Source organism: Parasteatoda tepidariorum, chromosome 1 (genome assembly GCF_982258835.1).
Source record: "Parasteatoda tepidariorum strain Cologne lab strain chromosome 1, Ptep-v5.0, whole genome shotgun sequence".
Lineage (NCBI taxonomy): Eukaryota > Metazoa > Arthropoda > Arachnida > Araneae > Theridiidae > Parasteatoda > Parasteatoda tepidariorum.
Window position 1 is genome coordinate 61,871,016 of NC_141755.1, and position 144,179 is coordinate 62,015,194.

Sequence of the window (144,179 nt, forward strand, 5' to 3'; positions counted from 1 at the left end):
CAACAATGCACATTACGTTATTTATTTTGAATTAATCCCCTAAATTTAAATTTTAAGTTTTCTCTCAAATCGAATGATAATTTTTTATAATTTACTCTCTAACAATCCAGAGCAACCAATCTTAAGATCAACTAATTGTCCGTATCTATAAGTGTTGCTTAGAAATCATAACACAAAGTATAGTTTCATATTAATCTGTAATTTTAATGACAATCGAACATAATAGAGATAAAAGGATTTAAGTGCTGCATTGAATTAGATGGTTTCATTCAGTTTAGAAGACAATATAATCTTCGTTATAATAGGTGAACTTTAAGGGGTATAAATATTTATGCGTCATTATAATAAGAGGATACTGGTACAGAAGTTTTATTTTATACTTGATTGATAAACTTCTTGTAAAATTCCTTTTCAGCAACTAATTGTTTGTTTTAAATTTCTTTTCATATTTGTAAACGTTTAGTGTACTTTTTTAAATGTTGTTTCGGGCTAAGATAAAATAAGTCTAATAAAAGAAGATAGTGCATACATTTTTAAATTTTAGAAAACTAATAGCATAGAAATAACGAGATTATTATAGCATGGAAATTATTAAATCAAAAGCTTTGCGACGTGTTCCATTTTTTATTTCGCGCACTTTGCATTAAATAATACATGAGTAGAATTAAAAATATAATAGTAATACTTTATAAAAAACTTATAGTTTTAAGTTTTAATTATAATGTGAGATAAAAATAAAATAATACTATAATAATGGACACAAAGAAAATAATAAAATATTTTATTTACAAATACATAAGAATAATTTTAAAAGTTTATTACAATTGCTTTGTTTCTTGTTGAATCTCTTTTCCCAGTTATGAGCTTCGTAATCATTTCCGTAAAGAATTCTAAGACTTCGAGGATAGTAACAATAGACAGTCCTAGAAATAATCCCATATTTCCACCTATATTAGCGATGAGTGATTCCCACTGAAAGAAATTCCTTTTAATGGCTACAGAATGCTGAATAAACACTTTATTGAAAACAAATAAATAACAATTTACATATTTTTGGTCACAAAACAATTAATAAAGTAATTAAAAATGGAAAAAGAGAGAACTTTTAATGTGGAGCTTCAAGCCATTCAAAATCCTAAAAAATAATATACATTTGCCACAATTGTTGTTTTACAGTTAACGTGATAATCTTTCGATTCAATCTTACAGATAAATAGAGTAGTTTTGATGATTTATATCTTGCCTAAAGTTAAACTATCTAATAATGATGATATAAATCACCTAATATATTCTAAATATAAGCTTTTGATTGAATTATGTAAATTTGTTAAGGCAGTAAAATAACTATTTTAGTCCCATAAGAATTAGATAAGAAGATTATATATATATATATATATATGTTTCCTATTATGTTTATAAAAGTCTTCAGATTTTATGCTGCTAATCTGTTTTATTGTTTTAATTGAAAACTTCTGGATAAAAATGTAATTATGCTTATTCTTTATTACACAATCATTTAAATATATTGTTTGTAAGTAGCTTGACCTGTTAACTCCTTTACATTTTAAACAATTCTTAAAATTATTAAGTATTAAGTCAAGATCTTTTCCTTCTTAACTTCATTTCATAGAGATTTGTAACGGAAGTCCCTCGCATAAGAACTTGTTATTTTTATGATACAGTCATTTTGCCAATTGTTGTTTGGGTGCGTCTTAATAGCAAGAGTTTACGATTCATAAAAGCGTTATAATGACGAGGCACCTTTCTTTGTGTATTTTATGATTCATTTTATGAACTTACATAAAATGCGATTTATTCGTCTAAGCTTTCAGTGCGCCTATTAAAAATTATATTGATTCGAGAACCTTGATTATTTATATATCATTTTATAAACAGAAACAACGTTATTTTATTTGTTAAGTACAAATGAAAAAAAAAAACTATTTATGATGCAATAAAAAAAGTATATCTTAATATATACTGTAAAAAATTCCGAACCAATTACGTTAAAAAAGTACCGGCACTCAGGATGCTGGCACTTTTTACCGTAAAATCCATTTTTACTGCAACATGTAACGGAACCAAAAATTGGATATACCGTAAATTTTACAGTAGCATTTATTTAGGTAGAGTGATTCATTGATTTTGCAGTAATTATTACTGTACGGTATAATATTTTGCGATAAAAATGAATTTTACGGATAATGCACCAAAAGTGCCGATACTGTGTCCCGTAGTTTGATTAATAATTTTTCACAGTTTGTTAGGTGTCCTAAACTAAGCTGACGATTTTCAAAAATTCTTAACATAAAAGCAGTTCGAAATAAAATGCAATTTATTGCAGTAAATTTATTTATTTTTTCTTAACGGCAGGCACTGAACTTTCGTTCTTCGCCTAGGAAGATGCCGGAGGTGTTACTCATTTAACGTTACCCAGTGGGCACCTGTGAACCTAAGTCACGGAGGCAAGCAGCATTACCCACGCCACACTGCCACACACCCGTTTATAGGGTGGGCCACATTCACACATCACACAATAGAGAACACACACAGAAACATCCATGCCCTGAGCGGGATTCGAACCCGCAACCATTGGCTTCACAGTCAGGCACGCTGATCGCTCGGCCACCAAGCAAATTTAAGTGGTAAGAAATTAATGTTTTACTAAAGTTTCCAATTTTAGCTCAAAAATTTTCCGAAGACAATTATTTCAGAAATAAAAGAGACGTCTGTTTTTCGAATCGCAGGAATAGAAAAGAATGTTCGCTATCTATTAGGCATCGGACACTTAAAGCCTTGCGTTGAGTTACAGCCGACTGTTTCGGTTAGCGCAGTGGTCGGCAAACTTATTAGCCAAGGAGCCAAATATGAACATTACAACAATTTTTAAAAAAATTGGGAGCCAAATCTGCTTGTTTAGTAAACTTTTATTACACTAAATAAGTAGTACACTAAATAAAACTAAATTTCATACTTAATAAATATTTATTAATGCGAACAATGTGCTTGCATCTCCTTGGAAAGTTTGAGTAAGTCAGGTTTGTATGTTGTTGTTTTTAATTTTAAGCCAATTTGTACCCCCACTACTTTAGAAAAAGTATGCGCGCATGCTTGTGGTACTTTTGTATCACACCGGAGTACCTCGAAAACATACGAACAATTTCAGCCGGTAGCTTGTAGATGGTTTGTGTTTACGTTTAAGAAAAAAATTGAAATTAAATTCGATGTTCGTTACGTATTTTTACAACAATATACCTATCTATCTTTTAACTTAAACAAAAAATTATACATGTTCTCGATTTATAGAAGAAGTTTAATTTATCAAAATAAGATGTAATTTTTTTCTTACTAAGTTTTTTTTTTTAATGGAAATATTATTGCGCCTTCCGCGGATATTTGCGCCAGAGCCGCACTTAAGGAGCCGAAGAGCCACATGCGGCTCTGGAGCAGCACTTCGCCGACCACTGGGTTAGCGCATCCGTGAACCTCTTAAGCGGATGGTGAGAGGTTAAATAATTAAAACAAATTTCCAAATTGAATCCCTTTTTGACGATAATTTACAGCCATACTATCTTAAAAAGAGATAAACTAATTTAGTTATCTAATTAATGATAAACTAATTTAGATTTATCTTGATTTATTAATATACAGAACAATTCAAAATTGTTTTAAATTTGGACGCGTGAGATACTTAATTCAAATAAGATACATTAATTTTGTTACACTATGAAAAATCTGTTAACTTTACAGAAAAAAATGTCAGCTAGTGTGCCAGTATAACACCGTTTATTTCATAGAAAAATACTGTTATTTTAAAACGGACGTCTTTATCTAGCAGATAAGTATTGTTATTTTAATAAACTCCTTCATTTTTTTAAAAAAATGAACATGCTTTTAAATTAAACTTGATAAACTAAACATGCCAGCATGGTGGTTGGTGCGAGACAATAGTAGAGTTCTCTTAATCATGCAACCTCGGGATTCGAACCCGGGTCACATAATTAAGAGGCAAGTGTTCCCTCCTCTGAGACACGATAGCTCTAGTGTTTGGTAATGAAATAGTCTTTTTAACTGTCTTTATCTTAAGAGTCTTACCTATTGAAACTATACTTCGTAAAAACGTTTAAAACTATAGTGGCCCTTCCTTATAAAAAAGGTTAGCAATTACACTTTCCGAGAAAAATTATTCAGATAATAATCACTTTAATTATTCAGTAGAAAATTTAATTAATTAATTCAGTTGAAAATTTAATTATTCAAAAAAATTATTCAGTAGAAAACCAATTTAGCAGTAAAGACAAATCGTAATTTTTTCTATATGATGTTCAAAACTATAATACAATTTCTGAAAAGTTAAAACAGGTAAAAAACTTATCGTAAAATGATTTAAAAAAAACAGCACATAAGTTGTAAAACTGCAAGTTATCTTACAGTAAGTGAAACTGCAGGGCAAAAACTAGAATTTGAATTGACAGTTTTAATCTGTTTATGATTAAAGTGAAAAACAGAGAAAAACTGCTCTGTTAAAAACAACTTCAGATCGTTAAACGTTAAATATGCGTTATATATTAAATATATGTTTTTAGAAACATTAGAATTCCTAGTAATTAGTTTATTTATATTGAATTTGAAATCCTTTCTTTTATCGTATAAATCAACAAAGATATTTTTTCTTCTTTTATAATATTCAAATCCAAAAAATTAAAAACAATTTTATCTTCATGATTACGAAGCAAGATTGATTCCTCAGGGTAAATATTATTTAATAAGAATGTATGATCTTGAAAATTAAAGATAATTAAATCATCATTAAAATCTGAAAACAATTTTAATATTAAGAGTATAATTTTTATAAAAATATTAATAATAAAATAAAACATATAATAATAAAATAAATCTTACAGATTTTCTTAATTTTCTGCGTTTTTCTCTTTTTCTTTTTGTCCTTTTTGTACATTCTATACATATATTTTTTCTGTGTTCTATTTTTTACAGTGTAGAACCAAACAAAATTTTACATGGGGTAAATTTGTTATTTTTATGTAATTAATTTTTTTTCTTATCTTATGCTATTCAAAGTGTTTTAGAAATTTAAAGATAATAACTCATTTTAAGTTTAAATTATGTTAAATTTATTCTATTCATTAGCATTCATATGCAATTATTTAGCATGATAGTGAAAAGTGATTTCTTGAGAAAGTTATTCACGCTACAAATTTGCTATAACACAAGATGGCTGGTAATTAATATTTTGTTTGAGTATGTCGATAATAAAATATATTATTTTAATATTATCTGACGGACAAGGGTTTAGCCATGTTTCTAAATGTTGGTAGTTAATGAACACTTGTTTAGACGCAAAGTTTAAAATTGATTGTATATTGTTGGAAGTATGTCGCGAAATTAAAATTTGCGAAAACTTGTTTAATATTTCATTAAAGTTTTATCCAATAAATTAACTTCATAAGCCGTTTACATCAAAAATAATGCTATAAACTTGAATTTTGTTTTAAAATTGAAATTGCTTTAAAACTAAAGAAACAAATAACAACAATAGTAATTAAAATAAAAATAAAAATTAATGTTTAAAAATAATGTAGTAAACTAACATATTGTGAAAAATTGGATTTGCTTTTATATAAGAAATAAGCTCACATAATAAGAAGTAACTCTTATTTTATTCCTTATCTGGATCGTTAGATTAATGCTAACTCCTTAAATTAATAGGCAATTATAATTTTTTATTTTCACTGAAAGTTGTTTGTGAATATAGTTATTTGGCATTCATATAGTAATATATGTAATTCCATACTGCTTGATAGGAAATACTTATATTCATGTAAAAACGAATAGAAATTTAAAAAGATGGAAATACCGAAAAAATGCAACTTTTTTATCAAATGTTATATATATATATATATATATATATATATATATATATATATATATATATATATATGGGTCATTCTCACAAAAACAGTTATTTTCATGTCCCCAGTATATTTTATGTTTGTTTTACAACTTACGAAAAAAATTTTTTCAGGGAAAGTGTCCTTCGGAATGCAAGCTAACAAAAGAATAAAAATAAAATTATCAATTTTTATTTTTTATTAATTTTAGGTAATAAAAATATACCAATATGTCATTCCCTCACTTGTCCCCACTGCTGATTTAAAAAAAGAAAAAAATTGTTTCTGAAATAAAAATTTTTTTTTTTACAAATTTGTGTTTTTTATTTGAGAATATTGAAATATAGAATTCAGAAAATAAATTTTAAATTTAATTTCTGATAAAAATATTAACACAGCAATATTTTAAACTTTGTCCCCAGTATTTCGCGTCATTCCCTCACAACAATGTTCTTATCACCTGCAATCATCGTAGAATAAAAATATTTTAATAAAAACTTCAGAAGTTAACAACTGGCATCATAGAACAAAATTGCAGTATGTTTCCATCTTCAACTTAAAGAAGCTTTGCTGTGGAATGAATTTGAATGAATCAAATCAGGTAAAATTGTTTACATTTGTCATTCCCTCATGTCGTTTTTTAGAGTAAAATAAAATACAACTTCATCGAGAAAGTGGATAATTATATGTTGCTTTATCTGGTTTGATTCATTCAAATTTATTCCACAGCAAAGCTTCTTTAAGTTGAAGATGGAAACATACTGCAATTTTGTTCTATGATGCCAGTTGTTAACTTCTGAAGTTTTTATTAAAATATTTTTATTCTAAGATGATTGCAGGTGATAAGAACATTGTTGTGAGGGAATGACGCGAAACACTGGGGACAAAGTTTAAAATAGTGCAGTGTTAATATTTTTATCAGAAATTAAATTTAAAATTTTTTTTCTGAATTCTATATTTCAATATTCTCAAATAAAAAACACAAATTTGTAAAAAAAATTTTTTTATTTCAGAAACAATTTTTTTCTTTTTTTAAATCAGCAGTGGGGACAAGTGAGGGAATGACATATTGGTATATTTTTATTACCTAAAATTAATAAAAAATAAAAATTGATAATTTTATTTTTATTCTTTTGTTAGCTTGCATTCTGAAGGACACTTTCCCTGAAAAATCTTTTTTCGTAAGTTGTAAAACAAACATAAAATATACTGGGGACATGAAAATGACTGTTTTTGTGAGAATGACCCATATATATAATATGTATATATATATATATGTATATATATATATATATATATATATATATATATATATATATATATATATATATATATATATATATATATATATATATATATATATATATATATATATATATATATATATATATATATATATATATATATATATATATATATATATATACAACAAAATAAATAAATAGAAGAAAACACGAAGAAAATTAAGAAAAACAATGTTTCATAACATTTTTTTTAAAAATCCGGAAAATAAAAGATATAATCTTTTCATCAGCCCACACAATTATATTCGCAAAAAAGAGTGCTTTCTGATATTGGTTTATGTATATTGATTTATTGATTATTGATTTATATATATTGATGTATATTATATACATATATATATATATATATATATATATATATATATATATATATATATATATATATATATATATATATATATATATATATATATATATATATATATATATATATATATATCTATATATATATATATATATATATATTGATTTATATTATATATATATATATATATATATATATATATATATATATATAAAACTTTAAAATTTTCTAAATTGATGTTTCTTATCAAACAATTTGATAGATGTAATTTTAGTTTTAATTTGTGTTATATTTTTTTATAATGCAAATCTGTAGTATTTTTTAATTAGCATACAAGGGTAGCTATTTATATTTTTGGCCTAATAATGAAAAAACAAATATGTAGGATCGAAATGGGTTTTATTGCTTTTCAAAATATTCTCCATGATGATCAATACACTTTTGCATGAGTTTGAACCAATTTTCAAAGCTTTTTTTCCAGTCCGATTGAGGTAACTCCAAAACATGCGTTTTGAATGCATCAACCGCTTTTTCGGGGGTCGAAAATCGTTGTCCACGTAATTTATTTTTGATGTGTGGGAATAAGAAGAAGTCATAGGGTGTCAAATCAAGGGCTGTACGGCGGATGACCCATCAGTTCGATCTTTCGCTCCGTCAGAAATGTCTTTGTTTGAGTCGATGTGTTAGAGCTCGCATTGTCATGATGATGAATGAATCGCATGTTCTGCTTTTTTCAAATTTCTCCGATGACTTCTAGCAAACAAATGGTCATGTACCATTCAGAATTGACCGTCCTGCGTTGCTCTAACACCACTGTTGCCACATGACCGTTAATGCCGAAGAAACAGGCAATAATTTGTTTCGACGTGCTTCTTCTTCGAACAACTTTTGTTGGTTTTGCCTCGTCTTGGAAGACCCATACAGTTGATTGCTGTTTTGCTTCCGGCTCATATGCATAGATCCATGATTCGTCACCTGTGTAGATGTTATACACAGCCTTTGATGTACCTTGAACGTCTTTTTCCAACATTTCCTTGCACCAATCGACACGAGCCTTTTTTTGAGCGTTTGTCAGATTATGCGGGATCCAAAGCGAACAATTTTTTTTAACGCTCAAATGTTCATGCAATATTTTATTGATGCTAGTCATACTAATGTCCAAAGATGCCTCTATCTCACGGTATGTCACATGACGATCTTGCTTTATCAGTTCACGCACAGCATCGATCTTTTCTGGCACAACAACGGATTTTGGACGACCTGCACGGGATTCGTCCTGGATCGAACATCGACCCCGATTAAATTCGTTATACCAATTTTTTACAGTGCTGTAGGATGGCGCTTTATCGCTGAATAAAGAATTAAGTTCATCGAATCACTCTTGTCTTGACAATCCACGTCGAAAGTTATGAAAAATAATGGCACGAAAATGTTCACGATTCAATTCCATTTTTTGAAAGAGAAGAACTTTTCAATTTACTGTCAACAACACAAATGAAGCTATAATGGTAAATCGTCTGCTGAATTTATGTTTAAAAATATCAAACTTTCGATTAAAATCGTTTGCGGTCGCCGAGCAACACTTACTGTTGCCAAGGCCAGAAATATAAATAGCAACTCTCGTATGATGCTAATGATAATTGAACAATTGAAAATATTTTTACAACGTTTACGAAATAATTTAGAAGAAAAGCTTAAATTGTGGTTGTCGAAAAACGAAAATTTTTGCTTTTTAGGCAGTACAAGAAGCATTTCTTTTACTTTAAAAAAAAACATTTTGATTTAAGACTGAAACAATAATATTTTGTATAGGATGAATGATTGTCTACGAATGTTAAAAAAGAGATATGAAAGACGTTTTTGCAGACTATTGTTTTGTGTATCATCAATTTTAAGATAAAAAGTTAATCATTGATCAATTCTACTACTAATTTCTATCTAGAAGCGTTAGTACGCAAGAACTTATTGAAGAAATGTTACTTTTAAAAATAATTCTAAAATGCAATTAATAAATTTGAATGTAAGTTTTTTTATTTTACAAAAATGTTTATCACAGAAGATATAAGAAATTTCTTAAAAAACTAAAGCTAGATTTTCAATGACGTATAAGGAAGGTAACTAAAACGTCACTCACAAATCAGATTGAATTTTTTTTATACACTTTGGTTTTTAGGTAAAAAATAAGGTTTATAAAATTTTTTGACCATTTTGTTTTAGTTGAGAAGTTATTAATTCTCGGAAATATATCTTTGGACAAAATAAATAAGTAAATAAAATCGTAAAATATGGCAGAAAATTCTTCTAGTGATAAATAACTAATAACAGTTGGAAGAATCCCTTTTTACTTAATCAATAAAATAATGTACAGTGCGCAGCGAAAGAACACCCTGAATAACTTTTGATTTAGTAATCGGATCTTCTCGTACTAGGACTCAATTTTAATGGTTTAAAGGTATGAGCTCAAAAATGCTAATTAATGACGACGATAATCTAAATTATGAAATCAGACACAAAAACGTACTTTCTACAAATACGCATACGCACTTTTTTCAAAATTTTTGCATAATTTTAAAGAATATATTTCTATATGGTGAAATGCAAGATTCGAACGAATCGGAGTTCCTAAGAAATTAAATTTTAAATAAGTCGTATATTAGATCGTGGAACCATTTGACCAATTTTTTTAAAAATTTTGTAGTTTGCTTTGTAAAATGCATTACTTAAAATGATTTAAAAATTTGTATTACATAATTTTAACTTAATTTATTTAATTTGAATGTGCATGACTTAATTTTAATTTTTCGACTCGTACATTTAGAGGGTCAGGAATCCATTACCGTTGATAAAACGATATGTTAATTCAAAGGTAGTACATTTCTGTGTCTGATTTCGTAAATTAAAATATCGTCTATACTTATTAATAAGCATTTTTTAGGCTACACACTTATATCATTAATATTGAGTGATACTATGCTTAAATCCAATCCTTAGATAAAAAGTTATAAAAAATCATACGCTTTTTAGCTCACATTACACAGTAATATAAATTTTAAATAACTTCCAACCACAATTCTAATACTGCTATTGAAGAATTAAATCAAAACCTATAGAATTTAATTATTAAACGATATTATTTTTATTCTGGTCACTAAATTCGTTCTTTAAATTTAAGTTTCTTAAAACACAAAGATTGAAATATTTAAATTCTGATGAAGGTGAAAAAGTCTTAAATTAAAGCAACCCTTTAAAGCTAATCAATCACTTCGTTTGTGCAACGAATGGAATTCGGCGACCTATTTAAGGTAAAAATAAAAGTTTTTAGTAACATAAAACTTAATAAATGCTTCAAATTCGGCAAAATAAATTTTATAAAGAAATTTGTAAAAAAATTTTCAGCATGATTGGTGAAGGTAAGATACTTGTAAGTATGTAAAAAAAATTGCTTTGATTATAGTGGATTACGGTTGAGTAATAACTACAAAATTTAATATTTTGAAATTAAATTAATATTCCATTTACGCCAGTTTTTTTAACTGCAATTGTATTTCCCTGAGAAAGAAAAGTATCGTCGAAACAAAGAGAATATAATGTTTTCTGGTACGATGGGAACACATTGGTAATGAGTTTGGTACAATTAACAATAAATATGGTTTATAATGTGTGATAATATGTGATTTCAGTATTGTATTTTTTATTAAATGTGTGGAATAAGAACTATAAGCTTTGAAAACCAGAATTTTAGGAAAACAGTTGCCATACGAACGAAAAAATTACCAATAGAATGGTGCAAATAACACAGATTTCGGTTTTTATTACCAAAATTATGGTAATCTTTACCAGAAATGTCATTACCATACAGTACGGTAATTTTTCCTGAGTTTTTTTCTCTCTGTGTACAAAATGCGTTATTTTTCAATAATGCTATTATTTTAAAATTTATGCTACTCAAATATTTTAATAATTTGAAATGATAAATAATTTATTGTTGCCATTGCTTAGAATACGCTAGAAGACTTGGTTTCAATTGGGCTTAAGAATGAAAATTTGATGTCCAGTCCGAAAAAAATAAACAAACTACTCCGAATAACTTTTAATCTAATGATTAGATCAGACTCACTCTCAATGGTTTTAGGGGTGTTCTCAAATAAGTTAATTAATTAGAGCAGACGATCTTTTAAGCTACGGAATACGACACAAGTACCTGCTTTGTCTGAATAAACATACCTTATTTTCGACGAAATTGGATTTCTAAGCCTCTAAATATGGAGGATCGCCACTAAGAACATTTTAAGCAAATTGAAAATCTTTTGAGCTCAATTATAAAATTTGTTTATACAATGGTAATTTTATTAAAAATTTTTTTTAGTAAATATTTCTTATTATTTTACTTAATAATTCGAAAAAGTTTCAATTGTAAGTTATACAAATGTTTACAGCATTTTAAAGAATGTACTTTCTTATGACAAAATGTAAAATATGAAGGAAATCGGATGAATAGTTCAAAAGCGTAAAGTATAAAAGTTGTTCTTTTAGGAATTAAGTCGATTTCACGCAATTTTTGTATTTCGCTATATAAAATTACATTCTTCAAAGTGATGTAAACTATGATGTATGATGCATGCTAACTTCATTCAATCATGAGGTACCTTTTGATAGATGAAGGTTGCCATTGTCGATAACTCCATCTCCCTCAAATTTTATACCTTGCAATTCAAAACTTTTTTGACTATTATTAAATAAAATAATAAAAAAAAAGAAAAGAAACTCAAAAGGTTATTCAAGGTTGTCTATTTTTTTGCGTATTGTACTACAGGTACAAGCCATAGGACGCAATTAAGAAAAAAATTTAAAAAAAAATTTAATCAAAAGTGTTTTTAAAAGACATTAATTGTTATTAATTGTTACGGAAAAAAGATATTAATTGTTACGGAAAAATCAAAACCTACATATGACATAAAATAGATCAATTTTTCATTATTATATTTTAAGTTGACTGGAGAATCTTTTTTTTCTAAGTGTTTTGAATTCACAAAACAAAAGGAATTCGATTTTTATTGATTCTTGAGAATATTTGGAAGGATTGATTCTTGTAAACAACTAAAAAATATTGATAGGGTAAAATGAAATATCGAATATTATATAAAGATATTTCTATTGCCAGAACGAAGAACAAATTCAGAAATTTGCATGACTTCAAATATCGACATATCTTTCAGAAGCATTTTATTCCAATTCCGTGCACAGAATAACTCAATATTGTTTCAAAACGAAACGTACAATACAAACTCAAATACTTTTTGTGCTATACAGCATGAAAAATCGGAATCTTAGATTAGTTTTGGAAAGCACGCTTACCTTACCCGAGAAAAAATTAAAAAAAACTTTTTTAGTTATAGTACAATTAATATAATTTTGTGTTCAAATAAACAAAAATAATTTCAATCAATCTGTAATTTCATTATAAATAAATTTTTGGATTGAAAAAAACTCTGAATGATAGATGAATTTTAATTTCGTGGTATAAAATTATCGTATTTTATAATTACCATAGATAATGCTAGCAATATAATCCTACTCAATGTTAATCGCTTGACATTCACAATATATCGTGACCATACAACACTGTTAGAAATTTCTCGAAAAAATGGTTAAATAACAATATCTTGAATGGCTAATTTACCATATTTAATCAAAACTGCCAAATAACCATAAATAAAATGGTAATCAAACTGTTAAGTTTGAGAAAGACTGCTTATTAACTTCTTTAACTTAATACGGTTAAACAACCAGAATTTTATCGCACCAACTAGAATCACCTAATGAAGCTACTTAGTTTTTTGAAATTGCTTACATATCATAGCCGAGTGGGCTTATCTGTCAATCTCATGACCGGCAGAACTGGAGTTCGAGTCCTAGTGTTGACACCACAATATTTCCCCCATTCCCTTCAACACATGAAGAATTTCCAGTGTCCGGCAACATCCAATGCCCATTACCTTACGAAAAGCAGAGCTCATATATCTAGTTAAATAATTCATTTCTCTTTACGTTTTTGAATAATGCTAGTTGTAAATGGGTAAAAAACCGTCTAGTTTTGTATTCATGGTTCTATAACCATACTTTTCGAAAATGGTTTCAAAACCATAAAGGAAAAAAATGTTCTTTATAGTAAACTTTACGGTTAATCGGATGAACAGACAGCTGCCAGTTATTTTACCATAATTTTTGAAAGAAAATTTTAACAGTGAATGAAGTGTACTGATGTTATCAATAAAATATTAATACTCTGCTTTATATTGCGTAAAAATGATTGCATTAATCAACGACAAATCAGAGTAAAGTCATGCATCATAAATCATTGCATGAGTTCAATGGTTCTGGGAACTTTTTATATTTATATTAATGTATTTTTATATGAGGCCATTTTTTAGATTTTTCTTTGTGTTTGTTAAATTAGTTTTATTAACTAACGGTTTAATTTTAAAAACATGGAAAAAAGCAAAATATTTCCGTTCAATACTGCAAAAATATATTTTCTTTCAAAGCTGAGATTCTTATTTGATTTTTATTTTTGTTTGTAATCTACATGCAATTGTTACTGAGCGATGGTATAACTATTGATCCAAATATTTTAACCTTTAAAGTGTGTTTCAGTTTGCATAATTTTATTTATTTATGTATCAGTCTTATTAGTGTTCTATCTTAGACCAAAAGACAAAGAGAAGCCGTTCACTGGTTTTGAAAAAGGGAATGAATCGACATTTCTTATAGACTTAGGTACTAAAAATTACGAGTAATACAAAATAATATCAATAATTGTATGTAAGCAAGTTTTGTTGAATCAATAAAGATTGCAATCAAGTAACATTGTTTTATTGTTATCCAAAACTAGTGATTATTTCAAAAGAATACTTCCAATAATTCCAATAAATGTGCAAACTTAAAATAAAAAAGAATAATGTTTGTTTCAATAATAAATTCAATGGTTTACTTTTTGAAGTTCCCCTTTATGATGGTACATAGAAATAAATTATATTATACTAAAGCTAATGAAACTTGTTTTAATCACTCTATACACTAAAAATCCATTTAGGTGTTCAACTTAACGTTACTTTTTGTTTTGCTGCATGTTGGCTGTAACAATTAGACGCATGAAACAATAAAGAGGTTAATGTGTATAGAGTATGAAGGAATAAATTTCGACAATTGGTTAGAAAATTAGAAGTTGTATAGTTAAGAAAAAGCGTAAGCTGCTCTACAGACTAAAAATTGAAATTTGACTGGTTGAAAGGTGTATTTTTGCTGATAAATTTAACATTGACTTTTTATAATTATCAATATGATTATAATTTTGATATTCTGACTTCAAAAGCTATTGCTTCTTTAATTGACATTACCACGAGGTTTTACTCACTTTCTTCTTTAAAAACTTTCTACTATGTTTTCCAAAAATACACATATATGTCAAGAAGTTGAAGAAATTTCATTAGTTCAGAGAATATGTAGCGCGAGCATACAGGTGGGTATTATGATTTTTTAAAAAAAAAAAATCATCTTTAGTCTAAATACACGAAGTCCTATACTTACACTAGAGTCTTAAATTTTATGTAATGCAGAGATGTTTCTAGATAAAAATTTGAGAGTCAAATTTTTACAAAATACTTCTAAATGTTTTTAAACATTTATAAAAGTTTTTTTTAAAAATCGGTTCTTGTCCAAATGTATTGCGCTGACATAACGGCGGACAATTTGGAAATGCTTAAAGTTTTTTGCACCTTGATTTGCACCTGAATCTAGATTCAACTTAAACTATGGGTGTCATATTTAATGAAAATGCCCATTCCTGTCCTTACAAATTTATCGAAGATTTTTCGCAATGTTATTTAGTTCAAAGTAATCGATTTCCAGAGCATATTTTGTGTTGACATAAAGGTAGCCATTTTGCAAAGTTTTAAAATTTTTTTTAGTTTGAGTGTTCGTTTGAAGCTTGAACTCAATCCAAAATACACAAGTACTTATAATATTACTCGTTAAAAATTACTGTCACTATGATACTTCTAATCTATCTATATATAAAAATGAATGTCTGCCTGTCCTTTAATCGAAGAACGGAGGTCGATGTCGAAATTAGACTATTTTACTGCTACCGGTTTGAGCAGGATAAACAAAAATCAAAATGGAATTTTCTGATTGATTAAGCGTTAGTCATAGTTTTAAATTAAACTGTAGACAATTTAATTTTGTCAAATATTTTAAGGATAATATCAGTGATATTTGCCAGCTCAAAGCTCTATTTGATGAAGAAAAGAGTTTACTGCACGTACTTTAATATTTAGTTAATTTTTGTTTGCTATGCCAGATAAATTCAATGTAGAACGTTAACGTGGTAGCATAGAAGGGCTATGTTACCAAATTAGTATTTTTAAAGATATCTGAAACCACAATTTTATTTTGTTCACAGGAATTCTTTTTAAACATGCTTCTATAGAAGTAAATAATTTAAAATCAACGGTAATTTCAATGAGAAAAAAAATTATTTTGCACTGAAAGGCAAAATTAATGGTAAAGTGGTACTAATTCGATTAGGAAGAGCGCAAAAATTCGTCATACTGCTATTGATGCCAATGATAGTAATTTGATTTCGATAATAGATGCGTACTGAGATAAAAGAAATAAACTATGTACTAAAAGGTAAAATATATAGAGTATCTTAATCGTTTAGAGGAACCGTAAGAAATTGCCATATTATTGATGTCAATGATGCTTAATTGACGTTGGTAATGTGTGTTAACTGAAATAAAAAAAAATAAGTACTAAAAATTTGCTAAAATATATACTAAAATATGTAATAAAATATGCACTAAAAAGCAAAGCTTAAGAAAAGGTAATTATTTGTGTAGGCGAACCGTAGAAAACGCCATATATAGATGACGCTTAATTAATTTTGGCAATTGGTTCAGTCGTAATAAGAATTGTACAGTGAACTTTGGCGTTGTTTTAAAAAATATTTTTTTGAGTGGCAGCAAAAATAGTATTTTAATATTTTAATGAATTAGAATTGAAAGAATTTTCCACAAGTACTTATAAATATTTTGAAGAGTATATTAAAGTTGAAATAATGAAAGTTCATATAAAAATCCTATAATAATTCGATTTGTTTTTAAAAATTCGGCTTTAGCTTGTTACCACTGACAAAAATATTTCGCATAAAATTTAAATAATGTGGATTTCTATATCAAATATAATAAATAGGTATAAAGTATTATATTGATATATTTGGTGATTATTAAAACTGCATTAATGCTTTGAAGTTTTAATACCGATACTGGAGAAATAAGTGTCTAAAGGTTCCTTGAAAGGGTTATATGCACCGAGGTTAGTTACTTGATATTGTTAAATTTTGACTATTAGGACGGAGTTGGCCGCGAGCAGTTTACATCATGCCAAGTGATGCTGAATACAGTTAATCTATATTCGGATGGGATAAACTGCAAAAACCATCGTTTGCTTAATTTAATAACGTAAAGTCACCAGAAAAGTAACAAATAATAAATAAAAAAAATTAAATTATTGTGTTGGTATATGCTTTTTAGTTTTCTGCATGATTTCATAGTGTTGTTCTGTACTAATGTATTGGTTATTTTTTGTCTTTTTCCCACTTTTCACGAAACATGGATATTCAGCTAGGTTTTTTTACTACATATTTTTATAATTGTTAAATTTTCTTAAAGAGTGCTCTTGGAAAACTATTTAGTTTCATTGTCAACAGCTATTTTCTTAGCTGCTAAATTTCGCTTTGTAATAAAATTTCTGCTTAAAAACCTAGATGGCTGAGAATTATGAACTATGAGAGCTGAGGTATGAAGAGAATTGTTGGCAGAGTCACCTAGTTGCGAAGAAATTAGTTAATTTGCTTTTCTAATAAAACCATTGATAAAAATGGGTTTTAAAAAAAGCATTATACTTACGCTGTAAATGGCTGTTTCATTGACATGGGTTACAAAAAAGGAATTGTAAAATATCTGCACGCCAATCAGACTGAATCTACAAAATATAAAAACAAATATGGAAACTGATAAGGAATAAAATAAATATGTCTTTATTTACTATTTTAAGCGGTTATAAGGTAGCATTAAAACATTAATAATTTAACAGTTTTAAATTATTTCACAAGTAAATATACTAAAATATAATTTAGCCTCGTTTTATTATTTCTTATGAGGTATCTTTACTGGATATACTAAATTTATGATTTGAAAGTAACATATATAAAACCGTAACTTGAAAGTGGAGCTTCCTGTCATCATTCGAAAGTGGTTCTACTAATATTTGTACATTAATTGAATGTTTGAAGTTTTGATTGGGGATATATTCTTAAAATTACTACATTGTAAAATATTTAAATTAGGGTATTAAGTACCGGTGCTTTTCACATTTAAACGTTTTTGAAACCTTGCCTGAATTTTTTAATCGGTGTCTTATGATTCAATTTTTTGTCTTTTAAGTCGAGTTCATACACGTAAGAAATAGGTACACGTGAAAAATAGGATATAGGTAAAAAAAGCTGATATGTACGTTAAAAAAATCTTGTTATCTGTTGTTATCTATTTTGTGGGTTATAGATAGGATTGTATTTTTTACCGTAATTTGATCCGGAATTTTTTACTTCTATTTCCGACTACAAAACCTTGGAAATCTCTATGTCTTACATTCAAATAGGAAGTTCCATTTTGAAAATAGGTACTTTATCATCTGGAAAGAGTATTTTGCCAAAACTAAAATCTTTAGTTAAATTTTGAGGAGAAGTACCCATCAGAATTTTCTTTTGCTGTTGTTATCCATTTTGTGAGTTACAGATTGGATTGTATTTTTTCCCCTAATTTGATTCAGAATTTTTTACGTCTGTTTCCGGCAACAAAACCTCGGAAATCTCTATGTTTTACATTCAAATAGAAAGCTCCATTTTGAAAATAGCAACTTTATCATCTGGAAAGATTATTTTACCAAAACTAAAATCTTTAGTTAAATTTTGAGGAGACCCACCCATCAGAATTTTCTTTTGCTGTTGTTATCCATTTTGTGGGTTACAGATTGTATTGTATTTTTTACCCTAATTTGTTTCAGAATTTTTACATCTATTTCCAGCAACAAAACCTTGGCAATCTCCATGTTTTACTTTCAAATTGAAAGCTCCATTTTGAAAATAGCTACTGTATCATCTGGAAAGAGTATTTTGCCAAAACTAAAATCTTTAGTTAGATTTTGAGAAGAAGCACCCATCAGAATTTTCTTTTGCTCTTGCTATCCATTTTGTGGGTTACAGATTGGATTGTATTTTTTCACCTAATTTGATTCAAAATTTTTTCCCCTAATTTGATTCAGAATTTTTTACGTCTATTTCCGGCAACAAAACCTTAGAAATCTCTATGTTTTACATTCAAATAGAAAGCTCCATTTTGAAAATAGCAACTTTATCATCTGGAAAGAGTATTTTACCAAAACTAAAATCTTTAGTTAAATTTTGAGGAGAAGCACCCATCAGAATTTTCTTTTGCTGTTGTTATCGACTTTGTGGGTTACAGATTGGATTGTATTTTTTACCCTAATTTGATTCAGAATTTTTACTTCCATTTCCGGAAACAAAACCTTGGCAATTTCTATGTTTTACTTTCAAATAGAAAGCTCCATTTTGAAAATAGCAACTTTATCATCTGGAAAGAGTATTTTACCAAAACTAAAATCTTTAGTTAAATTTTGAGGAGAAGCATCCCTCAGAATTTTCTTTTGCTCTTGTTATCCATTTTGTGGGTTACAGATTGGATTGTATTTTTTCCCCTAACTTGATTCAGAATTTTTTACGTCTGTTTCCGGCAACGAAACCTTGGAAATCTCTATGTCTTACATTCAAATAGAAAGCTCCATTTTGAAAATAGCAACTTTATCATCTGGAAAGAGTATTTTTCCAAAACTATAATCTTTAGTTAAATTTTGAGGAGAAGTACTAATCAGAATTTTCTTTTGCTGTTGTTATTAATTTCGTGGGTTACAGATTGGATTGTATTTCTTCCCTTAATTTGATTCAGAATTTTTTACGTCTGTTTCCGGCAACAAAACCTTGGAAATCTCTATGTCTTACATTCAAATAGAAAGCTCCATTTTGAAAATAGCAATTTTATCATCTGGAAAGAGTATTTTGCCAAAACTAAAATCTTTAGTTAAATTTTGAGGAGAAGCACCCATCAGAATTTTCTTTTGTTGTTGTTATCCATTTTGTGGGTTACAGATTGGATTGTATTTTTTCCCCTAATTTGATTCAGAATTTTTTACGTCTGTTTCCGGCAACAAAACCTTGGAAATCTCTATGTCTTACATTCAAATAGAAAGCTCCATTTTGAAAATAGCAACTTTATCATCTGGAAAGAGTATTTTGCCAAAACTAAAATCTTTAGTTAAATTTTGAGGAGAAGCACTAATCAGAATTTTCTTTTGCTGTTGTTATCGATTTTGTGGGTTACAGATTGGATTGTATTTTTTACCCTAATTTGATTCAGAATTCTTTACGTCTGTTTCCGGCAACAAAACCTTGGAAATCTCTACGTTTTACATTCAAATAGATTCAAATTCAAGATACATTAAAATAGATTCAAATTATTTTCAAAACTTCCATTTTGAAAATAATTAGAATGATCTTTTGTTCATACAGAAGACAAATAAAAGCTAACAAATTCTAATATTATATTGTAACAATTATTCCTAAGTATTTAAATGTTTCTTAAAGGAATATTATCGTACTCAGCATCCGAGTTGATAACTGAAGGTTTACCACCTTTGGTTGACAAAGTCTTGGCTTTCTTTAACAGGCGAAAGAAATCTGGATTTAATCGACTTGCTGAATTTATAAGATCATACTGATATTCCCTATAAATACATTAAACAACAAAATATTTTAAGTAGAATATAAGTATACAAAACAAAATCTTTATAAAATTAAAAATAAATTGTGTGATAAGAATTTAGAAAATCTTAAATTTTTAGAGAAAAAATAATTAAATTTTTGAGAAATAATATTTAATTTTTATTCATTATTCTATTATGTTATAATTAACTATAAAATAATCGGTAGTAATTTCTATTTTTGAAAACGAGGAATAATTAACGTTACTACAGAGTTCTCCTTAGGAACACAAAAAGCCGGGCGCTTCCTGACGTAAAAAGGCACTTGAAGGCACTCACATGGAGGGAAAGTTTTGAAAGGGAGCTAGCTCACTTACCTCCGTTAAAATTCATCAAAATGAATAAATTCATAATAACTGAATTTGATCCTCAAAATTTTTAAATTAAATTCTTATACTATTTTAAGTATATATTTCAAAAATTAATATTCTCCATTATAAAGAAATAATAGAAAATGTGAACTATTCAAAAATAATTAAAATCAAGTTAAAAAATATCTCTAAGAATAAATTTTCTTCGAAAAAAAGTAAATTATGAAACAGAATTAACTAATAAACAACTTGGTAGTTTTTTTTTTAAATTTTAAACTGAAAATTATGATTAAATATATCTGTAAAGATGCATTTTAATATAAAAGATATTTATTAAAAATAATAGTAAAATTTAAAATCGCTGAAAAATTCTTAAATTTTATAATAATTCTCCTCTCCCCCCAAAAAAGGAAATTAATAAAAATTTAACCAGTTGAAAATAATCCCTACTAAGTAACTATTTGCCATAGTAATCAGAATTAATTAATTTATTTATTCCGAATTTTTAATCGAATCAATTTTTCTAGAGTATAATTATTGCGAGATATGTGTATAAGATATATTTACATTTTAGTTTTTCTAATTTCTTTTTCTTATTTGTTTATCCATTATGGGGCCTCGGGGCACTGTCAGTTTTTGGTATTACCACTGACAACAGAAAGGCTCCTGTGTGTAGGCAGGCAGTGTGTTCCCTGAGGAAGTGTTGCTTGCTAACACAAATATCTTATAAATTTTTTTCGTTTTCTGCTAGAATAGTATTTCTGACTTAAAATGAAAGAAATTAATTATTTTAATTTGTTTCTAAATTAAAATGAAACAAATCTGGTTTTAAATGCTTTAAGGGCTTTTTCATTTTGATTTATTATTTTAAATGTTATTTACTTATTTTGTTTTTTTCTGCATTTGTAAATCAGTTTCATTATTTGATTAGATTAAATATTCATATTTATTCATGAAAATAAGGCATAATCCATTTAAAAATAAAACATTTTAATAAGTCAAATAGTTTTTAATATTTTGTATAAAAGCAAAATAAGAGAATAATGTATTTTTAAAATAGTAAATATGGAGGAAAACTTTCAATTCTTTTGGACTATATTAAATTTTATGTGTTTAAATTTAAACTAATGTTTATTGCTAAACAATTGTACTGATCAGTTTTAGATTTTAATTTTTTCTTTTCAGTGTGCTGGAAAAAATATACTTTTTCCTAAGGAAATCCGAACTCTGGTTAATAATCTGATATAACAGCACAATAACCTTCGAAAAATTTATTCCAAATTTTTGAAAGGAAAAAAAAATTGATATGAATATTTCTAGGGCCGAATATCATGCAAATTGTACCTATATAACTAGACAACATAAGAAAAATATTTTAATTAAATAAAGGAATGAAATTACGAATTACAGTTATTATCATTAATAATTTTCATTAAAACAGATAATTAAGAAAACAACCTTTTCTGGAAATATTAAAATAAAAAGGTAGTGTTTTTAAAGGATGGCGGCTTATTTTTACAAAAAGGGAAAAGAGGGCGCTTTCATAGGGATCAAAGTACAGGAAGACAAAGTACAGGATACTCTTCTAAAATCGCTTAGAGAGTACTGTAACTAATATTGAGTAAACTAACCATTGTTTGTAAGGTTTTTAAATATTTTGCTCGGTATACTTTCGGCTTGACATGATAGGCTTTTCGCCTATCGTAACTTGAGATCAAATGTTTTTAACTTTTCTGCCTTTGTAATTTTGGATTTTGCTTTGGATTTTTCATTAGTTTAGCTACTTTTAAATGTTGCATGGAAAATATTCGTATAACTTCTAGAGTTGTTCTACTGATACTGAAACTATTTCAAGCAATGACGGATGCTAGAAGTAAAAAAAAAATATATGTATTTATAAAATAAATGCCATTAATTAAATTGGATTATAAATTTCACAAAAGTTAGTTGATAGCCAATAGCTGCCTGAATCGTAACTGGTACATCAACTTTCTTTATGATATAATGTGCCACGATATTATGACATAATGTGCTACAAAATGATGGATGATACTTTTTCCTTCCTAAAGACAAGGAAAATTTTAAGTAAATAATAATGAGTAAACTAAGTCTTTTTTCACGATTTCAAATATTTTGCTCGCCATACTTCAAAATAAGTTTTGATTGTAAGAAATTAGTAATGAATAAAATAAGTATTATATAGTGTCAAAAAAAAAAAAAAAAACGTCGTATCTGGGTAAAATTATGCACATCCATCTGAAATATTTTCTTACACGTGGAATGGATTTTTATTCTTCTGCACCAGTGTTTCCCAAACTTATGACTTTTGTGTACCCTTTCCAAATTTTTCGTAACGCTGTGTACCACTAGTAAAAAAATGAATGTATTTTTTACTACAAAAAAATTTCACAAAAATTAAAAACCACAACTGGCTGTTGACATCACTAATTATTGACTGTTAACTCTGCGAAAAATAACCAATAGAAAAATGCGTAATCGTACATTTTTATGGCTAGCCTTGTTTTTAAAGAAAAGTTTTGGGAAATTTTCGCTTGTTGCAAGTTATTTCGCATAAGAACGCGTACCCCCTCGAAACTGTTCCCGTACCCCTGGGGGTACGCGTACCACACTTTGGGAAACACTGTTCTGCACTGTAAGAAATTCTTGATCAAAATACGGTGAAAATTACGGTCTCTCAGGGTGGCGGTACTCTCTACCATAAGGCAGAACAAAAATTTGACTTCCGTAATTTTTTCAGTATTTATTTAATTACAGTAACACATTACAGTGCTGATGTTCTTATTATGTTTTTAGAGTAATTCGGTGTTATTGTAAAAATTACGGTATAATATTTTACGGTAAAAATGGATTTTACGGAAAAATCGGATGATACATCCAAACTGCTGGTTACTTTACACCATAATCTGATCCGGAAAATTTTATAGTGTAGATAATACATGCATTTCACTGTCTTGTGTTTCATATTTAGTTTGCTTGAGTAATTTTATTGCAGGACATAGAATATATTTAATTCATTTGTTTCACTAAATTAAAGAAGTTCCCTAAGATTGTACACCTCTATGATTTTTCCTACCAGCATTTTTTAAAAAGTCATCGATGATATTAAGGCTACTCGGCACTTAATAGCATTTATTTTTGCACATTTTGGTTAAAATAATTTTTGATAAAGTCATTCAAACGAAATCAAAAAACTTTCGTAAATTAAATTTGAGAAAGTAATATTTTAATAATTTAAAATTATATTTTTCAATATTTTTAAAACGAGCGTTAAATGATAGATATTTTTGAAATTTAGCATAAAGATCCATATTTTGAAATGTATTCCAATACAGTATATTTTTGACTTCATTCCAAATTTTGTCAACAAAAGAGAATAATAATGTTTAATTTATGACATGGTGTTAATTTATTATTGAAACCTGTCATTCTATTTTTTTGGCAAAGTGCACAATTCAGTGTTTAACACAAAATTTCTTTTAGTTTATAAAATTATAATGTAATCGGATAAAATATTTGAAACGAAAATGTGTAAAATATTGATTTCTTAGAATGTGACACATTATCAAAATTGTGACACATTATCAAAAATAATGGTGCACATCAAACCATATAGTGTCACTTTAGTAAACTGTGTAACATATAATAATAATAGTTCAGCTTAAACTGAAACACTTTTGATGTAAACTTTCTAGATATGGTTCTAAGTAACAATATTATCGTGAAGCAATCAATTAGCAGTTATAAAAGTGTAAAAAAATAGTTAAGTTAGTTATTAGTTAAATTAGTTAAATTAATTAGTTAAATTAGTTAGTAAAATTAGTTAAAAGTCGAAGATAAGTATTAATTATTTTTTAAATTGCATATTAAATATCTACGAGGACAGTTTTGGTTATCCATAAGCCTTAAGAAATGAATTGAAAACTATTTACAACTCCACCTCTCTCTTTTGATCATTGGACTCTCTTTACTTTATAAGATAAACAGACTTTCTTTTACTTACCCTGCCATTACTACCATAACTTTATTGCTTTCAACAAATAAAGAATATGCTGAAAAACAGAAGGTTCGAAATTTCTTGCCAAGGGCTAAGGATCTTTTAAGAGGATATATAGAATTTACAAAAAATTCATTTTTACTAATGTGGAAAGAAATAAAAAAAATATTATTCATAATACTTTATTTATACACTGTTTCCCTTATTTCATATGTCAAAATTATAACAGAAAAGACAAATAATAAAAAGTGTAGTCAGTCACTCTTTTTTTCAAAAATTCACTTCCTTTACGCTTTTGAGGGTATTTAAAAACAGTTCAAATTAAAGTAGATTAAAATTTGAAATAACAATAAATGCAACTAAACGTTAGAAACACACTTTTAAAATGTAAACAAGTAAAAATAATTAATTACATTTTATGCTAACTTAAGTGAGTTTCCAATTTAATGCAAAGAAAATTTTTTATAGTAACAAAGCAAACTTACTTGCAAGCCGGGGGGCAATCACACGTTATTTCTCCTCTGTCATTTGCAGTGACGACAGAGATGAAGCATCTGTCTAAAAACTGTACTTTTAATAAACAAATTTTATGCAAGTAAAAATGACCAAATGCACTATTTAAATCATAAGCATGAAGTTATCAAAGTGGTAACACTAGAGGGTAGAAACTTAACAGTTGACCAATTTCAATGATTTCTTCGCTATAATTGTTCTTTCTTGTCATAAAACAGTTTTTCAACGAGAAGTGAAATTACCATTTTTCTTTAAAGAAATTTGATTTCTCAAGAACTATTTAAGCGATCTCGCTCAAATTTCTTATTTCACCATGTAACATTAAATTCTTAAAAATAGGGTGAAAAATTGTATACCTTACAATTCAAATTTTTTCCGACTATTATTAAATGAAATAATAAGAAATAAAAACAAAGTCATTTATTGCATTGAATTATCTTTGGATAAACGAAATTAATGACCGTGAGCACAAATTCTTCAATCATTTAAAACATTTCCGAAATATGGTGAAATAACGAAAAAGTGAAATTAACATTAAGAGGTCCAAACTTTGGATCGCTCTCCTGACCAAACTATTGGAACCATATTTTCCGAATTGCGGCAACCCCATATGTTTTAAGGGTCAGAAATCCGAGTTAATCTAAAAAATGAAATGTTTATTCAGAGAAGGTACGTTGTTGAGTCCGATTTCATTACTTAAAACATCGTCTGCACTAATTAATTAGCATATTTTATTAATTAGCATTAGCCTCGATTTCATTAGCTCAAAAGTTATCAGTGCGTTCCGTTTTTTTTTCCAGACTCTACAGGCATCACATTGTGCATGAAACTAATCGAATCTCTTAATCATTTAACGAATCTTTTTAACTGCAATTTATAATATATATAATAAATCTATGATATAAAATTAGCCCTCAAAATAATTTTTGAGAGACGAATAACAAATTTAAACTCTGATTTAAATAAGTATATCTTAATATGTGACGTATTATACTAATATCATAGAATTATATTATAAAAAGGAAATAACTCTTTTAGTTTTAAACTCTTAATTTCGAAAACAATCAAAATAAAAATAGTAATAATAGAAGAGTAGAATAAAAAAAAATAAATATTACAGGTTCTTATAATATTTCATAGGAAAATGATACCTTTATGACTATATTAATTTTCTCCTGTTGTTGATTAAAAGTATATGGAAATAAATATGGGAAAACCAGATCCTACTATATGATTATCCGGCTAAAAAAAGTGCTGAGACAACAATAGAAAACAGTATCAGACCATTCTGTTTTACGCTATATAGAAATACATGCGTTACGATGGTTTTGATGATTACCATTATCAGATATAAAATAATGAATCATTTCTTGTAAAGAAAATAATGATATCCTGTATCAAGAGCAAATAATTCGAGCTTCACACACTGTTTTTTTTCTGTTTTATATAAATATAACAGTATAGTGATAATAGTTAAAGGAAACTTTGAGATCTCTATACATTAAAAATGACTGCTTATACAGTTTCATAAAGTAGCGAAACATAAAAATATTATAAAATATCTAATTGAACTTTTTTAGAGTTTGAAAATCTTTTTCTTAAATCTTCTACAAGAAAGAAATGAGGAAATTTAGATTACACTGTCTAATATGTTCTTTGAACCACTCAAGAGATTTAATTATTCTAAGTTGTTTTTTTAGTTTCAATTAATTTTTTTAAGATTAACGAAAATGCGTTAATGCAACTTTGTTATAAATAATCCATCAATGCTAGTTCATTTAATAACTACTATCCAATTATAAGATTTTTCTACACATTATCATATTAATTTTTTCAGAAAATTTTCCAATAATTCATTTTCATTATCACCATTCATCCAGAGTTATAAGGAGCTTACATTTCTAACTTTAATGCTATTGTTAACTTATAGTTTAAAGAGATTTCACTAAAATTGCAATGTAACAAGATGACGAATACATAAAATAAATACACCTCATTGATTAGAATTAAAAATAAATTGAATAAATTGATTAGAAAGAAAAAATATTGTGGATCGAGAAAAAAATATTTCCGTCTGTGCGTGATAGTATTTCTCAACTAAGAAACTGATATTTACTGCTGTTGTAGTTGTTGACGTCAGCCATTAAGTCAAAGGGGGTGCGATTGCTCTTGTTTTCCAGTGGCACCATCTATGGTCAAGAATTTGACTTCCGCCACACCCACACGTCACTCCCGTTTATAGGGCGGACCCATTCATACATCCAGTCATTCTTCCTCAGATCACAATTTTGACGTGAACCAGCGAATGATCAATCTTCAATTCAGTACCCCTAGAGATATTGATTTGTTATGGGAACAAGGAGGACTTTCTGACCCGACATATTTAACGCGTACATGTCACAGTTTACTACACATGGAGTCTTTTGCTGGCTGGTTTCGAACTCCTATTCTCAGAAACGTGAGTCCATCGCCCTGCCAACCAGGCTATCCCGGCTAATATTTTTTTTATACAATTACTATGGTATTTAGGATTAATCTTGTAGCGGTGTTCACTTTTTTAAAAATAAATGTAGTAACGAATTCTATGATGAATTTAAAATCAAGTCAAGTAATTAATATTAAGTAGTAGGATAGAGGAAAGAATTATAGCCATTTCAAAAATATTAAAACCAAAAATGCTTTTAAATTTTTTTAAAGCATATCTAGTATTTTTTTAAATTAAAATTTGAATGATCTTTATTTCGAATGAAATCTAAGCTAATTACTAAATATACTTTTTATATTTCAAAAAGAGATTTTTTGTCCGCATTAGCCCATTGAATAGAGTTAATGGGATTAGTGTTGCCAGGTGATAAAATTAACTATTTATTTAAATATGACTTACAAAAGAGTTAGTAAAATAAAAAAAAAAAATATATAAAAAAAAATTATAAGTTTTAATCTGTCGTTAGTTAATAATCTGAAGGAATTTTATGCTCTTCTATGCTAATTTCTAGTAAATACATAAAAAAGACAACTATTTCCGTTTTCTTGAAAATTTAAAATGCTAGTACGTTTTTCTATTTGATTATTTATTTAATTAATGTAATTTGCAATGATTTTATCCACCGTGACATGTAAACAATTTAAGCAAATATGCAAGACCTGATAGTTATGTGGGAAATTTTTAAGCTCTTCACAAATAAGTAAGCGATGTTCACCTCAATTGTTATTACTTTATCTTTTTAAATACTGTCAGAATATATAATTTCTGAGTTTTTAACTACGTTATTTATTTATTAATATTATTTGAACTGCACTAAAATTATAAATAAATTATTTCCTTGACAAGTGACTTAATCAGAGTTGTACTTTTTATACTTTAGTAAAAAATTATTATTTAATTATTTAATCAAACTTGGTTTTTATAATACAAAGTAGTTTATCAAACAAATTAATTTCAGAGGTTTTATTAGAATTTCTGACGTACACATTCAACTTCTGATTATAAATAATTTGAATTTTTTTTCAGCAGTCTACAGAAAACTGCAGAGAAAATAATAAAATTTTGAGTACATAAAAAATAATAAAATTTCTTTGGTAATCAAATATTTGATGTCAAATATTTGAGAAAAAAAGTCTTAAAACTATATAAAGTATTCGTTTTTCATAAATTTTCCACTATGCAAGATTTATTTGATTTTAATGAACAGATTTTGGAAAAAAAATACTATCGAATTAAAATTTTTAAAAAATAATCTAATTCAGCAAATGAAAACCAGAAACCACAGAAAGCTTAAAAAAGGTATTGTATTAGAAAAATATAATAGTAACGTCATGTGGGGCTACTTTGTGCAGGATTTCGCAGTTTTTGAACTTTGACATGTAAAAAAACTATGTTAATTCAAACTTTAGTAAAATTTATCGATATTATATTCATAACTGGACTCAGACGAGTGTATTTGATCAATATTGGTATTATTTGTATGTAATATTTACAAATAATAAGTCAAAACATACCTTGCACAAATACCTACATTAATTTTATAACCGTCATTAAACAGCTGACCCAATTATTCAGTTTACGACTACCAATGTTCAACTCCGTAGCTTTGTAATTTTGAACGTGACCCGGAAGACAAGAGAACTTCTGGATCAAATATTGGGAGAAATTAAGATTTCATGGAGGAATTTTTTAATGGAATTAACCCGCATTTGCACTACAAGGAGAAGAAAACCACGGAAATCTTTCACGGTTAGCCTGATGGCAAGGGGATTCTAACACATGATTCATCTACCACTGAGGAATTTTTATGTCAGCATTGCGGTCGGTGCGAGTTGTTTCTACCAACCATCGCCAATTCGCATAAATCAACCATCGCTGGACTTTGAACCCGGGGCCCCTGAATGGATCTACATTAATTTGTAAATAAAATATATTTGTAAGAGAATAAAACCTATCAGACTTCTAAACGTCAAAGTACTATCTTAGAAATTCCTGCTCGCATTAAGGTGAATTTACCAACACTATCGCAGAACCGTGTTCTGCCATGCAATTGAAAAGTTAATGTAATTATATAACCATTTGAAAAATTAATGTAATTAAATAACCAATTGAAAAATTAACATAATTAGCGTAATTAACGAAAAATTAGCCAGATAAAAATTCAAAATTAAGATTTTTATATAGTTAGCCTCTATGCATGATAAACTACGTGTGTATATGCACCAAAGAGCCATTACATTATGACCACCCTGCTAATAGCATGTAGGACCACCTTTAGCCCTCAAAACTGCTAGCACCAGCTGTGGCATTGATTCCACAAGGTGCTGATAGGTAGTTTGAGGTATTTGGTACCAAGCGCTCACCACCGTCCTGCAATTCCCTCACATTGCGAGGGGGTAGCTTGGCAGCAAGAATTTGGTTTTCCAGGTAGGGCCACAAATGCTCTATTGGATTAAGGTCAGGGGAATTTGGGGGCCAAGACACGGCTTGAAAGTCACTGGAATATTCCTTGAACCAATCCATGACGATTCGACCCTTATGCGTGGTGCATTATCTTGTTGATAAACACCATCCCCCGCCGGAAAAACTGTTGCCATGAATGGGTGAACCTGGTCTGCAACTGTGTTCAAGTAGCTTACAGACGTCAGGGATAGTTCTATGAGAATTATTGGTCCTAATGTGCCCCATGAAAACATTGTTCCAGGGCGCGAAACGATGAAAACCTGGGCGAGCCCATTGTTATAGATGGAGGGTGGTCATAATGTAATGGCTCTTTGGTGTATATATATTGAAAAAAATAGTTTTTCAAAAATAAATTTTGTTCAATCAGTTTTCTGAAATTATTTTTTAGCGTTCATAACAATAACAATAAAAAGAAAATAGTTGCCAAGCTACTTTTCTCTAAATCTATCATGAAGCACTTAAGTTATTTTTTCAATTGCACGGCGGTGTTAACCCTTATAACATTGACACGCCCATAGAAGCACCACTGCAATATATCCATATCCGCTCTATCCCTGTGGAGCCATCTCTTTGTTTACCTTATTATTCAATCAAAGTAAGGTAACTCAGAAGTGACTGTTAAAAAACGTAATTAAACACATTCATTTATAGCATTATCATCATTAAAAAAGTAAAAAAGTCTAAAGTCACATTTAAAAATTGAATTACGAAGTTACTTTTACATCTTAAAAGCCTTGCGTTTGAATTTGCTTTTTAAAAATCTAGTGTTTTGTCTTACAACTGCTGATGGAAGTAAAATAAAGCGTTTGCAAATCAGCCAATATTTATAATGAATTTTTGATTGATAAATTACCGAAACATTTCCCTATACTATACTTATCCCCTCTCTCTTACTAATGAACCTATTAGCATACCGAAATTTCTATTACTTTTAAAAAATTTTTAAATTTCAAAATATGTCTTATTAAACATCGCTTTCTGCATTCCTCTCGCATGTTTTAAATAACATGTGCTCTTCACCCACATGTTTCGAGAGTAATGTATCACTTCATACATAAACAAATTAAAAGTTATTTTTAAAATCCAGAAATAATTTTGGATAATCTTGATCTCAAGCATTTATTCTGGATCTACCGATGAACAGAGCAAACTCGAATTAAAAATCGAATTGTGAAAAAGTTCGTATTATTAAAATTCAATTTCTCGGGAACTATTTCACCGATTTCGCTTAAATTTTATATATTGCTATGTAAAATAACATTCTCCAAAATGTTTTTAAAATTTGTATACCTTATACTTCAAAAGCTTTTCGATTATTATTAAATAAAATAATAAAAAATATAAATATTTACTAAAAGTTATTTATAGCATGAGATTATTTTTTTGGATAAACGAATTTTACAATTGTTGGCAAACATTTTTTAATTCGCTTAAAAATTTCTCGAGATATAGCGAAATACGCAAAAAGTAAAAGTAACATTAGGGGGTCCAAATTTTTTCTTGACCAAACTATTGCGGCCATATTTCCAGAAATCTGAATCCGTCAAAGAAATGGTATGTTAATCTAGAAAAATCACATTTCAGTGAGAGATTTAGTAATTTAAAATATCGTATACACTAATTCATTAGCACATATAAGATCATTTCCTCGAATCATTAAGATTCAGTTCTAGAGCGTGAAGATCATTCGATCAAAAGTTATTCAGGTTGGTCCATTTATGTGCGCACTGTACATTGCTAGCATTCCGATTGTAATTCTCAAAAGTAAAAGAAGTACAGCTCCTTTACCTGAATTACACTACTTTAGAAATTTTATGAAATTGTTTAAGTATTTCAAATAAAACTTGAATACATTTCTTACCATCTTCAGTAGTACTGGTATTGCATATGGGCCCTCTATCAGGCGTTAATGTGGCTGGTATGAGATATGGGTGATAACATTTGCAGCGCTTGTAAATTTCCATGTTGATACAACGGCGCTCACACTCCTGCGAAGTAAGCAAAACGAGCAATGTAAACGTAACACTTTTATATTAAACACACGCCTATTATATCTATATTAAGAATAAATCAACTTGAAGAGTCATTATTAGGCATGTTGTTTAAAATATTTGTTTAAAATATTAATATTAAATTTAAAAAACTAGTTTATATGTTATGTTATGCGTAAAAACTAGCAAAAAAAATATTATCAATTAGTTTTTTTCAAATGTACATTTTTAGGTAAAAATAAGGCCTTTCTTGTATATACGCTTAGCACTGTAAAAAATTATATCGCTCTTAACAGAAAATTACTTGAGGATTTTATTTAGAAAGCAATCAAATACGTTTTGAATTAATATCTTAAAAGCAAGTACTTCTGAGTTAGGGATCGATGTAGTTATAAAAGTACATTTTTAAAAATTTCCAAAAGTGTCTTTGCGAAAAAACACACGTAAAAAAGGAAATTCTACTTTTTTTTTCTCTTAGTCAGTAGTTTAAAACATGTGCACTATAATCATAAACACTCAGGAAAAATTGTAGACAATTACCTTAAAAACAACGTCAGATATCGTGTTTAAGGTGGTGTAAAATGCGAAAAAAAACCTGATTTTGAGATAAATGCATTTAAAAACTTAAAATCACTAGTCTATTCACTGTTATCACTTTGCATAAGAACTGCTGTAACTTTATAAATGATTAGAGTACAAACAAAAGTAAAGTGTTTTTAAAAAGCTACAACTACAGGGATTCTAAATTTAGAATAAACTCAATTTCAAAACTTTTGTCCAAAATAATGTTTTTGCACTAGCCATATACCTTGAATATAAAAAAAAAACCCATTCAACATCTTCAAGTATAAGGATATACATATTACACTGATTCTATCAGCGTACATTACATACACACTACTCGACATTGAGAAAAAAGAAACATATTCGAAACTAACTAAATACAATAAAATCTATCGTATTTCTGGCTTCTAGGAAACTTATAAAAAACTCGGCAATTTTCCAAAGCGCTATGGTAATGATTTTGGAAAAGTTAATTATAAAATATGGTTTCATAATATGTGATAAAATTTAGTAAATGTGTTTAAAATTAACAATTTTATCATGCCTTACAGCATGGCATCAAAACTGTTTACTTGGTTGCATTTATTTTTCAGTTTTGTATTTTTCACTAAATGTGTGATAACGAGAACTATAATTTTTAGAAAAACAATTTATAGGTGCTATAAAAGCGGAAAAAATACCAAATGAATCGTTTAAATACCGTATATTTTGGTTTTATTTACTATTTAATTAGCCCATCTTTGGTAGGCTCTTAAAGTCAAAAAGTTGTATTTTAGTACTTCAAAATTCAATATTTAGGTCTATAGTTATGTTATTTTAGACTTTTGGTACATAGCATATCGAGTTTTCTAGAATTGACTGAATAAATGCAAGACATGTGAAAGGAGCTAGAATGAGTTCTGTTTAGAAAACCAGGATATTTTACTCTTATTTAAAAGTTCGTAAACTACGTGTGGTGCAGCTGGATAAAAACTATAAAGCAATGTCTTTTATTGCAAGTGTTCTTCACAAATAATATGCTTTCTATTTTAGGCAAGCACTGGCATGCACATACATGCAATAGCTATCGTGTCGTCATTGTTGCCGAAGTTGCACCACTGACTGGAGTTTAGGTATATGAATTGAAATGATACAATCGTAGTTTATGCGTACGGTAGTTTTTACATTTATTATTCAACCATTATCTGTTATTATATTGAATTTCATAATTTCTTTATCTTTTGAGGGATTTTCCTTTGAAAAAACTTTATCGTTTGCATAATTCAATACTTTTTGAACGCTTTAAACATCATATTCTCGAGAAGTAATAATTTATTTTATTTTAAATTTTTTTGTTTGGAAAAGTGCGAAAAAATAATTTGTATAGTTCAAATTAAAAGCAAGTTTAACGAAAATAAAACTAAAAATATTAAGAAGTCAGATAGTTATAAATTTGAAATGTTGGAATATCATCAGCTAGTGGCATTTTTTTTGTAACACGTTCTTGCATTGACTATATATTTTGGTTGTTCTGTTTCAAATATAAAAGCTTATTTTTATTAACTTTATTTTAAGGGATATCTTTCCTGTTTTTGGAAACCGTATGAGAACAACTGAATCTATCAATTTCAAATTATACACCTTTCAATCTTGTTACTTTGGTTATCAATTGAATTTGAAATATGCTTGCCTTATACTGTATTTTTTCACCATGCATGTGATTTTTTTATTCAAAATTTTGATTAAGTTAATAATGAAAATCATTATTATTCGTAACTTAAAATTCATATTTATAAAAGCAAAAATAAATACGCATCGAAGCAAATGGATAAGCGGTTAACAATTAGTACTGATTGTAGTGATTGTTCATTCGTTTAGAGACGTAAGCCGATGTGTGAAAGAGTTCGGCTTAGAGCAGCTAAAATCTCATGCTTTCTGCCTCGGTCAACTAACTGAAACAGGCATGTGTAAAGATTATTGTATATCAGACAGGACTTAAGGAGATCAAATATCCTGGTTTAAGCAAAACTCAGAATATCATATATTTTCCATTTTTTTCGCCTCTCTTGAATTGTTGTTGTTGTTCATTTACGTCGCACTAGAGCTGCGGTATGGGCTGTTGGCGACGGTCGGGGAAACATCCCTGAGGATGATCCGAAGACATGCCATCACAATTTTGATCCTCTGCAGAGGGGATGGCACCCCCGCTTCGGTAGCCCGATGACCTGCATGCGAAGTTGAGCACTTTACGGTAGAACAGTTTAACGAGGACCAATACCGCAAACCCTCGGTCCCTACACAGACTGATCCAAGTGGTCACCCACCCGCACACTGACAGCAGCCAGTGATTCTTGACTTCGGTGATCTGCTGGGAACCGTGTCTTAACGATCAGTCCATTGCGGGACTCTCTTGAATTGATTTTTATATCAATGGTCACTTTTGCTTTAAAATCCAATACCAATATAGTTGGCACTAACATTGAAAAAGGGGAAACACGTGAAAAAAAGGACAAAAAAAAAGGATTCTTTTTCTCACGGATTGAGAGTAATACACTCCTGTATTATTTTTATAAAGTGCATTTTCTGTACTGATGCATTTTCCCCATGTAACTCAACTAGAAGAATTCCCCTTCAGTTAGAAGTGACATCTGTTGACGAATTATGTAAAAACAATATGAGATTTAATGATGTTAAATATTCTGGTTTAAGCAAAACGTAGAAAATCACGCATTTTTATTTATTTATTTTTTTGCGTGGCTGGGTGACGCAGTTGGTTTGTTGTCGGCCTTCTAAGCCCAAGTCTGCTGGTTCGATCCCCGGCACAGACACCGGATTTTCGGAGTGTAGAAAATCCTCAGCGGCCATGTCGTATGGTCATGCGGCATGTAAAAGATCCCTGGAGTGCCTTATTGGCTCTTGGCATTTCCGGAAAAATTAAATTCCTAGTGCACTTTACCATCCAAATAGAGTCTCGGTGCTGCCATCTAGTGTGGCAGAAACTTAGACGTCCAAATTAACATGACCAACGGTATCTCACCCATTGTGGTGGTCCTGAAAGAGTAGATACCACTTCTGGAGAACGCACTAGATCTGCTCATTGGGAAAACTGATTGTGAAGCTCATTGGAAATAAAAATAATAAATTTTTTTCCTTCTCTTGCGTCTCTTTTGTTTTGGTTCCCATTACCAATTTAATTGAAATCTAATATTCAGAAAGTGGAGACACATGAAAATGAAAAGCAAAATAAAATTAAAAAGAAAACGACTTTTTATCTTACAGCTTGAGAGTAATGCAATCCAGTATTATTGTTATCAAGTGCATTTTCTGTGCTGACGCATTCTCCCCATGGATTTCCGAGTCTGTGTATTTCTCTGTAACTGATATCTATCGACGTCAAATCTCCTGGTCGCACATCTATACTTTCTTCAGTTAAAGTGGGGATGGAGCGTGGATTGTGAATGTAGATTCTTAAGCCCAGATTTCTTGTAAGTAAAGGAAGTGAATCCTGCTTGCGAGCTTGCATATACAGAATAAGACCTAAATTTAGACAATTAATTTCTGATTACAATTTTCATCTTTTTTTGTATAAGGAGGTTACATAGGGGATTTAAGTTACAGTTAGCTTAATTATTAAATTTTTTTAACCCCTTTTTTAAAATTATGATTCATTTTAGGAAAAAAAAGTGGTTGTACAATTGTTTCAAGATTTGATATCATTTTGAGAATCCGAAGTATTTCTGCCGTTCTCTTTAGTGTGTTAATAATATAAATATTTTATTTGGATCTGATGTCAAAACACAACACTAAACAGGAATAATATAGGTTAAAGACAGAAAACGGGTAATAGAAAACAGGCTATTGAAAGAAATGGCCGTAAGCATGAACAAATTTTTACTTTTACTTCTTTTATATAAGTTTTTCTCATTTATAGAACACTTTCATTGTATTAAAAGGCCAGATCAAGCATTAAAGTAATAATGTACTTAATTACAAATACTAATATACTTTTTTACTTAATTTATTAAATTAATCGTTTAAAAAATCGAGTAACAAAAGCAAATTTTTTTTTAATTAGACTTATTCTCTCTAACCATGATCAAAGTTACTTTGCCACTGAAACTGATGATATTAAACAAATTTGATTATTTGCAGTCTTTTTAAATCAAATAATTTCATTAGATAGTTCTCAAAATATAGTACTGATCATTCCTAAAAAGTATAATGATATGAGAAATATATTTTACCACTGTACGTTGCCAGTTATATTGCATAATCAAATATATCACGTTATTTTCATCCGTGTGAAAAAGTAAAGAACATGTATTAGCATTTAACAAGTTCTTGAAACGTTAAAAATTCTAATGCCGACTAGAAGTGTATTAATAATATAGTCCCGGATTGCCTGATTGGTTGGGAGTTGGGCCCATGGTCAAGTGGTCGTGAGTTCGATCCCCACCAGTCGAAAAACTCCCCGTGTGGTAAATGGTGACTGGTGCATGTTAAATCTGTCCGGTCACAATGTCCTTCAAGTCCCCATAACAAATCAATACCTCTGGGGGTATAGAATTGGAGATTTGTCGTTCTCTGGTTCTGATAAAAATTATGATCTGTAGATGAATAAATGGATGTATGAATTTGTCCACCATCTAAACCGGGCTGTGACGCGTGTCTCGCTGAAGTCGTATTCTTGGCCATAGGTGGCGCCACTGAAAAGCAATAAACTCACCCTCTGCTCAACAAATTCACTAGGTTTCACCAAGCAAGCTTGCTGGTATTTGGCAAGTAGCATTGGAAACAACAACTACGACAAGTAAAATAAATATTGTGTAATTATTTAAAGCTTAATGCTATTTAATAAATGACGTTAAATTTATAGTTATTTAATCGTAGCATATAAGGTTATGGTTACAATAATTTTTCGATTCCTTATTCCAATTGAGTACTTGCAGCTCCAGAAGAAGTAAAGTAATTCTGCTAACCATATGTGTTTTAAATCAGATTTAATTGGTTACCTGTAAGTGATGTCACGCGCTTGATTGACCTTTGAATCAACAAATTCTCCGATTTACCTTCGATGACGTTACTTAAGGTAATGTTAAGGTTGCTTAAACATTTTAATAAATACTGATAAGTGGAATATAATGTAATAAGAAATTATAAATGCAAAAGTTATCTGAAATAATATTATTTTATAATATCTTAAATAAATTAATATTTTCTGGAAAAAATAATTTTTTTTGTACCATGATCTCTACCAGCTTGCGTAGCCATTTTGACTGTCCGGTTTTTATCACTTCCATCGCCTATGTAATTAAACATGTAACATTTTCCATAAGTCGAGCTGTATAAAGTTGCAAAGTCAAGACTGAAACGATACAGATTAAAATTCATACATACAGTTGCATTATATGATTAATATAGAGAAATAAATTTACACAAATAAAAAGAAAAATTAGAAAAAGACCAAAGGCATACAAACAATTATAGAAAGGAATTAGCATAGGAATATAAAAGGAAATGGAATGCAGCACTTTAGGAATATTAATTAATATGAAAATAATTTAATTTAAAAATATTAGTAAATGTTGGATTAAATTGTCAAATTAAATTAACTGCAATTAAATTAACTTTCGGTTTGAAATCCTGATGTTCTATACTCAGTTGCGATCTGAAAACTACCCAGCTTCAGATGGATGGATACATACTTATCTAAAAAAGGAAAAGAAAATGGTTGGTCCGTAATATCGACTACATTGCCGCTATCATGACGTAGGTTATGAAACTGTGAAGTCTTAACTTTCATGATCTCCCTGACTCACAAATGGCTGTCGCCGAAACGATTTACCTTTATCAGAACAAATTGAGTATGAAAGTATACGTGAATGTAGAAATTAATTATGTATAGGACAAATCCCAGCAAATGAAAAAAAGAAAATCATGATACTTAAAATATTTTATTCTGTTTAATATTAAAAAAAAACATGCTATTTGTTGAATTATACTGTTGCTTTTATTGATAGTGAAATTGAAAGTTTATAAACAAGATTAGCTCTTTCAGCATATTTTATTTAAACTCTGCAGTTACATTCCAGTGGTCTGTTGCGAGCTCCTCGTGGTATTTTTCTCCAACAACATTAACAATTCATACCATTCTAATGTTTTTTCTCTTAAAATTTAATCTGTGTTTATTTTTGTCATTCCCTTCAAGATCTCTTACAGTTCACTTTTTGGAAGAATCTAATCGAGGACCTCACATTGTCAAATTTCAGAAACTTCCACTAAATAATTCACCAATGCACAGAAAGATTTTAAATATCACCACACCAGCACTCTATCCCGATATAAGATATCGGCGTTGAGTAAACTAAGGCTGGGCAGAATCGGATATCACCCATCGATGCACAAAAATGCTCTTATCTGTTTTTTTTTTTGAAATACAATTTGTAAATGTCGCTTAATACATATTATTCAAATCCATAAATTGTAAAAGTGAGTAATTTAAAATGCAGAATAATTGGATAAATTTGAGTTTATTTGGGATTTAGATATAATGGGAGACTTTGAAATCTGCCTTTTACTCTCAGAATTGGCCTTTCCTCAAACTTTTCCTGCCTTTTACTTAAACTTTTTCTTATCAAAGCTTTAGTTTGATTGGAACCAGTTTTAATAAATTCAACTTCAAAAACGTATTTATAAAATAAATTAAAAAAATAGTCAATTTTGAACTTAAGTCACATAATACGAACAGAAGTTCACTATACATTCATATGTACCGTGCATTATTGCTACTTGAAAGGATTTTTTAAATAAATTTTTGCTTGGTAAAAAAGCTATGCTTTGCTCTATAACAGTTCAATAACGAGGAAAGTTATGAATTTTTTTTAAAACGTTTTAATTAATGCGCGTGTGATGCCACAATAGGCATTACATATTTCCTAGTTTTTAAAATTTCTTAAACTTATTCTTTTTAAATCATTCTTAATCAAATTTTCATTAATTTAAACCAATTATTTAAATTTTATTACATTTGTTATAAAACGAAAATGAAATATTTTATTCTTTCTTAACAATCAATGTAACGGTTAACTTTTTATTTCGATACTAATGTAAGACTCATTAATTCACTGTCACGACTAAATCGAAGACAATATCTATTTATAACTCTTTATTCTTTATTTATTACCACAAAAATTCTTCAGTTACATCATGGTTATAATAATTCTCACAGTCTTTTTGGCGATTCGTTTTCACTAAATAATTTTGAAATTTAATATTGATTAGGGGAGGTTGGCTTTACTTTTGGCTATGTTATCTTTCGTTAAATCCCCAACCGTGGATCTCCTCCCATGCTCTTAATTTGACTGTTTGTTCAGAACAACTCATTTACTTTTAATTTCGAATCATTAGCGTTTGGACCGAAGGGGAGGGGGGCTTGAGCCTCTCAGTCCCAACCGTACCGTTGAATTGATATCTGAAATAATATTCTTGATGTGAGGGGATGATTTTCTTGATCCCTTTGAGCGTTTTTTTATCTTTATTTTTATAATTTTGGAATGTAGCCATGTTCAGTTTAAGATTTATATAATAAATCAATTTTTCCTAAGCTATTTTATTCATTTTCTGGGATAAATATCCCTACATCAAGTCCAAATTAAAATGTATCTGAAACGGCTATACAACTTAAACTCTACACAGAAACTATATCCCACTAACCACTATGGACTAAGAATTTGGGCGAAATTTTTACAAAATCGTGGTACTTACAATTGTTCAAATTTTTATTCCATATCAGTGATATATAATAAGAAAAGTTATACATTCTTTACTAAGTTTTCACTAATGCATGGCTTAAAATTAGTAGCTCATTCATACCAATTAGTAGCTTTTTTCATACCAATGCAATAATGAGAAATTTTAACATTTTTCACTAATTTGCTTACATATCTGTAGTTCTTGAAAACAAAATTTTCAACTTTTCCTAATAAATTTAGCACGCAATTTATGAAATTTCCAAATAAATTTTGCACTCGATACAGGTTTCTGATAGTTTGTTTAATATTTTTCTGACCGCTACAAATAAAATATACCATCATTTCAATGTCGAAAAAATTTATCTTTAATTTAAATTTTTTCCCTTCGTTACTAACTACAGTGCTGACTATTTCGTATTTAAACTGTATATAAAGCCAGAAAAATTAGACTGTATTAGAACGTAGCATGCACTGCAAGTAAAGTATAACTTTACTGATATATTTTCTATCAAGTTTTATGAAACTGCATATTTCAAAAGTAGTTTTGATTTTACTGACTATACAATATGCTAAATAAAGCAAAGTAGCAAAAATTTAGTACTTTACTTGAAAGAAAAAAAAATTCTTAATGCCTCAAATTATCGCATAATATACAAAAACTTTTAAAAAAAGTGTAAATAAAAATTTTGAATGAAGGTTGAAACTTTAAAATAGCATATAACTCTTATGAGACTTTTGAGTGGCTTTGATATTCCTGATGTAACATAACGAGTCGCTCGAAAATCAACAGAGTAACCTTAGTTTGACTTTTCCAATGAAAACAATTTTTTAAAAAAAGTAATTGGATGCAAATTTACTGGTTTTATTTCCCATGTGACTTTGAAAAAATGTTATATTCCTAGAAAAAAATGCAATCAGACTTTTCAAAAGCAGAAACATCTAAATAGAAATTTGATAACTCTCTTTAAAACTGTAGAAATTTTTAATCAAAATGTATTTATATTATTTTTTAACCTAAAAAATTCCTAACTGTGAAACAATCCAGTGTATTTAAAAATTTTAAAGGCCAAAATATTGAATTTATTTAAATGTAAAGTAAATTCTGGTTAAATTACAGTTTAATAAATTCACATAACAAACTATACCATGGAGCATAATAAATTCACATATATGAGGTCCAATTGTCTAGAATTGTTCAAAACTTGAGTCGTGATTGCTATAATTTAAATTTGATGCTAGTTTGTTGCTATGTTTTGTTCTTTTGTGCATGTTTTTCTTCCAACTTTTTTTCATAATTTATTTTCTGTATGATATGGTGTATACGGTATCACGGTTTGCGATAGATGGGTACTAATGATTCAGAAATTAGTTTCATTTTCTTTTGTTTGGATTTTGTTTGCAATGAAGTGCTTTTAACAAATAGTGCAAAAGTGCTTTTAACTAAAGTTTGTAAAGGAGAGTAAAAAGATTATATTTGTAGTTTTGCATAAATAATTTTTCAAACTTTTTACACTAACTGAAACATCACTATGAAAGTTAAGGGCAGATATCTCTAAATACAAGATGAAATCAGCAAAATATTTTCACTTATCATTATTATTTTAAGCAGGAATATTAGGACATACAATATCAACACACATACAAGTGACATTTCAATATATTAAAAAAACTTCTTCTGTAACATTAAAGGTACAACTTTATGGTAGACTAAAGTAATATAAAAGTGTTTACTCACAAATTTATTGGCCGTAATGGCCAGATGATATGTTATCAAATGGCATTCCATATTTGTTCAGAAAATAATCAAAATAATTACATTCAGAGTTCACCATAAATAATATTTTAAAATTGCAGTAATAACTAAACCGCAGCTATGAAAGTATCTCTATATCTAAGAGGAAATCGACAAATCATTTTCATTTATCATTCTTTTAAGACACAATATTAAGACACAAAAAACAACTGATATACAAGTGATATGTGGCCTGCATTCATTGTCGAAAATTAAATCTATTTTTAAAAACATGACCGCCATAACATTAAACAAACATGTTTATGGTGATTTAAAATAGTATAAATTTACTAGTAATCGTATGCATCGTAATGGCCGGTTAGTATGTTATGAACTGATATTTCTTATTTGTTGAGAAAATAATAAAAAATAATTTCATTTGCAGTTTTTCATGAATAAATTTCAATATTTACATTTGTAGTTTTGCATAATTTTTTTTTTAAAAATTGCAGTAATAACTAAACCACAACTAAGAAACTTAAAGACAAGTGTCTCTAAATGTAAGACTCTATATCTAAACCTATAATAATGTATGACTATATCTAAGTGTCTCTATAGCTAAGATGAAATCGATCGATCATTTTCCCTGAACATTCTTTTAAGATACAATATTACGAGAATAAAAAAATCAACTGACATACAAGTGATATGTGGTATGCATTCATAGTCGAAAATTAAATCTATTTTTAAAAACACGACCTTCATAACATAAAGCAAACATGTTTATTGTGAGTATACAAGTATATAAGTTTACTCGTAATCGTATGCGTCGTAATGGCCAATTAGTTTGTTATGAACTCACATTCCATATTTGTTGAGAAAACAATAAAAATAATTACATTTGTAGTTTTGCGTAAATAAATTTTCAATATTGCGGTAACAACTAAATCACAACTAAGAAATTTAGAGGTAAGTCATGGTTTTAAAAAGTACTTAAGGGTACTTATTTTCGATTTTCGTTTTTTAAAAGCCCTTAATGGTGTTTTTTTATTGGGAGTTTTTAAAAAGTTCTTAATTTCCCCTTTTTGAAAATGAGAATTTTTTTCCTTTCAATGTCTATTTTCGCCTCGTATTATGCAAAAACGTGCTTTTCACATTGTTCTAATCAACGTTTTAACAATTCATTCGACCACAATCCAGTTTCGCTTACATTCGGTCCGTAGCGTTTAAAAGCGCCAATCATTTTGCATGTTTGATAAAATACTTTGGATTCCACAATTGCGTCTACTGAGGTTGGTTCGGTGAGATAATTGCTCTCGTATGTGCAACTCTGCTGCATTCTTCAAGATATTCTCAATTTCAGGCTTCATTTTCCATCCTCTGAGATCGAACTCAAAAATCTCTTGACCATTTTATAACTGTTAATATAATCAAGAAAAGAGTTTTTTGTCAGAAACTAGTTATTTTATCAAGATCATGTAAGGTCTTTTAAAATTATTTTATCATTTTTTTAAATGTATATAGTGCTTAAAAATATTTTTGAGTGCTTGAAAAGTACTTAAAAGGTGCTTATTTTTTGTTGAAAGATTTGGCTACGCCACCTGGGAGTAACTCTAAATGTAAGACAAAATCGACGTAACATTTTCACTCATCATTATTTTAAGCTACAATATTAAGGCACAAAAATTCAACTGACATGCAAATGATACATAGCATGCATTCATTACCAACAATTAAATCCTTCTTTAACAGCACAACTTCTATAATATGAAGCAAACATGTTTATAGAGATTTAAAAAAAATATAAAAGTGATTACTCGCAATCGTATGGACCGTAATGGCATGATAGTATCATGTTGTCGAATGGCATTCCATAGTTATTAAGGACGGAAGTAGAAGGAACGTAAAATCGCTCTACATCTTTGGCATCATCACTCATTGAAAATTTCAATTTCTTTAGAAGAAATTCTATTTCCGGTGTTGTGTTCAATTGATCCAGGGTTTCGTTAAAATCTTCTGTTCCGAACTCCATTTCTAAATCAATTAAATTTATTATGATAATTAAATTCAGGAAACCTAATTTTAATAAACAATATTAATAATGCTTTATGTTAACTATGATGTGATATGTTTTATAATAACAATAATGTTAAGCATAATTCAAGGTATCCAATATGCTCGAAATATATTTTACAAATGTGTGGATTTATGTAAGAAAATACCTCTAAGAAATCGACTATTTTATTGCTTAATATTTCATTACTAAAAATAATAGCAATTATTTTAGTTTAAAATTATATTAAAAACTGTAACTTGTCGATAAATAATTGAATTGTTTTCGAATGATTAGGTTTCCACATACTAAAATGCATTCATAGTTTTAAGGGCAGACCTCAGCGAGGTTAATCAACTTGATCAAATTATAAACTAAATTGCAAAATTGGACTCAAAAACGGGTAAAATCAAAATCTTTCACAGTACAGTATGCATACCTTTTAATAAATGAATTCGAATGTTTGACTCTCAAAATACTGGTGGTAGCCACACCCTGTAAAATATGTAATAAAATTGGAACAATCGAATGTTTGAGCTCTTTAATGTAATTTCGCTTTATATCGCTTCGCATTTTTGTGTTAACATTCATTTAAGCGAATCACGCAATTTTTTCCATTTTCTTTTTTATAATTTTAGATTATTTAATTCAATAACGATCGAAAATGTATGACAAAATTTAAAACTTCAACAGAATCAGTACAATATTTCTGGAGAAATGAAAACTTAAAAATGCGATTGTTTTTTTATTTTTGTTGTTCAAACGTTATTGGCCCGAATTTCAATGAAATTTGGATATTTCATCTAAAATTTCAGAGTTCTAGAAAATGTAAAAATATTTACACCTTATGATTCAAAATTGTTTTTATTATGGTATAATATAAATGATAATTAAAATAAATAAATCGATAAACGAATAGAAGAAATTGCAGATAAAAAAGTTCTAATACCTGTTCATCCAAATATAATTCTATGATAAAAATTAAATAAAAATGGGTATTTTGTAATTGTTTATTCTTTATGCTTACTAATAGTCGAAAAAATATTAAAATGCAAGGTGCACAATTTTTTACACTATATGTTAATATATATGATTAATATATATTAAATATTAAAATCTAAAGTTTGAAGGGAGTCGGTCTAATAGTTCTGGGGAATTAAAAATTGAAAAATACGGCCTGTTGTATAGCTTGAAGTTTAAAAATCCAACGTCGTCAGAGTAAAGATATATTTATTTAGAAAAAAAAACATTTTTCGTCTGATGTTGTTACTTTAAATGTAATCAGCATTAGTTAATCAACATATCACGTTTTCAGTCCTCGAACCATTGAGATCGCATCTTAGTACGTTAAAATCCAACCATTAACTCAAAAGTTATTAAGTGATGCAGTTTTTATTTTGAGCAACGCTTATGTGATTCCGTGTCTTTATTCCCCCATGAGTTCATTCGTCCATAAAAATTGAAATTTCTCGGTAATTTTTTTCCAAATAGTTAGTTTGAAATGCTTCGGTAATTTTTTTCCAAATAGTTAGTTTGAATTCTTTAATAGTTTTACTGTCCTTTTCCAAATTATTAGACGCACTATAAGATTCTATGTAAAATCTTAATTATAGGTGATGCTATGCAGCTTTATTGTTTTTACGTGACTGAAACCGGTTTGCACTTGCTTACGGTCGTGTATCAATTGGTTAAATTAGATGATCTATAATGTAAATTTGACGATTGGATAAATTTGACGATATATTATATAAATATAGAATCTTATAATATACTCATCTTAACCAGGTCAAGGAGAGAGTAGGAAACTTTAACAATCTTATTAAAAGGGTGGCCAGGGCGACCTGGGGACTTAAGCCAAAAATACTTAAAACCATCTACCTGCGGGCCACAGAACGCATTATTTTATATGCCGCCAGTGTCTGGTATCGTAATACTAATAAGATCAATGATAAATTAAATTCCATCCAAAGGTCCTCGCTAATACTCATAACTAAAGCTTATGCAACTACCAGCACAGAGGCCCTCCAGATACTGGCGGGGGTGGAGCCTATTCACCTTAAAGTAATTAATGATATTTGTGTCAAACGACTTAGGTGGCAGTGGCGACTGGAAGACTTTGACTCGGATATTAGGGCTGTTTTACAGACTGCACGTCCTGACTGTCCTCCATCTAGGCTTCACCCATCCAAATTTCGTTCTGTGCCCTACGGTAAGTCTCTACCAACCAATACGGGACTTGAAATTTTTACTGATGGTTCGAGGATGGAGGTCGCCAACCCCAATACTAACGATAAGGAATATAGAACAGGCTCTGGTATGATTGTGAAACTGGATGGTGAGACTATTGAGGTGGCCTCCATCAGACTCACCAATAACTCTAGCGTTTATGTTGCAGAGCTCGTGGCAATTAAAAGGGCAATTTCATGGCTTTCTGACATGGATTATCCCAGGGCAACCATTTACTCCGATTCGCTGTCCTCGTTGCAAGCACTAAACAATCCAAAGCCTATTTCAAAACTTGTGGAAGAGATAAAACTTCTTTGGCATGACAACATTGATTGCAATTGGGTCAAAGCCCATGTGGGCATTCAAGGCAACGAGGAGGCGGATCGGGCAGCAAAAGAAGCCACGAGTGACTGCAACATCTCAATTGAAGTCCCCAGTTCCAATGCCCAAATTAAAACCGTGGTCAAATCACAGAATATGAGTCGCTGGAAGCGGGAGTGGCAGAGTTCTGGGAAGGGTAGGCAAACTTTTAAATTCTTCAAGGAACCAAAACTAAACAGACTGCAGGCAAATTTTTATTTTAACCAATTTTTTACGGGTCATGGAGTGTTCGGAGAACATCAAAATAGACTTTTTAATAAAAACATTCAATGCAATTACTGTGGGGAACAACAGACAATCGATCATTTAATTTTCAATTGTTCCCAATTCCGGACACTTCGTGACAATATTTTTACCAATTTTAATCAACACCAATGTTTTGCCAATTTGGCCTGCAGAAAAATTATCATCTCTACACTGGAAGATGTACTCGGAGACAGGCAATAACACTCGGAACCTGCGCTCCCTACTTCTTGGGTGTCTCAGGCATTTCATCGGCTTTTAACTTATTGTTTTACTTTATTCCATTTTTAATGTTTTTTCTTTAATGATTTTATGTTACTCATTATTTGTCATTCATATTTTCTACTAGGGCTTGATTATATGCTTTCATGGGGGGTTTTTATCACTGTCAACTTTTTAATATTTCTTTTATCGGTTTTACCTGCATTTTTCCATTACGATGTTATCTCAGTAATTTTAACTTTTTTGTGTTCGATTTTATTACATTGTGATTTTATTGTGTTTGATTTTATTACTATGGTCTTTTGACTGTCTGTTTGCCCCGTTGGGTGTTTCTGTAACTTTTATTTCTATTGATTGTACAATTTCTGCTTGACGTAAACCCTACACAAATAGGGTGGGTCGTGTCAATATTCAAATATAAATATAGAATATTTATTATATCAGGTAAAATATTAATATTTTATAGTAATTAGAAAAATTATTAGACGCTGTGTAGTTTCTTAATAATTACATGTTTTGCACGCGTTTGTATGGAAACGCGTGTAATGGGTTGCATGTAATGGGTTTTTATTCAGGAGATTTTTATGTACTTTTATTTATATTTATTTTTAACGTACTGCATTACAATGGTAACCAATTGATATACTAACGTAAACAAAATCAAACCGGTTTCAGCAGCTTAAAAACAATAAAGCTGCACAGTACAACCTGGTAATAAAAGGCCTACACGGTCCAAGTTCTTGAATCCGAGAAATTGGAGGGATTTCTCTGTCTAAGAAATTGGATGATTCGTCGACACTATCCAAGTTCTTGAATGTCACTGATTCGTCGAGAGAAAAACTTGAGCATGCGCATTTTTCTTATTCAACATTATAAAATAATACTTACATAATTTTTAAAATTACTAAATAAATTCAAATAAAATCATAATAACACAAATAAACCGCAATAGATCAATTTATTTGGACTAAAATATATGAAAACAGACTACAAAATGACATAATTTGCTGTCTGCTTGTTGACGTCACAAAACCTAAGATTGGTTAAGGGAGAAAAAACTTGGATGGAAAGTAGAACATGCTCTACTATCCAAGAAGTTGGACCAAGTTCTTGGATGATTGTTTACACGATCCAAGCTCAAAGCAAAACAAGTTTCCAGCAATATCAATCTCTGTTCAAGAAATTGGATCGTCTAAATACGCCTTAACATTTTACATAAAATCGTATAGCGCGTCTAATAATTTGGCCAGCTACTGTATACAGTTTAAATAAATCTCACAAATGCTTACCAAAAGGTGGTTTGCAGTCCTTTTCATTAGGGTTGCAGGGTCCTCTGCTTCGCGGTGGGTGGTAAAGTGCGTATGAGAATGAATCTTTACAGAGGCACACCATTTTACCATCGGTTGCTTTAAATTTATAGCATCCATCCGCGGTACCATTCCAATCGCAAAGAAGCATGGAACAGGCACAGATCTCGTCCGATTTATTTTGGTCAGGGTAACAGTAGAGTGTGTCACAGGGATTCCTTTCACAAAAACAGTCATCTTCAAACCACGACCACGAACAAAGCGGATCCTTTATACAACGTATCTTAGTTTCTTCTGATATACTGAAAAAGATCATAAATTGATCATATTGTTAACATTCATAAGTGTCAGCAGTAACTACAAATAGCCGTTTTAGATTGTCTTAAAATTGTATGCATAAATTCTTCAGATTTTGCTTTAATTTTTTTTATTGTAAATTTGTACATGAGAAATGTTTACAAAGATGTCTGACCTAGGGTTGCCCTAAAGCAACGAAACTTTAATGGATTTTTTGAAATTGTTTATGCAGTTTGAATTTGTTTTACTGCAGAGAAATTTTTGTTGTTGTTAAATATAATCTTTGTTGTTTTCGTGTTCATTTATAACAAATATATGAACATATTACTTTAAATATTTTACATATATTTGGTAACACATTGGAACTTAAATGTTAATTAGAGAAGTAGGAAATTTCAATCACAGTTTGCCCTTGTTTATTCATTCATAAATTTTCTGATTAGGTACTTTTTGTTGTTGTTTACTTTGAAAAAAGGAGAGAATTGGAACGGAAAATAATTATTTTTATAGACGAAAAGAAAAAATAAGTAAATATAGTATAAAAATTGGCAAAATGAAAAGTCTAAAAGCAAAATTAAACAATTTTTCTCACAATTAGCAGTTTGGGTACAATTTTTTATAGTTACTTGACTGTTTTGGTAGAAAATGCTAAAAAAGAACAACTAAATAAAATGTTATTTAACCACATTTTCCAAGAATTTTTAAGAGTGTGTGCGTTGTCCTTACCTGTGAATTTGCGTAATTAGATTAGATTAAACACGTTTTTAGAAGTTTAACACGTCAGAATAAAGTATTTTTTGGTACCAAAAATGATGATATTTCTTGTGGCTATAACAAAATTTACCACATCAAGTAATTTTTTCCATTAATATTGCACTTTAGTACAAAATTTTTTCCCACTTCAACTACAGTGCCTGTGTAAAGGAAGCACGTTGCAAATATTTAAGTATAAACAAAATAAACACATGGGTTCAAATAAATTTTTAACTAATATGGTGACGTCACTCCTCTTTGATATTACAAATGCTAGTCTGATATAATCATTAAAAAGTAATATTATTGAACGCACTATAACTATTAATGAATTTCGGTTTTTATTAAGCTGGGCTAAAATATAACGAGCACGAGTGATAAAAACAGAATCGTCTAAAACTTAATTTATAATAATGCCTAATGTGAAATTAAATTTAGACTATGAGAAAAATTAATTTTTCAAAAATTCCTCCAAAGCGAGCAAATTGAAATTTTAAAAGGATTTTTTGTATGAGTGGCTCTAATTACTTCATGCATCCGCAGCAGAGTTGGCCAAAAATGTAATCGATTACATTTTTTGATTACAGTAATCAATTACTTGTAATCATGATTACAATTTTCAAGAATTTTGATTACAGCTGTAATCATGATTACAATATTAATTACAGTAATCAATTACTTGTAATCATGATTGCAAATTTTGATTACAGCAGTAATCATGATTACATAGTCGATTGCAGTAATCAATTACTTGTAATCATGATTACAATTTCCAAAAAATTTTGATTACAGCTGTAATCATGATTACAATATTGATTACAGTAATCGATTACTTGTAATCTTGATTACTTGTAATCGTGATTACAAGTAATCACAACAAAAAAGATTACATGTAATCATGATTACAAGTAATCAAAATATATGATTACATGTAATCATGATTACATGTAATTTGATTACAAGTAATCGTGATTACATGTAATCAAAATGTATGATTACAAGCAATTATGATTGTATACCATATATGAATGCAGTATGTTCGTATGTAGACTCATACATATTTTTATGTACATAAAATGTACGCACGTTTAAAAATGCAATTTACTATTTTACAATGCATGTTATGATGTGCAGATATGGGTGTATAACGTATATACATGCATTCATGACTCATGCACAAAAGTACATACATTGCATAAATGTACGCTGATAGTACGTATGCGTATGCAATGTACGTACAATATATATGTAAGAACGTTGTTTATAGGCATGATACCTACAGATAGCTGGGTATATAGAATGCATTTGCGTATGTATGTATGTTTGCATGCACATGTAGTGTATGTACATATACATGTACTTGTATATCTAGAATACTTATGGTCATGCAATGTGTTTACATATAATCAAAATATACAAATTATTACGATTACGACTACAAATTATATGTAAATGCAGTGTGTGCGCATGTAGCTACATACATATTTTATGTATATAAAATGCACGTATGCATATAAATATACTAACGTATGAAACAACGCATGTATTTACATATCTATATAGACGTATATATGCATACATAGAACATGTATGAATGTACATAGATATATTTGTATTCTTATAATGTTTGTATGAATGTGTGCATATACCATAAAGGTACGAATGTAAATGCAATGCTCTAATGTAAATATAATATTTTTATATATGTATAATGTATACCCGCTCATACATTGTTTGTACTTGAAAATTATACGTACATAACTATGCTTATACAATACGCATGTATGTACGCAGGGAAAAGCAAAATTTTATGTACGCAGGCATGGACAATATATGTATGTACATATGGGCATATTATATATATAAGTATACATGTATTACGTTATATAAGTGTACGCTAATAGTACGCATGTATGTAAGTATGCGTATACAATGTATGTATGTGCGTACAATGTATATCTTTAAACGCTGTTTATACGCATAATGTATAAACATACCTGTGTATATAAAATACATGTACATATGTATGTACGTTTGCATGTACACACATTAGCGGTTTGTACGTTCTATGTACGTACGTTAGTATGTAATATCTACATGCTGTGTTAGTTTATATGCTCATGTAATGTATGTATGTACAAAAATATTTGCATGTGCATGCAATGTACGCATGTACATACGGTGCATGTATGTTTGTTATTACACGTAATGTGTAAATGAGTGTATGTACAGGAATAATTTGTATTTGCAGTTTATATATGTACATGTATGCATGTGCGTATGCATGTCAAATTATTTAGATATCAAGGTATTAAGTTTCCACGGACCGAGATTCAAAACTTTACTTGCTCTTTATCATCTTATATATGGGCAACTAAACCATAGGACTAAGGTAAATATGAATATTTATTTTTATGTTATTTTAACTTATTCCAGAGTAACATTGTTGTTTTATAAGTTATTATGTGTAGTTATATATATAAAAAAATTTCTAACATTTAAGTTAATAGTTCTAACATTTAAGTAATTTAAGTTAATCTTAAAATTTCTTCCAAAATCCATAACACTCAATATCTTGTTTTAAGAAGCAAACGATTATAATGAACAAGCAAACGATCACATTTTAGATTCCTAAACGTAATTTCAATGTAAAAATTAAACGGTTTTATTTAATATAAAAATTTTTATGAACTTTACACTATAAAAAATATGTTATAAAATCAGATTTGAAGCCTTAGCATTTTATGAAAATACCCGAAAATGATTTTTATTCCAATATTTTTAATATGATATTCGCGATCGCAACGCTCGAGTACGCCGTCTAGCGGGAGCCTGTAAATATCGGACATTAATTTATCACGTTTTCATTTAGTTCCATCAAAGTCATTGACTGAATCAGACGCCATTTTTTAGCAGCAAATAAGAAACAAAATTTCCCTAAGGAAAAGGCCGAAGAACTTGAAAAAAATCTCCAGAATATTAGTAAATCTTTCAGGAACAGAACACACCAAACATTTGAAGAAAAATTCCTCAATAATTTTTAATTTCTATTATCAACAAACTTGCAACTGATGACTTCCGATTTCGGATACTGTTACAGATGTGTGTATTAAGGTAAAATGCATTTCTTCTGTCTTCAATTCATTACGAATTAAAGTGAAGTCAACATTGCTTTCGTCATTCCAGTGAATAAATATGAATTCAGAACATACAGAATTGTAATAGTTATAGCATATTCTTCTTCGTTATAGAATAGTATATATTTCTGTATCCATATAATTCGGAAAACAACAATAAAAAATTATCCAAGTTACTTGAAATAGTGCCATTTGTGCTGATTCTTAATTAATTTAAATCGTTTTCTTGGTAAGTTTTTTTTTTAATTTTGAAAGAATAAGTTCAACTAGAATTCAGCTATTCTGTTTTTAGCTACATATTCAAATTCATATCAATTATAAAATTTTGCTGTGTAGTATGTTATCTAAAAGTAATGAAGGTATAAACTATGTATCTATTATTTGAGAATAAAGTTTTCAAACAAGGAACTTATTTTGGAATTCTCCGGGAATCATAAATCAGGTAAGTGCAATGATTTTTACAATAAAAAATTTTCTTGTAAATATTTTTTTTTCATTTGATGATGGTTCTCTACAGAATGGTTTTTTACGTCTGATTAAGAACTATAAGAATAATAAAAAAAGAAACAATATGAAAGTTTTTATTTCAATGTTAATAATTCTTAAAATCGTTTTTTTTATCCTAAGAATTCTTTATTTTCCGTTTTTTAGTTTATAATTTTTTGACAAAATTAAATTTCATAAAATTATGAGGCTTATGTATACTTTTTGTTCATTTTAATTTTTGAACTAATATGATTCTTAAAACTATAGAATGTAAAGTTTAAATGGGCCTTTCATGTTACATCATTAAATTTAGTAAAACTATTTCTCGGGCATTTAAGAATATACATATTTTTTTCTGTTAATGTACAAATATTTTTCCGATGTGTTTTGGATATTCCTTCTCTAATAAAAAGCGATACCATTTTGTTTTCGGTTGTACAAGAAAGAAGATCAAGCATTTTTCTTTTTTAAATTTAATAAGTCACATTAAAGAAGGAACGTTGCAATGCTACACGCTACATTAACGACGTCTCCAGAGTAACTGAATGACGGTTCATATGGAAATCGCAGGTAAGCGTCTCATACAACAACGCCCCCTATAGTTCGTTGCGATCGCGAATAGAACAATTAAAACTAAAAATTAGTTTTAAATATCGTTTGATTTTGTCATTTAACTCGCTTCAGCTGTTATCAGTTTCCGTCATATATTTAAATTAAGATAGATTCATATTTGTTCGAAAGTAAGGATTTCCAAAAGAAAATATTCATTTTAGAGGTAAATGAATTTTTAAAAGCATATTATTTTTTTATTTCTTATTTTTTTAAAATATGAATTGAATATTTCTCTTGTTTCAAACAGGTGAAAAAATAATTCTGGCCATAATTATGGTAAATAATAAACTTGTTCTAACAGTTTATTATGATAAAAAGAAATAAGAAAACTTGCTTTGTTAGATTAATTCTTCCATACATTTATTGTCAATTCTTTAATTATTTACAGCATTATTTTATTGAAATCTCTTCAAAACCACTTAATTATCTTATTAGCATGCATTTTATAAATTCCAGAATTGTAACTAGAATTGTAAATCATCAAAATTATTAAAAATCGTATTTTTTAGCTTTTAAAATATTTTACATCAACTTAACTAATGGAAATTAATAACTTTTTCGTTAAAAATCTGTTTAATAAAATACTTCTATCTCAATGTTAAGTGTTATTGTATTTAATTCAATACAAATTTTACTTATTAGTATGGGTTAACTAGTTTAATACCTCTTCCAAAATTAAATCACTTTAATCTAAATTAGTGGAACCTAAAAATTTTATTTCGTGCTAATTTTATAAGCAATTCAATATTTTTTGAATTAAAAATAAGCAAAATAAATAGAACATAACATTAATTTGATTTTTGTTATTGTATTTGTTATTGTATTGTTATTGTACTTGATTCATTGTTATTGTATTTAATTCAATACAAATTTTACTTATTAGTATGTGTTAACTAGTTAAATATCTATTCAAAAATTAACCCTCTTGGTGGCGCTTACTTGAAATAGTTTTACTCTCAGATGGGCGAACATATTTAACAAAGTTCTCCCTGTAATGGGCAAGGGTCAGACAAAAGGAATGCCTCCCCCCTTTTTTTCCGTTTGCTGTTAAGGGAATTATTTACGCTCTATGTGGTCAGCTTTTGGATGGGCCAAGGGAATGACAGTTTGATGGAGGAATTTCGTTTTGTAGTTCACTTTTCAACTATCTTCTTTGAATCCTCCTGCAATTCAATGTTTGTTTCCAGAATGTTTTAATCTTTTTACAATTTATATTTAAAAGACATGACTGTATGTTCCTCGCCTTTCTCATTGATGAAGATTGTTAGACAAATTTTATTCCAGTTTAAGACAAAAATAAAAAATTAATTAATAAAATAAATATGATATGATTCTTGAAAAAAAAATTAAATTGAAAATAATATGTAGTTTAAGTTTCTTTCTCTTTAATTATTAAATTTACATTGATTTAGTGCTTATCATCACTGTGCAAATCGTTTATAATTACTTTTAAGATCCTTTAATTTTCTATAATATTTAATTTTGCTGAGTGGCAATCTTTTTCTTTTATTTAATCTAAACCATGATCATTATCTTCATTTTAAGTTATATATTCTCTGATTTGGAAAGTACATAATTTTGAATATAATTTCAACAACAATATTCAAAATGTAGTCACTTGTAATTTTGATTCGTATTAGTTTAGTTCCCTCTTTCAATTTTTATAAAATCAAAGCTTTTTTACTCCTTATGTACCAAATAAATTTCATTATAGTTTATAAATAGTACTTCCATGCAGAAACTGGAAATTTTACACTAAGCGAGTAATTACCCTTATTAACTGCCTCTTTACGTTTTGAAAAGTTCCAGTCAACTATCATTACTTTTAAGGAAATGGCATGGCTTGATAGCCTTTGATAAAATACTTTATTACTGAAGTCTGAATAAATCTTTGTAAATTTTTGCCCCATAAAATTTTATTCTTCCATAAGGGTTAGTAAACTGAAGTACACTGAAATCACATTTGTAGCTTTTCTTAGATTGAAAATATAGTTAAATTTTTCTTCCTATTTCTCTACTGCTTGATCTTTATTCAAAAGTTTTCCAAACATTTTCGCATGTACTATCAATTAAACATAATTGTTTATTTTTATTTATTTATTTATTTATTTTAGTTGAAATTTTCCTTATACAGTTGCCCCCACTTAATTGCATAACTGATATTTGAATAACCCGCTTGCTTAAAGTAGCAGAAATTTTGAGAACCAAGATATATTCTATAAAAAAAATATTTAAATTCCCCTCGAGCAATTATTTATTTTTTATTGTCGCATAGAAGTAACTACCTAAAAGAAAAAATTTTCCTCATCTAAAGTATTTTTTCACTGCTCGGAGTATATATATATATATATATATATATATATATATATATATATATATATATATATATATATATATATATATATATATATATTATTTTTTTTTCATGGTTGTGTTAATTGGTAGTTAAAATGTTAGTTATAAATGGAATTATATATTAAGTGTTATTGTATTCCTCTTATATAGCAAAAGCTGCTTTTCTCTGGCTATTTCTGAGGAAAAAGCATAAAATAACTGTTATGATATGTTTTAAATCAAATTGTTTTGAATCAACTTGTTTTAACTAAACTGATATTTTTGAACTGATGCTTATAAACTAATATGTTTGATTATATGAAATTATATGTTTTAAATAAATAATGTTGGTAAATTTTTGATATAAGTTTTTAAATTTTTAATAATTATTTTTGCAATCGCATTTCGAAAGCAATATAAATGGTTTATTAAACTATGCAAACTTTATCGTGTTCGTTTTAATCACATTTCCGAAGAATTTTCATGGTCGTGTACATTGGTAACTAAATTTATCAGAAAGGAAAATAGTTTTCTTTTTCGATACTTAAATCAGAACTTTTATACATTTTCTTATTTCGCAGTCTTCAAATTAGTGAGTTCTCAAATAACATTTTATTTTTTTAAGCCAGCTTTCAAATTCTTTTAAAGAATAAATTATAAAGTTTAGAGACCAATTGGATGAATTATATTAAGTTATATAAGCATTTTCCTTGCTAAACTTTACCGCATTTCAAATTGAAATTTATTTCAGGAAAAATTAAATAAGGAAAGAGAAATTTCTGAATAACATGATGGAATATTTAAATTAGTTTGAAAATAGTAATGCGTATCCTTCAAATCGATGTATTTCTTGGTTTAATGCCAATATTAACCTATGAAAATTTTAAAAATTGCCCGTAATTTTTTTAAATCCATGCAAACTATGTGTTGCATGGTTATAAGCATGATTTGCTATAATTCATTTTGTTTGTGATCAGAATTTTTTATTTTTTTGAATTTTTCAGAATTTAACAGATTTAATTCTATTAGAATTTTCAGGCATTCAAAAAAAAATTTAAAAAAATGTACAAGTAAAGTACAGGAAATATAAGTGAAAATTCTTACTTGAGGAAATTCTGGCCCAAATAAACGTTGGTGTTGCTAAAAGCGAGTACACCCCCTAATCACTCTAAAAAATTATTCATTGTACAACTCAATAAAAAATTTAGTTTTTAACTTTAATATAAGAAGATATCCAAAGAGCATTCATTTTCACATTTCTTTACAGTTCTCCGATTTTTTCTTCAGTGTTTAGATTGATTTGAAGGTGGATACCTCGAGAGCAATTATTATTTAAAGTAGGCTTGATTTTAAATAGTTCAATGTTTCAAACAGATTGTATTTGAAACATTTAGGCAAAATCTTTTTTTGTCTATGATATCTATGAATATTCAATATATTTATCACATTATGCATGCCGTAGACATTAGGTATAAACTATAAGATAACGTTTAAGAGAATAGCTTGAAGCAAGTTTAAAATGAAAAACTTAAGTGGTTAATTGCAAAATTTTTATAGAATTTCCTCTTGTGGTTGCTTTTGTTTAAAATCTCTACCTTTTTTGGTGTAAGGAAGAATATGAACTTAAATTTACTATTGATTTCAACATGTTTTTTCAGTATTACTTTTATTGGAATTTTGAATTGCATAATTTTTTTATTTTATAACGAATCAATAATTGAGCAAAAAAAAGAAGAAAAAAAAATTGTTTTATTAATAAATAAAACGGACCTATAATAAACAAACGTGAATTAAAAAAGTTACAAAGATCATAGTCTACATTTATGAATTTATATCCTTGAAATGATTCCATTTTTTGTGATTTCTTCTAAATCATTTATATATCTAGTCTCTATCCATATCAGCAAACGTCCTAGAAAGAAATTACAGATTGATCCAAACTGTGATCAAAAACTTTTTTCCAATTTCTTGCATAGTCATATATCCTTTGCATACACCAAGTTTGAAAATATGTAACCCAACTGAACAGAATTTGAACCTAATTTTCAGTCTAATAATATGACCAGGTTTAAAATTTCAATCAGGAAAACTAAATATTTCAATCAAACTTCTTATTTTGTGATTTAATTTAAACGTTGGTTTCTCTAATGAAAATCATATATTTTAGTTTTAAAAAAAAATCACTTTTTAATAAGAATGTATTCTCAGAATAAAACATTCCAGAAAATATTCTATTCAGAAATTTCTCTTTCCTTATTTCATTTTTCCTGAAATAAATTTCAATTTGAAATGCGGTAAAGTTTAGCAATGAAAATGCTTATATAACTTAATATAATTCATCCAATTGGTCTCTAAACTTTATAATTTATTCTTTAAAAGAATTTGAAAGCTGGCTTAAAAAATAAAATATTATTTGAGAACTCACTAATTTGAATACTGCGAAATAAGAAAATGTATAAAAGTTAAAAAAAAAATTAAATGAGCACTCCTATGTTTATGTTTAAATTCTCTATATTTTTGTAAAAAATTTCAATTTCCTTTTTTTATATATTCACATTTTTTGGACGCTCACTAGAGTAAGAGCATAATCGTAGTCTTACTTCTAACTCCTTGCACGTATTTTCTTTCATAAAATATTTTTCAAATCTGATTAATTGAAATATATTCAGCAATAACGAAATCCAAACTAGTATTAAAAGTCTAACGTTAAGATTACCAAAAATTTTTTTATTAGCTCTTGCGAAATTTTTAGAAATAGAAATGATTTTAAAGTGGTAATTAATCAGTTATGCAATTAAGTGGGGGCAACTGTATAAGGAAAATTTCAACTAAAATAAATAAATAAATAAAAATAAACAATTATGTTTAATTGATAGCGCATGCGTTATAAAACGAAAATGTTTGGAAAAATTTTGGATAAAGATCAAGCAGTAGAGAAATAGGAAGAAAAATTTAACTATATTTTCAATCTAAGAAAAGCTACAAATGTGATTTCAGTGTACTTCAATTTACTAACCCTTATGGAAGAGTAAAATTTTATAGGGCAAAAATTTACAAAGATTTATTCAGACTTCAGTAATAAAGTGTTTTATCAAAGGTTATCAAGCCATGCCATTTCCTTAAAAGTAATGATAGTTGACTGGAACTTTTCAAAACGTAAAGAGGCAGTTAATAAGGGTAATTACTCGGTTAGTGTAAAATTTCCAGTTCCTGCATGGAAGTACTATTTATAAACTATAATGAAATTTATTTGGTACATAAGGAGTAAAAAAGCTTTGATTTTATAAAAATTGAAAGAGGGAACTAAACTAATATGAATCAAAATTACAAGTGACTACATATTGAATATTGTTGTTGAAATTATATTCAAAATTATGTACTTTCCAAATCAGAGAATATATAACCTAAAATGAAGATAATGATCATGGTTTAGATTAAATAAAAGAAAAAGATTGCCACTCTGCAAAATTAAATATTATAGAAAATTAAAGGATCTTAAAAGTAATTATAAACGATTTGCACAGTGATGATAAGCACTAAATCAATGTAAATTTAATAATTAAAGAGAAAGAAACTTAAACTACATATTATTTTCAACTTTATTTTTTTTTCAAGATTCATATCATATTTATTTTATTAATTAATTTTTTATTTTTGTCTTAAACTGGAATAAAATTTGTCTAACAATCTTCATCAATGAGAAAGGCGAGGAACATACAGTCATGTCTTTTAAATATAAATTGTAAAAAGATTAAAACATTCTGGAAACAAACATTGAATTTCAGGAGGATTCAAAGAAGATAGTTGAAAAGTGAACTACAAAACGAAATTCTATATTTAAGGATCCTATAAATAATTTTTTTTTTTTATTCGGAAAATTTCAAATAATGCAGAAAAACTCGAAAAATCAAGGAAAATTAGTTTATTTTTATTGTATTATTTTTTTTAATTTCTTTTACAATATTTTCACGATAGTTTAGCATGTGAAATGTGTCCTGTGTTTGAAATCAAATGTCTTTCTTGGTGAAAGAAAGCATATTGGAATTAAAATTAAATTCAGTTAAAATGACGGGAGAAAATTTCAAATTTCAAGTCTGTCTAACTCCCTTTAATATTAAGTTATAATTTTCAAACTCGGACTTAAACTTGGCCTCTATGAGCCGAACCACCCTACAAAGGAATATTTTTATGGACCTATTAGGGGGGCTGCAAAGGCCCCTTAAGTCTTTTGTTTAGCTCACCGGGAGAGGGTACTTGAAGCTATGTAGTAGCCCGATCTCCGTATAAACGTGGTTCAACGGCTAAGACTGCGTGCTAGTGACTTACGCCTTAAGCGAAGGGGTGCGGGTTCGAACCCCATCTGAGGATAATTTTTTATATTTCTTTCTTTTGTTTTTTTTTTACATTATATTATTTATTTATTGTGTTTTTCGATATATTAAAGAATCCTATACAAAAAAATATTTTTTTTTTATTTTGGAAATTTCAAATAATGCTTAGAAACTCGAAAATTCCTGGAAAGTTAGTTTATTTTTTTATATATTTTTTAAAATTCCTTTTACAATATTTTCACGATAGTTTAGCATTCGAAATGTGTTCCATGCTTAAATCACCTTAATCTATCTAAATTAGTTTAATCTAAAAATTTTATTTCGTGTTAATTTTATGAGCAATTCAATATTTTTTGAATTAAAAATAAGCAAAATAAATGGAACATAACATTGACTTGAAACTGCATTTGAGTCCGCGTGTCCATTGTTTAAAAATTTTTATGTCAAAATAACTTTTGTTCTGATGATCAGATTTTCTGAGAGAAATGCCAATCTTAATGCTTCAAAAGGGTGACTTCAAATTTGCAAATTAATTAGTAGTAACGATTATTTAAGTTAAGCAATCGGACAAAAACTAGCATTTTTTCCGAATCAACATACCTTTTTTTATAGATTTGAATTCTGACTTAGCCATACTCAAAAATATGGGGAAGGGGTAGGAGCAATCTGGAAAATATTGTTCAAGTAGTTTAGTTAGGACAGCTATCGAGAGTTTGAACCCTTTAATATAAATGTTAATTTCAATTTTTGCGTATTTCGTTTAGAAAATTTTTACGTGAATTAAAAGAATTTTGCAAACAATCAAATAATTAATTTACCCAAGGATAATTCCAAGTAATAAATGCTTATCATAAATTGCTATAACGTCATCTTTCATATTAGGTCGAAAAATTTAGAATTGTAAGGCATATATAAATTTTTACACCACTTTAAACTATTGTAATTTAAATGACAAAATACGAAAATTGAGAGAAATTGGATTAAAAAGCTGAATCATTTCTAAAAAATATTAAACTGGTTTTGTTCAAGTTTTGTATTTTATAATTTAAAAATTTAAAAAATTACACAATTTAAAATGAATAAAAAATTTCCTTACCATACAGTTCAAAAAATTTATGATCCTATTAAATATAAAATTTAAAAAGGATAAATAATTATTAGAATCTATATTTTGCATGAAACTATATTTAGATATATGAATTTTTAATTGCATGCAAAATTTTTTCGATTACATAAGAAATTTTTCATTGTATCGCGAAATATGCAAAAAGTAAAATTAAACATAAATGGTCTTTTAACCTCTCTCCTGACTCAACTTTTAGGATTACGTTTTTTTAAATTGTGGTTACTCACCCCCCTCATATTTGATAATAAAAAATCCTAAACGAACAAAATGCCACACGTTTTGTGTAACCTATTTAATCATTGTAATTAGTTGACATATTTAAAGTCTTTTTCTTGTGCTATTAAGATTGGCTCTTAGTTGGCAGGAATTTAATCATTTTAGCATTTAGAATATCTTTTCTACTTAGCACTCTGCGCACTATGATCCTACAAGTCTGGAAGGAACCTTCTAAGTTTTTGACATTTTTTTAAACTTCTTACAGGAAATATTTTGACTGTACTTTAGTAGCACTTCACTTACGTGATACGAGAGCTGTACAACGGGCCATTCACGACTGTTTAGGAAACATCCCTGAGAATGATCCGAAGATATGCCATCATAATTTTGATCCTTTGCTGAGAGATGGCTCCTCAGTTTTGGTAACCAATGACCTGCGAGTTGGACTTTAGAACGAATTGGAATTAGGAAAAAAAATTGCGTTTATCTATAACTAAAAAGACCCTTACAGAACGTCCAATTTCGACGCTGTAATTGCATTTTAGTAGGCAGTCGATCAATCATCATGTTTCTTTCTTTTTTTTACTAGGTACAAATTAAATAGTAAATTATTCTCAAACTAATAATCAAATGTTTATTTCTTTTTAATTTCATTGCCCTCCTTGTACATTTTTCTACACACTATCATAATTTTCAGATTGTAAGTCTTTTACATTTTTTGAAATTGCACTTCTATGGCCTGTAAAGTAGCCAACTAATTATTTTTTCCTATAAGTTTAAATGTTAATAATCTTCAACTATTTATCGAACGTATAATTTTTCACTCGTAATCCCTGTACACTTGAGAATTAAGAGCAATTGTAAATGGTACTTCACGGAATTCAATTGCTACCTTAAATTGAGGTTACGTTCACTCAAGTTTTAATGCCGAATTATTTTTTACAGGTATTACACTTATTTCGTATAACTTTGATAGTAGTATGAATAATGAAGTATATGCAATATATTTGAAATGTTTACCATCTCTAGCATAGAGTAAACAAAATAAAAATTAGTTATGAATGTTTTACTGACGCTAATATTTTATTAATTTTTTTTACAGACAAAAAATATTATGAAGTCTCAAGTTTTGCTAACTGAAGGATTTGACCACGGGAATTACATATAAGAGTTGACTGCTATTGAATTATTACACTCTGTTTAAACGCTTACTTTTAAGAACCGAAGTTTTCTTCGTTGGTTTAATTATTTTAAATAATTAACTTATGGAATGTTACCAATCGTTAAGTGATGCAGAAAATGCTGCTAATAATTCATCTCCAGACAAGGATATGATAGCTGCATCGAAATCTCCAGTTTTTGATAGCTCTAATAAACGATTTGTGGAGTTTATGGATGGCACTTTTTTCGAAAAAATAAATGATAAGTGTACAGAAAGTATGACAGTTGGAAAATGTGTAAAATGCCTACCCGATATTATAGAAATTAAAGGCTTTAGGAACTGTACATCAAATTATTACAAGCATTTAAAAAGGAAACATGGAAATGGTTGTCTCGAAGAATTTAAATCACATCTTAAGATGCAAAAAATTAGTCATAGAAATTTCTGCTCAGATAACGTCACTGCAAGCAACACCTACACTCAGGAAATGTTCAATGAAGATCTTGTGAAATTTTTTTCACATTCTATGATACCTGTAAATTGTATAGAAGATCCATACTTCGTAAATATTTTAGAAAAACTAAACATTGAAAAATGCGGTTTAAAAGTGATCAGCCGGAAGACTTTAGCGAGACAACTCAGTAAATGTTTTGAAAAAAAACGTAGTGTTAGTTAAAGAAGAATTGAAAAATGCAAATCATGTTTGCACCACGATAGACATTTGGTCTGGTCGAAAAAGGAGTTTTTTTGGTGCAACCGCCCATTGGATCGACCAGACGTCCTTGCAAAGAAGGTCTACAGCACTTGTCTGTCTGAGATTCAGTGGGGATCATAACTATGAAAGAATCAATGACATGCTGCAGGGGATTCATGATGAGTTTGGGTTATATGCTAACAAAATCGAGGCAACGATAACCGATAATGGAAGCAACTTTGTGAAAGCATTTGAAATGTTTGGCATACATCCGGCCAGGATTATTGATGGATATTTGAATATCATTGATCCTACTGAAGAAGATGATATCAAAATTCGGGAGTACTCAGATATATCTCAAGACACGGATGACGGAGAAGTCGAAATCGTAGACGATAACTTGAGGAAGAGCTTACCAAAACACTTACGATGTTGCTCTCATACGTTTAATTTGATTGCACCTTCAGACGTCAACAAAGCAATAAAAAGTGACGCAATACTCAACTCAATACATCAGAACGTTCTTAGCAAATGTAACAATCTTTGGAAACGTTCTAACATTCCTAAGTCTGCAGAAATAATTAAAAATACTTTAGGACACACTTTAAGTCGACCTGGAGTCACTCGGTGGAATAGCTTATATGATGCATTGAAGCAAATTTTGAGTATTAAAGATAAAAACGTCAACCTTCATAAAGCTTTAGGGTTAAAAATTATGATACACGAAAATGAATTTGATTATATGGAAGAATATTTAAAATGTTTAAAACCGATTTCCGAAGCTTTGGACATTCTTCAATCAGAAAAATACACATTTTACGGAATCACGTTGCCCACCCTATTAGCCTTACAAAAAAAATTAAAATTTTATGTTCGATTGATATGCTGCATTGCAATGTAATTAGCCAATCAATATTAAAGAATTTCAATTCCCGATTTTCAGCTTTTCTAACCCTTACTGGACCAACTGCTGAATATGCTATACTAGCAGCATTAAGTTACCCTCGCTTTAAAAACCAATGGTTTTCTTGCGTTGATGCATCTGAGCACACTCGATTGAAAAATCTTCTAATTTCCGTCATTACAAAAGAATTCAGTGAAACAGCACAGCCTATTATCAATAGCAATGTAACTAAAGAAGAAAACGAATTTTTTGATTTTGACATTTACAAAGATTGTTTACTAGGAAAACCAAAAGGTAAAGCTGAATTAATCATTGCGAGTTTCTTTTCAGAAGAAAGTCAAGATTTAAAAATACTCAATCGGTATCCAGAAATAAAGAACATATTTTTAAAGTACAATACACCCCTACCATCTTCTGCACCAGTAGAGCGACTGTTTTCGTTTGCGACTATGATCAATACTCCAAAAACAAATAAGCTATCTGATCAATTATTTGAGGAAAGAGTAGTATTAAAAACCAATTTAAATCACGAAAAAAATATTTTAAATATGGTTGTTTAAGTCATTATTTTGAAAAGTGTGATATTTATAGTTTGGGGTACATCTGATTTCAGATTTAAAAAAAAAATAGTTTTCAAGGTCAGCTTAAATCAAAATTGAATGCTTTAAAAATGGCTTTTAATTTCATGCTAGGCTTCTTAAACATATATTACTTACATGTCATGAAGTATATTTATTACATTTGTTTATTTGTAATTTTGTTTTCTGCTAATAAAATTGTGTGAAATATTGTGTGAATTATACATTGTTTTAAATAAATTTACTTGGTTTATTAAATTATATTAAATACTTTGCTTACCAAAAATATTGTTTTTAATTATTTTTTTCAAATTCAGGTTCAACCGTGACAACTTTAAAACTATCAGATCTATCCACTTAGAAGGGATGTAGAGTACTGAAAGATACTTATAATTTTTTGTGTGCTTGAAATTTCACTATTTGCATACTTCAGCCATGTTAAAGAAATTTTGTGTTTTAAATTTTTTGTACACACACACACACACACACACACACATATATATATATATATATATATATATATATATATATATATATATATATATATATATATATATATATATATATATATATATATATATATATATATATATATATATATATATATATATATATATATATAAAGAAAATAAATAAATACAAAAAAACGAAGAAAATTAAGAAAAATAAGTATCATTTATTGCGCATAAGCTGCAAGTAAAGAGAACTCATAAAATGAGTTCAAAGTGAAGATAAAACAATGGAAAATTACAAACATATGAAAAAAGGGGGAAGGAGAAAAATAATAATAAAAACAACAAAAAGCTGGAAAAAATAATAATAATAATTAAAAAAAGGAATAATTTTTTTTTAAAAATCCAGAAAAGAAAAGATATAATCTTTTCATCAGCGCACACGATTATATCCGCAAAAAAGAGGGCTTTCTGATATTGTATCAATATAGCCAAAGCAAAATATATCAATACAATAGTGTGAGGAATACTCAAAAATGCTTTAAAATATATCAATACGATAGTGTGAGTGCTCCTCACACTATTGTATTGATATATTTTGCATTATTTTATATTACTTTCCATTATTTTATCTTCATTTTGAACTTATTTTATGAGTTCTATTTGCTTCACAGATGTTCCGGTTAGGTCGTCAACTGAGTATGGACCCCCTCCCTCCAGAGTTTAGTTCCCAAGCATGCGTTTAAAACATTTATCAAACTGCTGAAGGAGTGAAAGGCTGAGTCAACCATGCCACTGGTCCGAGGATCGAACCCAGTGTGTGTGTGTGCGTGTGTGTAAATAAATCGTACATGCATGCATGGGGCATACATTGTACAAACAATCTATGTATGTTCGTACAAACAACAAGTACTTGTATGTACATGCGTACATGAACATTGCTATATATTTTACATGCATAAGTGTTTGCATAAAATGCATAAATTCATTGTGTATTAATGTCATGTACATGTCTTTATTTTTCGCACATGCATACGCAATTATTTGCTGTGTACATAAGTACATATATCTTATACTAACAATATAAGTGTATGTACATTTATGTGTCACTAAAATGTCTGCACAAATGCACTAGATAAAATCATATGTACATACATTTTAGTTATATTCATTCGTACTTATACAAATACGTACAAAATGTATAATTATAAGATACATTATACTATCTACTGTAAAATATAATCATTTATAAGAATACAATTTTCTTGTAATCGTGTATTTAGATTACATGTAATCAGATTACATGTAATCAGATTACATGTAATCAGGATTACATGTAATCATATATTATGATTACTTGTAATCACGATTACAAGTATTTGATTACTGTAATCAAAATTGTAATCATGATTACAGCTGTAATCAAAATTTTCTGAAAATTGTAATCACGATTACAAGTAATTGATTACTGTAATCAAAATTGTAATCATGATTGTAGCTGCAATTAAAATTTGTAATCATGATTACAAGTAATTGATTACTGTAACTGAAAAATGTAATCGATTACATTTTCGCTCTACTCTGATGTAATCAAAAAATTTGATTACTTGTAATCGCGATTACTTGTAATCCTGATTACAAGTAATTGATTACATTGCTGTAATTATCTGTAATCAATTACAGTTGTAATCGATTCCTGTAATCGATGGCCAACTCTGATCCGCAGTCCAAATTTCAGGAACTTAGCACTGAGGAACACACATACTCTTTACAGATTGACACACAAACTCTTCGTCTTATTATTAATACAGGGATTCATTGCTATTCTTCTTTAAAATATACGTTATCTCTAAAAGGTTATATTATTTGTACCAATTCACCTAATAGAACTTTAAGAATGAGATAATACGTATTCAGAATTCAAAAATATGCTTGAGGGTCACTTCTAAGAATGACTATTTCTTAACATAGTTATATAATGGAATGTCAAATGCAGTGTAAAGCTTTAATTGTATTCTATTTAAATCTTTTTCTTTGTAAAAAAAGCATGTTTGACATAAAGCTCAAAGGGCTTTTGTATAAGAAGATTTCAAGGATTTACAAGAACTGTCAAAAACATAAAATTACTTATCAAGCTAGATTTAAGAAAAAGTGCAAGAGACATGCGAATTAAATAAAGGATATTAATATTTTTTAATAGATTTTACTAAATGGCAATTTTAAATATACATTTTAGTAAAATATCTAAGTATTAACTAATCTGCAATGACAAAACTTTATTATTATATAATATAAATTGAAAAAAAAAATGAATACGTATTTTATTTTAATGAAATAATTCCAAGAAATTGAAGCAGTTAGATATTACTTTATTAAAAACTTTATTCACTTTAAAGCTCAAATACACAAAATATACAAACAAATAACATACAAACTGGAAATAACAATCGACATGTTTCAAGGGCTTAAAACATGCGCCTATTTTTAGGACTTGCTAAACGTGAATGAGAAGAAGCAAAAGTGATTCAATATATAAAACGTAAAGTTGCCAGCAAAGAATGAAAAAAAAAGGTGAAAAACAAAACTAGTATAACCACAGTAGCCGAGACAGAAAAAAGGATGAAATTCAGAACAAAGAAAACCACATTGGACGAGAAGGGTAAATCAGGGTGAAATGCATTTTCACGAGCTAGGGAGAGGTGATGAGGAGTTTGTGATAGTAATGTGATTGGAGGTAGCTCATCTCGATACCCTGGAATCTTGTTTTATTCATATGAATGATGATTCTTTTGAAAACGACTTTAGTTCCTCATGATCTCTCCATACAATGCATTTTATCCTGATTAGTTCCTCTTGGTGTTTTTTTTTATATTTTGTTTTTCAACTTTTTTCTTTCTCGGCTACTGTGGTTTCTATTTTTTAGTTTATCAGATTTTTTTTCTTTTACATTTAAACGTTTACATTTAAAACGTTCACATTTAAAATCACTTACGTTTTACATTTATAATCACTTTTGTTTTGTCTCATTCACGCCTGGCAAGTCTTGAAAATGGGCGCTTGTTTTCGAGCTCTTGAAACATGTCGATTGTTTTTTTTAATCAATATATTTTTGAAGCAAATGAAGCTTTTAGTCAAGTAATGTATTTTATTTATTATTGCTTAATATATATATATTGCTAAGGATAGATTAAAAACTAATGATTTTTAACCCATGAAAAAAAAAACCTAGATACTGTGCAGATATAAAATGATCCCTTTTTAATAACCATGTTTTATTATTTTTAACTTACGTTATAAAAAAAATTTAAAGCTGAAAAAAAAATTCACCGAGATTAAAAAAAACACATTTTTTAAAAAAAAAAGAAAAAACGTAATTTCTTATTAAACTTTTACACTTAGTATTGTCATCAGAGGAGATCAACCTTTAAACTATCCTGTACAACCACTCTAATATATTATTTACGAGACGTATCACTGCTGTTGTCAGCGTTTTTAGAATTTATTACATTTTGAAATATCTCTTTGATTTTCTTAAAAATAGACTAAAATGATTATTTATTAAATAATTTTTCGTTAACTTAATTTTAAATGTAATAAATATTTTTCTTTAAAAATTTATGTTAGAAGGTATAACAATATAGTACTGCCAGATAATGTTATCCGTTGTCTAGAACTCGTTACGAAGCCTGGAAGTTATAACATGCGTATTTTAGTCAAAGCTTCTTTTTTTTTAAACATTTAAAAGGCTTAAGTGTGATTTTTTACTAAATTTCAAAACTATAAGAGTTTGAATACTCTTAAACAATCAAAACTATACGTAATATTACCCTCAGTTTTCGAGATAGTTTGCTGTTTGCTAGTCTGACATCTGAAATGAAATTCTGAATCGAAAAAGTAAGCTCTGAAAAAATATAATAACTTATATGATAAATTTGGAAAACTATGTTAAGTAAAAGTGTTTTTTTTCCTTTATAAAAGCCTTATCCTTCGTTTAACGAGTCTTAATCATCGAATTCAATTGATCTTAAAGAATTTTATTAATAACAAGTTTTTCATTCAATTTTTAAATTAATGATAAATATCATTAAATTGTTAAAAGTATTCTATAAAACGTTTTATTCTAATACCATGTAGATAAAAAACTAAGCACAACAAAACTATTTGCTGTAATATTGATAATATTGATCACATGAGATAAGTGAATTATATCTTTTTCCATCAGAAAATCTTTTTAAAAAATCGAGGCTACATTTTTGTTACTTCTCATATAATTTTTTTTCTTATAATTATAACTCAATTTCTCCTTTTCTTGACTCTTATCAGATGTTAAAAGCAAAAACAAACAAACATCGAAACCTCTACGCTTATCTGCATCAGAAGTTGACATTCAAAATTTGTAGTTTTAGCTTATTCATTTGTTAGTCCTTTTAATATAAAACATGTTGTGACGGAAGGTTTGTGTCTCCGTCAGTAGCCGCCCATAGTTGTATAATGTAGTACATGGATTTTCATTTAGGCCATTAATGAATGAATAGAACAATTAAGTTTCCAGGAAATAATGTACAAATCGTTGAATGCAAATTTAGGTTTTATTAATCATAATTTAAGATTTCGACAATGGCCACATCTTCATCCAAAATAAGAAATCCCTTAAAGGGATGAAATTAGAAAAATACTCTCTATTGAGAGATCATGCAGCCAGAATAACATTTCTGACGGTTAGAAAATTGAGACTGGGGAGGCCCCCAAAAGGGCTCCCAGCCTCGCAAATTTTTAAATTAAAAGTGAATATAATTATTCCCAACGGACATAGAAAGTATGGGTAGGAGATCCATAATTTAGCGTTTTTTCCTAATATACCATAGCCAAAACAAAGCCAACTAGCATATCAACATGGATGTAAAAGAACACCTTGGCGATCACGAGTCGCCAACAAATTTATGTGAATTATTACAACCATGTAACCGAAACATTTAGCCGTTGGAAAATTAGAATAAAAAGTTATAAATAGATTTTTGTTTTCGATTAAAGGCGACAGTGAATATATCAGTCTGCATTAGTAATGAAATAAAAAAAAGTATCCGTTACATTAATCTAGAAGAGAAGAAATAAATATTTTATGTTCCTTTAAAAAGATTAAGTTTTTGATTTATTTTTAAATGTAATTCTTCTATTAATAAAAATAAGCTTAAGTAATGAAGGATATTTTAAAAAGATAGGAAATACATATGTAATGCCAAATGTGGCATCACACATGTGTTCCCGAACATTTGTGCTTCTAAAATACAGAATGACATAGTTATCCTTCTAAACTTGACATACAGTACTCAAAACAAAAAAGCTATCAATTAAAAACATCTTTCGTTTTAATAATCAGATATTCACGTATGAGTGTCAACCTTAGTGGCTTCAGGGGGTAACCTCAAATATGCTAATTAATTAGTGCTAACTATTAATAAAGTTACGGGCTCATACACAAAAAACGAATATTCTTTGAATAAGCATCTTATTGGTTTTGATACATTAGTGGGCAAAAGTCTTTCATCGAACTCAATATTACAAATTGTTAATTCGAATTGATGTTAAATAATGTGTAATTAAATTTCTAAACTTGCTATGTATATCTACAAGAAAACTAAGTCTGTGACGTGAATACTACTACGCATATTAAAACATCAATTCAGTGGTATATAAGACATACTAACTCGATTCAAGCTTGGGGTACCTTTAGATAGAAGAAGGATGGCATGGTCGATGACTACTCTCCCCACATTGGTGACCTGTGGATGTGATATGAACTACGCCTACATCGAAAGTAACGCCCAATTTGATAGATGGTCCACATTGAGCAGTTGACTATTTGTGACTGAGTCATCCTCTTCCTCGCGCTGTTGCTTCTCAGACTCATTTACACGCACAACGGGATCCAGCGCACACTCGATTGCTAATAGAACACACACAACCGTTTGGTCGGGATAGCCTGGGCGGTAGGGCGCTGGGCCCATGTCCGAGAGTTCGTGGGCTCGAACCCCGCCGGCCGAAGACTCCCCGTGTAGTAAAGTGACTGATGCACGTTAAATCTGTCGAGTCGCAAAACTCCTCCATGTTCCCATAACAAATCAATACCTCTGGGGCTACTGGATTGGAGATCGATCGTTCTCTGATTCAGGTCAAAATTACGATCTGTGGATGAATGAATGGAAGTATGAGTGGGTCCGCCCCATAAAACGGGTGTGAAGTTTGGTGTGGCAGAAGTAGTATTTTTGGCCATAGATGGCGCCACTGAAAAACAAGAAACGCACACACTCTGCCTTAAAATTGCTCTGTTTCACCAAGCAGGCTTGCACGTGGTATTAGAACCAACCAACCAACACACACAACCGTGAAATTAAAACAGCTCTCATGACAAACGCTTAAGAACTCGGTGACCTTAATGTAGCTTTCACCACAAGAGTTTGAAATCCAACTTAACACAGCTTAACTTAACTTAACACTGCTTTCCCGGTCTTTCACAAATACGGCTTCTAGTGGTATCCGTTCATCGAATTCTATTCCAGATAAAATTTTGGTATAGGAGTATTGTAACGTAACTACCACTACAATTATTAAAACATCAGTTCATTAGTATATAACGCATGCTAACTTGATTCAGTCTTGGGGTATTTATAGATAGAAGAAGGTTGGCATGGTCAATGACTACTCTCCCCACAAGTATTTGAAAGTAACCGTAAATGAAACACCTTATCTGTCGTATATTAAATGAATAGTGTTTCTCGCGCATAACCGGTTTGCGTACACCAAAGTCAGTTGTTGGTAAATTTCTCGGTTTATTATAAGTATATTTGGTCGAAATACAGTTTTAACTAACAAACATACTTTTTGCAAACTGAATTACAGAATTCTAATTGTAATTTGATATGTATACTTTTTAATTAATATTGATATTTGCTTTTGTAGAATTTGCTCTTACATGACCTGGAATATGAAAAAAATAAATGCATATTCGACTGAGCTGTATATAACGATTTAAATTTTTCCGAAGAAGGAGATAGTTACGATTAAATAGCAAGAAGAATAAAAATTCTGAAATTAAACGTAACATGTATGTTGGCTCAATTAAGAAAAGTAAAAGCAATTTTCTTCCAAATAAAAGAGCCGGAGGTTACCTTCCTCGGGTTGACTAAAAGCTTTTGCAGGCTAGTGCATTTGGATTTCTGACCACCAAAATGTGAATGGTAGAAACAAATCAAAGTTAAATGAATTTACAATCATTATTCAATTAAGTTAATAATTTCGACTAAGTTAGCGTCCACGTTCTGCTCGAAATAAACTAACAATGTATTTTTTATTTATATATTTTGATAGAGTTTAATTTCTAAATCCTTTATTCTTATTCGCTTTAAATTACTTAAGTTATATGATGTACTGCATCAAAAGTAGTTTGTAAACGTTTCTTTTAATTGAATACTATTAGTTGAAAACTTGCGAAACACGCGAGGCCATGAAATTAAACATTGTATTCAAAGATTGAGACTCTTAGGACGTGTATACTCTTCATAGTGAATTAAAAAAGCATAACATCATTTCAAATAAGCAATGTTAATGTGACAAGTTTGATTCAAAAAATAATAATTTTTTTTTACAAAACTAGTATCTTCATTCAAGATTTTATTGTTTAGTTATTAAAATCTATATTGAATTATTGAATCATAAAATTTATATTGAATATTAAAATATATATTGAATACTATTCTAAATCTATGCATATTTACACATATTATTGAAATTCAATCAAATGGGTAGTGAATCAACTAAAACACAAAACAAAAAGCAGATGCAAAATCACATTCTACCAGAAACACGGTTTTATAAAATTTAACATTTGTTAAATAAAATATTTAATTCAAATCTCTTTACTAAATTAAGAACAAATTAACCGGAGACTTAAAAAGAAACACCGCATTTTATAATTAAACAGACTTTTAAATGACTATCAAAAATAATTAATTAATTTTTACACCACGTTTGACAAGTCTTATATGTTTACCATATTTTCTTATTAATCGCATCATTTAAAAAATTTTTCATTGCTACCAAATTATTTTTTCAAAAAAAATAATTTTAATTTGTGTTTGTTTTTACTCAAGCAAAGCAAAAAAAACAATTGTAAAAAATATGTTTATTAAAAGGCAAAAAATTTATGCTTCATAATTCAATGTTTTTTCGTTCACTATTAAATTAAATAATAAATAATTATTAAAAATTAGTTTTTTGCATGAAAAATTATTGTCATCTATGAAATTTCATCATAAGTCAATATTGTTTTAAATGAAATAGTGTCATCAGAAAATTTCGTCAATGGGTGAAATTTTTTTTGAAATTGTTCAATTATTTAGTATATGACCAAAAATGGAAAAAGTGAAATTAACATTTTCATCCAGTTCACTTAACTTAATTAGAAATGTCAACTCAATTAGAAACATTCAACATTTCAACTTAATTAGAAATGTAACGATTTCCAGATAACGCATACCCCTCCTATTTCAAGGCCTCAGAAATACAAATATGTAAAAAGAAATATGTTTATTCAGAGGAAATATGTTTTCGTGTGCAATTTCGTAACTTGATTAATAGTTAACTTTAACTAATTAGAATATTTTAGATCATCCACTGGAACCATGAAGATTGACACTTAGTGCTTGAAATTTCATTTTTTAGTTATAAAGTTACTTAGGATATCTTTTTTCCCCGAACGAACATGAAATAAGACATCCAAGATACACCAAAGAGCCATTACATTATGACCACACTGCTAATAACATGTAGGACCACCTTAGCCCTCAAAACTGCTAGCACCCTCCGTGGCATTGATTTCACAAGGTGATGATAGGTAGTCTGAGGTATCAGGTACCAAGCGCTCACCAACTGGTCCTGCGATGCCTTCACATTGCGAGAGGGTAGCGAGGCAGCACGAATTTTGTTTTCCAAGTAGGACCCCAAATGCTCTATTGGATTAAGATCAGGTGAATTTGGGGGTCAAGACATGACTTGAAAGTCACTGGAATGTTCCTCGACGATTCGACCCTTATCACATGCTGCATTATCCTGTTGGTAAACACCATCCCCGCAGGAAAAACTGTTGCCATGAATGCTTTGAACCTGGTCTGCAACTATGTTCAAGTAGCTTACAGACGTCAGGGATTGTTCTATGAGGATTATGGGTCCTAATGTGCCCCATGAAAACATTGCTCCTGGGCAAGAAACCATGAAAACCTGGGCGAGCCCATTGTTATAGATGGAGGGTGGTTATAGTGTAATGGCTCTTCGGTGTATGTTGATTGTACACTGGCTCAATTTTTTTTAACTCTTACGTAGAACATGATAGTGCCTCATAGATAAAAATATACTCAATTCTGAACAAGAACACTTTAAAATGTCTGAGAAACTGTTTGCAAGTTAAATTGTAAGTTTTTTTTGAGCTGTTAAGGTTTGCGCCACTAGAAAACTAAAAGGAAAAAAAAAAAAAGAATAACAAAGTTTTCTAGATAATATAAGGCTAAAATTTTTTTTTTCAAAAATATTTAAACTGGACTAAAAAATTTAACGTCACAAAATAACTTTCCTTATTAATAAAAATATGCATTTACCAGAAAATGCTTTGTTAACTGATATTTAAATACTGAGTCGAATTACTGATGCAGTTGCTATTTAAATTAGAGAGTATTATATTGTATTAGAGTAGACATTTATATTACTTGTAGCTATAAGCGTCTAATTTTAAAAAAAATTAAGTCACTCGTACGTAATGCATGTTCTTGCTTGCATTTAAAATATTATCACTAAAAATTTAAAAATTCTTCACACAAAAATTAAAAAATACAATCGTTTGAAAGGAAATGTAATGAACATGTTGAACACATTTTGAACTTTTTTCTCTTTAGATTTCATTTGAAATTTATGTAATGCAGTGTAACCATAATTACTTTAAATAAATATTATTGAAATTGAAAAGTTACATGAATAAATTATATAATAGTTTAGCTTCGCGACTTAAATATGTTTTCTTAAGTTGCAGTTGCTTTGAAATTTTGTTTCAAATAAGTATTTCAAAGTAAATAGTTTAAGTAACGTATTACAAACGCCAGTTTCTGACTATTTGTTTTATCTCAAGAGCTTAGTGGAAAATATAGATCGAATTACCTTGAATTTATCATCGTCGTTATTAAATATTGTGACTGCAATAAGCTGTTTACGAAACGTATTTTGTCATTTAAAACTATTTTGTTGCATTACCTTGGAAAAAAATAAGTTATATACATCTGATGATAACATGTTTTTAATATCAAACTTTTGTGCTGTTTTCACTAAGCTCTTCAGTTAGAAATTAAGTAGAGCCTATTGTGAAGAAAATGTTATAATCTCTAATATGCACATATTAAGTATAAACGATTGATATGAGATAATCCAGTGTGAGTAAACAATAAATAACGTGCCTACATTACAGTTAGTTAAATATTAGGTAGACAATGACTAGAGCCTGTAATTTTTTTTAATATCAATTTGGGATCTGAAAAAAAACGATCAAAATTTTATTCAATGCAATAAGGCCTATAATTTTTATTTACCTTCTTTGGATGTGAAAATATTGAAATCCAGAAACCATTGCTTTCTTGGTGTAAAATTTTGCTTATATCTCATTTAATAAAAGGAAGGACAAAAATTTTATTATGCAAAGTATTGAGAAAACTCTTTATAACTTATGCTTCTAGTGATGATTTTGCTGATGAAGGACGGAAAAGCCTTAGGATAAAATCTCAGAACAGATAAAATCGTTGACAGATAAAATCTCAGAACATCTTTGTCAACAACACCTGGTGAAAAGGACATAGCTTTGAGTTGTATAAATTTTATAAGGCTGAAGATGTTATTTATTTATTTAAATAGAAAAAAAGTACGATGATTGGGACATCTCCCGAGAATGATTGCGAAACGAACAGCTCAAAGGGTCTTTAATGGAAGTGCTTTCATCATATTATTCGAAGAAAAATTCAAAAAATCAAAAGATGGGTGGCATAGCCGAGGAATTTATTTTTGAAAAAAAATTGAGATTTTATGGAAAGTTGGGAGACGGGGTAAAATCATTTGAAGAAGGTCAAAGTCCAGAGAGGGTGATTGAAATGATGATGAAACAAGTTTTTTTTCTCTATATCTTATAAGCAAACTAGTCACCTTTAGCGACCAGCTCGTTTATAATTGTGTTAAAATTGAGCTAGGTTTCTTCACATCACTAAATACAGAGCCGCATCGCTCATCGAATTTGTTGAAATATAATTTTTTCTCGTCTACGTCTTTTACTTAATTTAGATTTACTATTTGTTTATGTATTTTATTGTAAGCGTGGTATATTTTTCTTTCGTGTACCTGGCAACTTCGATGCATAATTACTTTGTTTCGTGGCTGTATTTGTGTTAGGTAAGAAATATACAGTGATAGAATTGAAATGTTTGAGAAAGAGTCTTTGTCAAAGAATATGGAATGTGTCACTTGAGAGAAATGATACTTGACGGGCTTGGTTCACTCGAAGTAGTATGGAACAAACATTTGCTAATGTAAACAAATGCAAACATTATTGATTAGTTATGAATAAATTATCTTACTTGTATATGGGTAAGGAATCTAAAAGCTGAGACATCTCTTCCATGTAATGCAATCCAGCTTCTCTCGCATAGATCTTAGGGATAAGACTTAAAGGGCATATGGTGACAGCAGGAAATTCTAGTTCTTTTTCAACAATACTCTAAAAATTAACACACATGTTTTCTAGTAAACTTTATTGAAATTAAACAGTAATGGTAACTATGTGAATAAAAACTTTCATACACCCATATATTATTTCAATACTTGTGGAAAAATTAAATGTCTTTTAATATAAGTTATTTATATTTCTGGCACTCATAGAACAAAAAAAAAGAAAGGCATCATATAAGGTAGTCAAAAGAGTTTGTAATTAAACTTTAAGGAACGATCGATGAAATTTTAAACAGAATTGTCTACAGTTTTATTTATAACAATGGCTAGAACTAAACCAATGGCTGGAGTCAAACCAATGCAAAAAACTCATTTTTCAAGCATCTGTTCCGAACAGATTAACAAAATTTTTCAACGATTTTTTGGATTATGGGCTTAAATTGCTCTTTGTTGTCGATGTGCAAACCCCAGCACAAACGATTCCTGAATTACCAGATATTCGACATGGCGTTTTGACACAAAGGCAGACGAAATATTGAGTGATCAAAAAGAAAGGTGAAAATTTTTAAATAAATCGGTCTGAAAAATCAGTTATTCAAATTTCATGCTTTTCTAGAGTCCCAATTTCCAGATTTTAAAATTTTCGTGCTTTTTAAAGTGAAAAGTGCTTTACGAATACTAATGCCTTATGAAACTGTAGAGAACTATAGAGACTTTGGGAGAAAAGCTTACATCTTTATATACCTGATTGACAAATGATAATTTAGCGAATATGATTTACGCTGTAAGGTTAGAGATGCGCGAATTTCTCTTTATTAATATTTTCCAAACCCAACTTATAGTTTCTTGGCTAAAGTAATTACCACTCGTCTTCTTTGACCTGTACCAGGATATTAACCATACATATCTAAAAATATTTTGTGTTTGGCTTCTTTCTGACTCTCGTTTCTAAGAGCCAATTTTTTAAGAGTCAGGCAGTTTGAATACTTGACAGTTTTGATTTTGTTGAAATTTTCATGACATGTTCTTTATGTAAAACAATTATAGGCTTGTTTTTGTGGGCGATGATTTGAGGGCGAAAGTGAGGATTCTCTGGAATTTTGTGAAAAACACTTCCATTTACACGAGTAAGTACTTTTTGTGAAACGAGTGAATGACAGAAATGATACTGATTTTATGTTTTATTACTTCCACAGTAATTATTAAGATGTATATGCTTTCGTGTCAAAGGTCATTCAAACTAAAACTAAATTAAACTCAGTGGTGCGACAGCCCATAGAGGGCCAAGGCCTACTGTGTCCATCTCTGTTTTCTTGACCTTGGCTCTGGGGTGCAGGAGCAGATGTTCCGGTTTGGTAATCAGCCGAACTCGAAACCCCCAGTGTTTAGTTCCCTAGCATGCTTGGTACTCCCCTGCTTGCACTCAACCAAGCATGCTTGATACTACTGGTCATTCAAACATTTTCGAAAAAAGAAACTTTTCTTAGACTTCGATAGTTAAAATCTACTAGTGCTAAGGATGAACCACAAAGCTATATGTTTCTATGAACTTATATTAATGAGTAGTACTAAAAGATTCAATATTTTTGTACTGCACATCTGGTGTGACCTTAATAAAGCAAGAAACTGAAACTTTACGCAAATTTTAAGGTCATTAACTGCCTCCGCCATATTTCGATGAATATGGAATTTGTTGGAAAAGAAGCCTTATGTATATCAGAAACAGAATCAATTCTTAAAACTATGGCTTCTAATTTAACTTCTATATCATACGGCTTTAAGCTTTGAGGTTCGTGCCTGATTAAAATAGTTATGTGAAATATAGTTAGGTGAAAGTAGTTATATCAAGTTGGATGCAATGAATGGATACAGGATACAATGGATGCAAGTAGGATATGGAGGGACCGAAATGCAATGGATTCATGTACCATGAATGCTTACTTTTAATAGAAGATCTAAATTCTTACTTTTGATCTCATAATGGAGGGGTATGCAAGGTATTCTTTGAGAACCCTGTAAGTCATTGTAGCCATTCCCATTGCGGTCAAAATTATAATTACAAACCAGATCGTCCGTCTTGCCGGAGAAGGTGCTTTTACCACGTGTGATACTCCTGCTGCGGAAAGTCTGTTGGCGACAAAATCTGCTAACACATTTAACTGTTCAGAATGCTTCTTTCGCCTGAAAATATTTTTTAGATCCAAAAGAAGTTATTGTTGAATGACTTTAAATTGTCATTCGAAAGTAACAAACTGAAACTGATCATTTTTAATTTCTAGTCTGAATTATAATGAGTTTTTTTATTAATTAAAATATGAATGAAAGCAATACTTTAAAAATCAGAATTTTTTTATTTATTTTCTAACATTAAGATGCTTTTTTTGTAGTCGAAGGGAAAAAAAACAAGTTTTCTGAAACCATATTTTGAGTGTTGCTATTTTTTCTTTTTTTCATTCATTGTCAAAATTATCTTTCGTTATTTCCTCCTTTTTTACCAGATTTTGGTTTTTTACATTTCATATTGCGGGCACGTGTTTGGAGAGAATGTAGAATAAACAATGTTCAATTTAAACGCGCTGGTCACCTAAACAGTGTTTGTTAGCATGTTTAATTCCTTCTCGCGTTCAATGTTTTTGCTAAAAGGATGTTATTTGTTTATAGTTTAATGTGTAAAGGATAAAGTTACTGGGAATTGAAATGATTTTTTTTAATGTTAATCCATCAATCACCTTGCGACAGCTTTGAGAAGCTTTTTAAAAATGCATAACCTCAGTGAAATTAATTTTTCGTCCTACAATTTTCATTAATTATTTTAAAGAATTAATTTCGTTCGAGTTTTGTAATTGGCAGCACACTTAGGCATTTGCTTGTTAGTAGAAAGCCTTTTCTAAAATCTGACAACTAAATTATTTTTCACAAAATGATTAAGGGACTGATTACTTTGTTAAATTTCTTAATAAATATTTTATTTGAACTCGACAAGTTCATTAATAAATACAATTGTAAAAGTCATATCTTAAATCTTTTCGGCTCCTTTCAGGGAAGAATTTTTCTAAAATTTAGATATTTTTCAACTTTCTCAAACAAAGGAAAATGATTTCAAACAAATTTTCTTCAATAGTTTTCCAGTTGATTTCACGACATTTAATGTTCATTTGCAGTACGCTAAATAAACAAGGTGAAAAATCAGAATTACTTTTGATCAAATGATTGGATTTTTACATTCTAGGACTCAATTTTGATAATTCTTAACTTTATAAATACTTGTGAATTAGTGCAAGCGATATTTTAAATTAAGAAATAATGTAAAAAGATATTTTCTTTCTCTGAATAAACATATCCTTTTTTCGCCAATTTTGGATTCTTTACCCTCAAAATGCAAGTAGTAGTAGCAATCTGGAAAATATGACCCTAATAGTTTTGGCAAGAGAGCAGTTGAAAGTTTAGATTCCTTAATAATATTTCATTTTATAGCGTATTTCACCAAAGATGTCGTATTTTTAATTTTTCCCCAAGAACAATTCAACCAATGTTTTTCAAATTTTGAATTTTGCTATTATAGACCACTCAAATTTGCTTTCTTTACAATTAAGAGTTTTTCGTTCATTTTTAAATTAAATAATTAAGAAAATAAACAATTATAAAAAATAGTTTTTACGCTGAATTATATTTTGATAATTAAGTCTTATAACAGCGTGAATTCTTTTTTTTCGTGATATTATTTTCAGTGACATGGCGAAATACTCATAAAGGAAAATAAACATTTAGGGTCGATTACTCTTGTGTTTATAAAATATTGGGGCCAAAATATTCCAAATTACATTTGCTCCTCTTATATTTTAAGTGTCAAAAATATGATGCGTGAAAAAATATATAATTATTTAGAGAAAGTATATCTTCGCTTTTGATTTTGCAATTTTGAATGTCCTCCGCACTAAATAATTGATTTACTAAAATGTAGATCACCTACATTTTAATAAGCTAATAAGGGCTTATTAAATGTAAAATGCTTTTAGTCCTGGCGTGTGAAAATTCTATTATTAGATCAAAACCTATAAGACAATATGTAAATTTTTTATTTTATTTTACGCACTGTATATGTTTAATTTTAAAGAAACCAACGTGTTCGTTAAGATATTAACCGTTTAAGCGCTATTTATTCACTTTTTTCCATCATGTCATTTTTTCAAAAGAAAAAAAAAAAGCCCTGGTAACTTAACTATTTAGGTGTTAGCATCTATCTTGGATAAAGAAGATATTTGTGTCTACTAAAATATATTCACTATAACAAAATCTATATTATTTTCTGAAGTCATTCATTTGTCAACGTTCTATACCTAATTTGTAGCTGAAAGAACAAATAAAATATGTTTCTTAATCAATTAAAAACGTAGTATCATTTTACCACGTTTATATTAACTTGCCTTCGTGTGTGTCGGTTCCGGTGGAATTTTGTAATCGATTTTAAACTAACTTCCCGACTAGCTACAAACTTCAAATTTGACACATAGTTCAGAATTGAATGACAATGTATGAAAATGAAGAGAAAGAAGACGTACAAAGTAAATTAAAATTTTAAAAAAATTAATATCTTCGCGATTGTCTTTTGTGTCGTTTCGATTATTTCAAATTAGTGTCATATGTCAGGTGAAAAGTTTTTTATTGTCGGAGCATTTTTATTGTCTGAAAAATCACGTGGTAGGATCCAGTTTTTCCTCATTCATTTCCAGATTGTTTTGGTTGTCATCAGCCTAAAACTAATAAAAGTCGTAAAGGTATTGTTTTTCTATAAAGATTTTTGCATCCCTAATTGGGTATACTATAGCCTACGTCACAGATCGTGTTATTCCTACTAAATTTAACTAGTAAACAGCATTTTCTGCGAACCTGATTTCTAGCAACAAGTAAAAGCAACAAACGAAGTGTCTTGTTTATAAGTCGCTACTCGCCAGGTTGAAATTGTATTAGTCTAGTTCCTTTGGAAATAATTTATATTGTTGTTTTACCGAAGTTTATGAATTTAGTGAGCATATTTAAAACTCAGTTTATTAATTAAACTAAAAGGTAAATGTTATTCCTAGTAAGTGGAAGTAGTTGTGCTTTTTTCATATTATACCCAATTTAAAATTAAAGTTCTATTAATTTAGTAGAGGTCTTGTAGTAGTCTTGACACGATGACGAAAGAGACAGCCACTCAACGCAAGCGACAACTGGAGAAACAAAAACAAAAGCGGTTAGAGACGCTTCAACAAGAATCAGAAGCAGATACGTTTGCAAGATTAGCTAAACGGCGTAAACAAGCAGCAGAAGCTCCAAAAAATCAGCGTGTTGTCGGACGGAGTGAAGATAAACAACGAATGGCTCAAGGAATCAAATCGCTTGATCCCTGATTCAGGAGCCGGAGAGTCAATTCAGGAATATGAAGAAAGACTAAAACGTCGACGTGAGACTTATGCTCAACGGGTATGGTAAAAATATAATTGAGGGTGCCCCTTAGCGAAATTGGCGACTTATGTTTGGCGCCATTCCTGTTTGTGCGGAACACCGTGGTAACAGAAATGGAGGCCAAAACGTAACGATATTTTTAAATAAAACACTGTAAAATTTCAACAAAATATCGGCCAAAACTTTATAAAATTGCACCCAATATAAGCAAAATTAATAAACCCAATAAAATGCATTTTGAATTGAAACAAAAATTAATGGAGTAAGCTTAGCTTCATTAAGCTTGAATATCACCAGATTTAGGTGCACAGAATTCTCTAATAGCAGTTATATATTGTCTAAATTAATCATGAATAGAATCTGTGTACCTCCATCGCCACATAAATTTGGCGAAATACGAATCGAAAATGGCGTCTGTGTTACCGGACTGGCGGTGATATTTTTTTCTAAAGTCCCTTTTTATGACTGCCCACATACCTTCAATCTTGTTGACTAGAAGCAAAAGTAATTTTACCAACCGGTATCCAACGTAGAAATAATGGACCTTTAACATTACTTATACCGTTGAACATTTAAAAGTAACGCTAAAATCTAAACCAATCAGAATCACGATTGGGTTTCAACATCGCCCAGCTTGGCGATCAACCGTGATCACAACTTGGCGAGAATCAATGGGCACCCTCAAATATAGTCTACCCGGGCAGATTTCTACTCAACCATAGACGCTTATTGCGACAAGTGCTATATGATATCATCCAGAAGAAATGCTACCCTAATCAAATAGCTAAATATCGTTTAACGTCAGCAAAGCCATACTTGCCACCGGAACTTGTCTCTAAAAATGATTTGTTTGTATGCTATCGATGCAATACGCACTTGAAAATCTCAAAAAGTCATACTCCATCTAAGGCGTATTGGAATAACTTGCTACCAGATGATATTTCTGGTGAAATTGCAGCAGTAACTGAACCAGAACGACATTTACTTCACCGCATCAGTCCGTACATCAAAGTTATTAAATTTCCAGGCAGATTTGGCCAATACGGTTTTAAAGGACACGCCACATTATTTGCTTTCGATATCTTTGAAGTAAATGAAAAACTGCCTGAAATGCTTCCTCGATCGAGCTCAGATGTAGGAATTATTGTAGTGACTGAAACTCTGCAGAACTTAAATGTAACAAGAGACTAACATATCACCAGATCGAGTCTACAAGGCACTTGATTGGCTTATTGCAAATAACACACTCTCTAAAGATGTAATAGTAAATAGATTTGCTCGATTAATTATACAAGATGTTTTTCGCGTTATTCCGGTTCTGTCAAAAGGACCAAACGAACCTGATGACCAAAATGGTGATTCGCCAGCTCGTAGTGCTCTCCAACGAATAACCGACCTAACACACTAAAGCTGTTTAGAAAATATTCAGACAAGACAGAATAGTGCAGCTGATATAAATTGGATTGTAATTTTTTTTCCAGGCAAAACAAAATAACGGTTACACCTATTTTAAAAGCACTTTCAGTTTCCTGAAATTTTATATCAAGCACTTATATCAAGCACTCTTCCTTTGCGAATAGGCTTAGAAATTTTTTTTCCCTCTTATGTTTCAATTTTATGAAACATAAGAAGGATCCATAGTTTGACAACCAATTAAACAAACTTCAAAAATCAATACTCCACTTTTCTGAATAAATAATCTAAATAAAGAAATAGATTTTTAAAAACCACGTTTTTGTAGTGAAGAATAATAATTGAAAAATAAAAATTTGAAAATTATAATTTAAAAAAATTTAATTTAAACACAAAACTAAAAAGCAGAAAATAAATAATCTAAATAAAAATATATCTTTTTAAAAACCACGTTTTTTGTAGTGGAGAATAGTAATTAAAAAAAAAATTTGAAAAAAGAAAAACGTGGGGCGCATGAAATACATAACAGTAATGTTATATTAGTGTGTGTATGTGTGCTCATGAGAATATGTGTATGTATATCTGTGATTGTAATTATATCTGAATGTGTATGTGTATGTGGAATATGTTTGTGTATATGCATATGCATGTGGATGTATATGTGGCTGTGCATATGCATGAGTAAGAAAATGTGTATGTGTATATGTACTGTTATGTATTTCATGCTCCCCACGTTTTTCGTTTTTAAATTTTTTTTTAATTATTATTCTCTACTACAAAAACGTGGGTTTTAAAAATATAGATTTTTATTTAGATTATTTTCTGTAAAGACACTTTTTCCATTATTGCCGAATGTGAGCTCGGCAAGAAAACGGATAAACAAAATCTAATAAGAATGAACTCAAATTTCGAAAGTTTGTTTTTAAACAACAAAAAATAATTTTGTATAACATAATAATGTATAGCAGAAATTTATATTAAAAATTGTGGTTTCATTACAAATTGTTTTGCTCAATACTCAAAATTAAAATTATTCGTAGTATTGGATAAACTATAAATCAGGCAAACATGTAATAAAAACAAATCTTATATTACCTGTTTACAATTATTTGGTCTTTCTTTTTACAGCTGTATGATTTCCGAAAATTTTTGAATTTGTTTTTCATTTTTTTAATTGTTAAGTAACTCAGTTCAAATTACATCATATTTCTACAAACATTAGAGGCTACTACTAACCTAGCAACCTATTCCTACAAATCTAAGATAGTTCAATAAAATCAGCAGGAAGCGAAAATATTTTATGCATTTTGCACTTTTTTTCTTAAACACCTCACGAAAGCTTTTAATACCTTCTACAGTATTCAAAAACTATAATAATAATAAAAATATTAAAAAACAAAAGCAAAAAAGAAAGTTCTTTACATCTTAAGCAAATGTCACCTAAACAACAGCTTTTAAAGTTTCGCCAAAAGAAATAAGAGTGCCAAGAGAATAAGTATTACAAAGCAGAAATATTTAGTGGTTTCATTAAATATATTTTATGTTTACAATTATGCCCACATGCACAAAGACGTTGCTAAGAAACTTTAATCAACAAGATATAAAAAAATATGTGTCTCCTTTGTATTTGTTCTTGCTGATGGATTTACACACAGAAGCCCCAGTTTGTAAAATGGATGCTGATTTCTCAAATTATATTACTTTAATGACAGAACCTTTCTTCAAAAACATTCTAGTATGTAAATATACCTGAGATGGCAAAGTGATAAAATACATATTGATCAATTTTAGTTTTTTGATAAATCGTTTTGAACTTGTAAAGAAAAAGCGAAAACACCATAAGTAATTAATGTATCCAGGAAGAGAAAACGAATTATTATTTTTCTGGAATAAGCAATAAATTTTATATTGAAGTTTTTAGAAAATTCGGAATTTTTTTTTATCATGGTAAAACTCTTCTTAAGCTTATGTAATTCCTTTTAGCAATATGGTGTTTTTTTATTTTTTTAAAGGAATTATTAAGTAGTTTTGGATCGATAAGTTGGGATAACGTTTTTGGCATAAATAGTTATTAGTTTGTTTTCTTTCTGCGTGACGGGCTTGTTAAAAAACAGAGAAGATAATAGAAAATAATGATTGAAATATGCATGCAGAATCGACAAATAAACTTTACTTTTACGTTTCAAAAATGTTTTTAATCTCCCGAACACGTATTACTTTATTATGCTTTCAAATAGGTTTATGTGGTGTTTTATTGAAAGTAAAACATTCTTTTAACACACAAAATATTTATAGGTGGTTTCGATAAATGTTTCAAATATAAACATAAATAGGATCCATACAATGTTAAAAAATATGTAATTTAACTCTCATTTATAATATAATTTTACGAACTAAGCCCGCTTTATCAGCTAACCGGTAGAGTTTCTTAAATTTATGTTATTAGAGTATAACTGAAGAGTACTAAAATCAATTTAGAACTGTTTATGCGTAGAGTCCGTTTATACATGAAGAATGTTCTAATATACACCGAAGAACCATTACTTTTTGACCACCCTGCTAATAACATGTAGGACCATCTTTAGCCCTCAAAACTGCTAGCACCCGCCGTGGCATTGATTCCACAAGATGCTGATAGGTAGTCTGAGGTATCTGGTACCAAGCGCTCACCAACTGGTCCTGCGATTCCCTCATATTGCGAGGGGGTAGCGTGTCAGCACGAATTTGGTTTTCCAAGTAGGACCACAAATGCTCTATTGGATTAAGGTCAGGTGAATTTGGGGACCAAGAGACATGACTTGAAAGTCACTGGAATGTTCCTCGAACCAATCCATGACGATTAAACCCTTATGACATGGTGCATTATCCTATAGGTAAACACCATCCCCCGCAGGAAAAACTGTTGTCATGAATGAGTGAACCTGGTCTGCAACTATGTTCAAGTAGCTTACAGACGTCAGAGATTGTTCTATGAGGATTATGGGTCCTGATGTGCCCCATGAAAACATTGTTCCTGGGCGAGAAACCATGAAAATCTGGGCGAGCCCATTGTTATAGATGGAGGGTGGTTATAATGTAATGGCTCTTCGTTGTATATATCCATGACTTTTTTTCACTGTCAAGTACCTTCAAATGAACGATTATCAGTGACGTCATGAGAAAATGCTTTACTTTCTATGCTAAAATCATGATTAGTAGTAGGCTCTGCCCCCTGATTTCTCAAACTTGGCAACCTCCAAAGATAACTGTGTGTTGTTTAACTTTCGGATCTTGTATTTCATAAACTATAAGTTTACGGGTGATTCTTAATTTAATGTTTAATATTATTTTACAGACTTTTTCTAGTATCTTTCCTCCTGGCCTTTAACGGTATTTTCGTATGGATTTTTTTCTGAGTAATATGTGCATAAATTGTTTGAAATAAAATGTTCCTGAGACATCCCTGAAAGGGTTTCAAAATAACCGTAAAAAACTTGGAATATATCTCAGGTAGTCTAACTATCAGAAAAGCTTTGTTAAGCATAAGCAGATGGGGTTCGAATTGTATGAAACTCAAAATGTAAGATGGAAAGAAACCCATTTAGTAGCAAATGATAAAGTAGACATCAATGTTTAACATTGCTTATAAATTATAACTTCAATGCTTATATTATTTAATATTCTGTGTTTTTATGTATTTCCCTTTTGTTTTTTGTAACTAATTTTCGCAATTTTTTTTAAATTTTTAATAGGCATATAATACTGATAGAGGAAATTATATGCTTTCATGTTAAAACCGTTCCGGCTCTCTTGGATAAAATCTTCAATTAAGACTCCCCGTTGAAACATAAAGTTATTTTTTTCTAAAAACATTCTTCTGTTTGCTTATGCTTATTATTTCCTTGCCTCAAAGATGTGCTTCGCTATTCAATTGAAATTTCTGCGAAAACCCAAATCTGTTTACTCAGATACGACTTTTTGAAGAATATTTTTAACTTAATTGCAATAATCATTTTTGTTTTTTCAAAACACGGTTTTGTAAATTTAACCGTAGTTTCAAAATTCTGTTTACTAAACTTTTCATAAATTATGCAGCTCTCTTATGTACCTTTTATAAATTATGCAGCTAACTTTTGCGACTTCATAGACTATTCTATGTTTACTCTTTTTTCTCACACTTTCACGCATTTAAATTTGTTTGCTATTGAAGATTTACCAGAATTGATAAAAACGCTTCGGTCTAATATTATCTTGCAATCTTAAATTCCTAGATGTATACATAATATTACTTAAATTTGTTGACAAGATACAATTCTATGTTACATTTTAAATGAGAAAGTAAGTTATTTATTCTTGGAACTATTCAAGCTTCGTATCAAGTATTTGGTAGTTCAGCAATTATATTCTGTTATAATTGTTTATCGTATATTATCTTCTTCATATTGCCATAGTATTTATAAGGCAGAATTAAATGAATATTTATAAATGTAGTGAAAAATTATGTTTATAAATACATGTTTATATCTCATCATAATTGTGAATAATCATAAGACAATTTTGTTTTGTATCAGACTTCAGCTGTAAAATAGTTTTAAATAGCCATTAATATCTAAGCAATTTTAGATATTTAAGTTTTGTAAAAAAAATTACTTCTGAGTGAACTGATAATATTTATTAACAATTCTTCATACTCTTTTCATATGTTTTTAAATAAAATAGTAAGAAACACAAACTCAGTGTCACGACAGCCCATAGAGGGCCATGGCCTACTATGCCCATCTCAGTTTTCTTTACCTTTGGGCTCTGGGGTGCAAGAACAGATGTTCCGGTTGTGTGGGCGGCTCAACGCGGAACTCCCAGTGTTTAGTTCCTAAACCTGTTTGGTACCCATTTTATCAACCCACTCAATTGATAAAAGAGTGAATCAACCTTGTCCGGTCAGGGGTTTGAACCAAATACCTATGGCACGACAGCGTGAGGTGATACCACTCAGCCACCGGGTTTTAGAAAAAAATTTAAGAATGAAGCCAAAAAATTAATTGAACCATTTCAATTTTATCTGAAGACTCACTACCAGGCAGGAATAAAAATGTGTATATTAGAAGAGAAAGAAGTTGCATCTACATTAAAAACTTCCTCAATCCAAAATAAAAAAAATTGAACTGAAATTATTTTTGCTTTATTCTTTACGTTAAGGCTTAAGTGCTTGATAATTTTTTCAAAATATATTTCAAGTAGAGGCTGAGAAACGTTAGAAATACTTCACTTGTGCAACACTTGTAATCATCATCAGCATTGGCACGACAGCCCTTTGTGAGCCTGAGCCTTCCTCAGAAGCTTTTCCCATTCTGCCCTTCTCCCAGCAATTGTTTTCCAGTTCTTTACTTTTAGGATGGCAAAATCCTCATCCACATAGTCTTTCCATCTCTTTTTGGGCCTTCATCTTGGCCTTTTATTGGAGGGGGTTGCATTAAAGACTCTTAATACTGTTCGTTGTGGGCTCATTCTCACTACTTGCCCGGTCCATCTCATTCTACTTAGTTTAATAGATTTAATGATATAATCACTGTTTAAGATCTCATATATTTCAAAATTATATCTTTTTCTCTAGTTGTTGTTATCGAGGATAGCTCCAAAGATGGTTCGTAGTACTTTCCTTTCGAGGGTTGCTAATAACTTCTCTTCCCTTTTTGTTAAAGTTCATGTCTCTGAAGCATAAGTCAAAACTGACTTGATTAATACCTTATAAAGTAAAATCTTCGTCTTTCTTTTTATTAAGTGAGATTTCAATAATGATCTTAAATCGCAGCGATTGGCTGCGATTATTTTTTTTCTGATTTCAGGATTGAAGTCATTTTGATAGTTTATTTCTGATCCTAGATAAGTAAAATTTTTTACAGATTCAAATTTAAAAGAATCTATTTCAAACAATTTAGGGATGGTTTCCATTGTACCATAATACATGTATTTTATTTTCTTCTCATTCACTCTTAAGTTCATTTTTCTAGCTGATTTTTCCAGTGCCAAAAAATTTTCACTCGGTGCAGTCCTAGATCTTGCGATGATGTCTACATCATCGGTGTATGCCAAAATCTGCACTGATTTATTAAATATAGTACCTGTAGTATTTAAGCCAGCATCTCTAATAACTTTTTCTAAGGCTATGTTAAACAGAAGACGCGCTAATGCATCTCCCTGTCTAACTCCATTAAAAATTTCAAAAGAAGTAGATATTTCCCCTTGAATTCGTACCGTTGAAATGGTTTCAGTGAGTGTGAGCATTACAAGTCTGATTAATTTTGATGGAATATTAAAATCAGATAGGGGCTTCAATTGCTCAGTCCTATTAATACTGTCATATTCCGCCTTAAAATCCTCACATAAATGATGGGTCTCTATTCCAAATTTTCTACATTTCTCCAAAGTTTGTGGTAGGATAAAGATTTGGTTAACTGTGGACCTTCCTTCGCGAAAGCCACACTGATAATCACCCAAGACGCTGTCTACAATGGAAGACAGACGTTTAAACATGATATTTGAGAAGACCTTTTAGGCAACGCATAACAGACTTATTCCTCTATAATTGTGACAGTCCAATACATCCCCTTTTTTATGTATTGGACATAAAATACTCAACTTCCATTCAGTAGGCAATATCTCTCTCTCCCAACTAGATAGAATAATTTTCTAGATGTTGTTTACAAAAGCGTTCGCTTCATATTTTAAAATTTCAGCTGGGATATCATCTGGTCCTGCCGCTTTATTTCAATTCAACTTGTTGATAGCGTGTTGTACCTCCTCCAGGGTTGGAGTGTCAACCAGTGTATCATTAATATTGCTGAGTGTCATAAAATTTAATTCACTTGACTCATTGTAGTTAAGTAAATGGTCAAAGTGTTCAACCCATCTATCCATAATTTTATTTCTCTCATTAACAATAGTTCCATTTTCATCTTTACAAAGAGAGATCCTAGGTTTAAAGTCTCACCTTTCCTCATTGATGACCCGATAAAAAGCTCTGCTTTCATGGTTGGTCTTGAGAGATTCGACTTCTTTGAATTGGTTCTCCCTGTAAGCGTTCTTTTTTCCTTTATGTATTTTCTTTTCCTCTCTACGTGCACTCCTGTATTCATCAATTGATCCTCTGGTAAATTTTCTGTTAAGCATATTTTTATAAGCTTTATTTTTTTCTTTCATTGACCATTCTATACGCTTCATCAAACCTTACAGTTCTTATTGATCTTATTTTTCCTGCCCAGCAGCGCAGTTGAGAGTATAGAATCTTTTACTTGTTGCCATTCCCTATTTAATTCATCACAATCCTCTTTAACATTAAACTCAATTGAGAGTTGAGTTTCAAATTCCTTACGAACCTTAGGATTGTTCAACTTTTCACAATTAAATCTTATAGAATCGACCCTTCTTGCCTTCTTCACCATTGAGATCTTTTCCCTTAGCTTACAGATCACTGAATAGTAATTGGAATCTAGGTTTGCTCCTCTGTGAGTTTTTACATCTAGAAGATTTGTACGATATCTAGAGCTAATTAATATATGGTCAATCTGATTTCTCCAAGTTGTCTTATGAATGTTCTTACGTTGAAAGAAAGTGCTTCCAATTATCATATCATGAGAGGCAGCGAAACTAATAAGCCTGACTCCATTATCATTTAATACATCGTGTAAATTATAGTTTCCCAAAACTGGTCTAAATTCTTCCTCATGACCAACTTTAGAGTTGAAATCACCCATGATGATCTTCACGTCATATCTTGGACATAATCTAACTCATCATAAAAATTATCTTTCTTCTCATCATCTCCTTCTTCAGTCGGTGCATATACATTAATGACTATACACGAGTCAATAAAACGAATAGTGCAAAAGATGCAAGCATTTTCATGTATGAAAAGTTCTATTTTCGACATGAACACTTTTAACTTCAATCTACGTTAAGAAAAAAAGAATGGTCAAAACTATTTGAATAGAGTGAAATTTTCGCGTTTCTAGCTCTATGGAAGACCAATAAGCTTGGTAAATTTTACCGTAGCTCTTTGGTAAGGATTTTGGAAAAATTAACAATAAAATTTGGTTATATAATAAAAGAAAAAAAATGATTTATGTGGTAAAATTTAGTAATTTCATCATAACTTAGACCATTTTTGTAAGATTTACTTTTTAACTTTGTACTTAGAGCAAAATATGTGGTTATACGAACTATAATTTCGAAAAGGAGATTTTCCGGAAAACTGTTACCATATGAACGGAAAAATTACCAAAATGGAAGGTTTAAATACAGTACATTGTAGTTTTTGTCATCAAAATAACGTTGTTTTCATTTTTACCAAAACTATCATTACCGCTATACTTTCATGTTCAGTTAGTCTCTGTATAGCTATGTAAAGTGTATGCCTAAATACGTATCAAACGAAGAACTTTTTATGCATAAAAACTATCGTAACTTTTTAACTATTTGTTCTATTTACTTGTGTATAGTTTCATTCAATCATTGAATTCAGCTTAATAAAATTCATAGGAAACAATGTCCCCCCTCTTGTTTAGATAGCTATGAGAGATGTGTGAATAGGCACAAGTACATCTCTCACTCTGTATCTATCTATCTATATATATATATGTTTCGAGGTACCGAATACCGATAATGTGGTAATATGTTCACAGTAATATGTTCATGTGTTGATTTATTGATTCTTTTATTTAAACGCATTTATCAACCATACAAAATTATGTACTAAACTGGAAAACACGTAAAGTTTTATTAATTAATTTATTATTTAAGGAAATGTGCTTAAATCGTACCTCCGCCAAATAGTGCCAACTCTGATTTCTAAAATAGCACTGTTGTGGGAACGCTCTTGCTGATAAATTAGGAAGTTTTTTTCACGAGGAAGAATCAAGTCGTTGTGTACGCGTGTTGCGTTTTTATTTATGTTAATCGGTTTTCGAAGTTTTAAATGTAATTTTAGAGCATCCTGAAAAAGGATATAGTAGAACTCATGTAATATACAAAATTTCAAATGCATCATATGTTTATCAACCTATTATGTTATATTCTGCTTGTTTCTTTGTTATATATATATGTCACGGGCAATGTAAATAATTGGGCATTGTTTATAATGCCCGGGCAATTTAAAAAGTGCCCAAAAGGATATGACAAAATGATAAATTATGTTGCAATTATTACATTGCCCGGTCATTATGTATAATGCTAAAAGTCAAGTGGGCAATTTGTGTCACACACAGCCTAATATGTTTCAGACTCTATTAAACTGTAATTTTTCACTTCAAATATGACATTAAATTTTACTTGTTGGAAAAACGCAGCATATTGTTAATTATAAAGCGAAGAATATTGTTAATTATATTAGTAATATAACTAAAAAGTTACTATATTTCATGTAGGTTTCTTGTTTTTGGCGGTACTAGTGAAAGACATTCAAATTAACTTTAAAAGTTTCTACAATTGACATACCATTGTTTTAAATCTGTTCTTATTCTGAAAAATGCCATTATGTGATAGTACTCGCATTTCTTAAAAAATAAATATTACTTACAATGAATAATTTAACACATTTTCATTAAAAATTACAGACATATTTTCAAACTTATAACTGTATATTTAAAAAAACATGATTCTATTATGTTCAACTTTCTGTTAAAATAGATAATGTAAAAATTAGTAATAGATAATACAATTAAAACATATATAATTAGTCTAAGTAAATAACTTGCTTGCAAATGTTAATGAAGTTACTAGATGAATTTTGTAGCTTGTTTGACAAAAAGTCTTGATTATTGAAATTTACTTTTCAGAAATTATGTTTTAAAAAAATTGTTTCTCTATAGGTAAAAACAAATAGAAAATTCTCTTTTTAATATTTAAACTTATTGTCTTAAAGGTTCTATGTACATAAATATTGAGATTAATAGGCGAGTGTCAGCTGAAATAATTTCCATTGTATTCTTGTTATTCTTATTCTAGTATTTAATATAAATAATAAGTAAATAAATATTATAATTATTTAAGATCAAAAAAAATCTCAACATTTTAAAGGTTTTGTGTTCTTTACCAATTAGATAAAAAGATTCTTTTGTTTTTTAGTACAAACAGAATATGAAAAATAATTATACATTGTAAAAAAAACTCTAGCAATAAAATTTCTTCAATTTTTCAATTGCATTCCTTCAATTTTTATCAAAAACGAATGCTTTTCAAGCTGACATGAATACGGATAACTCAAACCCATTTAACATACATTTTAAAAACTGGGGTGTAGTATCAATCTGATTGTTGTGTAGAAAAACAAAAAATAGTGTTTCATTTCAAGTTAATACCGAATCCAGACATTTAATAACATTTTAGAGGCTGTAGTTAAATCTAAGCTCTACTTACACTAAGATTAGATGTATATACTCGATTCATGAAAAATGCTCACAAATTTTGACCTCAGATGATCTATATTTCTTGTTTACAATCGAGTGGAGAAGGCGAAAGTTTATTTTCGCCTCGGACGAAGCTGAGCATTTAACAGAAGTAAATTGTTTTTAGGCATGTAAGATTCATTGTTAGATTGACTGTTGGTGTTTCATTCTAAAATTACTTTAAAATAACAGATAGCCGCCTGTCTATACAATTAACCGTAAAGTTTACAGTAAGGAAAAGCTTTTAACTTAACAGTTTTGAGACCGTTTGCAACTAGTATGGTTCAAAAATCATGAATATAAAACTATACGGTTTTTTAACCATTAACAGCTAGCATGGTTTCAAAACCGCTTAAAAGAATTTTAACTGGACATTGCTGATAGTTTATAAATGAGAGTATCGTATTCAAATAGACAACAGTCACGAATTGGGGATTGGTGGAAATGAAGGAAATGGTGTCACTGAAGGAAATGGTGTCACTTAAATTTGTCTATTCTATTAAGTAATTTTACGATACTTGATTTGCATCCGCTTTGCTTTTGCTGAGCTTAGTTCAAATTCATATTAAGATACTATGCGGGAGAGTTTGATTAACAAACAAATTTTGCTTTAATAATTATTGTACTGATTCATTCTAAATTAACGATTCTTACTCTATATTTTGTGATAAAAATTACTTTACGGAATCTTATGAGTATCTTATCTTACTGTAATTATAAATTTTAGTGTTACTGACTACCATAAAAGGTCACGGCTACTTCGTACAAAGCTACTCTATACAGTATAAATGAATTGTAAAAAAACATTCTTGATGTAGTGCATCACCCGATGCAAGGGTTATGTATGGTGACTACACGACTTTGTTTTAAAGTAGTTACCACTATTTTTAGCGTTGAAAAACACTAAAATTGTTTACAGTGTATCTAATGACATTTAAGTATAATATATGATACATACTTAATGTTACAATGACTTAAAGTTTGGTGCGTTTTAATAATCCATGGTAATATTTGTCAGTATTCAAAATTTATGGTATTGTTTCATATAGATTTTAAGGCCGACCGGCCTGTGTAGGGGGCAGGGAACTGTCCTTGCATCAGAAAGGTCCTGGGTTTGAATCCCGCGCAAGGCATGGATGTTTCTTTCTCTCTCTGTGTGTTCTATTTATTACTGAGCCCTGTCCCGCCCTCGAAAACGGGCATCCCGGGGGTACCGATAGATTACAAGCATAGCATTTTGCAAAGCGAACGCCATCCTGTCCTCATACGGACTGCCTCATTTGGACGCCGCTTTTGATAAGGGCCTCTGCTCTCTCCTGCGCATGCGGGCACCCGCGCATGCTCCGATCCCAGTCAGAAACTCCAATCGCATCCCGAGATGTCTCGCTAAGTTCTCCCACAGCAGAATATGAAAATATTTAACTGCTACGTCGTTTTTACGTCGTTTCGTACCTTTTCATTTGATCACTCCTTGTATGGATAGATGAAATGACGGTGTATCCACACTTATATTTTTTAGTTAATTAGAAGTCAAAACAGCATGATTAACGAGTCCAATTTCGGCATAATCTTTTATTTTACTAAACGATGGTGAAATAGCAGTTTCACCCCTCTCCAGACGGAGAGGGAGAGACAGATTTTCAGTCAGATCTGACGGTGTTTAATTTGTAAGCATGAAATACCGAAAAAAAAGCACGCAAAAATCATTGCTCCTCTGTTTTATACGATAATTAAACTGTGTGAAGAGGCCAGTCATATTGCCTTTTCTGTGTATTCTTACGCCTCATCAAAATTATTTATTACTCATAGAAAATCGTTTAATCCTTCCTTATATATTTAAATGAAAGATCTTAAAATAGCTTCGCTTTTGATATATAAATCAAATGTTTGTTTTCAACCTTGGAGTCCCAAAATAGAATTTCAATACTTATCCTTTACCAAAAATATTTTATGAAAACGAAAGAGTTTTAATGCTTTTATTAGTACAAAAGTATTTATAATTTTTGTATTATATAAATATATATATATATATATATATATATATATATATTCGTCGTTGCCGTGCCTCGTTGCCGAGTGGAAGGATTAAAACAGGTCATAGGTCGGGAAGGAGGGTACAAAATTTATTTATTAATTATTAGAGAACAGCAGTCATGAGAGTGAGTAAAAGTGCACATGAAAAGTTGCGCTCCTTGGTTATATGTTAAGGAAAATCTTGCAAAGTAAAATCCGTAATATGTCTTAATTTAGGGAAAGAGGGAACTCTTAGTAGTTGCTATTGGTTTATGAAATAGATCGAACATTTCCCACACAGAGCAAAGGGAAAAATGTCCTTCTCTTAATTAAATGCATACTTGAGCCAAAAATAGATTTAAGAACAGGATGTGGCTTTTAAAAGTGTGAGAAAGTATTTCGTTTAGAATAATTAATTAGGATGAAGTTTTATAAAAGAAACTAACATAAAAATGAAGCTTTTTATGTTACATATATATATATATATATATATATATATATATATATATATATATATATATATATATATATATATATATATATATATATATATATATATATATATATATATATATATATAGAGAGAGAGAGAGAGAGAGAGAGAGAGAGAATAATTACTTGCTTAACAGAATTAAATTGAGTTTTGATTCACGAAAAATTTATGCTTTGAAGAAGTATAAAAAATAGTTTAAAAATACACTTTTAGTTAACGCTGTATTTTGTAAACTGATATTTTTTGGAGTCCATTATAAAAAAAATTATTCAAAAAGAAATTCGAGAACCTGGAAAACTCGCCTAGTTTCAATTTATTTTAAAACTGAACGTCTTTATCATAACTTACTCTTAAAAAATGGTAAACTCCTGCATTAAACATTTAGAGCTTCCATTTCACACTCAGCATAACGATGTATTCCTTGAAAAATTAATAAATTTTTCACATGAGTGCTGAAAAATGTGCTCTGAATAACAAAATAACTAGCTTTTCGCTCATAAAAATTCATAAATTATTAGTATATCTTCGAAGAGAACTAGAATGTTAAATAACAGAAAAACCTGGAAAAGTTTTATTCATTTTAGCAGTTTTTAAAATCTTTCTTGAACTATGCTGAAACAAATACAAACATATAAATATTAAACAACGTTTCATTTTACGTTTTACATAATTATACAATGTTTTATTTAATTTAAATTATTTCAAAACTGATTCATCAATTTGCATAATAGGTAACCCGACCTGAAGCCCTTTATGGAATAAAACAAAATAAAATAAAAAGTATGCTTTTGAAGTAGATAAAAGATGAAAAAAGTAACTATATTTGACGAACCTGAAATAAAAATGTCGAGCACATTGTTTTTGAGTCTAAGACTGTATTTACGGAGGAGATAATGAGTCCTACATTTTACATTTTATGCCTGACGAAAATAAGGACTTTAGTACTACTCCTAAATTTTACTACTAATTATTTACTTCAAATTATTTACTACTGATTATTTACTACTAATTATTTTACTACCAATTATTTACTACTAATTATTTTACTACTAATTATTATTAATATTACTTTTTAATGAAATTTCTACCTTTTAGTCTACCTTCAACATGTAGTATTTAAAAAATTTCATTTTATTCCTCTCAGTTTTGTAAACATTCAGAAAGCGATTGCAATTCTTAACTACTGTAAATTTTGCTTGTAATAATTACAAAATTAAAAATTCCAATATAAACTTCGGTAAAAAGTAATGGCATGCTGAATGCAGCATCTGTAAAATTCATTTTTATTGCAACATTTTACAGAAATATTTATTTAATTACATTGATTCAGAGATTATACAATAAATATTACTGTAAAAATGAAATTACATCAGATTTTTGTTTCTTAAAATTTCACGGTAAAATTGAATTTTAAATTATCAGCAATTTTCAGAGTGTGGGACGTAATTGTTAAGTCATCAAGAGCTGAGTTCCAGTTGAAATTTGAGTGTCCTAGCAACTCAGAAAGCAGTCGAAATTTTAAATTATGCTAATTTCTATTTGGAGATAAATATTGTTTGTAGCAATTTAGAATCAATTAAAACGTGTATTCTCAGCCAACACAGAGCTCCAATGTAGATTTCTACATGAAATGGTCAGGAAATAATTTTATTTTATTTTATAGCGGTCGTTAAACAGCCGATCCAATTTTTGGGTTTACGACTACTAACGTTCAACTCCGTAACCTTGTAACTTTGAACGGAATCCAGAAGACCAGGGAACTTCTGGTTCAAGTATTGGGAGAAACTTGCCTTCGCGGAGGACTTTTTGATAGAACTAACCAGCAATTGCGTTACATGGAGAGGAAAAACCACGAAAATATCCCTCGGTTAGCCTGACGGCAAGGGGATTCTAACCCATGATCCGTCCACCACTGAGGATATTTTACATCAACACTGTTGTCAGTGTGAGCTGGGTTCGGAATTTTTATCGACCAACCATCACCTTGATTCGCTTTGATCATTCCAGTTCATCTCATTGGAAGGTGAAAAGTTGCAACTTTTAAGCCACTACGCTGTAACGTCTAAGTAATTTGAAACTTGTACTGTACAGGCTTGGAGTTATATCTAAGAGTTCAGTGCTCTACAACAAGTCAGAAAGTGGTAAAAGTTTTGAGTACGTATATCTACACTCAGAGACACGAAGTGTATAGTAAAAAAGAAACCATGAAGTTTTTTCCCATCAGAAAATTCAGTGGAGCGACATTGACTCGTATTAAAAAATCTCAAAGGTTTCTCTGTCAGTGTCCTAATTAGATTGTGTCCTAAATTAGATTGACGAATTATAAATCATAGGAAAATACTTCATGTGAAGAACTTATTTTCATGCAACACAGCGTGCTTTTTTTCTCGTAAAATTCACATTGTTAGTTCAACTTCGACTTTTAGCTCTGCAAATCGCAAACCCGCAAATCGAAGAGAAATAATTGAACTTAACATAACAAGTTTTGGCAGTCTATTAATCAATCAATATCACACTACAATATTTTTAATATGACTACCATCAGTCACAATCTAATATCGTAATTGGAAAACGAATTTTACCAGCATAAAAATGCAACGGCAAAAATGGCCGAAAGGACCTGCAGTGGGAATTCTGATCTTTTGAACTTTAAATTAGAAATTCTGTTTCCAGAAAATGTATGACGTGAATCGACTCGTTTTGCTTCTGATTCTAAAAATGACTAAAAAATATCAAGTAGTCTTTTCGAAAAAAATATCAATTAATTATTCTTAAATATTTATTTATTTTTTATTTATTGTATCAGGTAAGTTAAAATAAGCAACGTGGATGGTATGTGAGAGCTACGTTATCGAAATCTAAAATATTTGAAGCCAATCACGTGCTTATTTAATTAAAAGAAATGCTTTTAAAAGTTTCTATTTTACTCCAAAAATTAAAACGAACAGTAATTGATAAAAAAGGTTATTAAGAGCAAAACTATTGGTGGTGAGGTACTTAATTGAATCGGGAGACGGTTAACAATTGACTTTTGATGTCTATGGTAATTAATTAATTTTGACTTTATCGACGGGTAACGTGGAACTAGTTGTTATTTGAGTTGGAACCAAATATATTAATATAGGTAATGTATGTTTCAAGGTATCTAATACAGATAATGTGGTAATATGTTTTTCACGGCCCTTTCAAAATTCAGTCGTTACATGCTTTACAGTTATCTGCATGATTTTGTAATGCTGATTTATTGATTCCCTCATTGAACGGCATTTATCGGTTTAAATCGTACCTCCCCCAAATAGTACCAACACTGATTTCTGAAATAGAACTCTAGTGAGAGCGCTATTGGGGATAAATTTAGGAAGTTTTTTTTTCACGAGGAAGAATCAAGTCGTTGTGTACGTGCGTTAAGTTTTTTTTATGTTAATCAGTTTTAGAAGTTTTAAACGTAATTTTAGAGCATCCTGGATAAGGCTATAGTAGAACTTAAGTAATATACAAAATTTCAAATACATCATATATTTAGCAAACTAATTATGCTATGGTTTGTTTCTTTCTTTGTTAGCAAACTGTTGTTTGTGGCTTGGAATAATACTCGGTTTAAAATATTGCTCAGTAGCACAAATCGTACCGCAAACTGTACTTGAATTAGTCCGAAAAAAAACGAAACTATTTCAGTAAATTCTAAGATTCAATATCCTTATGGTGAAAAATTGTTTTCTTCTTGTTACCAGGAAGGAAAAACTGATGAGCTTTTCGGTTAGTAAAGTAATGATTTAGTAATTATGGCTAGCAACGCAATTTAATGCACTGATCTGTCCCAAGCATCCCTAATTTCCCTATTTTTAAAACCTTAGAATAATGAAGGTGGCTATACATCTCGAAATGCTTTTATCTAAGCTGCTCTTAAAAAAATATACGCTTGAAATTTGTTTCACGTAAAATCATGCTCCACTAATTTTTATTAGGGAGCCGTGGTAGCTCAGGAGAGTGCTCACCTTCCAACGAAGTAACCCGGAGTTCGATCCCAGCGATGGCTTGACGATACGAATTTCGTACCCGCATCGCACCGACCACAGTGCCGATGTAAAATATCCTTAGCCATCGACGGATCGTGGTTTAAGTCCCCTTGCCGTCAGGATAACCGTGGGAGATTTTCGTGGTTTCCCTCTCCCGTTATGCAGTTTAGTTCCATTAAAAAATCTTCCAAGAAGGCAAATGTCTCCCAATACGTGATCCTGGAGTTCCTTGGTCTTGGTTGAATTGGGTTCAAAATTACAAGGATATGGAGTTGAACATTGGTAGTCATCAACTCGAAATTGGGTTGGCTGTTCAACGGCGGTTATGAAATAAAATGGTTTATAGGCTTACTGTTACTATACTTGTAACAATACAAAACCTATCACATTTCTTATTATACTATAAATAAATTAATGTTGTTTGAGTTAAGCGTGTTCAACTCATTCACTTAATTATAAATACTCAAAGGCTTTGATGTTGGTACGATTTAGGAAGTAGGTTGTAGGAATTAGTCATTGAAGTTCCTAAATCGTACCACTTGAAGACCTTATGAAAACCTTTAGTTTCCAATACTTACTGAGTAACTATTATAGCACCAAAACGTAAGTAGCTGAATAGCTAAATTTTATTATTAAAATATTTTTAATGTAACTTTCTGTTATTTGTGACTGATAAAAATTTAAGTGCAAAAAATGCTATAATTCAGGCAAATTTTCTATAAAATGATTTATTATAATTTTTCACCCTTTCCCGTTGCTTTACGTTATAAGATTAAGCTTGAAACCCTGTTAGAATTTTATCTCATGAAAAGAAGCATTACTTGTAGTCAGAATCATACAGCCAGATGCTGTTATTCAAGGGCAATTCATGAAAGTCAAAATTTACCACAGTCAAGTAATTTATTCGGTACTTATCTATCTCACAGATCAGTAAAAATCCTAGTAACTCAATCCTTATGGTAAGTATATTCGTTCTTATTAGCTTTTTAATAATATTTAAAACAACACTAATTGCCATACAACCGGTAGTACCCATTACCAAATTTAATTAAGTATCAATGGCGTCGGTAAACAAATCCTTTATTTTATTAATATAGATTTTATTTTTTATCCTGCATATAGAACGGGTATTCTGCTTGTTTTAAATAGTTTTCAGTGTATCTTATGTTTCATGACACAAAATAACAATTTTACAATGAATTTTTTGAAGCATTCGGGAAAATATTTTATTATAGGCTGACAGTCTTTCGAATTCTTACGATATTCAAATTGGAGATCAGGTTTTAAAAATCATAGTTTTTATTTACCATAGTATTTATTACCATATATTTAGTAAAAAATACAAAAGTTAAAAGTAAATTCTACCGAATAAATGTTTTTATGTTACGCTTTAAGGAATCACGTTAAAATTACCAAATTTTATCATATTTACCAAATTTTAACATACATATTTAAAACCATATTTTATGGGTATTTTTTCCAAAAACATTTGTGGAATTCCAAAAATATTATGGAAACTATTTCCATACCATACATTGTTAGCTTTAAGTTCAGAAATTTGTTTTTTCGAACACAAAATAATTTAGCTATTTTTTTAAAAGCTCTCAATTTATAAAAATCTTTCTAATAACAAAAACACTTGCGTGCAGCATTTCTAATATGAATTGTAGGATAAATTTTGTACAGCTATGCATTTCTATAATAATAGCTAGAACAGGCAGCGAAATATAGCGAAATATTTTTACCTTTATAAACTTGTGAAAATTCCACTATTGATTATTCCCTTCATTTTCCGTAGCAATCTTTTCAAATTTAATAAAGGCGATAAAAAAAAACTCTCCACCCTCTAGAGGAAAACCTAAAATAACTATAAAAATCCATTAAAAATATAAAAGCGTAACTTTTTTTGAAAGAGACGAACATGGTTTGATTTTATAATGAGTTACGAAATAAAAATATGAAACTGTTATACGGAAGACGATAAATTTAAAAATTATCCCGACATATGAACGGCACAGTCTGTCTTTCTGTATGTTTATTACTGACCTAAAATGTATTCTTATGTTTGTGCCGCATTCTCTTCTAAGTTAATTAATGATAAATACTTTATTTTCACTAGTGTGATATATTTTGGGCGTAATATAAAACAAATTAAAAATCAAAACATTTGCTTAAATATATAACAGATTTATTTAACTTTCACTACTTTCTAAAGGAATTCACCAATATTTATGTATATTGCTACAAACTGCCTCATCGTTCAATCACATTTTTACTATTAGATCATCTGTCTGTCTAAAATAAGCGAAGGGATCATTTTTTAATGTTTCTAATCGCACTGTTGTAGAAACACATAGTTAAAAATTAAAACTAAAGAGAAACTGAATCCAGAAAAAATTATCTGTGCAACTTTGGCGCTCTAATTTTCCCCGTATAAGAATCAACATAGCTTACAATACTTGTACGGGTTTTTTTTTAAAATAAGGGCCGTTTTCTTGTAGAGGTGACGCGTACTTCGCAACGAGTGCTTGTGTCGTGTCCCGGCATTCCTTGGGAACAACTGTATTCAGTTGCAGCTGTGTTGGTGAACTGTACGGTCAGTTTTGCGTCTATAAAATGTTCAAATTTAACAAATCACCCGCCACTCACGAGTTAAGATCAGTGATGTGTTTTTTGTCGGCAAAACACCTGTCTGATGTATATATTCATTGGCAGATTAGTGAAGTAGCAAAATTCTCTGCCATGCTGACAGAGAATTTTGCTACTCTATGACAATGACTCTCTCTGCAGCTCAGATGCCAGCTTAATTGGACTCTTTTGGTTGACTAACCCTCCCTACAGCCCAGATCTTGCGCTGAGATACTTCAAACATAATTTTGGCTGCAAATCACTACAACGTGACATCTTGGTTAACAGAACAGGCAGCAAGTTTGTATGAAGAGGATATTCTAAATCTAGTTGTAAGGTATGATAAGATTTTAGACAAACTTGGTTTATACAAACTTGGTGCCAAGAGAAAAACGTATGCAGAATCTGAAAATAAATTTGCTTTTTGAAAATTTTCTTTCGTTTGTTTTTTCTTTTCAAAGGGTCCGTACTTAAAAAAGAGCCCTCGTATGAAACGCTGTATGCAAAATATTTGAAAGACGTTACACGCGCTGAATATCTTTCCATTTCATTATAAGTTAAACTAACTAGCATTTGCTTACTGTGAGAGAAAAACCATAAAAAACCCGTATATTCAGTTTAATGGTAATGCGCCTTTCAGTCATAATATATCTACTACTAGAATTACTTTGGGTCATGAGGGCCGAAGCATTTATGCACCATTCATCACAAAAGTTTGCAACTGTAAAAAATTCCGGATCAAATTCCGGTAGAAAGTACCGGTACTTTTTACCGTTAATACAACTTTACCGGAACATGTTACAAGCCGAAATATATGATATAAGTAATTTTGACAGGAATAATTCCCGTAAAATCACTGAATCACTCTAATTAAATAAAGATTGCTGTAAAAATTGCTGTATAATATTTTAAGGTAAAATGTATTTTACGGATTATGCAACCCCTTTTATATTTTCATTTTATAACCGTCGTTGAACAGCCGACCCAATTTTATGGGTTTACAACTACTAATGTTCAACTCCATAGCCTTGTAATTTTGAATCCAATCCAGAAGACAAGGGAACTCCTAGATCGAGTATTGGGAGAAATTTGCCTTTGTGGAGGACTTTTTGAAGGAGCTAACCCGTATTTGTGTTACATGGTGGGGAAGACCACGAGAACCTCCCAACTCATGGTTAGCCAGACGACAGGGGGACTCTAACCTATGATCCGTCTTCCACTGAGGATATTTGACATCAGTACTGTGTCCGGTGCAAGCCGTATCGACTGGGATTCGAACCCGGTTCGCCTAATTGGAAGGCGAACGCTCTATCCCCTCAGCGATCACGGCTATACAACCCATTGTGCCTATACATTAAACCACAATTCACATCAGAATTTTTTTTTACAGTGTACTGACATCAATTGATTAAATGATTCCCTGACCTACGCTACTTTTGAAAAAAAAATATTTCAGCGTTTGGAAGTTAAAACAAAACAATAGCACAGTGAAAAAAATAAAATAAATTGCAAAATTAATCCCAATTTACTTTTTGATAAATAAAGGCTTGATTGATATTTAAAAGCAAGGGTAAAAATTAAAACATCTCCACAATTAAAGAGTCGCTTGCATCTCATTAGGGCTTAGCAAAATAAATTCAGAAGCTCACAAAAATGAAATAAAAAAAGAGAGGAGAGAAAATACTTAGCATCAATAATATTTTTAATGATGTTAAAGGTAAAATTTCAGGTTAGTTAGATATGAAAAATTCATAATTACACGCAATTACCTCAATTATTGTCTGATAATAAGACAACATAACATTTAGAAATCGTGAAACATGATAAAATAGAAAAATAAATAATAAGCACTAATTTACAGCTGAAATATTGTTTTCAAAGAGAGAGAAATTTAATACTTTAAACAATTATCGCTATTAGAAGTTGATATTTTAGAATTCATTTGAGACTTGAGAATAGAAAATATAAAAATGAGATTTAAATTGAATTATTATTGAACACTCATTCTGAAGAAATTATATAAAAAATGTTTAAATGACGAAAAAGGATGTTTTTAAAGAAACGGATTACTTAAGTTATAATTTTATTTAAGTCACTTGTAAGCGTTCTAAAACAAAAGTGAAGGTCAATATTTACTAAAATGTTTTTATATTAAAGTAAGAATTATTTAAAGATCATGAAGGACTTTTCATTAAAAAAATTCTTTTTTGTTTTGTTTTGAACCATAAAATGATACGAAATCTACTTTTGAACAAAAATATTTTGTGGCATTGCATATAAACGATAATTGATGTTCTGTGAAATTGACGAATAATTTAATTACGAAGTTACTTTTTGTTATTGTCTGCATTTTTTATGTTAATGTTATGTTATGTTTTTATGTTTATGTTATGTTATGTGAATTAAAAAATGGCAAAAATTGCGTCACAGTTTATTTTCTTCGTTTTAAGTCTGTATCGATAAAGAATTATACAGATTATCATCAATATGTATGTACGTTAATTAAGATAATTTTATGAACTCATTTTAATAAAATCGTTCAACTCTTGTAATTGAAATTTCGTCCACTTTTCGTGGTAAAACTCTAAGCTCGATGGCAATGCAAACTTCCTGAACTTTTCCAGACTCAATTTATCATCACTCAAAATTCAGACCACTTTTCGACAAGCTAAAAGGTTCACATTGTAACTATTCTTGCTTGAGTACAATGTACGTTTATATCATTACCTGACCGCTTCAAGTCTGCGGTGTCATATTGCCGTCATACCATCGCCTGATCGCTTTGTCATATGATTGCTAATTGCACATTTTCGAGAAACTTGCAACTTCTATTACTTCAAGTAATTTTAATTAATGAAATTAAAATCCTAATAAAATTTTGAAGCATTCAAATTAATTCACTTTATGTTTTTAGTAAATGCATATACATGAAATTTAGTATTAAAATATGAATGTGGGACGTATAAAATTACGTCGGATACAGCTAAATGACCAATTTCAGGTTTCCTTGCCTCTTATTTTACTGCAATTTAACCTAGGGGAAGCCCCGGCAAAACGGGACACCTGGGCAAGACGGGACATCGCTTTTTCTTCCATGCGTATCACGGTAGGGACATCTAAAGTGCGTTTTCGAAAAGAAAATTTTCTTGTTCTCAATACGCACAAGTTTTTTCGTCAGTTCACAAGGTGTTACCGAAATGCTAGAATTGTTTTTTTTTTATAACGTGTTAAAATACTTTTCCAGTTTTGCATGTTGTTATTATTTGTTTCATACATTCCAATAAATTTTTCAAATTTGTGGCACTGCAGTGTTATTATTGAACAAACATAATGAGTAGGTAGTGAAAGTTAAAATGTATTTGTTTCAGCAAATTTGCAGATAATTTTTTAAAAAAATGTACTATCCGGGCAGGATGGACCGGGCAAGATGGGACAGTCAAAGAATAATAAAAGTGTAAAGTAATAAATATCTAACTTTCCGGATTTGGCAAAAAGCATAAAAAATAAGGTAATATATATATATATATATATATATATATATATATATATATATATATATATATATATATATATATATATATATATATATATATATATATATATAATAAATAAATAAATACAAGAAATCACGAAGAAAGTTAAGAAAAACAATAAGTTTCATTTATTGCGCTTAAGCTACAAGTAAACAGAACTCATTAGATAAGTTCAAAATGAAGAATAAAACAAAGAAAAATAATAGACATATGAAAAAAAGGGGGGGGGGAAATAATAAGTAAAAAAATAACAAACAACATTTAAAAAAAAAAGGGATGAAATTTTATTTAAAAAACCGGAAAAAAAGATATAATCTTTTCTTCAGCCCACACGATTACATCCGCAAAACAGAGTGCTTTCTGATATTGTATCAATAAAGCCAAAGCAAAATATATTAATACAATAGTGTGAGGAGCACTCAATCCATTTCAGGTAAATCCATTGCCAAAATTATTTACTAAATAATTTCTTTGTTAATTTGTATAATTTTTCTATGTGCAAATCCATTTCGGGCAAATCCGTGGTTAGAATTATTTACTAAAAATCCTTTACTAAATAATTTCCTTTGTTAATCTATACAGTTTTTCCATGAGCAAATCCATTTCGGGCATATCCGTGTTAAAATTATCTATAAAAATTTTTTTCTTTGATAATTTAAAGAATTTTTCTATGTGCTAATCCATATCGTGCAAATCCGCGGCTAAAATTATTTGCAAAACGGGCAATTTATGTTTCTCTTTTCTATTTTATATGTTTTTTTAAATAAATATCTATCTTCTAAAACTATTTATGATCAATTTCTAAAATTATCCAGTATAATATTACCTTGCGCACATGCATTTCGGGCCCATCCTTGGTAACTAACAAATCAAAGCTCAGAATAACAAATCACTTCAGCAGTGCAGTAAAGACGGCACTTTAAAACCGTCTTGTTACACTCAATTTGCGCTTTTGTTTTCATCTTTTGTTTTCATATTTTGTAATCTGGCAATCTTTCTGCGAAAACATTTTTAAATCATTCTTGAAAAATTTTCTGTCCATGTAAGTTGATCTGATTTTACTACTCGCTTTATAGTCCCCTTTTAATGTTTTTTCTTTTTAATTTATTTTATTTCCTGTTTTTACATGTTATTTTTACTTATTTTTACTTATTGTGATCTATTTTATTTGTTCTTATTTTTATAAAATTTTTTTTTGGAATCACCTATTGTATTAATATATTTATTGTATTAACTCCTCACACTATTGTATTAATATATTTTGCTTTGGCTTTATTGATACAATATCAGAAAGCACTCTGTTTTGCGGATATAATCGTGTAGGCTGAAGAAAAGATTATATCTTTTTTTTTCTGGTTTTTTTCCGGTTTTTTAAATAAAATTTAATCCTTTTTTTTCTTCTTTTCTTTTTTTTAAACCGTTGTTTGTTATTTTTTTACTTATTATTTCCCCCCCCCCCCTTTATTTTTCATATGTCTATTATTTTTCTTTGTTTTATTCTTCATTTTGAACTTATATATATATATATATATATATATATATATATAAAAGCTAAAAAATTGAGAAAATATGGAAAAAAATAAAAAATAATGACAAGAGAAGAAAATTATTAACAATAATTTTTTAAAAGTATTTAAAAAACATAATTTTTAATACCCTAAAAAAAAATTAATTGAAATTTGGAAAACAAAACTAAGAAAAGATATAATCTCTTCATCAGCTCACACTATTATATCAGCAAAAGGGGTGCTTTCTAATATTGTATTAATATAGCCAAAGCAAAATATATCAATACAGCACTGTGAGGAGCACTCAAAAAAATTGAAACGAAATTGGAACACATTAAGTAAAAAATATGTACGGAAAAACAAGCAAATATATCAAGCAAAAAACTGAAAATAAAATGTAAAGAGATTGGAGAACAGTACACGAAAGGAAATCTACATAGTGAGGAGCGAATTAAATGAACTTACGCGTACCGGAACTTATTAATTATTAATATAAAACTTATTAATTATTTTCGTTTTTCTCTTTGTTTTTATTGTGCTATATATATATATATATATATATATATATATATATATATATATATATATATATATATATATATATATATATATATATATATATATATATATATATATATATATATATATATATATATATATATATATTATAAAAATACGCTGAACCTGTTACTAAAGACTGGATTCAATGTTCAGATTGTTTCGAATGGGCTCATGAAGTGTGTAGTGCTTATTACGATTTTGGCCGCTTCTTATGCAGTAACTGTGGTGTTTAGGAACGTTTTTTTTTTGTCGATTATTCTTTTATTCTGACATTAATTTTTGTGGTTTTTGAAATATATTATGTGTCCCATCTTGCCCGGGTAGCCTGGGCAAGATGGGACAATGTTCTATTTTTGTTTACGATAAGTTATTATTATTGAACTTTATTATTTATTTATTTTCTGTATGAGATATGTAAGAGCAATGTTCCCACTTTTTGTTTGTAATATAAAAGATATAAAATTGCTCTAGTTTACTATTTTTTAAACCAAGTTTCCTTAAGCGGCCCATCTTGCCCGGGCTTCCCCTACTCTTAATTAAAAGTAATTTTAATTTATCCAGTGGTGAAAAACATGTTGCATGTAATGTACAGTGCGTCGGAAAAAAGAAACGGACTACTCTGAATAACTTTTGATCTAACAATCGGATCTTTACGTTCTAGGACTCAATCTTAATGGTTCGAAGGGGCGACGACAAATAATAATTAGTGTAGACGAGTTTAAGTTACGAAATCAATTCTAAAAACATACCTTCTCTGTATAAACAAACCTATTTTTCAATGGATTCGGATCTCTGGTCCTTAAAATCTGGGAAGTAACAGCAATCTGGAAAATAGTGTCCTCATAGTTTGGTCAGGAGAGCGATCCAAAATTTGAACTCCATAATGTTAATTTTGACACAATTATAAAATTTGTTTATCCAGATATGATTCCATGCAAAAAATAAATTTTAGAAAATATTTTTTATTATTTTACTTAATAATAGTCAAAAAATTTTGAATTGTAAGGAATGTAATTTTTTACTTCATTTTAAAGTACGTAATTTTACATGGCAAAATACAAAATTTGTGCGAAATTGGTTAAATAGTTTCTGAGAAATAAAATTCTAGATATATGACTCTTTTAAAATTCGATTTCTCTCAAATTTTGTGTTTTGCCATGTGAAATTACGTATTTAAAAAAATATAAGAAATGAATATATTTTCCACTTTATTACCAAAATTATTGTATTTAATTATTTCAGTTAAGTTGGCAAAAAAGGGTCGCATGATTCACTGGTTGGCCTTTTTTTATTTTAATAAACAGTAGCTATTTTAAAAACTGTCATTATATTTGCTGTATTCTTATGAAATGAATCTTTGATATTTTAAGGATGTTTCATTTACTTTTCGCTCTATTACTTGTATCATTGCTTTGTATTTTTCGTTCTAATGGTCATTTCATTTATTATGATGAGATCATATTGCGCTTTGCAGTTTTATATTGGAAACCTTGATTATTTTAATAAAGTAATAATATGGTGATGAATTCGTCTGCTGTAAAATTGTAAAGAAGCTATTATTTTTTAATTTGTTATCAAGATCGGAACCCGAGATAAGATTTAAACACTAAAGTTTCTTCCAAATTTTTATCAGTGATCAATAATTTTACTAAAATAAATTAATAATTTCTAATTGTTGTGATCAGAAAATGATAAAAACTCGCATTGCAATCAAGCACAGAGGTACCCGTATAACGTGAGCACTCCAGTAAGTCAGCAAAAAGTAGAATATTTGGCAGGAATTAAATTTCCTTCGACAGTGATTTCGTGAGAAATTCAGTTTGTAGCAGTGATTATTTGTAACGATGATTGCTTTTCTGCTTTTAGCTTTGAAAATTATTGCAAATAACACAAATAGCACAAAACTGCATAAATTAATGCATAATAATTTTATAGCAGAATAATTTGCATCGTAGCATAGAGCTTCAAAGGAAATTTAAGTACTCTAGCTAATCTTGATTTGATCTGTAAAAATCGACAATAAATTCTCCTCGACGGTAATATTATTGTAAATTATGTTGGCAGAGGGCAGTAATTGATTAAATCTTTCATTGACATGGGGCACAAAGCTTCTGTACAGTTTAGAGTGCTCTGGCTATGGTAGGAAAGTAAAAATCTGAATTATTACTGCAAGTACACAAACATTTAACCATTGAAATTATATCATGAAGCTAGCAAGATTCCGACTAGTAATAAATTACTAGTCTTGTAAATAAGAAGATATTTTATAAGAAAAATATAAGAAAATATTATTATTATATATTAAGAATTATTATTATATGTTAAGATAAAGAAAAATATATTTATTTAAATCCTAAAATTGGATTTATAAAAACAGTAAAAACAAATTTTCTTTGTAAAGTTACCAATATTTTACCCTTTTGAAAATGCTACTCATTTAAGTTTCATTATTAACATATCTTTAAAGCATACATCACTCGACTAAAAACTTAAAGTAACAATAAAAATCAATGTGCAAACTAAAAGTTCCCAACACGGAGGAAGAAAGTGAGAATAGTGAGAAGCTTCTCCAACCCACTCTACCACTTTCATTTCGTTTTGGGCAATTTTGAAACTATTTTCGTAATTCTAAAACATAAGTCTTCGGTGTTTAACTTAGCAAGGCATAAGCAAATTTGAGTGATATAGTACGCCCCAAAATTTTTACCTGTTCAGCTCTTAGCGGTATAATTCTGAGATCAATTCGGAAGATTAGCGGTCTATTTGCTCAAGCAGTCGCTTCGGTTGGCCCGGAGTGGCCTCCTACCCCTTCATCATATGGCGAGGATTGTTGAGGTGAAAAACCTTCTGGTCCTTGTAGCCTAGGAATAAAAGTAAGGATTAATAAATGGGCAGCGAATTTCATCATATATGATGAAGATTGAACGTACATAAAAATAATTACATAGATATAAAAATGAATACATAAATGATAATAATTATAAAAATACAAAATATATAAGTATAAATACATAAATATATAAATATATAAATAATCAAAATTATACTTCATGTACGAAGTTCGTCAGTATATCAAAAACAAGACAATTATGCTTCAACTACACATCACATCACATCACCATGCATCACATAACGTTTATCAATCAAATTATCAACCTTGTGTATTTATCAATCCATTATTATCAACCATGCATATTTATCAATCAATAGTTTAGTCTATTCCTTGGTGCCATTCAAATCAAATTTATTTCTGTCAATGCCTTAAATATATTTATATTTCCACTTTATCGTACATTTATATCGAATATCGTCATATGTATTGTCATATAAAATATAATTTATCACTATAAAAGCTCAATTGAGTTAAAACTCAAATTGTAAAGCATTGATACTTATTAGTTTTTATACAGTTGACTCGCGTTATAACGACCCCATCGGGACTGCCCCTATCTGGTCGTTATATCAAATGGTCGCTATATCAAAATGAGCAAATTTCCTTTGAAAATCGGTCACATAATGGTTTTAAACGTCGTAATGCATGCATATACTATTTGTGGTATACATGTTATAAACCAAAAAAGGATAGGATGCATACATTAATAAAACATAATGACATTTTAACAATTGAATTACAACTGTTAACAATTAAGAATTTTATTTTAAAGTACTGATTAAAAAAAATAGTTTGACAGAAAAAAAATCTAGTTTCTAATGAATTAATTTTTTGATGCACATAATTTGCGGTATATATAACGAATTTTTTTTATGTACATAATCTGCAGTATTATAAAGAAGAGTAAACCGAGGAACATAAACGAGGCTTCATTAGACGAAGACATTAATTTTTTGATGTGCATTAATTTGTTGAAGTAGCATGTTAAGAGGACTTAACATATGTGTGCTTGTTCAAGGTTAACCATTCAACCCCACTTTCCAATAGGAAGTTAGAAAAGAGCGGTGTTCAAATTCAGAGAGGGTCGTTATATTAGGAGTTGACCTTTCTTACGGTCGTTATAGCAAGAGTAAAATAACGTTATCTTCTATGGATGTGAATTGGGACTCCTTCACAGGGTCGTTATATCATGTTGGTCGTTCTATCACAGGGTCGTTATAACACGAGTCGACTGTATTATGCACAGTTTTCTCTGCTTTGAATAGAGGTTTAAACCAGGAGATCCAACCACGGCTAGGCAAATTATAACATTTATCCGATCTACAATCAGCCTACCACTGCTGATATTTTGTGTCATCATTGTCGAGGTTCAAAAACTCAAGCAGTATACAAACCAATCAACGTTTGTCAAGATTCGAGGCTGGGTCACCTCAATATATTACAGTTAGAAATTGTAAAGGGTGTGGAACCATAATCTCGTTTATATATCCCTTAACCGTATTAAGATGCAAAATTTAACCACATTATTACATCTTTTGAACTTGATTATACGATACTATGATATAATTTGAACGAAAACTCGATTCAATTTCACTTCTTATTAAGAATGCTGCGAATTTGCACCGTATTGTTATTCAAGGTACCAATATTACAGTTCAATTTAAAATTTATTTTTCTGAGATTGAATATCTGAGTTTTACCGATGTTGCTTGAGTACATAATAAAATTGAAAGTAATTCTGATGTAAATATAAAAGGTTTTAAGATTAAATGAGTTTGGTATTTGAATTAATTATTCGACGGTATCTTTTACGTTACGATTAAAAAAAAAAGGAAACAGTGAAAATAAATTAAGCTTCAAAATTGTTTTTATTGCAAATTTTATTTCCTTTAACCACTTCCCTTATCAATCTTTTTAAAGAAAAAAAATGCAAAAAAATCAACATATTTTTTTTAATTTCATTAATAAATATAAGGTACTAAAACAACCTAATACACAAGTTTTAAACTGAAATTTTATTCTTTTTTATGTGTAAAAACATTTAATTTACTATCCCGATTTATCTCGTGCAATTAAAAAAGTCCACTATCAGTCTTTGCTTGAAACTTTTTGAAATAAGAGACAGCACAAAGTGATACTTTCCAAGCGTCAGTGAAGTGATGCGCCATTTTTTTTGTAAATTCAGCAACCATCGCATATACCAGGGGTGGCCAACCTGCTGCTCGCGAGCCACATGCGGCTCCTTGAAGGATTATTTGTGGCTCCCGATAAATGTACCCGAGTTCCCTTTTCATTTTTGTGCTATTATATTCTTAAAAAAAAAATTATTATCGTTCCGTTTGCATTCTAAAATTTCTTTTAAATTAATGAGAACAAATATGAAAGGCTAAGTGCAACGTTGTTCAATTCAAGGTGACTTTTCCATTTCCAATATAATTATGACCCAAAAAGCATCTGGAGAATTAGAATTATTAGAGACGCAAGAAGATCAAGCTCTACAATTAAAATATAAGTCGACGTCGATTACTGAATTTTGTACCAGAATCGAAGTATCCTGAATTAAAAAAGGCTGCTTGTCGAATTATTTCAATATTCGGAACAACGTACTTATATGAATCATTTTATTCCACTTTAAAATTCGATAAATCCAAACACCGATCAGTATTAACTAACCAACATTTCAAAGAATTAATGTCACCAATTATTCACCAAATTTTAAAGAATTATCAATAAAAGTAAAATAAATGTGTTTAATTTTTGATCTTTAAATTCAATACACATATTTTGTACTTCTACTTACATGCTCTCAATTAATATAATTTATGTAGAAAAAAAAATTTAATACCTTTTTTGCGTACCTTTTAAATATGCATTTAATTGCGGCTCGCGAAAGATTTCAAATTTTGAAAAATGGCTCGACTATCAAGAAACTTGGCCACCCCTGGTATATACAATCGCACGAAGCTCGCGTGCAGTTCCGCAACCCAACAACAAAACTTGGCAAACTTCCAAACTCAGCAGATTATTTTTTTTTTGCTGCCGGCTGAGTAAAAACGGGATAAAGCAAAACGCACAAATTCTGCTAAGCCCGAGTTTTCTCGGCATAATAAATATTTACAATATATACATACCCGACTTAACTCGGTATAATCACGGAAGCGGATAATTAAACACCCACTTGAACCGGTGTTAACGTATGAAAATAACATTTAATTAAGATAACCTATAAAAGTTACTCGTTAAGTAATTTAGCCTTTTATAACAGATAGTTAATGTTCCAATTCTAATAATATTCTAAATCTCGATTAGGGTTCTGAAAGGCAACTCTTTCGAAGGTTTCTAAGAATAATGAGCCATAAAGTAATTTAGCGACAGTACAACTAGGTCTAAGCAAAATTTATAACTAAAGGGTGAGTGGGCGTTGTGACCTTCCCGGAAGAAAAAGAGGAAGATGTGATAAATGATCTTGAGTAGTTGAAGAGAAGAAAAAAAATCTTCCATGCATCCCAAGGCGCTAGGCAATTCAAGCTTTTCCTAAATAAAAGATCCACTTAAGAGCAAAAGGCATTAAAAAGGCGAAAAATCGGTGTGGATTTCGTATAATAAGATTATTTTTTTGTTACAATTAATTTGTGAAGAATAATTCAACCAATCTTGGATGAGCTTCTGTTTAAAGTCAAGTACTGAGAATTTTTTATTTTTTGCTCGAGGCGGAGTTACAGTTTATAAAAAGAAAACTGTGTTATTACTCAAAATTTTTTATAAGGTGAAACAATGAAATGCAATATAAATGCGTAAAAAGTTTTAAAATTCTAAAAAAATTTTGTCTTTGTGGACTAAGAGTTCTGGAGTTGGGGATGAAAGAAATAACTTGTGTTAAGGGTTATTATTGAGAATATAAAAATGAACTCGTAATGAAAATGTATATTTGTTAAAACAATTTTGTGTTTAGAATGATTTAGTGGTACCATACGCTTTTGAAGAAGATTTCCATAATTTTTTTCACATCAAAATGTGAAAAATTACTCAATAAATATAATAACTAATTTAGATATAGAATTTTCTTGTTTAGGTACACATTATTATTTAGATATTTTCATTTATTAAATATCTAATGATTGAGTTTTACCCCCTATAAACGTCTTTTCTAATAGTATACTCCTTTTAAATGTAAGTTGATTATAAGACACAACGGTTAATCGATTTTATATCTGCATGAACCAGAAGCCAGAGACCAAATAGTAAAGAGAAATATTTTGATGCCTTATGCACTTAACGGCATATTTACAATACTATTTTAAAAGTAAAAGCTGGGGTTCTCCGAAGAAATCTATCCGATTTAATTATTCGAAACTGGGAATAAAGGCAAAATGCTCACTCATTGTAAAAACACAAATGAGGCAAGCACTCAAGGGCTTAATAACAAAACAAATTTAAATTAATAATAAATAATTTTACATCCCCGTTGGCGGTTTCCAGAATACAACTATTGAATATTAATAATGGAAGTTTAAAAATATTTTCATTAGATGGAGCTAGCTGTATCGCCACAGCATAAATAGTCCACATTTGGTAAATATTTTTTTTAAATAAAGATTTAGCATGGCTTAAATCAGTGATTTTTAACCGAGTTTGACCTACTTTCATTATTAGAAACTCATCTCCTTTCAAAGACACATAAAAGGTTAAAATAATATAGATTTTAATTAGTTCTTAAGAATTTGTAAAATTTAAAAAAAATAATAAAAACATAAATAATTTTGATATACCAATGCATTCGTATTCAAAATAACTTAACAGGAAAATAGAAATTAAATTCATTTTTTTTAAAATTTTATTTTATGATGTCTATCTAATTTCAGGGCATCTTATTATTTAAATGCTTGATTTATTTAATTGTCAAGTTGAAAAAGCATCTACACTTAGCAGTTTCCAATTCTGATAACATTTGGGATATCAAATTATTTTAAATCGAATGCTTGCTCCTGAAAATTCTTTAACCTTGAAATTCTTTTTTCTAAGATTCAGCTTACAAGGATATAAGCAGTCTCCCCCCCCCCCACGATTTTAATTTATTTTTAAAAGATACTTAATTCACATCAACTTAATTTCTTCCTTGAATCTATGAAGTTCTCCCAGGTTAGAATCCCAGAAAATAAAAATGTTATTGTCAAGTTCCAGATTTTTTTACTTCAATGGTACTAGTGATATATTTAGTTATACCATGATTTAGATAACTACTATATACAATAGTACTTATTGATTTACATTATCCAATAAAGGTTTTTTGCTATTTTGAAACAAATAAATTAAAGGCGCAATTTAAATGCAAATGGGAAAAAATCTTTACACCTAATGGAGAAAAAGTAAAACTTTTTGCACGGAATTATAAATCGTAATTACTAAAAGATAATTTTATAAGTTTTTTGAGTTTTTTTTCTACTTGAAACAAATTTTAACTTAGATTTTCTTTCTAATATATAAATTACTTCGAATTATATTAAGTAAAGGTTTATTAATGTTTTTCTAATAGAACAGATTTAGTTTTAAACTAATTTTCCAGAAAATATCTATCATAACACTTCCTGTTTTTAGATCTTAAACTAATTAAGCAATCTTCTTATTTTTCAATCGTTAACGATGGACTCTACATCGTTAGGGAATTCTACTTGTCGTTAATGGGTTTTGAATGATGACAGCAGGAGCTAGGAAACTTTTAATTATTTATTTAAACTATACTTCCTGCGCAGAACAAAAATATAATTAGCATTTTTAATATTTTTCTAATTGTACCAAAATAGTGTGTATATCTACAATTCTACATTATTTCTTAATAGAGTTTTTTTAATTGTATATACACATATGGGCCTACGGCGATCATCGATGTATTATTTTATACTCTTTGCCAAGAATTAAAATAAAAATGTGTTCAAAGTAGGAATTGTAGATATTTCTTTGAAAATTGTTTGTAGGTCATGGTGGTTAAATTATTGCAAATTATTTTTATTAAATCAAATCAAATATTAAAGCATAACATTTGCCATCACTTTACTTATTTAAGTAAAAATACCCTTTAAACTGAAAGTCGGTATTTATGTATATATTAAGCTTTATCATTAATTATAATAAAATTCTTGGTCAGATTATTCATGCAAGATTGTATTTTTAGATTGGAATGATTTCCATTTTGAATTTACTTGCTTTTTAAAAAGTTATAGATCAGATAATTGGTTTTATGAGTAGTCCACACGATTCCTGTGACATGGGCCTACACTGTAAAAAATTTCGAATCAAATTAAGGTAAAAAAGTACTGGCCCTCACGATACCAGTACATTTTTATCGTTAAATCTATTTTTACTCGAATATTTTACGGTACAAAAAGTATGTTGTTCCGTAATTTTTGCAGCAACAATTACGGTAAAAACACTGAATCACTCTAATTAAATAAATATTACTGTAAAAACTACGGTTAAAATGGATTATATTGTGAAATGGATTTTATGAATGATGCATCCTAAATGCCAGTACTTTATACTGTAATTTGGTCCCACATTTTTTACAGTGTAGAGTGAACAAGACAACTATTTATTTATATTCTTTTGAAGAAAAAAAAAGACTATTAAAAATTATACATCCCAAACAAGTCACATATCATATAAAATGAAGATTATCGCTTAAATTTCAATAAAAAAACACTAGATATGTCTAAAATAATAATTAGTAAGCTCTTTTCACATATTTATAGAAATTGTTCACAATAGCTTCTTTATGTTGTAATGTACTATTTTAATCAAACGTGTAAAATACTTCAAGAATGAGTTTTAGATTTTTACTTACAGTTAAGGCTCGAAAAATAGTAACTAAAAAGAATATCCTGAAAGAATGAAAACTGGATGATGAATAGTTTTTCTTTTGCTGAGAATCAGAATCATTAACCTTCGCCACAGTCGTTGGTGCGTTCTATTGCACAAGAAAATAAGATGGTAGCTACGTCAAAACCGAAGATATCCTCCATTCATTTATCATAATTTATTTTTTGGAGCAAATCCAATTTAACAAAAGAGAAAATTTTGTCTATGAAGAAAATAATCTCTTTATTTTTAGGCTGCTGTATCTTAATGACTATTATTTTCGGTTAAGCTTAAACTTAGTAGTAGACTATTTACGAGGTATCAGTTGAAAAGGTATGAAAAAAATTTCAATGCTTCAGACAATTTTAAAACTTTAATTTAGTATAAAAGCTTTTGGTTTTTTAGTTGTTTATTTTTCAAATAAATTAGTCAGTTCGAATGACGAATTTAAGGTATCATTAGTCTACCTAGGAAATTGTTTTACCAGGCATATTGCACTTATACTGAAAAAATAAACATCAACAATTTATGTTACCTTAACTACCTTATGTTACCTTACTTATGTTACCTTAACTACAAGTTTCGACGTTGATACGAGCAAGTCTTTCCGGCAATATAGCATTTACGAGGACCATCTCTTAAGTCCAAGGCCATCTTAAAGAACCGTGACGTGAAAGCAAGAGAAACCTAATTCATAAACTTAAATTGTATCACAAACTGAAATATCTGCATTTATTAACTATTCAACATAGTCACCATTAACATTGAAATATTTGTCAAGTCGTGGTGCTAGTTTTGGATCCCATTATTAAAGAACTCTGCCGCCTGACCGTTAAACCAGTTAGTAACAATTTTGATCTTTATATCATCATTTTCCGAGCAATTTCTTGCAGGAAATTGCTTATGTTTTGGAAACAGACGAAAGTCTGATGGCGGTATGTCAGAGTTATATGGCGGATGATCCAGTGTTTCTCATTATTCCATTCAGATTGTTCTTCATCGCGAACATTTGTTCCAGAGCAGGATTAAGGCAGGGGCATATGGGACGGTTGCCCAGGGCTCCCACATAAGAGGGGGCCCCAAAATCGAATAGAAAGTTTATTTTACGTTTCCTTCTTTAATGAACATTTTTTTGGATCCAAAATACCAGTACAGTGTAAAATCCTTCAGTTTTATGTTAACTTCTTCATTACTCGTATGAACACGCAATATATTGGGTGAACAAATTAGTTCGGTCCGTTTTTAAAAAATTGCTCTGCTGTTATGAATGTTATATAGTGACAGCTGGTTTCAGTGGTTTCAGAGAGGTTAAACATCTGTCAATAATAGTCAGTTTATATCGCTTTGAGTTTCATACAAAAACCGTGTTTTTTACTTTGTTGAAAATGTCAAATTTTGCGCTAATGAAGCACCATTTGCGGGAGGTTTTATGTTTCTGCTTTAATTGGAAGAAAAGTGCAGCTGAAGCACATCGAATGCTTGCAGAAGTTTATGTTGACAATGCTCCAACTGATAAATCATGTAGGGAATGGTTTCAACGTTTCAAGAATGGCTAATGGTGAATGATAAATGGTTAATAGTTTTGCATACTATGAGCAGCTACAAACTGGTGATTCCATTACGGGCGATTGGTATAGGCTACAATTGATTCATTTGAGCCGTGCATTACGAGAAAAAAGGGCGGAACATGAGCAAAGACATGACAAAGTTATTCTTCTGCATAATAACGGTCAGCCCTATTTCTCAAAAGTCGTAAAAAACTATTTGGAAACGCTCAAGTGGGATATTTTACCGCACCCGCTGTATTCTCTGGACATTGCTCCTTCTGATTACTAGTTTTCCACCGGATGCAGCATGATTTTGCAGGTCACCAGTTCACTTCTTTCGCAGAAATCAAAAATTGGCTCCTAACTTGGATCGCCTGAAAAGACTAGACATTTTTTTGAGATGGAATTCGAAAATTGCCTGAGAGGTGGGAAAAAGTAGTAGCCAGAGATAGACAATACTTTGATTAATCTGTTCATTCATTTTGTTCTGAAATAAATGCATTTTCGACCACAAAAGAACGGACCGAACTAATTTGTACTCCCAATATATATATATATATATATATATATATATATATATATATATATATATATATATATATATATATATATATATATATATATATATATATATATATATATATATATATATATATATATATATATATAAGTTCAAAATGAAGAATAAAACAAAGAAAAATTAACTTATAACTTGAAAATTAACTTAAAAATAAACTTATTGTTTTTCTTAACTTTCTTAGTGTTTTCTTGTATTTATTTATATATATTATATATATATATATATATATATATATATATATATATATATATATATATATATATATATATATATATATATATATATATATATATATATATATATATATATATATAAGTTCAAAATGAAGAATAAAACAAAGAAAAATTAACTTATAACTTGAAAATTAACTTAAAAATAAACTTATTGTTTTTCTTAACTTTCTTAGTGTTTTCTTGTATTTATTTATATATATTATATATATATATATATATATATATATATATATATATATATATATATATATATATATATATATATATATATATATATATATATAGTTATATGTATATTTTATATATTGTCTGTATTTTTATATATTGCAAAATGCGCTGTGTTTACAAAAATATGGGCTTCTGATTGGCTTAATTGAGCCATCGTAGTTGCGAAAATTTAGCTGAATCTGCTCTAATGTCAAGAAGGATATGACTTTTTCGTAGCTAGATGACAAAGTTAACAATCAGAAAACTGCATTCTGCATGATGGACTTGCAGTTGTCAAAAAATTGATAAAATGGACTGAACGATATTTCGTCTGACCATAGGTGGGGCCGGGACTTTATAGCTATTTTAGGTTCCAATCAATTTTCTTGTTATGTATCTATAATGAGGTGAGAAATTTATATACCTCCATAAAGTTCGGTTCTTCATTACTTAAGTAGTGAAGCAGAGGTCGGCCCCAAAGAAGATTTTGCCCCGTGCCCCAAATAGGCCCTGATTTGTTCTTCAATCATTACAAAGCCCATAACATTTCTGCACATTTCCATCATTCATCACACTTTCACCATAAACTTCAACATGCTGCCGGTGAATTTCATCAGGACCAACTATTTTTTGCATTTAAAAATTTGCTGAACGCAATTCTCTATAGGCGACACTACTGATTGACATGGCGACAAACGAAGCAGTATAACCTACACCAGAAGAGATATGAAACGTCATGGTGGCGTAATGAAAGACTTGCCAAGAGTTGCCGACCCTGAACTAACGTCGCTTGGCAAAGATGCGTGGACACGATGTCGGTTCTCACTTTAAAAATGACCCTCGTATTAGCAATTACAAACAAAATTTTAAATGGCATAACTAAATAAAAATTTCAATCAAAGCTGTACTGGAATCTGAATTTTAGCTCATAAAGAGTAATAGAGCCAGAAAGCGAAAAATACTTCCCAAAAATAAACTACTTACTTTTAATGAGACATACTTTTAATATTGGCAAGAGCCATTACTTTACGACCACCCTGCTAATAACATGTAGGACCACCTTTAGCCCTCAAAACTGCTGGCACCCTCCGTGGTATTGATTCCACAAGCTGCTGATAGGTAGACTGAGATATCTGGTACCAAGCGCTCACCAACTAGTCGTGCAATTCCCTCACATTGCGAGGGGGTAGCGTAGCAGCACGAATTTGGTTTTCCAAGTAGGACCACAAATGCTCTATTCGATTAAGGTCAGGTGAATTTGGGGGCCAAGACATGACTTAAAAGTCACTGGAATGTTCCTCGAACCAATCCATGACGATTCGACCCTTACGACATGGAGCATTATCCTGTTGGTAAGCACCATCCCCCGCAGGAAAAACTGTTGCCATCAATGGATGAACCTGGTCTGCAACTATGTTCAAGTTGTTTACAGACGTCAGGGATAGTTCTATGAGGATTATGGGTCCTAATGTGCCCCATGAAAACATTGATACTGGGAGAGAAAAAGTAAAAACTTGGGCGAGCCCATCATTATAGATGGAAGGTGGTCATAATGTAATGGCTCTTCGGTGTATATGCTTTGTTGGCCCTTGCAACAGAAATCAAAAGAATTCAGAAAAATGAATTTTAAGTTAAAATTAAAAAAAATAATAATAACTAGCGAACTATAAACACTTTCTTTATGAATGAGGTGATATGTTGCATGAGCTCACGACTCGACATTTGGTTGAATGTTTAGGGGGTGTAGAAGAAACAAAATGTTTGGAGAAACTTACAAACAAATATTTAGACCTACCAATTTATAGTTTTGTATGTCTTTCAAGCTGAATCGAATGATGGCTGTACGAAACAACATGAATAATAATTTATAAGTTTTACAAAGTCATGCGTTTTAAAAAAAAATGTTTGACTTTTACCCCCTGACCCAGCTAGCATTGCTAGCAAAGCAAGCTATCGTTTTCCCATTTATATTTTCTTGTTTAATTAAATGAAACCATACATGAGTCAATAAAGCTATTAATTCAGACATTGAAGGACTTTAAAGTTTCAAAAGGTCCAAGAGTTTTTATCCGTAAGTTATGTTGTTACATGACAATGGAAGACCGTACACAGTTAGAGCAACAGAGGAACTTCAACAGAAAATTAAATGCGAAATATTTAGCCACCCACTCAGTACTCTTAATATTTTCCATGGGATAACCAAATCTTCCATGAGATTGAAATATGACTGCGGGGATATAGTTTTTAAACAAATTTCTAACACTTAGGACTAAACGGATTAATGGTTTCTTTCGATCATCGCATTGCAAGACTAGCTTCAAATGTCTAAACAAATGTAGGGAATGCGTTTAAAGGTTCAGTAAATAAGTTGTAGAAATAAGTTGTAGTAAATAAGTTGTACCTCTGACTCGTTATTAAACGATTGTTTAATTGTAATTTGCTGAAAAAGTATGAAATTGATTCATATGAATTAAGTAATTTAAAGAACTACGTATTTTGATTCAACAAATGAAAGAAAAAATCATTACGCAAAAATGTGTTGGATAATATTTAAAAAAAAAAGGTTTTTCCCAAAACGATCAAAAACTATTTTTTAAATGAAGCAGTAACTCGAGAAAAAGATTTTGAAAATGTGTCTGTGTTCGTTTGCTGAAATCTTCATTCTTCCATTTTAAACATGAATATTTTTGATTTATTCTTAAATGAAGTTCCGCGTTTAAAAGCAGAATAAAAGTGTTTTTAACATTTAGTATTTCCACCAAAATCAATTAATATTTAGTCTCACATTTTTTTATTGGCAATATTTTGTATATTAATAGTTTTTTCTTAAAGGATGAAACATTTTCTTAAAAAATATTTTTAACAATTTATAAAAAACGTATACAAAATTCAAAAAAATACCTTTAAATAAATTAATAAAAAACGGTTTACTCCAATGAAAAATTATGATATCTTTTAATTGACTAAGTAAATATTATTCAAAGTCTTTTGACCGAATATCCACTTAATAATAATTTAAAATAGATTTTTTCTTCTTTGTAAACTTTGTACTTAGATAATAATTACGCATCGTTCCAATGATTAGCGTAAATGATAACGGTAATACATATGTTTTGAACCTAAATAACAACTTAAAACTGTTTTAAAAGGAGTTTGGTGGTAATTTGCTGTGAATTATTGCATACATATCTAACATTTTGAAGAAGAAAAAAAAGAAAATCGCACACTTGAGTTGCTGTTTGTCGCTCAATAGAAAATTGGTCATGAAAAAAAAGATAATGAACTAAAATGCAAACTGTAAAAAGCAAGAGCTACATAAAGGGTTAAACTACAAATATTATTAAATTTAAGCTTGTTGAATAAGTCTATATAACTTTTTTTGTTTAAGTAAATCTTTAAAAAAAAAAGAAAAATTCTAGATTTTAGCAATTAACTTGGGTAATTTTTAAAATTTTCATAAACCTTTAGTTCAGAACCCAGATAAGGGTCAAAATAATCTGTAAAGAATAATAAATTGTATTTTATTCATTTAAATTAAGTGTATGGTGTCTGGCGTAAGCCCTAAATTTTTCGCTCAATTTAGGCTTAATTTTTCAAATATTTTGAAAACTATGTGTTATTCAATTCTTCTTGCTTACATCATTTTATATCACACCTGAATCAATAACACATATGTTTAAAAAAATTTATTTAAAAAAAAATTTTCATCGTGCCCAGGCAGTCGCCTTAACTCACTAACTTTTTAGGCCCTAATTTAAACAAGCAATGCTTAATATAAATAATTAGCTTTTTTTTTTCTTTAAATGAATAGCTGTTACAGCAAAACACAAAACTCTGGAGAATATTCTGGCAAATATCAAAAACCACATAGTCTCTTTGGGGAATCTCTGAAATATTTGTTATGTCTAATTTGATACTAATTTACTCATTGATATTAAAATATGTATTTGATATTTCAAATATCCGATAAAGAGAGATAAAAACATCAGTGCTGGGAATACCGGGCAAATGTATACCCGTAAGTTGCACTTAACGTTTACTTAGCTTTAAGTAATCAGTACAGGGAATATTGGGCAAGAGCATAACGGACAAGGGTTATTAATCTTAATGTTACGGTAAAGAATTCCGGTTATTTTCTCCACCCCTGCCCGATTTTCTCAACACTGATGTTTTTCCTAATTTATCCTAATCGGATATTAAAATATCGAATAATTATTTAAATGCATGAATAAATTTATATCAAATCTAAAAATATATTTCTGACACTTACCAAACTGACCATATGATTGTTGGCATTTTCCGGTAAAAATCCATAATCACTAATTTCACACTTTCACAATGACACAGCTACAATTGATCGGATTGCACTCTCTCTGATTGTGCGTCGACCTTTGAAAATTGGCAACCACCAATTTCCCTCTTTCATAGTGACATAGTTACAATTGATCGAATTTGGTGACATAGTTACAATTTCTCTGATTGTGTCGACCGGTGAAAATCGAGATGAACCAGTTTCTCTCTTTCACAGTGACAGAGCTGAAATTAATCGGTTTGCACTTTCTTGATTGTGCGTCGACCTGTGAAAATTGGCAACCACCAATTTCCCTCTTTCATAGTGACATAGTTACAATTGATCGAATTTAGTGACATATTTACAATTTCTCTGATTGTGTCGACCGGTGAAAATCGAGATGAACCAGTTTCTCTCTTTCACAGTGACAGAGCTGAAATTGATCGGATTGCACTTTCTTGATTGTGTGTCGACCAGTTAAAAGGCGACAACCACCAATTTCGCTCTTTCAAAGTAACAACTTTACAATTGATCGAATTTAGTGACATAGTTACAATTTCTCTGATTGTGTCGACCGGTGAAAATCGAGATGAACCAGTTTCTCTCTTTCACAGTGACAGAGCTGAAATTAATCGGTTTGCACTTTCTTGATTGTGCGTCGACCTGTGAAAATTGGCAACCACCAATTTCCCTCTTTCATAGTGACATAGTTACAATTGATCGAATTTAGTGACATATTTACAATTTCTCTGATTGTGTCGACCGGTGAAAATCGAGATGAACCAGTTTCTCTCTTTCACAGTGACAGAGCTGAAATTAATCGGTTTGCACTTTCTTGATTGTGCGTCGACCTGTGAAAATTGGCAACCACCAATTTCCCTCTTTCATAGTGACATAGTTACAATTGATCGAATTTAGTGACATATTTACAATTTCTCTGATTGTGTCGACCGGTGAAAATCGAGATGAACCAGTTTCTCTCTTTCACAGTGACAGAGCTACAATTGATCGGATTGCACTTTCTTGATTGTGTGTCGACCAGTTAAAAGGCGACAACCACCAATTTCGCTCTTTCAAAGTAACAACTTTACAATTGATCGAATTTAGTGACATAGTTACAATTTCTCTGATTGTGTCGACCGGTGAAAATCGAGATGAACCAGTTTCTCTCTTTCATAGTGACATAGCTACAATTGATCGGATTGCGCTTTCTCTGTTTGTGTCTTAATTGTCTTAAGGGATTGGAATTCGCTGAAATAAAATGTTGCCGGCGGTGTTTCAGAGATGGAAAACTCTACGCATGCTAAGACGGTTAAAGACAGTGCTCTTTTTTCCGAGATATCGTCTGCTCCCAGGTATAAATATTGATTGCGCCAATTTTAACATTGAATTGTCATTAAAGATGAATATCAGACCCCTGCCTCCGGCTCATTACCGTAGCTGTATAACAACGCAAACAGCCAACCAAACTATCTTACACTGGTGTTTTTAAGTTAAGCACACTTTTAAATTCATGTCCAGTGTAAAAGTATACTTTACTTTTGGACACCAATGTAATTATATATTATATTAATATAGGGTAATGAGAAATAACATGGACAAAATTTAAAAGAAAAGTTTATGGCACTATATTGCAAATTTATTTTTTTTAATGTTGCTTCTTAGGCTTTGAAAGTGTTTTTCGAACTCCAAAAAGGGTGCTTCCAAAAATGTTCTGCCTCAGCACATAGAGCTAAAGACACTCAAGAAGATACCTTTTCCTGACTTACTTACAGCCACTTTATTCATCAGGCTAGAAAGGTCATACCATACACCAATTTTGAATCGAATAATATGTATACTTTGCTTACTTCGTGAAACTTCGAAAAAGATTAAAATATTTATTTTTAATCAGTTTCTCAAACAATATTTTTTTATTAATTTACCATTTCAAAGCGCCACGATGGGTTTCTTTGTAAAAATTTATCAAATAAACAGAAATAATTAATTAAAGCATTTTTCAAGAGTAATTAACTCAAAAAGGAGAATTGATAATCACGATAATAAGCTTTTTGAACTCAATTAACAATAATTCAGCTCTTGAGCAATATTTCAGCAATAGATCAATATACAGCTTTTATTCGCAGTGTGTCCTTACGGAGGGATTAATTTCATGGGATGAATATTAAGGACGGATATAAATAGAAAAATATACACTTTTATAAATTATAAGGAATCAATAGAAGTCTTAGTTATGGGATATGTTTACCAGATATGAAAGAATTTATAAAAAAAAATAGAGTTATGCATATACCTATAAGTGCATACTATAGCTTTATAGAAATATGATCTAGAAGTAAGGAAATAGGGAAAAAAAAGCTGTTCCAAGATTTTAGCTTGATATGAAAAGAATAGTCACGTTTACTATAACCTTTTCTTTTTCTTTTGACGTGAGTTAGGGAGTCTTTTCGTGCTGAAAAGAAAAATTGCTAGCTTATGCAAAAAAATATTTAATATCTACTTACTGAACTGGTTAGTAAAAATGTTTTATTCTGATTAATAAGTGAATGAAATAAATAAATTATTAAAACTTGCAAATCATCAACGACGAACAATGTAAAAATGTTTTTACATCAACTGCCCAACCACAAATTGTAGGTTTTTCAAACTTTTTTATTTCCATTTCAATTTAAAAAATTTTTTTGTTGCTATGGCTGGAGATAATTTTATTGATTTACTAAGTAATCTTCTTTCTTAAATTTAAACCAAGTTTAATTTGATTATTTTTAATCTCAATTGAAATGGGCGAAATGTTTGAGCCGAGAGGGCTCAGGGTATAGAGTGTTCGCCTTACAATGAGATGAACCGGGTTCGAACCTGAACTGGGTGAACAGATACTAATTCAGCATCCGGCTTGCACCGAAAACAGTGCTGACGTGAAATATCCTCAGTGGTAGATGGATCATGGGTTAGAGTCTCCTTGCCGTCAGGCTAACCGTGGGAGGCTCTCGTGGTCTTCCTCTTCACGTAACGCAAATGCTGGTTAGTTCCATCGAGATGTCCTCCTCGAAGGCAAATTTCTCCCTATAATTGATCCAGGAGTTCCCTTATCTTCTGGATTGGGTTCAAAATTACAATGCTACGTAGTTGAACATAAGTAGTCGTAAACCCAAAAATTGGGTAGGCTGTTCAACGACAACTCGGTTATAATATAAAATAAAAAAAGGGCGAAATTTGTATATTTTTAAAAATTATATTTTAAAGAAACGACATTTGTAATGATAAACAGTAGTCATAGTCAGAGTTGGCCAAAAATGTAATCGATTACATTTCTTGATTACAGTAATCAATTACTTGTAATCATGATTACAATTTTCAAAAATTTTGATTACAGCTGTAATCATGATTACAATTTTGATTACAGTAATCAATTACTTGTAATCATGATTCCAAGTAATTGCGATTACAAGTAATCACAACAAAAACGATTAGTAGTAATTATGATTACAAGTAATCAAAATATATGATTACATGTAATTTGATTACATGTAATTTGATTACATGTAATTATGATTACATGTAATTTAAATACACGATTATAAGACTATTGTATTCCTATAAATGATTATATTTTACAGTAGATAGTAGAATGTATTTTATAATGATACATTTTGCACGTATTAACATGTACTGCATTTTGTACGTATTTGTATACGTATAAATTAATGTAACTAAAATGTATGTACATATGATTTTATCTAGTGCATATGTTCAGACATTTTAGTTTCACACACATGTACATACACTTATATTGTAGGTATAAAATATATGTACGTATGTATATAGATAATAATTACGTATGTATGTGCAAACAATGTAGACATGTACATTTATACACAATGAATATATGCATTTTATGCAAATATTTGTGTATGTAAAATGTATATCTATGTTCATGTACGCAAGTATATACAAGTACTTGTGTTTGTACGAACATACATACATTGTCTGTACAATGTATGTCCCATGCATGCATGTGCAATTTATTTATGAACAGTATAATATATGTATGCATGTACAATATAGGTATATCTGTAGGATGTACAATATATGTATGTATGTTCAGTACATGATATGCATGTCCAGTGTATTTATGTACATATACATAATATGTTCATGCTCAATGTATGTCTCCAAATATGCATAATACATTTGTGTACGATTGTACGTACATTGGGCGTATTTATATTTTACATATATTCATACATACATTCGACATGCATAACGTACGTACATACGCACATTTGAGATGCATATATTGTACAGATGTATATACATATAGCGTACAGATGTATATTCATATAATGTACATATGATGAAATGAACATATAATGTTCATATAATGTACATATGCGTGTACAGTCCGCAAAAAAAAAGATATCACCCTGAATAACTTTCGTTCTAATGATCGGATTTTCATGAACTAAGTGTCAATCTTAATGGTTCCCGGGGGTGACCTCAAATATGTTAATTAATTAGTGCTAACTATTAATTAAGTTACGAAATCAGACACAAAAACGTACTTTCTCTGAATAAACATATATTTTTTTTTACAAATTTGGATTCTTAACCTTCAAAATATAGGGGGTAGCCGCAATCTGGGAAATATGGTCCCCATAGTTTGGTCAGGAGAGCGATCCAAAGTTAGTACCCCTTAATGTTAATTTCACTCTTTACATTTTTAGTCATATTTTTAAAACTAATAAAGCAATTCAAAGAAAATTTCACCCTGTCATAAAACTCATTTATCCAAAGATAATTTCATGAAAAAAATAATTTTTAATAACTGTTAATTATTTTTTATTATTTAATTGAATTGAGGATAAAAAAATTTTGAATTATAAGGTATGAATTTGTTTATACCATATTGATCTACATATTTTTAAATTGAAATATCTAAAGTTTCTACTGTTTTTATTTATTAGAAGCTGAGAAAAATTAAAATTAATTATTTTTAAAAAAAATAATTTGGCGACAATAAACAAATAATTAAATGGGGCGATTAATATTAAAATGTGATAAACTTGCGAGTAACTTGACTTCGCGCGCGTAGCGTAAAATTTCATTTATATTTTTTTCGCTAATAATCGTTTGCTAATCTTTTTATTTTTATTTTCTTAAGCTATAAAATACGATGTTTCTTTTTTAATCGTCTAAAAATCTATTTGCAATTTAGTAAAGAAATTTGAATAAAACATTTTATTGAATAAAAAACATTTTATTCAGCGAATGTGGAGTTTCATGAAAGCATGCTTCTATAGAATATGATTATACAACAGATTGTACTTCTTTAATGTGATTATTTTTTAGTTTTTTTTCTCAATAACTGATACAATTTCAATAATATACCCACGCATGAATAAATTTGGAATAAAATATTCATCAATTTCTTGAATATATATTTTATAAAGATTAATAAAAATACGTAGTCAACATTTTTAAGTTCTCACAATATCGCAAATTTCTCAATATCTTATAGGGTAAACTAACCAGTGAAGGAACACTTAAGCTTAGCTTGCCTTTAAAAAAAATCATAAAAATTCCAAAATTTATAATTTTAGCTAAATGATGGTGTCGACATATTTGTTATTAAATGCAAATTATGTAAAAAAAATTTAGATAACTTACATGACATTGTTATAAGCTCTTGGTGGTATAATTAATAAGTAGTAAGATAGCCAAGTGAAGGAACAGTTCTTACATTGAATAAACGCTAAATTTTCCAGTGAATGAACACTTAATTTTGAGAATGTTTGATGCTCGTTAGTAATCCTTAGGCCACACAGATGTCTAAAAACAAGATTTTTCTTGGAATTACAACATATAACCACAGTTAACATGGAAAATGTGACTTTTTTTCAGTTATGGAATGGAAAATAAAATTTGTTTGAATACATAATTTAAAAAAAAAAATGTTTTTCATTTTTTTTCTCACAGTTTAATAGTCCGTTCTAAATGATGAGCGTTTATCATTGTGTAATCCGATGATGCTTTTATTATTATTATAATTAGATCACTTTTTTGTTTACTCCTTTCCCCATATTTTTTAAGCTTTTTTTTAAAAATCTTTAAGTATTTTTTTTTCTCCTCGTCATATTTTCTGCTTTAACTTTTTTCCAGCTCTTTCAATCTCTTTAAATTTTCGTTCTTTTTCTGAAGTTAATGCAAAATTTCCTAATCATCTTTATCCGAAGAAAACCATGTAACGTAAATATCTAGCATAATGAAGCGATTTTTTAAACAATGAATCATACAATATGCAACATATTATTTCAATATCTTATTCTTAAACATAACGTAATTCAATGTTATTAAAATGCCACTAAACATTCAGCAATTCCTTGAGTTATAGAAAAAAGAAATATCGTAAATTATAGAAAACCTTGTGAATATGCATTAGAATTACTATACCATCTACATTTTATTTTTCAAGCACTTTTTTTTTCTTCAAACTTTCATGCCTAGAGACTCGATTAAAGCTGTGAAAATGATTATCCCTAAAATTTTGTATATAGCTATAATAAGTTATGCTAATTTGATTTTAGTTGAAATGCTCGAATAAGCATAGCAAAAATAACATAATCTAAATAATATCAGATAAAAAGTTCATGCATTTAAATTCTAAAAACTTAGAAAATCATAAATAATTTATAAATCGATTTGAATTTTCTTTTCAAAGGAGATTAAAATAATTTTTTTATTTTGCTTTTTGAACAGAAATCAACTTAAATATTGTTTATTGCCTAGAAACTTCGAGATGTTTTCTATTAACAATTAATTAATTCTTTGATTAAACCTCTCTGAGCAATCACAAAAAATTATTTCAATTTTTTTACAATCAGAGATTGGTTGCCTAGCAACCTAGTAAAATTAAGCATTCCTCTTTTGAATTAGTCAATGGGTTATCTTAAAATATTCATTTGAACAGGCGACTTTTTTTGGCGGTTTTCTGGACTATCGCCAAATATATAAACCTTTATTGCAACCCAATTTACGACCCAATTTTTTTAAAATTTTGCCTACCCCCCCCCCCCTAATTCAAGGGTCTAGATTCCAAAAGTATGTAAAAAAAATTATATGTTTATTCAGAGAAAGTACGTTTTTGTGTCTGATTTCGTAACTTGATTAATAGTTAGCACTAATTAATTAGCATATTTGAGGTCACCCCCAGGAACCATTAAGATTGACACTTAGTTCGTAAAAATCCGATCATTAGAACGAAAGTTATTCAGGGTGATATCTTTTTTTTTGCGGACTGTGCATATACAGTACATATGTGCATAAATATATTGGGCATAATTCTTTCGTACAAATTTTACACGTGTACATGCATGCTATCCCTATCTATGCATATGATGCAATGTATATATGTCCAATGAATGTATCCACACATGTATGTACAATAGACGTATGTTCCATGTATGCATATCCATATGTACTATATATGCACGTACAATACATGAATGTATGTACATACATTGTACATGCGTACATACATTACACGTATACATATGTACATTACATTTATGTCTAAATATGTGTACAATGCAATAAATAAAATGCGTGTAAGTTAACTTTTAATGACTCAAGCAAGTTAGATGACAAAATCAAACGATATTTAAATTTAGTTTTCAGCTTTAATTGTTCTATATCATTTTGAAATTCTCTGAATAAAAAATTATTTTCAGGTATTTTCATGAAATGTTTGACAATACAGATTTATTTTCTTTATAAAATAATGCATAATTCATAGAAAGTTTTTAAATGGTAAGAAAAACGGTAAATTTTATGTGTGGAATTAATATTTAGAAATTCAAAATAAAATTATCGTTTGCTTTCTAAAAAATATGAGGTCCAGTTTCATATGCCTTAGAATAAATTTTAAAACAAATTTTAATAACTTTACTCATATAAATTTTTTAATGTATGCACAATGTGTGTGTATATTGTAATTACATATATTTAAATGTACGCATGTATTTGTACATTACTTGTAATTATGCACATGTATACGTTGTATGTACATGCGTACATTGTGCATACAACTAATTTTTTGTACATCCATGCATTACATGCGCATAAGTATTAACAAATTATGTAGTTATACAAGTACATACGTAAGTTGTACATAAGTACATACTTTGCGTGCACATATATCGATGTACATATAAATATGCATGTATACATGTACGCATTTTATTTACGCAACTATGTGCATATATTGCACCTTTAAATAACATTCTTACATATTGTACGTAAATACGTACAATTTTACATACTTACGTACATTGTATATACGTGCTATTATCGTAAATTTATACAATATATGTACTTAAGTGCATAAAAGCATGCAAACGCATAAACGTTATTTTCATATACGTTCATACATACATTGTCTATGTATACAAACATACAAAACATTGCCTTTTTGTACAAACATACAAAACAATGCCTTTTTGTACAAACTAACATACATGTGCACGTGTATCATAAATGCATAATTATATGTACTAAGCATATGCGCATTGCATTAAGTATACTACAATATAATTATGAATATTGTAAGTACGAACAACGTTAGTGCATACATTGTATGTATAGGAATCGCAAATTGTACGTTCATGCGTGCGTACATTCTATGTACATAAAAATATGTAAACACATGAATACTTACATAAAAAATTTGACTATAGCATACAATCGTAATAGCTTGTAATCGTATAGTTTGATTACAAGTAATCACAATTACATGTAATCATGATTACATGTAATCATATATTTTGATTACTTGTAATCATGATCACATGTAATCATATATTTTTATTACTTGTAATCATAATTACTCGTAATCGTTTTTGTTGTGATTACTTGTAATCGCAATTACTTGGAATCAAGATTACAAGTAATTGATTACTGTAATCAAAATTGTAATCATGATTACAGCTGTAATCAAAATTTTTTGAAAGTTGTAATCGCGATTACAAGTAATTGATTACTTGTAATCGTGATTACAAGTAATTGATTACTGTAATCAAAATTGTAATCATGATTACAGCTGTAATCAAAATTTTTTGAAAGTTGTAATCACGATTACAAGTAATTGATTACTTGTAATCGTGATTACAAGTAATTGATTACATAATTACGTAATTATCTGTAATCAATTACAACGTATTATCTGTATTATCTGTAATCAACGGCCAACTCTGGTCATAGTAATGGTTTAGTTAGCAATGTGTTATTGAGACTGTCTCAAATTAAGATAATCTCACATAGTATATCTGAATGTTTTATTTATCCACTTAGTGTTAAAAATTTGTCATTGAAAATACAAGATAAAATTACTGACTACTTTCAAATTAACGTTTAATGTTTTTTACTATATTTATAATTTGATTTTGAACTAAAGCTAGACTTTCCTAAATGCTAAACTAAAAATGCTAAAAATGAGTATACATTAAAACTTATTTATTTTGCGTTTTGTTGTTCTTTTTCGGATTATTTTAGTATTATCTGAGATCCTTACAACAAATATAAAAGTTAAATGATTAATAAGTATCAAAACAATTCTCTGCGTTTTCTGTAATTAGAAAAATTCGTAATTTTCCCTCAATAGATATGTGTTTTTATGTTATGCAGTAAGTTTGATATCTCGTCTTTATTAATTTTCATTTATTTAACCATGTTAACAAACATTCATCCTTTAAGATTTCTTAGTTTCATTTTTTATTTGAAAATATTAAATTTTACACTGATAAAAATTGAATTATTTTAACAAGTGTTTCTTGGTTACAATATTGATTTTTTAAAGATCGAATAATGGAATCATATATATATATATATATATATATATATATATATATATATATATATATATATATATATATATATATATATATATATATATATATATATATATATATATATATATATATATATATATATATATATATATATATATATATATATATATATATATATATATATATATATATATATATATATATATATATATATATATATATATATATATATATATATATAAAATATAATATAAATTAGTATAATACAATGTAATATAAATAAAAATGTTATATAAAATTTTAATATTTTTTAAGGAATTCTGCGTCGAAAAAAAATTCAATAAAAGGAAATTTTTATTTATTGATTTAGAAAATATTTATTGCAGCTTATCGAAAATTTTCTACTTTTGTTTTTTCAAAAAAAAAGTACAAAATAAGTAAAGGCACAAAAAAGTTAAGCTTTACTAAACCACATAAAAGCCTCATGTTACCTTTTTTTTACTAGGTTAAATGTTTGTTACTAGTAAGGCCTAATCTTGATTTAAGAGGCTTAGAATTTTAAGAGATTATAATTCTTAAGTAAGGTTACAGGAAAGAAAATCTCGATGGACGACGCTTTAATTTATAAAAAATATAAAACTAGTTTAGAAGCATAATTCATTTTTTAAAATTTTTTTGTCATCAATTGAAATTTTACTAAAATACTCTATATTTTTCATAATATCACAAGTTACATACATTTTCTTCAATAAAAAATTTGAGCTGTGAGTTAAAATATTTTCTACACCCTATTACAAAACTATTAGAATTTCATAACATAGCACGAGCAAATATTAAAATCCCGATGATTGTGGTCAACATAAACTCATATACTGTCAATATAAACTCGGTTTTATATATTTAATGATAAACTACAGGTGTTAAATACTTAAACATAAAAAAAGTGGCGTAGTTTCAATTATTCAATTTTTGGCGTTGTCTTTAATAAGTGATGTCCAATCTAATCGTATTCCTTTCCTGAAGATTGCTGTCAACATGAATTTATTAAGAGAACAGATTTTTAAATATAAAATTTAAAACTTAGTTTTTTTACTTATAATGATAAACTACAGTTGTTACATACTTGAATATAAAAAAGTGACGCAGTTTCGAGACATTAAATTTTTGGCATTGTCAGGGGTCTGTTCAGAAGAAATTTGGGTCCGTTAACGGACCCTTCACAAAATATCTTTTCATAAAAACGGACCCTTCACGAAACATTTTAACTTAAAAACGGACCCTTCACAAAATAATTTATCTTTTAATCAGACCCTTCACAAATTTGTTTATCATCATTATTGTTTTGTTAATCGAATAAACCTTTCCCAGGAAGGGGGGGGGGAGGATAAAGACAGATGTAAACGAACTAAATTTTGTCTTCGGCAGACGCTTCTTCCTTTATTCGTCCGAAATGAATATTCTGCGTTCAGCGGTATAGGCTAAATACCAAATATTTGTATGTTGCATCGCTTATTTAGTAGCTGCATTTGCTGTTTATTTTTTAAAATTTAATTTTTTTAATTATAATTTTACAGTGTTGAGCATAATCTTGCATGTCTTTACAATTTAAAAACTCCTTGAAAAGTTTTTTTGCAATAACGGACCCTATTTTCTCAAATTCACAAAAGCGGACCCTGGATGAAAGAATGTGACTTAACGTTATTTTATATTCACAAATTACGAGTAATTTTTTTCTTCACAATTTTACAAAAACGGACCTTTCAAAAAATGTATGCACAGACCCCTGATTGTCTTTAAAGAGTGCATGTCCAATCTAGTCGGATTCCTTAAGATTGCTGTCAACATAAACAAAAGAATAGATTTTTAAACCTAAAATTTGAAACTCGATTTTATACTTTTAATGATAAACTGCAGGTTTTTAATATTTAAATATAAAAAAGTGACGTTTCAGAGCATTCCGTTCAATTTTCGGCATTGTCTTTAAAGAAGGTACATTCAATATAATCATATTCCTTTACTGAAGATTATTTTCAAAATGAATTCCTTAGTGAGCATACGGTTGAATACCAAATTAAAAAATATGTTTTAAATTTTCATAGATAAAGGCAGGTCTAAACTATATTTAATTAGGAAAAACATTATATCGTATGCATCAGTATTGAAATGGAAAGATAAGTTATGTGGTTTCAGGGTATTTAGTTTAGATTAGATATATATAGCCTTTTAAAAATATCTGCTTAAATCACCCATACTTTTATTCTGAGGTTTAATGTCAAACATAAAGTCATTAGCACGTGGTAGCTTCAAATTATTTTTTTAATAAATAAAACGCTATTAGAATGTCGTGTATTCATACTAAGTTTAATCACTCTGAAAAGTTATTTAAAACCACCAGTTACAAGCTCCTTATTTTTCAAAGGAAATCGAAACCTCATTAGACTAAATTCTATTTGCTGGATTTCATTAAGTTTTTATTGTTTTAAATCCAATTTAATTGAAAATTTGATTACTTTTCTATGAAAAGCTTTGGCAATAAATGATTACCTATTGCCCCATTATAAAAGTGTTTATTTATTTTATTATTTTAATATAATTCTATGAATGCATGGAAAAGCTTTTCACTGAACGCCATATTTATTTTGGGATCATGAATCGATTAAAATAGATCAGTGGTAACATGTTAAAGGAAGGAAATTTCCTGAAGAAAAACACTAAAATATTAATATAAAGTATTTATTATCATTTATCTAATTGGTTTGAATGGAAAACTTCTTAGGATTTAGAGAGGAAGACCTTCGTTTGATTAGGGCTTTGAGACTATATGGAACAGCATGCAATATTGATTTAAGTTGTGATTTTAAGTCATGCTAAAAGACAGTGGTAAAAAGATAGGTAACGGCATTTTATTTCAAAAAATTAAAGAAAGCATTAAAAATTCTATATATATTGCAGGACAGAGTTTATATCCATTTAATAAGTATTTTTTTTTTTTGGATTTTAAAAGCACTTGGAACTGCCTAGCTTGATTAAGATTCCAAAATGATTCACAGATAGCCATGCACTGTTAGAATTTCCATTCTAAAATTACTGCAAGATAACCGTCAGCAGTCTATCCAAACAATTTTATGGTTTTGAAACCGTTTACGATTAGTATTGTTAAGAAATCAAGAATGCAAAACTATACGTTTTTTTAACCATTTACTACTAGCATGGTTTTATAATCATGAAAATGAAATTTATTTAGACATAGTAGTTGGGATATGTATTGGTATTAGGTTGTGGTAGAGTTGTCAAGTGAGCCAAGGAATGAGGCTTATTTAATGTGTATCTGGTGGTGCCAGCTCTCGTGAGGAATAAAAAATACTGAACTTTTTGCGTTAAGCAGTTAAATAATGCTGCCATCTATGTGAGAATGAGCGTATCATATTTAAATAATTCAAAGTCGCAAATTAGAGAATGCAGGACTCTAAGAACTCCTTATATGTTGAAGGAAATGTAGGAAATAGTGGGGTGTCAACGCTGGTACTCAAACCGCGGTTCTATCGGTTATTAGATTAACAGATTAGTTCTCTCAGCTATAATGTGTACCAATCTGCAAGGACTAAGTGGCTTCGCTAGGTAGGCTTAGTTGGTGTGGATAAAAATCATGTTTTTTTTTTTAACCTTATAAGGTGAAAACAGTTACTAAACAATTTTTCTCCCAGTTATCAGCTTGAATTTCCTCTTTTCATGGTTATTTGACTGCTTGAAAATGGTAAAATGACATTATATAAAAAAATTGTCATTTAACCAATTTTTCCGAAAAATTTCTGACAGTGTAGAAATTATTCATAGATAGCCATGTTTAAAGTTGGGAACACGAATGATTCTAGCTGGCAAGCGGTAACAAAATAGAGAAAGATATTTTATCGAAGAATAATAAGTTAAAATAATCTACAAAGTGCAAGATAAAATTTATATGTAACTAGTATTTTGTTTCTAGGAACATTTTCACAGCTAAAATAAATTGAATTTGATGAAATGTATTAAAGTATAAGGTTGAAGTAATGATCAAATAACGTTTCTATTAAATATTGCTGATGTAAGTTTTGCGTGTTTAGGGTCAATTTTTAGCATTTAAAGGCTTTGTTTAAAACTATTAAGCTACGTCTTTATGTCAAGTAAAAAACATTTATATTTCCAATGTGTATGAATTTCGTGTAGTTTTGAAGAACAAGCGAAACATAGTTAATTATAAATGACATTTAAGTTTTTCTTAATTTCCACATTTTAAGATTATATTTCTTTATCTGTAACGATGGAATCTATAGCATACTCTACAATTTATTGCTCTAATAAACTACAAAAGAACTGCTCTAATAAGCAGATAATAATAATAATAAAAAATCCTTTATATTTGTACTAATTTATACGTAAAAGATCATTCATAAACAATATCTAGCTTAGAAAAAAGCCAGGGTTTCGTTAAAATGTCGCATTTTATGACAAAAGAGGACAACAAGAAGTGTGGCACAAATAAAAATATTTAAAGTATGCTGATCAACTATTTTTATATTATATGTTTTACATTTTTTCATCCTTATTATCGAAATAAGTACACTTTTAACCATTGTTATTGTTATCATTTTGATCAAAAATGAGTATCTCCTTTTTTTAATTTTGAATACACGGAGTTTTCAAATTCGACTATTATTTATTTCGGAGTTATTTTTTCACACAACACATTTTTACGCACTTTTATATTAATTTCTAGTATAATAAAAAGTTAAGAATTAATATTTATTTGCTTTTTCAACTATCAAGGTATACAAATAATAATGTAAAAAGCAGTTTTACAATATTTTACTCTTATTTAAAATTTTATTATTCATTTCTAGAAATAAATATTTAAAAAAAAAACTTTTTTATATAATACTATATTATTTTTATCTGTTTAAAAATAATTTTCATTCTTCACTATTATCCTGTATTACTTTTATTTTCTCTTATTATCTGGTATATAAAAATTTTTGTTGTTTTTTAATTTATTTTAAATTATTAGAAATTTGAAATTTTTTATTTGCAAATTTCAGAAATATTTTTGACACAAAAATTTACGTACATATTTGTTTTCTGTTATTTGACTTTTTTCTAAATTAAAATCGTTTATTGTTCAAATTTGAAAAACAAAAATTTCCACAAAAAAGTTTTCATACTTATCTGTGTGCGTTATTTTGCATTCGACTTTTTATAAAAATGAAATCTTTTAGAATTCAAATATCAGAGATGTTTTGTTTGCCATAGAAAAAGAAGTTAACTTAATTATTTCTATTTATTATTATTATTATTTTGATTAATAATAATTTACGAACTAATATGCATATGTACTACTAAAAGCACCAAGTTTCTCTTTTTTTTCAAAATTCGAAACTCTATGTTTAATACTTTTTTTATAAAGCTTTTTAGATGTAACTTATTGATTTTGAAAACTTTTTTGTCCTACCTACATACCCCTTTAAACACTTGAACCAAAATCAATTCAAAACTTTATTGCAAAGGGAAAATTATTTTGAAATCAAATAGTTAAGAGATTAGTCCAAACCTAATTTTGCTAGTAAGGTAGTTTATCTCCTCTTTCTTTGAAGCACTACCTGTTAATAAAAAAAAAAAACACTAAAAAACGTGGAAAGGATAATTTTAGAATTAAAGGGTGATTTTAAAAAGACACAGAACTATTTACTTGATTTTTTTCTAAATAAATTATAGTTAAAGATATTAAAAGTTGAAGCTTTATTTTAAACTGTAAAGGGAAAAAGATAACAAGCATTTTACTTTGAATTAATTGGGCAAGAAGTTTACAAACATTCTTGGTTGAAATAAATTTCAGAGTAAACAAAAGGACCTAAAAGTTTAGAAAATAACAGGTGAAAAAATTTCATAATGCGTATTAGTTTGTAGTAAACAAATAAAAGTTTCTAATAATAATTTATTAGAAATTTTTTTGATTTCAGAAATAACTGCTGTAAAAAAATAATTGAAAGTGTTTTGCTTCAGGTACTAGAAAGCTGGACTGGGGTAGTCCAGCGGTAAAAGAATAGGACTTCGGTCAGGAGCAGTTAGGGTTCAATCCTACCACCGAGTACATGCAAAATATTTGCTCATAAAGACTGTGGAATCGAAAGACCTGCTGTTGTTCGTTGAACAGTATCATGGGTACAGGGACCTGGAGAAAATTTCCTTCCCTTTCAGATCCATGTATAAATTAAGGAAGAGGTCTCACGAATGAGTGGAGCTTCTATCTATCAGTGGGTTTATCACCCATGTGGTGCTTTTTTGTGAAACGAAAGGCGCACCTTCCTGTCTTAGTTCTCAAAAGGCCTATGGCTGGCTAGTTTGACTTATGCAAGTATCGTTAGAAACAGCAACACAAGAAAGTTTCGGCTTTTATTGATGAAGAAAAATTTTAAACCAATATTATACAGAGGTGATGTATGAAGAACAGTTTTTTTTTGAAGTTTAATAATTATGAATTTTATCATTTTGAATAAACTTTGATATCGTACTAAATAACTAGCGCACCATTACTTTCAAAGTTAGCTTATTTATTTTGTGAGCACTGAACCATTTCTTTAAGCCTGGGACTTCAAACGTGGAGTCATAAATTCTTTTGGCCCCGGAAAATTAATTAATATTTTATCAACTCTCTTCATAAAAAGTGACAAGAAAGGACTTTCATGTTTCTTAAATGATCTATTTTATTTTGACAAAATCAAATTTTTACAAAATTCGATGAGAAGGATGTGCTTGATGTAGTTTGGATTGATTAGCAGTATTTGGTTCGAAATTTGTTAGTTGCAGTCTTAAATAGTCTCGGTGCTCCACATTCAATTTAATAAAAAAAGATAATTAATTATTTAAAAATATATTCTAGAATGAGAAATTACTTAAGGTATGAACTACTATAAAAAATTTACTAACTATATTGCTGTTACAAATAGAATTCCAAACAAAAACTGTATATTCTGCATTTCTGGCACCACAATTGTGATTGAATAGCCATGGTATACATTCACCGACCCCTTAGTCTTTGTGACCCCCGTTAAACAGTCGACTCAATTTTGAGCTTGCCAAAACCAATGTTCAACTCCATAGCGTTGTAATTTTGAACCCAATCCAGAGGACAAGGGCATTGCTGGATCAAGTATTAGGAGAAATTTGCCTTCGTGGAGGATTTTTTGATGAAACTAACATGCATTTGAGTTACATGGAGTGGAAAACCACCAAAATCTCCTACAATTAGCCTGATGGCAAGGGAATTCCATCCCATAAGGATATTTCAAAACTGTGGTCGGAGCAAGCAGGGTGCGGACTTCGTATACTAGCCATCGCTGGAATTCGACCCCTTATCGACCACTTTGGTTACCTTTACTTCAAACAATTAAGAGGGCATTCATATTTTTACATTAGGTAGTTAGTATGAAAATAATTAAAACATGATTTAAATGAAGAAAAAAAGCTGCCTCACGGAATTTTTATTAAAAACGAAAAAATAATGAGCATAATGATCTAAGATCGCTGAAAGTTCGTAAATATCTAGAACAGCTGGGGGAAATAAAGGTATAAAGTGATAAATTATATTTAAAAACGTTCTAAAGTTTAAATTTTTAATCGATTTAAAGTCATTGTATGTGCAAATTCTATTTTTGGTTTTGTCACGACATTAAATAAAATTATTTTCAGAACATGTGTTTCGTAAGAAGCGCCTTGAGCCATTATTTCGAAAGCTGAATCTTTTCTAAAGTGTCATTTAAAACTTTCTTCACTAAGTAATCCAAAAATATAAACTTGAATATTTAGTAACTACGAAATGAGTACGTCATTTAAAGAAGGATAAAAAACCATTTTTATACTCAGAGATTTAATAACCGCGTTTGTTAAAACGTCTAATTTCTCATCGAACAGTATTTCCTTCATATGTATAAAAAATAATAAACGAATTAAATTATGGAAAAAAAAACTAAATGTCACTATAAACGAATTTAGATATTATGCATGTCTTCAGACCTAAGAATAATACAAGACTGTAAAAAAACATAATTTAAACGAAAACAGATCTCTAAAAATTTATAAATTTGATATTTTTTTTATTCAATATACACCGAAGAGCCATTATATTATGACCATCCTCCA

General features: G+C 29.3%; 2 protein-coding genes across 2 annotated transcripts; both read right to left on the reverse strand.

Moving 5' to 3' along the window:
• Nucleotides 1-807: 807 nt before the first annotated feature.
• On the reverse strand, nt 808-81,033 carry LOC107449434 (acid-sensing ion channel 4-A-like). The gene is made up of 11 exons (XM_071180508.2): nt 79,505-81,033; nt 77,447-77,586; nt 48,690-49,009; nt 44,093-44,309; nt 38,036-38,157; nt 36,070-36,329; nt 32,120-32,246; nt 25,283-25,355; nt 20,310-20,435; nt 17,486-17,561; nt 808-972 (listed from the first exon to the last, which is right to left on the reverse strand). Exons 1-11 carry the CDS (start codon nt 79,574-79,576, stop codon nt 808-810), a joined length of 1,698 nt encoding a protein of 565 aa, XP_071036609.1. The 5' UTR covers nt 79,577-81,033.
• Nucleotides 81,034-91,591: 10,558 nt separating this feature from the next.
• On the reverse strand, nt 91,592-92,125 carry LOC139425438 (protein CFDP2-like). The gene has a single exon (XM_071180327.1). It carries the CDS (start codon nt 92,123-92,125, stop codon nt 91,592-91,594), a length of 534 nt encoding a protein of 177 aa, XP_071036428.1.
• Nucleotides 92,126-144,179: the final 52,054 nt, after the last annotated feature.

What these genes read in the sequence shown, in the direction of transcription:
- LOC139425438 (XM_071180327.1), bottom strand. Translation starts at nt 92,125, where the DNA reads ATGGGTGATTTCAACTCTAAAGTTGGTCATGAGGAAGAATTTAGACCA.
- LOC107449434 (XM_071180508.2), bottom strand. Translation starts at nt 79,576, where the DNA reads ATGGGAATGGCTACAATGACTTACAGGGTTCTCAAAGAATACCTTGCA. An exon ending in GGACTGCAAACCACCTTTTG is followed by an intron (nt 44,310 to 48,689) that starts GTAAGCATTTGT and finishes TAATTGATTTAG; the next exon opens with AAATGGAGTTCGGAACAGAA. An exon ending in ATGAAACAGCCATTTACAGC is followed by an intron (nt 973 to 17,485) that starts GTAAGTATAATG and finishes AATTTCTTTCAG; the next exon opens with TGGGAATCACTCATCGCTAA.